At 43.6% G+C, this 144,179-nt stretch overlaps 1 protein-coding gene across 2 annotated transcripts; it reads left to right on the forward strand.

Moving 5' to 3' along the window:
- Positions 1-3,295: 3,295 nt before the first annotated feature.
- Positions 3,296-66,952, forward strand: CERK (ceramide kinase). 2 transcript variants are annotated; one of them, XM_054989353.1, is made up of 13 exons: positions 3,296-3,561; positions 19,151-19,264; positions 22,568-22,690; positions 25,883-26,008; positions 30,197-30,260; positions 34,290-34,435; positions 46,556-46,630; positions 47,608-47,760; positions 51,736-51,841; positions 55,191-55,258; positions 59,746-59,957; positions 63,152-63,357; positions 64,985-66,952. In XM_054989353.1, exons 1-13 carry the CDS (start codon positions 3,441-3,443, stop codon positions 65,091-65,093), a joined length of 1,623 nt encoding a protein of 540 aa, XP_054845328.1. In that variant the 5' UTR covers positions 3,296-3,440; the 3' UTR covers positions 65,094-66,952. The 2 variants fall into 2 exon arrangements, with proteins under 2 accessions (XP_054845328.1, XP_054845329.1); XM_054989354.1 differs by lacking the exons at positions 30,197-30,260; positions 34,290-34,435.
- Positions 66,953-144,179: the final 77,227 nt, after the last annotated feature.

Consider the following 144,179-nt stretch of genomic DNA (forward strand, 5'->3'; position numbering starts at 1 on the left):
GGTTAGATCATAACCAACAGTAACACTAAAACTCCGTCCACTCCCTCCACTTCAGGGACTGAAAAGGTCCAAACGACCCAAAAGGGACTGAAAAAGTACAAACAACAGCTCACATAGGCACAATTCCCTTAGACAGACACAACAGTAACCTTGGGCCAGTGACATTCTCTTAGCCTCACCTACCTTATAGGGCTGTTGTGAGAATAACATGGGGACCAGAGAACCATGTATGCTGCTCTAAACTCCTTGTAGAAAGGGCAAAATAAAAATATATAAGAGAGAGAGAGAGAGATTATTTACCAGATTAATTTGCTCTGTGTTCCATTTTTTCAGTTTTTTCTATTATTTCTAGGCTTTTGCCTTATGTTTCTCAAGGAACATCTGCATAATGTGTCCTATCAAAATGACATCACAAACAGAAACTACAACAATTTTTCATTGTAACTAGAACTGTTTGCATGTCTAACAGGAAACGACCTGTACATTTAAGAGGAAATGAAAAAGCACGTTTAACTGGCAAACAGTATCTTAAGGCTGGGGAAATTTGGCTGTCGCAATGTATATGCTAAATAGCTGGCTTCTAAAGAAAAAACACAAACCACTATCACGATCTTGTGTTTTAGCAAGGCCAGGCACTTGGGCCGGCTATTTTTAGCATCCCTGGTATTTGTGGTCATTCTCAATTTTAAAAAAATACCGGCTGCCTGACTTTATTTTGTTTGGGTCCCACAGTCAAGTTCAGCTTAGAGAGCAAAAACAAAGAAAGGGACCTGTGGCACCTTAAAGACTACCACATTTATGGATTCAAGCAGGAATTTCCAACAGACTATTGAATAGCAGCATCTTTTTTTCAGATATTGGCAACAGCAGCTTGTTTTTCTCCTCTTACCCTCCCTGGCACTCTGTTGAATCGAGCGGCTGGTTTCATTCCCTGGAACAGAAAGGCAACATCTGAAGCGGGATAGTTTGTAACATGAAGGGTGGGAAAGCCCAATTTAGAAGACAAAGGAACCCTAGACCAAACAAGTAGACAAGAGATCTGAGTGCGAGTTGCCCTGTCCAGGTAAAAAATTGGACCCGTGTCAAAAGTATTCTAGCAGAAGCCTTTGTGGGTTGTACAGCCGGCCATGAAAGCTGATGCTAGAATAAACACTTGTTAGATTTTACAGTGCCACAACACTCCTGTGTACTTTTTGCTGCCACAGACTAACACCACCACTTTTCTGCAATTTTTACCACTGACAAGATAGTCCCTTTGCATATTTTCCCGGAAACGATGCCCATGGAATTCACTGGAACAGTGACTAAGTCCCGAAGGGCAGCTGGGTTCATCCACTGCAGCCCAAATAAAGAACCCGTTGGAGCATCTAAGGAAGTGAGCTCTGACTCAAGAAAAGCTTATGCTGCGATGAAGTGCCACGCAGGTCTCTTCGGTGGTTTTATTCCCAAGCTGGTGTGTGCATGGCTTGCTGCATTACACATGGTTTAGTAGGAGATCTGTGGGGGATCACTGAGGATCTGCTTTGGACGAAGCTCTCTGCAAGGTCTCCCGCAGTGGCTCAGCGCTTCGTTTCAGAACTGACTTCGGGAGCAATCCTCAACAGGTGTACTCAGAAATAAGCCCCATTGGATCCAGTAGGGCTTACTTCAGGGAAAGTGTTTTTGGTATTGCAAGCTTGGTGCTGTAGGCTCCTTAATGCTTTCTGTCCCTCTCAAGAAACCAAGAGAAATGCTTACATTGCAAAGGGAGCTATCCAGCAGGCTCGAGAAGGGCAGAGACCGAGCTTTCTCTCTTTCTCTCTTTCCGCCCCAGGGAAGGGTCGGGCTTTTAAGTCCTTTCCCAAAAAATCCCTGCTGCTTATCCTATGAAAGTGCTTATCTAGAAAAAGGAACAAAGAATGTCACTCTGTTTTTACTTCATTATATCTTTTGCTTGTTCTTCTGGGGAGGCTCGTGTCAAACTTTTCAAAAAAACCCAAGCCCTCTTGTTTCTTCTTTCTGTCCTGTGCAAATACTTGCATAAGGGGGAAGCAGGACTGGGGATCTAGGCTAGCATAGGGGTTAGAATGTCTAATCAGGCCTGGGTTCGAATCTCTACGCCTTGATGACTTGGATCCAGTTACAGACCTCCACCTCCCAGGCTGGTGATGTGGATAAAACAGAGGAGGGACATAAAACATGTACAAGCTCGCAGCTCCTTGGGGGCAGGGCAGGCGACAAACATGCTAAATAAATAATCTTCACTGGCTCTTCCCCCTCCCCGCTTCACCTTACAAGAAAAACCTCGCGCCTGCTCCAATGCTTACAGAGAAGAGGGCAATGGTCCAGCAGGACCTAGGATCGATTCCAACTCCCGGAATAGTATTATTAGCAAGGTCATTGCAAGCTGCTCTGCAGAGACAGTTGTGAGAATTTGCATGATATATATATATATATATATATATATATATATATATATATATATATATATATATATATATATATATATATATATATATTTCCAATTATTCCTCCTGCTGCATTCTATCCTGGGGTGATTGTATTTATTTATTTATTTTCCATATGATATTTTTTTATTTTGAAAAAACAAAATAATACTAACAGGGGATACAGAAAGGGGAAAAAAGGATTATATAACCTAGTTACATAAATCAGAGATTTATAACTCTAGATAGATACGATTTTCAGTGCAATCGTAAGAATTACTCCAGTCCAAGCCCATTGAAATCATAATATATTTTATTATATATTGAAATAGAATATACTTTATTTTATTCTGAAAAACAAAGTAACACTAATAGGGGGTACAGAAAGGGGAAACAAGGGATTATATAACATAGTTATATAAATCAGAGATTTATAACTGTAGATATATATATATCTATAGATGTAAATATAGATTTGTTATATATAAATATATAAATATATAACAAAGATTATATATAAATATATAACAAAAGATATACATGTAGATATGTATACATAAATGTAGATTTGTTATATATAACAAAAGATATAAATGTAGATATGTATATAGAAATATAGATATATAACAAAAATATATATGATTCTCAGCGCAATCCTAAACAGAGTTACGCCAGTCTAAGTCCATCAAGTATGTTTAGGATTGCACTGCCGCGCTCCTTCCCTCCTCACCCCCCCCCCCTTTTCCGTCCTTTCTTCCCCTCCAGGACAACAACGGAGCGAAGCAGCAGTGAGGGCAGCCCGAGAAGGGCGGCGGCGGCTTCATCCCGGGCGGCCGAGCGTGCGCCGGCCTGCGGGCGCGCATGCGCTCTGCGGAGCGGGGCGCAAATTCGGAGGGGGATAACCGCTCCTCGCCCTCGCGCGCCGGGACGCGCTCGCCGGGCTCGGCCACCTCCCGCGGCCGGCCGCCGGCCCTTCCATCCCCATGGCCCGCTAGGCGAGGGCGCGGGAGGGCGATGGGGGACCGGATCCGGCTCAGCTCCTCGCTGCTGCTGGAGCAGCGCGCCTGGCAGGTCATCCTAGACCGGGAGGGCTTGGAGTGGAGCCAGCCCCAGCCGCCCTCGGCCCGCGGAGAAGGTGAGTGGCCACCGGGGGCGGGGGGAGAGCGGGACTCTGAGCATGCCAAGAGCGCCTCTGCGCCCCTCGCCCCCCCCCCCAGACATCTGTAACGGGGGGTGGCTGGGAGCCAGGCAAGCCTCCGGCGCCCCTGTTTCTGCTGCATGCAAAGAAGGGGGAAAGGCAATTGGTGCAAGGGAAGCATCTTGAATGCTTCTATGATCTGGGCTTCTGTAGGTCGAGACGGGTAGCCGTGTTTGACTGTAGCAGGAGAAAACAGCAAGAGGCCAGTGAGGCTAGCAAAACTGGCATGCATCTGACGAAGAGAGCTGTGATTCTCGAAAGCTTAGGCTACAGTAAAGTTGGTTAGTCTTAAAGGTGCTACTGGACTCTTTTCAAAATTGGTGGCAGGGTAGGAGCTTTCGTGAGTCACAGTAGAAAAGAGCAAGAGTCCAGTGGCACCTCTAAGACGAACAAAATTGGTGGCAGGGTAGGAGCTTTCGTGAGCCACAGCTCGCTTTTTCAGATACAGCTGGACTCTTGCTCTTTTCTGCAACTTTATGCTGGTATATGTCGGAGTATACCAGAATAAAGTTGTAGAAAAAAGCCAGTGTCCAGCTGTATCTGAAGAAGTGAGCTGTGGCTCACAAAAGCTCCTACGCTACTACAACTACGCTACTACAACTTTGCTACTACAACTTTTGTTCATCTGTTGGGGTTATATAAACATTAAAGTCCCTCCCCTTGCACCACTTGCCTTTTTCCCACTTCGTTTTGCCTTGGTGCCCCCCACCCCCCTGCTTCTTTTCTACTATCTCCTGCATACAACAACTGCTTTGTAAGGATCTGCTCCATGCATCCTCCGTGCTCCACGAAGGCCAGTGTTGGGATGAATTTTGTCAGGCTTTCAAGGTGCCCCAAGGCTTTAGTTTGGTTGCGGGGAGACAGATTAAGACGGTCCCCCTCCTGGGTTTAAAGGCCCACAATTTGATTCCAGCAACAACTTTTGCAGACCGGAAGAAGTGGGCTGACTTTCGCAAAAATTTGTGCAGGGCGTAGCATCTTATTGGTCTTTAAGGTGCCACTAGAAAATCCTTGTTGCTTTTGCAGTCACGGGCGAACGCTGCTTCTCCTTTGGAGTTATAAAGCGGGATGGGGGTGGGAAGGAGATGTCACTCAGGCTGCTTTGGACCAAATGCCTTCAAAACAGCCCCGTTCTTAATATTTTCAGGTATTCTTTTCTGCCAGCATGCCTCAAGCTCTTCCGGGGAAAGGCAGGAGGTAAATAGGTCAAAATAGACAAATCTGTGTGTGCCCTTAATCCAGCACGCAGAACATTTCAAGCATCCTGGCCTATGGAAGCAGCCATTTGCTAAACCCCCTTGCTCGCTGGCTTCTGAGAAGTTGCTGACATACTCTGCAGAATTCGTAAAGCTGTCCTTTCCGAAAGGTCATTAGAGTTGCAGAACCTCCGTCTGAACGGCGCTCTAAAGGGAATCTCTCAAGATTTCACCTGGGCTGCAATTTTGTATTCACCTAGGATTTCCTTGTCTGGGGCCCTGTTAGAACAACACACACACCCCACTTTATAGAAACCTTTTTATTCTTGTCAATGTTCTTTCGTGATTGGAATTTAAAAAGGCTATTCTAAAGGGCTATAAAGCATGCCCTGGAAGATGAATGGGGAAAAACATTTATGGGCGTTGGAACAGATCAGTGGATGAAGGTACAGGTTTAAGTGGCTGGCAGCAGCCCCAAGAACCTATTAGGAAAGCCACCTACGTAGCGTTTGTATGTTGGTGATATCTGCTTATTCAATATTTGAAGAATGTTAATGACATGAACATGCAATTATGTATTGGGCTCAGATGTCCACTGTTATTTAAAATAAATATAACCCAGCTCAGAGAGCCCTTGAGCAGCCTGATTAGTTGGCACAACACCTGGTAAAAGTTCGATAGTGATCGTGCCAGGCTTTAGTTGTGAATCAATCCTATTGGGTGCATACACTCAGTCAACAAATAAAGACCTAACAGAAGGTCATTTGTATAAGGGGCACTTAAGAGTGATGAAGCCTACTGCTGAGGCCCTATCTGTTTATTGGATATGCACTCACATCATTGGGTTCCTACGAGTTAATTAATCTCTCTGCAGTTCCTGTGCTCACAGGGCCACAGAAGTTGCTTGTGGGCCATCCCACCATGGGCCAGGTGCATACATACTTGTAGATCAGATTCTCTCGATTGTGCACAAGAGAGCACTTTTGATACAACTGCCAAGGCACAAATATGTTCCCTGTTGACTTCAGAGTATGTTGTGGCCACCATTCACATGGTGCAGCTCAGACAGAGAATTGCTGCTCTGGCCAACCAGGAATCCTTACGTGGACGACTCATGTTTGATGCGGACTCCTCGTTAACCTCATCACAGAGATTGTATATGATAGCGGACTAATTATGACCAGAGAAGTATGTAAGTTGTATTAAGTCAGTCTTATAATCTAGCACCCAGAGTCACTTCTGGCAACAGTTGCCATAAAGGGACTGGATATGAACCATATCTGGTCACTCCACTGCTACAATAGTGGCGCATGCATGTGGCCATTAATATCAACTTCCTTCCACAATGTTGTACTGACATTTGTGGTCACAGAATGACCTGTAAGTCTTTTCTGTGACCACAAATGGCGCTCAGATCTTGCAGAAACTTGCTGACATTTAAAGCCCTCCTCCTTGTGCCACAATCTCTACTATACTTTCCACCTGTGGACTTCACCTGTATCTCATTTCCACTGAAGCAGCAGAGTTCAAAGCTTCCATAGTTGGTGGATCTCTCTCTGCTTCCATCTCAGGATGGTCCAGAAGTTACACACATGTTCCACCCGTGGACCTGCAGCAATTTTGTTTGCCATAGGGAACTACCCTCAGCAATTTTTCTTTCCTGTGACATGCCAACACCTGGGTCATTGCACCAATTCTACCCGACGCTTTCAGATTTCAGTGGCCTGTCCTAGAAAGTAGAGTTTTGATTGGCTAGAAAGTAACAGATTTCTCAGCAATATGAAGGATAGTTGCACACCACTATCAATGTTCTCTGCTATGCGGCTGCCCATAATTCTGCTAGCCCCATCTTTTGTTTCTAATACCAATGAGGGTGTAGGAACCCAGGCTGCTTCGTCAATGGGCGAGGAAGTCCTGCCCCAGGAGGCTTGTAGAATTTCAAGCATTCTTGAAGGTAGGATCAGCTCAGGATCTGGAATTAGCGCTCCACAGAGTGTCCCCTGCAGTGTCGATTCTTCCAAGACTTATTTGTACTGAGTTTGAGAAATGTTCAGTTCTTCAACCACTCTCTCTTTCTGTGCCACAAACACATCTACACGCAAGACCCTCCCAAAAAGAAGTCCTCAATCACAGCCTTTTCTATGCCTCGAGTTTAATACAAGTCTTATTCAGGATACTGTGTCAAAGTTTAAAAGACTGTGCAATTACTTCTTTACTGAAGTTATAAACTTCCTTACCACAGGGACCGCACCCATCCAAACATCTCTTGGAAGAGCTCCTGCTTATTTTGATTATGGGGTCTGAATAACAAGGAAGGTTTACTTGGTTTTGTCTACATTTTTTTTTAACTTCCATACCCTTCTGTGCTAACAGTGGAAGTCCTGTCCGCTTCTTTTTCACGCTGTTTGATGCAAAGGCTTCTTGGTCCAGTTTACATTTTGTACGTGAATAAACGGCTAGTTTTCAAATGAATATAGCCTATAACAACTCGGGTTGTGACTCTTGGCTAGAGATGGGCATGAACAGCAATACGAACTAAAAAAACCCACGAACAGCCCAATCAGCTGTTCGCGAACACGCTGTTCGTGGGGCCCCATTCTAAATGAACAGGTGGTCGTTGCAAGCCTCGTTCGTTGCTGTTTGTTAAGCCAGACAGTCTGGCACCTGCAATCAATCCCCTTGGCAACATAGGCAGGGACTGCCTGAACTCTGTCTGAACTTCTGCTGTTGTCCTGGAAACCCCAATCTAAGCCCAATTTAGCTTGGTAGGTAGGTCTTCCTTCCAAGTGTGGAGCTCCAAATTTGTTACAAGGAAGCAAAGAGCAGGGGGGTGGGGGGCTCCCAGCTTTGGTTTTGCAGATAGTGAGGGAGAGACAGTCGCTGTTGGCATTTTGAGAGAGAGACAGGGAGAGTGCATTGGAGCTTGAATTTTCTTTGTGTGTGGTGGGATAGGGATCTTCCTCTTCAAGTTTCAGGGCTGCTGCCAGGCTCTGGGCCAAGCTGTTATTTATTACTGGTACCTTTCCTGCTACGTGCTCAGGTAAGGTTTTTGGGAGTGGTGCAGTAGGGATCTACCCTTTCAGGTTCCAGGGCTGCTGCCAGGCTCTGAGGCCAAGCTATTATTTATTATTGGTACCTTTCCTGGTGCCTGCTCAGGTAGGGTTTCTGGGAGTGGTGTGGTATGGATCTTGATGGCTGGAGGAGAGCCTGCTGGCCCCCACAAACAGCAAACGAACATGTTTGTGAACAGGTCGTGTTCGTCAGTGTTCGTTGTTCGTGGATGGCAACGAACAACAAACACCATGTTCGTTTTTTTTTCTGTTCGTGACTTGTCTACTCTTGCCTATTGCTTAGGTTGCTGCACCAGACATTTTGTTTTAAAGGATTAATAATACTCCTGTTTCCTAATCTGAATCTGCCATTATAATGAACAGGAGGTTCTGTTATGTAATTAGGAGACATCAAGGTGAAACCAAAAACCCATGAATAATGAAAGGTGAGGCTGTAAAGTGGAAAGCCTCAAGATCAGATAGTAAAGCACCACAATCACACTGAAAATTTTACTTTGGGAAAGAAGTCAGCAGCAGACAACAGAGCAGGGGATGGGGCAGGCCTCTCTTACTGGAAGTAACAAGTAGGGACCCATAGGGACTTGTGGGGGGCATCACATGGTCCCCTCCTGCATCGTCCCTTTCCCTGCCCCCGTAGCCTCTCCCCCTTTCCTGCTTCTTTTCCTCCTTCCACCTGCCTTTGTCCCCCCGTTTTCACCTTTCCCCCTTTCACCCCAGGCAGCCTCTCCCCCATGGCCCAACTGCGTGGTGCCAGCTGAGCCAGTCCCAGTTGCATGGTGGGGAATCTACAAGGCCTTGCGTGGGGTACTTCCCTTTTCCCTGTATCCCCTTCCCCACACGATTTCTTCTTTCCCGCTTCCTGGCAGCCTCCATATGCTCACCTTTTCCTATGTCCTCCTCTCCTTCAAACCCACTTAACAACTTACCTTTTATCTGCCCCTCATCTTCATCTATTTTTACTAATTTAGTCCATTTATACACTGCCTTTCTCCACAGTGGGGACCCAAAGCAGCTTAAATCGTGCTTCTTGTCTCCATGTTATTCTCACAACCCTGAGCGGCAAGGTCAGCTAAGAGCAGGGCTTTTTTTCGGCTGGAACGTGGTGGAAAGGAGTTCCGGAACCTCTTGAAAATGGTCACATGGCTGGTGGCCCCGCCCCCTGATCTCCAGACAGAGGGGAGTTGAGATTGCCTCTCAACTCCCCTCTGTCTGGAGATCAGGGGGCGGGGCCACCAGCCATGTGACCATTTTCTCCGAGGGCAACCCACTGAGTTCCACCACCTCTTTTCCCAGAAAAAACCCCTGGCTAAGAATGTGTGACTCTCTCAGTGAACTTCCACAGCAGAGTGGTGGTTTGAACTTGAGTCTCCCACATACTTCTCTGAAACTCTAACCACTATCCTACACTTTCTTAAGGGGGGGGGGTTTGCTGGTGAGCAGTAGCAAGCAACCAGGCCTGGGTGAGTCATGCAAGCTTTGTGGTATCACGTTGCCAGTGGTTGCATCTGGGCCTGGTCTCAGTGTGCCCTTCCTCAAAGGCCAAAATAGCCCTGGAAAGGGTTCTGCCCCCTCCCTCTGCCTTTTACTGACCACAGTGTATTTTTTTTAGATTTCAGATTTTTCTGCAAACCTGAGGCATTTTTTAGGTGTGTAGGAAGATCTGTCTTGTCTGTTCATGGTACCTACCACCAGATTTAAGTATCCACAGATCAGGACCACTTCACTATTAGTATATAAGATATGAAAACATAAATTGTTATAACCCTTTGAATACTTTAAGTACCCTGCTCTTAAATCTCATCAAAAAATAATAACTGAAGTTACATATCACTCTTCTAGACAGATTATTGCTCCACTGAGAGCAGTGAAAAAAGCCAGTGTTATTTTTATTCCCACAATACAGCTGGGGAGCTGGGGCTGAGAGGAGTGGCTTACCCAAGGCCACCTGCTGAACTCAGGGCAGTCAAGCCAGCAGAGTGCTGACCGCAACCCAATCACTTAAAATGAATACTTAAAACTTCCAGCAAGGCCGTGAGTGAGCTACAAACTTGTTTACTTCGTATGTAATTAAAGAACATTGACTACAACCCTTTGGTCCCTTTCCAACCCTATCCATTTTTTCCCAATTAAGATCCCAGCTCAGCGCATTCATGGTTCTCTAGCAATTAAAAATTCAACCACTGAAATTTTTCTATCATTGGGAAATCTCTCCCAGGGGAATTTCTCCCAGCAACAGAGTTGCTAAAGACTGTTGCACTCAGTCAGAAAAACAAAAAGAACTGCCTGTTCCTTTAACATCAACCCCGGTAGAACTGCCCTGCAAATATTCACAGAAAGTGATAAATGCATTTTCCTGAAAAGCAAGGCTTACTGGTTTCAGCAGCTCTGACTTCTGAGCGAGTAGGCTTCAATTCCCATTCCTCTTTGGTGGTAATGTGAACACCGGTCTTGTTAGTTGTATACAGGGGCTGGTTAAAGCACTGAGGCTTCCCCAAATGGTCATTTAGTCATTTTCAATATTTAGGTTGCATGTTATCTGAGGCCCTAAAGTGCAGCTTACCTAGCTTGTGTATTTATCCAGCACTGGCTGTATATGATGGGTTCTAGTCGAAAGCCCTGTACCATAAAACACTTAGCTGTTTTTACTGCAGCGGACTAAAACAACAGCTCTCCACCCCAATTTGAAACGAAGAGTCTCTCTACATGAGACACCTCAGTGCGTGTTCGTCAAGTGTACAGAGAAGCAGTGTTAGCCGGGAAGCATAGTTTAAAAAAACAGAGCGAGTGGAGATCGCTCCTCAGAGGGTTTGTTAATTTCATCATAGCTTCCCCGAAGGCTCTGTCAGTTTCACCTCTCCAGTTTAAATCTGTGTGGAGTTGCAACCAGAGGACAGCGAGGAATTGCAATGGGCTGGAGCTGCCTTCCAGGCTTGGACCTGGAGAAGTTACAATGGGCTAAAGTTTCCCTTCTGGGATTTCACAGCCGCTTCACAAAACAGTGTATTGCAAAGCCTTTGCCCTGCCGCCAGCTCTGTCTTTTTAAACTACACTTCCTGACTACCATTGTATCTCCCGACATATGTTCTTCACATGTCAGTTGTCTTGTGTAGAGAGACTCTAAGATCAATACAAGCAGACACTTCAAGGTTCTTCACTAGAGATCATGGGTTGGAGCCAACCAGATATTCTGATTCATTTCAACTGACTCCTGTCCACACTGTAGCCCAGGGCTTAACAAAGGCCAGGCATCAGGTCTTTCATTGTGGCTCTAAGTGTGTTGTTGTTGGTGGTGTTGGTAGCAATAATTAGAAAATATGGCCATACTTAACCCTGTAGGCTGAAATATGAATCTGGCTCCTAAAACTGGGCTGGCTTCTGAAGCCAAATAAAATATATTCAGGCCTAACGTGGCCCCCGTCTCACATAGGTTTTGTCCATGCAAGGCCCACAGTCCAGAGCATAATTTGAATGGGCAAAAGGGATCTCTCTCTTCAGTTGGAGGAAAAGCTAGTAGACTCTATCCCAATGACATTAGCATAAGCATACACATGTAAGTTTGTGTACTTCTTTTTAGGCTACATGGCTTTTAAAAAAATGCCTCTTGTAGACAATGAAATGTTTTCTGGATGGGAAGAAAAAGAATGTAGCTAGTAGAACTATGGAAGCAGCAGGTATGGAGAGAGAAAAGGACAGAATACGGTAGGGAAAAGACAGATCACCTTACCACTCGGTGATCGTAGTTGTCCATTGCCTGGCCAACTGTTCCCCGACCTTTGCCCTCCGGGGCACCATCAATGGCCAGTCATCTTGCAGAAGGAGAAGGTCAGAGACGAAGGCCCCATTCACTAGCTACAGCCAGAACGAGAGTTGTATACTGCCTTTATTATCTTGTAACATCACAATAGTGTGGGTTTATTCCTTACTGTTGTAAGCTTCCTCGTGAGTTTTCAAAACCAAGACTGCGGGGTCAGGGGTCCCCAAAGTTGGGGATATTGAAATCAGGTACTGGGTCCCAACCCAGAAGAGGGGGGAGTGCTGGAGCCAGTCAGAAAGTGTTGGGAAGTTCCAACCCAAGTGTCCTGTGATGGAGGCAGGTGTTGCCAAATAGCCCCCCCCCCCAGATACTTATGCGATGCCTTCTGGGCTTTTCCAAAGCACCTGCTCCAGTTAAATGAAAGAAAGCCAAGACTGGCTCTTACGATTTGGAGAAGAAGTAATCGTATGCCAGGAAACACCAGAGTGCCCTTCAGGGTTGGCAACAGGCCAGAGAAAATAACCCTCTCCTTTTTAACAGAGCCTGAATAGGAAGTCACTTAACAGGTGATATTATTTACCTCCGTGCTGTAAAAAGCTTCAACTTCTCATTTCTATGCATTAAGGCTCTGTTAAAGGGGCAGAACATTTTTCTGCAGGCCAGTTGGCAATGCCAATGCCCATTGGGAATTATTGGTGAAGGTTGTTTCTTTAGTTAGTGGTAGGGTTGGCAAATCAGCGTTGGAAATTCCTGAAGATTTGGGGCTTGGGGCATGGGGGAAACACGGTTTGGGGCGGAAAGGGACCTCAGCAGGCTATAAAACCCTCCCTCTAAAGCAGCCATTTTCTCCAAGGGATATGACCTCTGTAGACCGAAGATTCGTTCTAATCCTGGGAATTCTCCAGGCCCCATTGGGAGGCTGGCAACCCTCCGTAGTGGATTTGTATTCTGCCTCTTCAGAAAACTGGTTGAGGCCGTTGGTGTAAAGATAGGATTGCGAACAGGCCTGGCGAAATATATCCTGTCTATTCAATAGATGCTTGTTCTTTACCAGGTGCTTTTGTTTAGCTCCATGCCAAAGAAAGCTTACTGTCCGCTCCCCAAACATTAAGCTTCTATTAAAGGCTTTTTGGCAACTCTACATAAAAACAACGACCACACAATTAAAATTAAAGTTAAAACAACACACCCTAACATTAAGCCTCCATTAAAGGCCTTTTGGCAACGCTACGTAAAAACAACGCTATATAAAAACAATGATCACACAGGTTAAACTAGTAAAGAGTCCAGTAGCACCTTTAAGACTAACCAACTTTATTGTAGCATAAGCTTTCGAGAACCACAGCTCTCTTCGTCAGATGCAACTAAAGTTAAAACAACACACTCAAAGCTAAAACAATTAGCTCTAAGACTATTCAGTCTACTTCTCAAAGAACCACCAACACAGCTGCACAGAAACAACTTAAGGGCAACCCACAGCTATCATAAAAGAAGACAATGCTATCCATAAAAATAATAAAGATCAACTAAAAGGTTGGGTAATCGCAAAGAAAAGCCAGGGCAAACAAAGAATATTTTGACAACATAGGTGCTAGGCAGCCCTCCAAAGGGAAGACATTCCAGGGACGGTGCCAACATCAAGAAAGCCCTCTTTCTAGTTCTTACCTGCCTCACCTTCACGGGTAGGGTTACCGTGAAGCAGGGCTTGAGATGAGGCTTAGTCAGTAAACAGGACATCTTTGTTTCTTTATGAAAACATCATAAAATAAACAGATATAGTGCTGATACGCAAAATGGCAGAGGAGAGCGATTTGTGGGAGAGAATTGCCCGGGGGGGTCAGCCTGCTGGTTCTCCACTGTAACCTTGACCTCAGCCATTTCCCACCAGCCTGGATTCAAAGATGTATGGGTGGATCAAGCAAGGAGGAAGCAACTGGAGGGGAAAGTTGCCGACGGAAAACAGTACGTGAGAGGGAGGCAAAACACCTGCCGCTTCTGTCCTACGAATGCCTTTCCGCTTCCCAGCGTAGCAGACCCATGCTTGGGAATTCTGCAGTTGCCTCCCAACATGTTATTCTGCCCACGGATGACCCACTTGCTGAAGTGCTTTTGTGGCTACTGTAGCAGTGACTATTTGAATTCCTCCATAGCGTGGCAAGGGGAAAGTGCTTCTTTGAACCTTCTGCCCTCTTGCTTCTGTAGACTTGGCATCTTTCAATGATAGCGTATTTCCAACTATTTTTCAGAATGTAATTTTGGTTGAGTTACCAACGTCCAGGTGGGCCTGGAGTTCTTCCAAAATCCACAGCTGACCTTGAGACTACAGAGACATGTTGCCTTGGCAAAAATGGCAACTTCAGAAGGTGGAATCTATGGCACCACATCCCCGCTGAGCTACTTCATATCCTCAAACCTCTCCCTCCTCAGGCATGGCCCTAAAATCTCCTGGAATTTCCCAAACCAGAGTTGGCAACTCTACATGCATCACAAGGAGGCTTCCCTTTGGGGGACTTCGTTGAGGGGCTGACAGGCCTAAGTACTGGAACCCCCCCCACACACACACACAGCCAAGTTTCTTCTAAACGAGTTCCTTGCTTAACTCTTTACCATCAGTTTTGTGTCCTCGTTTCCTCTCTTTATTTTACACCCTGCTTGCCCTTTGGAGAACTTTAAGAGCTCCTCCCTCCTTCACTCATCTATACATTATGAATCACTAGCTCCTTTTGTCATAGGTTAACTAAGCTTGACATACTTTTAACTCTGTTCATGCACCTTCTTCTTGCTCTTCCAGTTTTTTACATTTTGTTTCTTAAGTTCTGAATAATTGATCTCTTTGTGGGTTTGGGGGAGAGAGGGAAGCCACTCTACAAGGTACCTTGCAGTCTTTTGGATCACTTAAGCTTAAGCTGTCACTCCACAACGTGGATCAGGGTACACGTCTTCAAATAGTTGGGTTCTAGATCAAATCAAGCCTGAATTTTCCCTAGAAACTAAAATAACAAAACTGAGGCTGTTATATTTCGGTCACATCATGAGAAGATGAGATTCTCTGAAGAAGCTGATAATGCTAGGAAAAGTGGAAGACTGTAGGAAAAGAGGAAGACCTAAAACGAGATGGCTTGGCTCAGTAAAAGAAGCCACATCTTCCAGTTTACAGGATCTGAGCAAGTCTGTTAATGATAGGACATTTTGGAGGTCTTTCATTCATAGGGTCGTCATAGGTCGGAGGCACATAATATACATAACAGCTGTGGCATTTGAAGTTCCAAAGATTAGTGTATACTAGAATGCTATTAATGGATGAAAACTCAAAGGTTACAGCATGCAGTGTGAAGTTTTTTGCAGCCGCCTATAAAATTCGCCAGTTAAGGAAGATATAAAAATAACTGATGAAATACCGACATGGTATTTTTTAGTCTCTTGTATTATAATAATTTTTACTTTTGAGCTCCTGAATTTTATGACTGCTGTTAGGTTTTATGCTGGTCTAGGACCGTTTTAATAAAGATTGATTGAAGCTCCAAAGGAGAATGGCGGTTAAGAAAACCTAGCACCGGGAATAGAACTATCAGATTGTTGAGTCATTTATGTGCCCACTTTGACACTGGTGCTGGCTCATACATGGTTAGTACTGTGGGTGTCAGTACAGTCAACATAAACCAGTGTGCTAACCATAAGCCTTCTTGGTCCGCACTGCATTTATCCTAGCCAATGAATCCTTGAAAGCAATTGTTTCTGCCAACAGACCCTTCATGCATTTGTACTGTGCCAAGAATCCACCCAGTGATTGTGTTTATGTAAATAATGAGCCAACACAGTACGATTCCCTTGATGTCACTGTTTTATGAGAACTACTTTAATGCTAATTGATACGTTGGCTATCCTAGATCAGTCTCAGGAACATTATACTGATTAATTCAGGTTCAGCACATGATAGTTCTATTCTCTGAATTCCTGAGCTAGCCTATAAATTGTTGCTAAAACTAAAGAGAGTAAATGAGTTCCTACAGGAATGTGGCACCTCTTCTTCATTGCACACTCCATCCTTTTGCTTGTTGGCAGGGACATTTGATCAGCCTATTCAGTACTGTTTGGCTGTCTCATAAGCTGGTTTGCTAAATCCTGCTATTTTTAATTCCTTACTTCCGTCATGGAAAGTTCAATGGGTCTGCTTGGCTTCCAAGAGGAACACTGAAAAACTTGGTGTCGCAATTGTGGCAGCAGTAGCGTGTACTGAACTGCTGATGTCACAGACCACCTAATTGCTCCTGGTTCAGGTTTGCAAGTGGTGGGGTTGATGAGAGCTTATTATTTATTGGATTTATTATCCACTGTCCCTGTAAATGAATTACAACATGAATGAATAAATAAATTACAATAAAAACAGCATTAAAACCATGAAATACCATAACAGTACATTTGGGCGGCAACCCAAGCTGCTCAATCCCCAACAAAAACATTCCATGAGGGAGAGACGGGCAGAATATATTAATATCTCAGTGGAAGCCGGGATGAGGGTTTTTTTCCCCAGATCCCCCTCCCAACAGGAAACCAGCACAGAAGCCTGCCTATACCTCGGCATCAGCCATATGCCTGGCAGAACATCTTCATCTCGCAGGCCCGGCAGAAAGACCATAAATCTTGCTGGGCTCTTGTTTCAGCGGACAGAGAGTTCCACCACATTGGCGCCAGGACCGAAAAGGCTTAGCAAAACCATCTGGATTTCCCCGAACCTAAACGCTGGGTTCAGTTATCCAGCTCTTCCTACTTGTCAGAGCAGCTGTGTGCATTCCAGAGTCAGTCCAGAAAATGTAGCATGAAGAAAATAATGAAATATATCTCACAACGGAACGCAGCAAACATGGTTGGGTCAGAGAAATGCATTTAGTCAGTGATATGCTATATCCTTGAAAAACCAGGGCTTTTTTTCAGCTGGAACGCAGTGGAATGGAGTTCCGGAATCTCTTGAAAATGGTCACATGGCTGGTGGCCCCGCCCCCAGATCTCCAGACAGAGGGGAGTTGAGATTGCCCTCCGCGCTGCAGCCACCAGCCATGTGACCATTTTTTCCAAGGGCAACCCACTGAGTTCCACCACCTCTTTTCCCAGAAAAAAAGCCCTGTGAAAAACCATGTCGCATGAAGAGGGAAGCCAGCCATACCCCCTGTCTTCAGTGCATACATTATTTTTGAAACCAGTTGTTCACAAGTAAAGTTTAAAGAAAAATGTTTCTTTAGGCCACATATATTTACTTATTTACTTCATTTATACCCCACCTTTCTTCCCAATGAGGACCCAAAGCAGCCAACATCGTTCTCCTCCATTTTCTCCTCAGGACAACTCCGTGAGGTAGATTAGCCTGAGGGGGGAGAATGGCCCAAGGTCACCCAGCAAGCTTCCATGGCAGGGTGGGGATCTAGTCTTATACGAGGCTCATAAGAAGATGTTTATTTGGAAAGTATCTATTGCATGTTTACAGTGAAATTCTAAGCACAGTTATGCTCTGCTAAATTAATTACAGTCAGCGACCTTAGAATGGCATAGATCTGCTTAGGACTGCACGGGGGGGGGGGTTACCTTTAATTTACATTGGCCAGAGTTGGGGTTCTCTGTACTGCGGGGGGGGGGGATTCCCAGGAATGCAGAAAAAATATTAGTTTGTAAATTTCCAAAAAGATACCCCAAGTAGCCTGCATAAGGCTGAGCATTCTTATTATCCTTGGAATGGCGAGAGCTGCTGAGATTCAGTTAAAGGGAAATAAAAGAAAACACAAGAGATGAGGCCCGTTCAGACCCTAACTGAGGCTTATAATAACTCGGAGGTGAGGACTCGGATCAGGGGAGATGGCTGGGAGAGTTTCCCATTCATTCGTTCTCCCATGATACACGCAAGTGTCCCCTGCTGGAGTACTTTGGATTGACACCAGCAAAAAATGAACAAGAAGCCAGTGGTTTGTGTTCAGTTCACTCTGGGGACCGTTGCAACATAATCTGCTGAGCCAGAGTTCGGCCGTTTTCACACGGCTGTTAATGCCGCGATTTTCCGTTTAGTGGTGCAATGACATCAGAAATCGCACCATTAAACGGAAAATCGCACTATGAAGATGCCGTCGTGCCGCGAGTTTTGCACGATTTCCCAGAAGTATTAGCCACGTGAAAACGGCCTTCATCAGAACAGCACTTCTCGTTTCTGAACTTCACTGATATATTTATTATATCTGCACGTGATATACAGATCTCGGGCATATGTCCAGAGAGAACCTTGTGCCTGAATGGTCATCAGACAGCTTAACGTTAGGCTTTAACTCCTACACAATGTGTGCCTCCTTTGGGGGGGGGGAATCTAAGATTTGGGAATTTATTTTAGGACATGGAATAGGGTTGTCTTCCAGGTTTGAATCTGTACTTTTCTATGGAAGCTCACTGGGTGATCTTGAGCCAGTCACACACTCTCAGTCTAACCTACTTCACAGGGTTGCTGTGAGGATAAAATGCAGGAAAAGAGAATGATGGAAACTACTTTGGACCCCATTGGGGAAAAAGGAAGGGTATAAATGAAGTAAATAAATGAAAGTGGGTTTTTTTGCCTTCATTGATTGCCATGTCCCATATGTTAGTACTGCATCCCACTGATAAGAGAAAGCAAATTCATGTTCCGGGATTTACTTGCCAAGGCAGAAAAAGCAGACCTTCAACAAATATGCCACTGTTTACAATTTATTGTGAGAAGCCGAGTTTTGATTTTTAAATATGTAGACACAGCACTGTTGCGTGTGATTGTTTCCAGTTGCACCTCAATGTTTGCTTCTTATTGGCCCAATTCTAATTCATTAGGCTTGCCCACTGACCCTCCTGCTGTGAGTAAATATTTTCTGTCATGTCTATCAACTTCAGGTTCTCACACTCTAAAGGAGCTGGCCCCTCAATAAGGGACCAGGCTGCACTTCTGTAGTAATAATAATTGTATTTAAAAGTTGTTGTTTCGTCGTCGTTACCATAATTGTTTACAGCTTTACCATATAGTTTCTGGTGATGCCTAGAGAGCTGTGACATCACTTCCAGTTTTTTCCTGGAAGTGATGTCACGCCGTCAGGTCAACAGCCATTCTTTCCCCCCATCAATGGCAGGAAACAGGAGCTGAGGGTGACGATCTCCTGCTCCAAGTGGGGGCTGGAAAGGCTGCTGTCAGGTGATACAGTACGGGATTAAACGAACCATTGTTTTGACACATTATCATACATTAATCTGTGATTAAACTCACGATCATGACTGTTAAAGCGGCAAGTATTTTTTGCATCTTTCCCATAGTGAAACAATCCTGAATATTTTTATTTGTCTAAAAATATGTAAGGCAAGGCAGGGAATCTATGCCGCAGGGAAATCGCATGCCATTCAATTATATTTTGGCAAATCTGTCTTTAGATCTGCTTCTTTACCAGCCATTGTCTAACTGATTTGCTTATTATCAACTATACCTTTCTGACCCAGGTAATATCTTTTTGCAGAGAGCTTTTCAGTGCCCACCTCTGAGATTATTGCCGTGGAGGAAACAGAAATTGATGAGAAACAATCTAACCGTCGAAAATGGAGAAAAATGTCAAAACGGCATGCTTTCACAGGTAATGTACCTTGTAGGATTTTTGAAAGGATCTCTGAGATGGTTCCTGTGTTTTGAACAATGACTCTATATAAATGCTCTGTTTTTTTTTAAAAAAAAGATGTAAGGTAATCCTGTATGTTCTTGAAGTCAGGCTGGATGAGAAGTAATAAACTAAAGCTCAATCCAGACAAGATGAAAGTTTTGTTGCTTAGTGGTTTACTGGACCATAACATTGTTTAAGTAGTTCTGGATGGGGCTGTCCTTCCCTTTAAGGATCTGGTTCACACCTTGAAGGGTGCTTTTAGCTGCAGCTTTGCCAATGTACATTTCATGTAAATAAAGTGCAAAGTATGTGGCTGTAGGGTACAAATGCCACACTATTAACAACAATTCAATAATCCATATAAATAACTTGTTGTGAAATAGCAAACAATGATATACATGTATTTCAAACCATCATTGTTTTGTTATTCCACAATAAGTTATTTATATGGATTATTGAATTGTTGTTGATAGTGTGGTATTTGTAACACATAGCCATAGACTTTGTACTTTATGCACAGGTCTATTTGTGGCTGGGCTACGTTGCATAACATCCATAACTTGTACTGTACTGTCCATCAGTACTTTGTACTATGCATAAAGTATTTTGTGCTGTGCATAAAGTACTTTGTACTTTGTACTTTATGCACAGGTCTGTTTGTGGCTGGGGTACTGTCCTTCAGTGTCCATCAGTGTATATTTCATAACATCCATAACTTGTAGCACTTACTTCCCGCTTCAGTTAACATGCCAGCTGTGCCGTTACCAGAAAGAAATGATCTACCCACTCCTATCTAGGCTTTTGTAATATCTGCCCTGGATTACTGCAGTGATGTCTTCAGAGAGTTATCAGGCTCTTCAGCTGGTATACTAGAGTTGCTCGCAAGTCAGCAGATAATGGCTGATTCTGCACACGTTGGATAATGCACTTTCAATGCACTTTATCAATCGTTTGAAGTGGATTTTTTGTTCTGCACACACAAAAATCCATTCCAAATGATCTGTAAAGAGGATTGGAAGTGCATTATCCAACGTGTGTGGAATTGCTCAATGTTAAGCTAGTAGATGAATTGTATAAAGGCAGCAATATGCATACATCAAGCTGACTTTGAAACTCACCGTTTGTTTGGGAAGCCAGATCTGACTGAGGCGAGAGAGCAAATACTTTGAATTCTTTTCCGTACCTTGTGAGTGAGTGCAACTTTTCCCTTTTATAAGAGTGATATACACGAACTGTGTTCTGGATGGCTTGGGATAACTTTTGATATACACAAGCATGGGTTTTTTATTAGTTAATCACTATATGAAAAATGGATGGCCCAGGAAAGCCTGATCCCGCCAGACCTCAGAAGCTAAGCAGGGTTGGCCTTGGTTAGGAATTGGATGGGAGACCTCCAACGAAGACCAGGGTTGCAGAGGCAGGCAATGGCGAACCACTTCTGTTAGTCTCTTGCCTTGAAAACCCCACCAGGGATCGCCATAAGTCAGCTATGACTTGAAGGCAGGACTTCATTTTCCCAATCACTATATAATGATAGCTGACTTCTGAAGCTATCACCCTTCCACAGTCCTTCATATTGAAAATCATCTCTGGTTCAGAAAGTCTGACCTATTTCTTCCAGATTTAGGAAGACGCTCAAGCCAGCTTTATATAACAACAACAACATTCAGTTTATATACTGCCCTTTGGGACAACTTAATGCCCACTCAGAGCGGTTTACAAAGTATGTCATTATTATCCCCACAACAAAACACCCTGTGAGGTGAGTGGGGCTGAGAGAGCTCCAGAGAGCTGGGACTAGCCCAAGGTCACCCAGCTGGCTTCAAGTGGAGGAGTGGGGAATCAAACCCGTCTCTCCAGATTGGAGTCCTGCCACTCTTAACCACTACATCAAACTGGCTCAACAAAATGAAATTTTGTTGGGATCTCTACTGCACAGAGCCATTATAACTTCATGGATTCAGTTTTGGCAGGTTTAGACTGGAGTAACTCTACATTGCCCTAAGCTGGATGGCCCAGGCTAGCCTGATCACAGAAGCGAAGCATTATTGGGCCTGGTTAGTACTTGGAAGAGAGACCATTGAGAAAGTCCAGGGTTGCTATGAAGAGGCAGGCAATAGTAAAACTTCTCTGTTCATCTCTTGCTCTGAAAACCCTCTGGGTTTGCCAGAAGTTGGCTGCAACACAACTCAATACTGGATTGCACTAGGGTGGCCAGGTCTCTGACTGTGGCCACCCACTAGCAATCCAACTCTTCCTGCCACTGCTGTGTTGGCTGGCTGGAGAAAAATAAGCGTAAAAAGTGCTGTGCCACATGACGGTGTTATGTCACTTCCAGGGAAAACCCAGAAGTGATGTCATGCCTCTCCAGGAATCTCTAGAAACGCTATGGTTTTACCCCCTCGAAGTAACATAACACTGCTGTGCTGACAGTGTCCCTTCCCGTGTCCCCACCCCCTCCCAGACTGCTGGCAACTCTAGATTGCTCTGTCAGAGAATGAACTGTGAACCAGGAAGGGCTTAGTTCAAAACTTGTACTGCCTTGGTAGTTTTAGAAAAGTGACTCTCTCAGCCTCAATCCTCCATCTGCAAAATGGGGAGAATTATACTGACCTACCGTCTAGGATTCTTGTAATGATTATTAAAATATAGGGGCGGCTACCAGGCCTATAGAAAAATATCCTGTCTCTTTAACAGAGACTTAATGTTTGGAAATGGACAGCTGAAGCTTTATGGCATGGAGGTAGATAACATTGCCTGGCATGTAACATCCCATTAAGGCTCTGTTGAAGGGACAGGATATTTTTTCTGCAGGCTTGGTGACAACTCTGTTGAGTGCTGAAGAACATTGATGCTGTGTATCAAGGCTTTTTTTCTGGAAAAAGAGGTGGTGGGACTCAGTGGTGGAACTCAGGACCGCACAATGACGTCACTTTGGGTTAGCTGGAACAAGGGGGGAGTTTTTTTAAGTTTAAATCACCCTCGGTGAAAATGGTCACATGGCCAGTGGCCCCGCCCCCTGATCTCCAGACAGAGGGGACTTTAGATTGCCCTCCACGCCGCTCCAGGGCAATCTCAACTCCCCTCTGTCTGGAGATCAGGGGGCGGGGCCACCAGCCATGTGACCATTTTTAAGAAGTGCCAGAACTCCGTTCCACAGCGTTCCCGCTGAAAAAAAAGCCCTGCTGGGTATACATGCGAACTGCTTACGATTATTACATTTGAGCTTGTTCCCATTAAGTATCTTTGAAAATCTTCTCCCTCTCTCTTTCTTGGCAGTGTATTACATGAAAAGGAAACGGCCTCACTGCTGGCGGTGCAAGGAAGCAACGTTTTGGTGCGTTGATGAGCAGCTTTGTAATCAGTGGATACAGGCACTAAAAGAATTAATCGACTCGCAGAGTAAGTTTTGGATGACGGAAGTCAGCCACGCTCTTTTGGCAAGCGTTGCTGTTGCCACGTCCATAAAAGCAGTGGCTGCTGAGAGTCTGGGAGCTTCCACACTTCTTTTGCCTGCGTTCTGTGTAAGCTGCAAGAAACAGAGACAGTATAGGTAGGACCAGGGCTTTTTTTCAGCGGGAACGTGGTGGAACGGAGTTCCGGAACCTGGTCACATGGCTGGTGGCCCCACCCCCTGATCTCCAGACAGAGGGGAGTTGAGATTGCCCTCTGTGCCTCTGTCTGGAGATCAGGGGGTGGGGCCACCAGCCATGTGACCATTTTCTCCAAGGGCTACCCACTGTGTTCCACCACCTCCTTTTCCAGAAAAAAAGCCCTGGGTAGAACTAGTTGCTTCTTTCTTTCTGAGAGGAAGGCTCCAGCCCAGGGAGCCTTCCTCTTACTTAACTGGCTCTTCCTCTGGCAGAAGAGCTAATTAAGTTGGAGGAAGGCTTCCTGGTATGGGTACCAGTGCTGAGTTGGGAAATTCCTGGAGATGTTAGGGGTAGAACCTGGGGGTGTTGGAGTTTGAGGGCACTCAGCAGTGATGGGGTGCATAGAGCCCACCCTCTTAAGCTCCCGTTTGCTCTGGGGAAGTGATCTCTGTAGTCTGGAGATCAGTTGCAATTCTGGGGGAACTCCATTTCCCACCTGCAGATAGGCAAACCTGGGCTGGAGGAAGGCCGGAGCTCTGCTGAGCAAAGTGGTAGGATGCAGGCCATTGGCTTTACTGTAGTTCAGTGTATTCAGCAGAGACATATGGCAGTGCGTTCCCTTGCTTTCCCTTTGCTCCTTGTCCCAGTGGGAATATACAGTTCTGAACATTCGTATTTCTAGCCCGCTGACTGCCGGAGAAGTCTCAGAGATGTAGAATACTTGACACCAGTTAATCTCAGCTGCTTTTCTCTTCTTGGTGGAAAAGTCCCAGAGACTCTGTATGTGCAATTTGTGCAATACATCATTGGGAAATCAGCTGGCGAGAGCAGTGATTTTGACATTTCTCCCGTTCCTTGGCTTTCAAATGCAGCTGCAGAAGCTGTTTTTCGCCAAAAGAAAAACCGTCAGAAGACCAAGTCATGCATCTCCCATGTGATATTCCATTCTGGATCTTGGGTGGAAAGGGGAAGAGAAAGAGGAAGGTTGCAGAAAAGAGCAGGAGCACAGCCACTGTGTGCCTTGCAGTACAGGTGGATTACTGCCGAAGTCCCCGCACTCTCCACCCCTTCAGGTGTATTGTGTCCCTTCCAATGGGTCCCATCCCACAGATTAATAATTTAGGCAACAGAGACTACAGAAGCATTCTGGGAGTCTCTCATGAAATCACCCTATGTGGTGCTAGCTCGGAAGGAAGTCTTATAGAGCCAGTTTGGCGTAGTGGTTAAGAGCAGCAGGACTCTAATCTGGAGAGCCAGGTTTGATTCCCCACTCCTCTACTTGAAGCCAGCTGGGTGACCTTGTGTCAGTCACAGCTTTCTAGAGCTCTCTCAGCCCCACCCACAGCCTCACAGGGTGACTGTTGTGGGGATAATAATAACACACTTTCTAAACCGCTCGGAGTGGACATTAAGTTGTCCTGAAGGGCAATATATAAATCAGATGTTACTGTGATTGTGATTGTGATTATAATTATGATTATATTTGTGCACCAGCATGGGATAGTCAAGTGAACCAAAATGTTACACTTGGATTGGGGAAGAGCCTTGAAGCTCAAGTGTAATGATGAGCCGGTCGTTCTCCCTCAGTCTAGCCTACCTCACAAGGTCCTTGCAAGGATAAAATGGGTGGTGAGACGGAGAAGACCAGGAGGAAGGCATAAGGTGAAAATGAACTATATAAATATGAACATGCAGTAGCATTAGGTAAGCCCCTTCTCTCAGCTCCAGCTCCCCAGCTGTATTGTAGGGATAATAATAACATTGACTTCGTTCACCACTCTGAGTGAGGCACTAATTTGTCTAGAAGATTGGTATATAAGCACACTTGTTATTACTACATTTGATAAAAAACATTCACCTTTACCATTTGGAGGTTTCTTCTCTGTGTATGGTCTACAAATAGGGGTGTGTAGTAAAAGAATGGTATTATTTGGATTCAGATATTTGGATTACCATATATATTTGGTATTCCTGATATTCAGATCCAAAAAATACTGATACAGTATTTGGATTTGGGTTTTATTTGGAACTCCAAATGTATTTGGCTCCATTATTCCCTATGAGAATCTTTCTGGGGGCCTGGAGAGGTCATTATCCAAGTAAACTACACCAAAATTGCAGCAGACCTAGTCTTGCCTGTCCACTAAAGACTTTGCAAGTTTTAACTGAAGGGTCCAATTCCCTGAGCAAGCTGCCCCTGCAGCTCTCCATTAAGGAGGGAGGGGGGAATCCAAGGCTTCTCCAGGACACAGGAAGCCTTAGCCAAACACACAACAGTAACCAATGGCCAAAAGCCTCCCGAAGAAAACAGAGCCAACAAAGTCCAACAGAACCACTGTCAAATGAGAGAATCCCAGCAAAACCAAACTGAAGCAAGGGACACTGTTACAAGCCCAACATCAAACCTGGCACCGAACCTTGCAAGCCAGCAATACCAAGGCAGCAGCCAGACTGGCAATGGCATATGGTAAGCAAGTGACATGGACACAGACACACACATACAGTAATGCTGCCTCCCTCCCCCCAGTCTCCTCCTGTGGCCTGCGACTCCTGCAAGGGGAGGCAGGGGTGGGGGGCACAAGCTGCTTCAACCTTTGAAATGTGATTTCCAAACATTCTCAAATATATCCAGATAATTTGGTAATGTAAATTCCAGTTTATCTAAATATATCCTAACATGCTGGACATATCCGTATACACCCGAATAATTCTAAATATGTATTGTTTGGGGTATATATTCAGTATTCCCGAGCCAAATGGCACACTCATACCTACAGTTTGAAAAAAATGTTGACATTGACCCTAAGTTGAAAGCTAAGCTATTGCTAAAACTGACTGCAAAGAAGTGGGAAATTTTTCTCCTCTGTTCTAATAATGTCAGCATCTGCTCCATTTGCATGCATTATCTTTACAGTGTTCAGTTCTGACATATGTTAGAGGAACTGATGATCAGTCCTGTAACCTTAACCCCATCCGTGTCGTTTTCCCATCTTTTTGGCAGCCTCTAGACCGAAGCGCTTGCTTGTATATATTAATCCATTTAGTGGGAAAAAACAAGGGCAGAGGATATACGAACAAAAAGTTGCTCCACTGTTTAGTCTGGCTTCCATCTCCACGGAAGTTGTCGGTGAGTCATGTAATGTGATGTATTTCTAATGTTTTCCAAAATTAAAGGCAGTGAATTCTTTCAAAGCAGCTTTACATTATGCTCCTTGTATAGATTTCGCGAAGGGTAATATAACAGCAAGTGATTTCCAGATGTTGTAACTCTCTATGTTGAATTTTTTAAAAAAATGTTTTCATGAAGGAGTGTTTAGCTTGTGGCCTTGGGCCCTGTAAGACACGATCCAAGGCTGTGACTGTGTTTGAAATTTAAAGATTGACAGGGATAGCTGTCAGTCTGTTCTCTTGAGTGACAGCCGTTTTTGACCAGTTTCCTGCTGTCTAGTAGAAAATTTGCTCCTAGTCCCACTGCTGTTCAAAACACCTAATAAAGAAATGCTGTTCACTGGGGCGACTGAGGGCCAAGCTACACATGACGAATGACACTTGAACAGCAAGTGTATTTCTCCCTGTTCACTTGCCCTCCACTCAATCCACTTGCCGTTCAAGTGTCATTCGTCATGTGTAGCTTGGCCCTGAGTTTTCCCATCCAGTTTCCTCTCAGCAGTGCTCAAAATTCTGCTTCCTGCTTCCAAGCACGCCTGTTTTGAAGTAGTTCTGGAGAGAAACAAGCGAATGAAAGGAGGTCCTCCTTCCACCCACTTTTATTCGTTTTATAGGTATCTAATTATAGAGAGGAATATTATCAGGGCTATGTTAGTAGTTGGATGGGAGACCTCCAATGAAGACCAGGGTTGCAGAGGCAGGCAATGGCAAACCACCTCTTGCCATGAAAACCCTGCCAGGGGTCACCATAAGTCAGCTATGACTCAAGGGCACTCTCCACCAGTATTACCAAGGCCACGTGGGTACTCTTAAGAGTCTGATGTCAGAAATACATTTCAGACCTCCTCAGTTCTGAATGCTGTGCCTTGATCCTTATACCACTGGAAATGCTATTAGAACACTTGGGTCGCAAGACAGAATCTGAAGATACTCGGGTCCAACCATCTTGCTGAAACTAAGCAAGTTGGGGGGTCCGGTCATTGTCTGGTAGGAGATGCCCTAAGAATCCCAGTTGTGCCATCATAAGTCGCATGATGGGAAATATAATAAATAAATAACTGTACCATGTACAGCATGGATTGTGCATCTCTCCAGTGTGCATCCAGTTCATAGAACAGACCCTTCAGCACACAACAAAGGAGTGCATTCATTGTGTCATGTCTGTGTATAGCCATGCCACGATCGTTTGTTTGTTATAATGCTTGGGCCACAATATGCTGAAGTCTCAGCTAACTGTTTTGTTACTGAATTGCTGTGTAACTCTCTCTGATCCTCTGTAACCATATTGCAGACATTACTTCCTTAGGTCCCAGAAAGGGCCTCTCTTCTTATCTTAGAGAAATATGCGAGTCTCGGCTAGCCGTGACCTTGATGTGTCTAGATCCCAGTTTTCTCTCCTGTTCCCAGAGGCTGGGAAGTAGGCATTGTGTACCTAATACAAAGTCATAACTGAATAGGTTCTCATAGAACTCTTTTAAGCTTGCGCGCCAAAACTTAACTCTCATTTGCAGCGCAGGAAAATCAACTGTAACATAGACTGCTTGTTTTGAATTGTCACTTCTGTCAAGCTCCGTGATGGAGAACAGACCTGAACCGCATAGATCCTAATAACGCTGATTCTGCTGGAACCAATGTGTGTTCACTGTGGAGGGGCTTGAGGGGTTTACCTGCCAGGGACTGACACGTTTTGCAGATCACCCTTTGATGAGAATTTTATTTAATCCTTCTTTTTCATGTTTTTTTGCAAGTCTGGAGATGATCCCAAATCAGCACAAACCTACACCTTATACCTGGGAACAGATTTTTTAGCTGAATGGGGGACCAGACACAGAGGGCTATTCAATACATTGTGTAGTCCCCACATTGTGATGCATGATGTTGTCATAGAATGCAATTGCTCGTTCATAAAAACAGGCATGGTTGGTTGCTGTGGAACACAGACACACTTCCAGAGACAAATTACTCCCACCATGCATTGCTGCCACATGTACATCATACTTTTGTGACACTACCATAAGAGCAGCAACAGGGAAAGGAAGGAAGGAACGAACAAACAAACAAACAAACAAGCCAGTGCAACGGTCACTGAATAGAAGGTAGCAACTCTTCTGGGGCAAGTGAAATAAGTTATTTTATGCGGCCCCAAATGAGGAGCATATTGCTTGGAGGGCATTTAGGGTTTATGTATTGGAATAAAGTATCAGTCTCCGGCATGGGCTAGATCTTTCTCTTTGCTTGGCAGTAGTTTTCATCAAATTCCTTCTAAGCTTCCTCCCACTGCTGTTCCTAGAGACTAAACAGATTTTTTTTTCAAGCTTTAACTGCCAGCTGCTTTTTCCAAGGAGCAACCACATAGTTTTCTAGGACAAAATTGAAAATTAAGACCCCAAAGTAGGAAAGTTAATATTAAATAGTTGTGTAAGTCAAGATGGTAAAAATGACCAGCAGCTATTAAACAGAAGCTAACATACTTAAAAGGTTGGAGAGGGGAAGACTCGAAAAGACACTTTTGATTTTGCAAGTCTTTTCGGATTCAAATGCCACACACCCAGAAAAAGCCCTTCACAGCTGTCTTCTAAAAATAAACTATTAAATAAGCTATAATCAATATAAAAATACCTTGTTGGAAGCCATTTCGCAATTTAGGCAGATGTCTAATATTTAGCATTTCTCAGTACCGTGATGACAACCGGAACGTAGCACAGGCTGCGTGCGTGTGCTTGGGTGTGTGCATGCACGCAATGGGGAGAGGGACTGAAGTATTAGTGAGCTGTGTTCAGCTTGAAGTGGCCATTTAGTTCCCTTTCATGTTGACAGCTGATAAAAGCACAAGCTGCTTTCAGAGCAAGCAGGTGTGACGCTCCGTGGTACATTTCATTGGATGTAGGCAGCCTTGTTCTGCAGAAGGGCACACTTTGTGCAACAAATGCCATTTAACAAAGTTTTATAATGCTGAGATTTTTCAAGATTTTCTTCTGAAATCTTGGCTGCCATTTTGGTTGCCTAGGCAACCTAAAATGACTTTGCCAAGGCTCAGAGCAAGAAGGGGGAACTGGATTTTCCCTCACCCACTTGTCATCCTAGACGTGCCCTTTTCCTCTGGTCTGTTATCGATTGATCCCATCTTCCTCCAAGGAGCACAGGACAGCCTATATTTCCTCTCCATGGTCTGATATAATTAATTTTTGATTGTATTATTGTTCTCCATGAGGGTTGCTAATTGCCCATCTATGGCAGGCAATCTCTCACCCCTGCCAAACTCACTGTCCCACAACTAATCAATTTGACAACTGGAGAAACAAATTGAGGTGGTCATTTCCAGGAAAAAAACTTGCAAGAGATGTTGCACACACACACACACCCCTCAACACAATGCTCTAAAAATTCCACAGATCTCTAAGGTTTTCCATAGAGATTTGTGGAATCCCTAGAGCATCATGGTAGGCTGTGATGTCACTTCCAGGTTTTCTCGTAGAAATGATGTAATCGATGATGCCATTTCTCCAGCCCTTTGCCCCAAAATACCTCCTAGGGTTGGTTCCAGTGACCTGGCAGCTCTGCTCCATTCTCTCAGACTTCTTGCAAGGGTTTTGTATTGCCTTGGGCAGATAACACAGGCATGGAGTCGGATCCTTTCCAGCGTAGCACTAACCTCCAATGAAAAGCATGCTGCTTTGGATGGTGCTGCAAACATGGAAGGAAAGTGCAGGATCCAAGCTTAACACTTTAACTCTTGGGGAAATGCAATAAGATGCAAAACTTTGGTGAACATAAGAAAAGCCCTGCTGGATCAGACCAGTGTTCTATCTTGTCCAACTCCCTGTTTCTCAGAGCAGCCAAACAGTTGCCCTGGAGGCCCAATGAACAGGATAAAATTCAATGCCTTCCTCTTCTGTTGCTTCCTGCGAAGATATTCACAAGTGTGCTGAGTCCTATTGTGGGGATTTTAGTCAACATGACGAGTAGCCATGGATGAATCTCTCCTCCACAACTCTGTCTAATCCTCTTTTAAGGCCACCTACGTTCAGGGCCATCATTACATCCACAGACAGAGCTAAGAGTTCTATCTCTTGGGCAACCATTGAGCTTTAAAAATCTCTTGCGGAGCATTATGATTGAAACAACTTATTCGTTTCCCCCCGTATAGTTACTGAACATGCAAATCATGCTAAGGATAATTTGTCTGAAGTTAATCTAGCGAACTATGATGGGTAAGTTATTTCTCCTCTTCATTTCTCTTTGTATGTTTGCAGTCCCCACCTGCGTTCCCTCAGTAGGTCTAGTTGTTTCAGGCTACTCTTCGAGAATTCAGAAAACAGATAAAAAATAGACGTGCCTGCAGATAATCCAGACAAATTGATTTCCATTTTGTCTTCCATACCTGCACATGTTGGGATGCTTCCAAGCTTCTTTAGCACACACAAAGGGGTTCCTTGCCACCTTCTCCTTCCCTTCCCAGGCTCCTGTGTCCCCTGAAAAGAGCCGTTCTCACATGTCTTACCGGCCGCGCAAAATTGTGCAAAATGCCTAGAACAACGGCGTCTTCCTGGTGCAATTTCCCGTCATGACGCCGTCATTCCGGGAGTTTTGTGTGATTTTGCACGGCTCGTAAGATGTGTGAAAACGGCCAAGCTATCCAAGAAGATCAGGTGTCCCTTGGGAATAGCACGGAATGTGTCATAGTGGTATGCAAGTCTGAAGGGGAATTGGTGCAAAACATGTATTCCACACACACACTCTTGGGTGAACTTTACTATGAAGAGAGGAAAAGACCCTATCACATGTCCACCACCACTACACCCTGCACTGTTTCCAAGGCTCCAGATTGTTGGAACCCAAACAATTAGTTGGAAATATCCTGCTCGTTTGGCATGTGCACCGTACCAAATTACACCTTGTGCGTACATCACTTAATTAAACTGTCAAATGCACTGCTAATCTAGGAGCTCCCTACAAAATTACAATACTTTTGGCATCAGTCTCTCCTTAATTACTACAAAAGTGAGTCAAATACTATTGAAATTCCAATTACACCGGGCACGGAGATGGTTGTAAGAGGAGACAGGTATCTTGAATCATTTGGGACACACCAAATCTATGGAAGTAGTTGTTGTTATAGACAGATCAGTTGGCGGTTGCAGGCCAATACATTACCAGCCCTTTATACCAATCCTGTATCATTGCTAGTTGTGGTCCTAGTCCTTTGGGTTTCTCAGATTTAAGAGACAGCCTCCGATAAGAGCTCACGGAGAAGTCCCATCTGTTCAGCATGCATTTGAGATGAAAGATGAGCAATCCTCTCCCAGGACTGTAAAGCAATTGCAGAGGGGAAAGATCTCAGTTTACCATTTCCAAAATGACATATTTTGCAATGAATAACGAGGCAGTGCATATGTAGCAAAATGCGTAGACCTCTCCCTGAATCTCACTACAACCTATCATGGCCGCTTGCTGAACTGCTGAGATATTCTGCCATCTGCAGTGAAAGAAAGACAGTCTCTGTTTTATTTCTCTCTCTCTCTCTCTCTCTCTCTCTCTCTCTCTCTCTCTCTCTCTCTCTCTCTCTCTCTCTCTCTCTCTCACACACACACACACACACACACACACACACACACACACACACAGAGAGAGAGAGAGAGAGAGAGAGAGAGCGTTTCCAGCAAGCATTTAAAGCAGTTTACAGGGGGAATGCCCTGACCTGGATAGCCCAGGAGAGCCTGATCTCATCAGATCTCAGAAGCTAAGCAGGGTCAACCTTGGTTAATAATTGGATGGGAGACCTCCAAAAAGGGCCAGGGCTGCAGAGGAAGGCAATGGCAAACCACCTCTGTTAGTCTCTTGCCATGAAAACCCCAACGGGGGTCACCATGAGTCAGCTATGACTTGGGGACACTCTCCACCACCACAGGGGGAAGTGATTTAAAGAATCATGGAAGTAATATAAATCAAGATAAAAAAGAAAATAATCATGACATCAAATAGGAGAGTAGCTGGCCCCTCGATCCATGAAAACAGCAAAAACAGCCCCCGCCCCACCCTAACAAGGTCATAGGCTACATATTCAAGGACTCATATGCAGAAAAATAGCACTTTGTCCGTTAACTAAAAGAAAAAGGAGAAAAGTGGCATGAATGCTGGGTGTGCTCCAAGAGGCAAGGAATATCGAGAGCAAGTGAGAGACAGTTAAATTAAAAGAGGGGAATGTATCCCGGCTAAGACCCCGAGAGATTCTAGCATCCCCGTGGGAGAGATTATGGTCAGTGCTCTACTTGCAGACCAAAACTGGAGATCCAGCTAAACCCACTGTGGTTTAAAAGGAAAATGATCCTCACTTGCAAGTTTGGATGTCACCAGTTAGAGTTAGTATTAATTTGCACGCGGAAAAAGAAGCCACATGTGAGCAAGAGTGAGTGACTGTGAAAGCGGCACACCTCTTGCTTCCAGTGCTTCACAGCCATAGTTTGGGGGAACGTTCAAACCAAGCCCAAGTATCTAAAGTTTGCAAAGAGATCTTCTTGTGCAAAAAGCAAACACACACTGAAACGGTATCAAAATTAACTGTTTCTGTGTAATCATAGTGAAATTAAGAGGATGGCCCAACTTACTCTGTTGCTATCCATTTCAGTGGGGCTCATAGAAAAAAACATTCCAGTGGACTGTGCCCCAGCTGTCTTTGCTGTGGCTCCAAACTTTGTTCACATTGCTGAAAACCCCAGGGGAAGAAAATGTTATATAAATGTGTGATCCCGGATCCACTTCCCATTGAACTAAATGGCAAAACATCCATCAGTTTCTATGGAAATGGATTGTTCCCCCATCCATATCAAAGTAAAATGGTCGAGAGACCACGTTTTTGCCAGAAACAAATTGCTTCCTGCTGTTGACTTTATTTAAAATTACTGTATGTGCCACTTTATGTGTTACTGAAGACGCATGGGTGCACCTGAAAAAAACAGAGCATAAGTTCAGTATAGCAGCCATTAGTCCTGGCTCACTCTACCATGTGAAGAATCTTTATTGCGCATCCCTAGTAGCACTGGTGTTGGTGCTTTCACATAACGGGGCCAATCCATGTAGGGTGAGTTTTCAGAAACTTCAGCCCTCTTGTGTTGCTCGCTGCGTGCATGCATTTCTCAGTGGCCTCAAATCACCTGACTTAATGCATGAAGCAGCTGTGTGTACATCTGAGTTCACACATGCCATGAGTAATCTGGTACTTGTTATTTTGACTGCATCATCTGAACCTGTGAAATCACCACTACCTGGGGACCCCTAAATATTTACTTAGAGACACATTGGAGCTTTTCCCCCCGTTAACATCTCTTCCATGGGTGGGAGAACATTTAAGTGAGCTGACCATGTGAACAAGGGCCAAAGATACATGTCTTAACTACAACTCGGCAATCAGCTGGGAAAGTGTTACAGCTGTCTGCACGTGCCTGTGCGATCAGCCACTACCCATGTAGATGGGTCATTCACGAGTTCTCCCTGCCACATGGGAGTCAGTCACAGATATGTAATTCCCACATGGCTTGAAGAACATCAGAGAAGTTCCTCTGTCCATCACAGATGGCTGTTCGCTGTTCTCTTCGCAAATTCTCCACATTGACAGCTGCTGTAGCAAAGTGGTTAAGTGGCTGGGCTCCGAATCGGCACTCTGCTAGTTCGACTCCCACTACTGCCATAAACTCTGCGGGTGGCCTTGGATAAGCCATTCCTGTCAGCCCCAGCTCCCCAGCTGTATTGTGGCGATGATAAGAACACTGACTTTGTTCGCTGTCCTGAGTGTGGCATATATGCACACTGTTGTTGGTGGTGTTATATGCTAGAAAGTGATTGTTTGTGATGGTTTTGAATGGACGCCCCCCAAATTGGGAGAAAGCTCCGATTAAAAGAGGGACTTCTTTTGAGTGTGGGATCCTTGTGTCAATGTCTGTCTCATGTGCCTGATTTTGTTTCAGCTTTTATTTGTACCACTACTCACATAAGAACAGGAGCTGCTAGGGTTTTTAAAAATCAAATTGAAAAGAAATCAACAATGCCAGTATCAGAAATTACATTTTGTATTGACCACTTCTGGTTACCAGTATAGGGATTCAGCCAGCATGCAGAGCTTGATGGGGGCGTATGAAGCAAAAGGCTTGGCAAGAAAAAATGGAATTGCCTCTCATGTTGGGGCACTCGACACATTCATGTATTGACTTGTCTGCATGCATTTTCATTTGTATGTTTTTTGGCAGTATTGTTTGTGTTGGTGGGGACGGAATGTTCAGTGACGTGATGCATGGTCTGATTGGAAGAACGCAGAAGGATTCTGGCGTAGATCAAAATGATCCCACAGCGCCATTAGTCCCATGCAAAACAAGGATTGGCATAATCCCTGCCGGTAAGGATTGCAACGAGGTTAAACGTTCACCGTGCCTTCTCATTAAATGATGTATTGACATCCTCTTGTGCCCAAATGCACATGTGAAGGAATGGGACATGTCTTTCAAATACCTTCACACCACCATCCTAAGCAGTTATACCCTTCTAAGTCTGTTGTCTTCCATTGACTTAGAAGGGCGCAACTATATTGCTTAGGATGACTCTATGAGGGCCAATGCTTAACCGCAACATCATGTCTGCACAGAGGTCAGTCCCTCTGTATTCTGTGAGGCTTACTACCCAGGTGAGCCTGTATAGCGCAGCATCTCTCTTGGAATCACAAACCTGGGATACATCAGCTAATGTTCCTGTTGTGGCTTTACTACAGGCACTCCCAGGATGATGCCTGTGGCGCCTTCATGTCTGCCAACAGCTTTCCCGGTGCCCGCCAAGTGTTTTCAGAAAGTGGGGGTGGGGCTTTTGCCCAGCAAGGCTTCTGATTGGCCATCGGAGAGTCGATTGCTGTGGCAGCCGTTTTGTGGTTGGCTCTGCCTCTTGAAGCAGCCATTTTGTGGCTGCACCCATCACACTGTGTCAGAATTTCAGAGGTGCCTGCAGGCTCAAAAAAGTTGGGAGCCCCTGTTACACAAAGATAGAAAAGAAAGAAAGAAATCCTTCACATAGTTTCAGAGAACCTGACCCAACGCTCTTCCTTCATTTCCCAGGTAGCTCTGTCAAGTTGCAGAAGGAGCTTATTTGGGTGGGGAGAACACCGTGTTCAGCACAGAGCCCATACACATATTATGTGGGCTGAAATCAGTGCACATAGAGGGAGAGGAGCCAAGAGCACACTGGTCCCATCTATGTGAAATCACCAACTTGTGAGCGCATAGGTTTCTGCCTCATGATCAGGAATATTAAAAAATACTGGAGTTTCTGATCATGCACTGGGGGTGGGGGGTGGAGTTACCTGGATACACTTCCTGTACACATAAACTCCATGCTTTTGAGCTGATGATCACATGTTGGGTGGCAATCAGTGCCCTTGTGCCTGCTGCTCCTCTACCTGTAGTGATTTCAACACATGTAATGTCTGACCTGGATAGCCCAGAAGAGCCTGATGTCTTCAGATCTCAGAACCTAAGCAGGGTGGGCCTTGGTTAGTAATTGGATGGGAGACCTCCAACGAAGCCCAGGGTTGCAGAGGCAGGCAATGGCAAACCACCTCTGTTAGTCTCTTGCTATGAAAATACCTCCAGGGGCTGCCATAAATCAGCTATGACTTGAGGGCAGGATTTCATTTCAGTGTCTTGTATAGAGGGCTGCAGTCACACAGCCAAGAACAGCAACACAGTTGTGCATCACAGTTCCTTTAGAGACCAGGATGTTTACAGCTAACAGGTTAATGTAGGAGCGTGAATCCCTGTTATCCTCTACAATACACAGAATGTTGTTTTAGCTGAGCATAGGACCAGGCAGAGTTAACATTGTCATTTTGTCCATGGTTTGTGCGCACCTTGGATACGCATTTTCCAGCCTTCCTTATGATCAGACCAACTTGATAGTAAACAAAACATTCCAATTTATACATCAAAAAACAAGGCACATTTCCGAGCAATACAGGCACGGAGTGAGCATGTTTCTTGTTCCATTTGAAGACCCACAGACTGCTTTGGGAGGCTGGTTCAGAAAGGAAGGATTAATATCTTGCTGGTTATTGCCAGTGTAGGATAGTGATTAGAATATTGGATTAAGACTACGGACATCAGGGTTTAAATCCTCACACTGTCACAAAACTCACTTGGTTCTCTCAGGCCAATCCCACACTCTTACTCTGCCCTTCTTCAGCTGTGACAGACAGACAGATAGCAGCAACTTTTGTCTTTTCCTCCCAATAACATCTATAGTGCAACCCTAGGCAGAGTTAAATCCGGCGGACCCGCAAGACTGAGGTGTTCTGCCAGGCATATGGTTGAGTCCGGATCAGCAGTCATCCAGAAAGCCTCCTGACCGGCATCCTGGCGGAGGGGGGGGGAATGTGATTATCTGCCTCTCCATGTGAATTAAAGATTGATCATCCCCCCATATGAGTTACAGCTTGATTGAAAAGGACTGTTCCCCCTCTTTTACCCACCCCTTGGTGTTTTACTGGCAAGGGTGGGTTGCAGGCCTGCTGTCTGGGATCAGAGTTACGGGGATTTCATTGTTTAATTGATGTTTTAAATGTAAATTATGTTTTATTGTTGTAACCCACCCTGAGCCGCTTATGGGGAGGGTGGGATAGAAGTCCAATTAATAAATAAATAGTTCTAAGCTCAATGACTTCAGTGGACTTCAGTGTAACTCTACTTAGGAATGCATTGCTAGTCTTCTATATGGAGGGATTTGGCAAGAAGGCAGAGAAAATTCATCCACGTGTTCCCCGACTGCAGTCTGACGTAGTACAGCCCTGACCTAGATCTACCCATTAGGGAGCATGCCTTCCCTTAGGCCATTTATATAGTGACCCTACCTTAAATGCCACTCCATACATGCCTCCTTAATGTAGTTAGGCAAAAGGAAATGCCCAATATAGATATTCTGGAATAATCAGGCTATGGCTGCATCCCGATGGTAAAGGTTCTCCATTTTTCATTCATTGCCAGTACAAGTGAAGACGCTTTCACCCAGGAGTTTTCCGCCAACTTTCCTCCATCACCTGCTATTTTCCCTGTGTTTTTCCCTACCACATCATTGAATGGCTTTTTAAAAAAACTAGTAATTGTGCTATAATACTAATTACCCTTCAAAATCCTTTGGTGAGACAGTGGAGATGGAGACAGTGGTGGCCGCAAAGGGCTGATGGAAAGAAAATAGCACCCATTTGGGTATTTACCTGAAAAGAAGTGCCCATTCCCATAGCATGATAACATGCCTGGCCTGTGCTGTTCCCAGAAAAGACTGGAGATAAACAGATTTGAGGAAGAGTTTGCCGAGGATGCAGAAAGGATGATTGGAGCACAGTTAAACCACAATGTGATATGGATGCTCCTAAAAAAGCTCCCCAGTCTAGGAGCCACAGTAGAGAAAAGCCTTCAAGTTGAAGTAGCCCGTGTCTGTACGACAAAGATGTCATCAATGAACTGTTTAAAAAATGTATTTCTTTATAGTAAAGATTGGATTCTTCATTGAATATATAATTTTGTTCAAGGTTGGACATGTATAGGTTCGCTATGCTGGGGGCGGCTTAGCAGCCCATCATCAGCCCCTTAATTTGATAGTAGTATTGGGTCTTTAAATTTAAAATAATTCCTTCCTAAGACTATATCTAGGAGATTAAGTAGAAACGGGGTGGAAGGAAGCTGGTTCTCTTGGGCATAGAGTATAGAGTCTACCACCCTTCTAGCTCCCTCGTGGGGAATTGGAGGGATTTGACATCTAGTGTCATTAGGAATGCCGTTAATGGGACCTCCAGGCTCTCAACCATCCCAATGAAACTCGTAGTATCTTTGATGTAAGCAGGGGTTTTCTGTACATATGGTCGGAGAAAGCTGTCCGGAAACAAGCTAGGGGTTCTAACACCGAATTTGGCTCCGGCACAATTGATCTGCCTTGGGGGGGGAGAACCCCCCCCCCTTTATGGATCTTAGGGATGATGTTAATTAAGGCTTTGAGTTCTCTAATCTATTTCATTTGCAAACATCACCTCATCTAACACTATTTTAATGATTCTCTGAATCTGTTCAATGGGATTAGAGGTTGTAGTAGCCCATGTTTCTTTATTTTTTTTTTTTTTTGAAAAATTTTTATTGGGTTAGAATCCATTATTTCCACATTTACATTCAATTTTCCCCAATTTTTTCATCTCTAACCCCCTCCCTTTCCCCCCCCTTTTTGTTGACTTCCAGCAGCTTTCCAACCCTTTGTCCCCTTTCCCTTACTTTTATTAGCTTCCTCTATCTAAAACAAATATATATTCTCCATTATTCTAAGCAGTACATCCTTAACTATTTTTAACATTATATGCCCAAACTGTAAGCCTTTGTTTCCATCTTAGATAAACAATTTATCCCAATTTTTCAATTTCAGGTATTTCTATATATCATAAACCATATAGATCATACATTCGTTTATATCAAACAATTTGACTTATTCTCTATATATATTACTCATTCTATCTTTTTATAATAGTTCTATATATCTCTCCTCACGTAGTCAATCAATTTGACCCATCTATATCTTCAGACATTCAGTTTGGTACAAAACTTGTCAGAAAAAAAAGAAAATATTGTTAGTTAATCGCTCCTTATATTTAGTCCTTATAATTAATTATTTTCTCTATGTTCTGTTTGTTAACCTATATATATCTATATATATGTCAATCTATTAATCTGACTGCTTATTAATTCACATTTATCTCTTCTCCCCCCGGTAAAGTCTCCCCCCTCTACTTCAATACTTCAGTAGTTCTCAAACTGCCACAGTTTTCCTCCCACCTCCCATTTCTTCTCCAGGTATTGTTTCAGCTTCTCCCAGTCTGTGTTGAACTGCCCTGAGTCCAGATCTCTCAATTTTCTTGTCATCTTGTCCATTTCAGCCATATACAGCAATTTGTAAGTCCAATCTTCAATAGTTGGCACTTCTTGTACTTTCCATTTTTGCGCATACAAAAGTCTAGCTGCTGCTGTCATATAAAATATCAACGTCCTGTGTTGGGCTGGAATTCCCTCCATTCCCAAGTTCAGTAGCAGGAGTTCTGGGTTCTTATTAATTTGAAATTGTAAAATTTCACTCATTTCTCTTATTATTTCCCCCCAGTACTGCCTGGCTACCTCACACGACCACCACATATGATAGAGGGAGCCCTCATGCTTCTTACATTTCCAGCATTTATTAGAAGTATTCAAATTCCCTAGCGCAATCTTCTTTGGTGTCATGTACCAACGATAGATCATTTTATAAATGTTCTCTTTGATATTAATACATGTCGTTGTCTTCATTGTAGTTTTCCACAAGTATTCCCATGCCTCCATTGTTATTTCTTTATTAAAGTTTATAGCCCATTTCACCATTTGTGTTTTAACTATCTCATCCTCGGTATACCACTTCAACAGTACTTGGTATACCTTGGATATTCTTTTCTTATCTTCTTTAAGAAGGGTCTGCTCTAGTTCCGAATTCTCTATTCGTATACCTCCCTTTACAGAGTCCGAATTATATAAGTCTCTGATCTGTCTATACTGGAACCAATCGTAGTTAGGTGATAGTTCCTCTTGTGTCTTTATTCTAAGTTTGGATGCTTCAGTTTTAGTTATTTCTTTATACATTAAACATTGTTGTTCATTATCAACAGCTCTCGGGTCTATCACCTCATATGGAACCACCCACAAAGGGGTTCCTTCTTGTAGATAAATTCTGTACTTCTTCCAGATTATGTATAGACTTCTCCGAACAAAGTGATGCAGGAACATCGAGTTGACCTTTACTTTGTCATGCCATAAATATGCGTGCCATCCAAATATTTTTTTATATCCCTCTAGGGCTAATAGTTTCTTGTTCTTTAATGTCATCCATTCTTTCAACCAAACTAGGCAGATTGCATCATGATAAAGTCTCAGATTGGGCAGTTGCATTCCGCCTCTTTCCTTTGCATCTTGTAAAACTTTCACTTTCACTCGAGGCTTCTTGCCTGCCCAAACAAAATCTGATATTTTCCTCTGCCATTTTTCAAATTGTTTGGAGTCTCTGATGATTGGTATTGTCTGTAGCAAAAACATTACTCTTGGTAACACATTCATCTTAACTGCTGCAATCCTGCCCAACCATGACAAATTCAATCTATTCCATTTAATCAAGTCTCTCTCTATCTGAGTCCATAGTTTTTCATAATTGTTTTTGAATAGATCTATGTTCTTTGCAGTTAATTCGACTCCCAAATATTTCACTTTACTTGTTACTTCACAATCCGTTGTTTCCATTAACAATTGTTGTTTCTGCTTAGTCATATTTTTGCATAATATCTTTGACTTCTTTTTGTTAATGAAGAAACCTGCCAAGTCTCCAAACTCCTTGATCTTATCTATCACTCTTGGCATGTTCTCCAATGGGTCCTCTACAATTAACATTATGTCATCCGCAAATGCTCTGACCTTGTATGAATAGTCCTTTATTTTTATTCCACGAATTTCATCATCTTGACGTATTTGTATCATCAGAATCTCCAATACTAAAATGAACAACAATGGAGATAACGGGCAACCTTGTCTTGTTCCTTTACTTATCGTCAATTTCTTGGTCAATTCATCATTCACCACAATTGCTGCAGTCTGGTCTCTATAAATTTCCTTAATTGCTCTGATGAATCTTTCTCCCAATTGTAGCTTTTCCATAGTGGCAAACATAAAGTCCCAGTTTAAATTGTCAAACGCTTTTTCAGCGTCAACAAAGAAGAAACCAACCTCTTTGTCACAACGCTTGTCATAATATTCAATAGCATTGATCACTGTCCTTAAGTTGTCTCTTATTTGTCTGTCTGGCAAAAAGCCTGCTTGTTCCTCCTCTATGACTTCCGAGAGCCACCCCTTCAATCTCTCCGCCAATATCTTCGCAAAAATTTTATAGTCATTGTTGAGTAGCGATATAGGTCTATAATTTTTCACATTAGTCAGGTCTTGGCCCTCTTTTGGGATCAATGATATATTCGCTTCACTCCAAGTTTCTGGAATCCTTTGATCCCTTAAAACCCCATTCATCACCTCTTTTAGGAATGGTGCCAGTTCATTAGCCATTGTCTTATAGAATTTAGCCGTAAGTCCATCTGGCCCTGGCGCCTTTCCTAGATTTGCAGATTGTATTGCCTTACTTATTTCCTCGTCAGTTACTTCACTATTCAACTTATTTCTCCAAGCTTCCGAGATTTCTGGAAGTTTGGTTTTCTCCAAATATGACGCTATTGATTCTTTGTTTACTTCTTTTTTATTATACAGCTTAGCGTAAAATTTATAAAAGGCTCTACTAATGGTAGCCTGCTCCAAATACGTTTTGTTATCTTCGCAAATTTTATTTATTATCTTCTTTTCCCTTTTCTTCTTCAATTGCCATGCCAGGTACTTCCCAGGTTTATTAGCACCCTCAAACGCTTTTTGATTCAGTCTTTTGAGATTCCACTCCAATTCTTTATTGCTCATTGCTGTTAGCTGTTCTTGAAGTATTTTAATTTCCTGGTATACCTTCTTTTTCCCTGGTCTCTTTTTTAGCTGTATTTCTTTGGCTTTTATTTTCTCCTCAATCTCTTGTCTTTTCTCCTCTTTCTTCTTTCTTGCTCTACCATTTAAGTCCATTAGTATGCCCCTTACAACCGCCTTGTAAGCATCCCAAACTTTATTGGTTGGTACTTCTTTATTCACGTTGTATTGTATAAAAAACTTTGTCTCTCTTCTCAGTATTTCCATATTCTCTCTTTCCTGTAACAAGTCCTCATTTATTCTCCATGCTTTCCTTTTTCTCTTTTTTCCAAATTTCCACATAATTGGGTTGTGATCTGAGCCTACCATAGGCATTATTTCTACCTCCTTAGTCCATAATGCTAAGTCTTTTGAGGCCCAGATCATATCAATTCTTGATAATGTAGAATGCCTTGCAGAATAAAAAGTAAACTGTCTGCTTTTAGGATATTCTCTCCTCCATACATCTTCAAGAGTCTCTTGTTGAATCAACTCAAAAAAAAGCTTTGGTAATAGTCCTCTTTTCTTTTGTGCCGTTGTAGTCTTTTTGTCTAGTTCCAAGTCTGTCACTCCATTGAAGTCTCCAGCAAGAATTATCTGGTCGTATGCAAGATCGTCTAAATGCTTCCTTAAATCCTCAAAGAAGCTTTCTTTTGCACCGTTAGGTGCATAAAGTCCGACTACCAACACTCTCTTTAAATTCCAAATACATTCCACTGCTACAAATCTAGCTTCCACATCTCTCATAACAAATTTTGGCTGTAGCTCCTCTTTTATGTACAACACCACTCCTCTTTTTTTCTTGTTGGAGGCCGCTACATATTCTTTGCCCAATTTTCCAGATTTTAAATATTTTACATCCTGCTTTCTGATATGGGTCTCTTGCAAACAAACAATGTCACATTTTTGTTTTAGTAGCCAGTGAAAAGTATTTTTCCTCTTATTCGGTGAGTTTAGTCCATTTACATTCCAAGATAATACTTTACACTCCATACTCATGATCTTGTTGGTAAGTCTTTTTCATTGTCCTTAATAAATCGCTCCATCTCTCGCTCAGATCTGATGCGTTTTTTGGCCCCTCCAAACTCAAAGGACACTCCTTCCGGTAACTCCCATCTGTACCTGATTTTCATGTCCTTCAAAATCTGAATTAGCACTTTATATTTTTTCCGGTCCAGTAACACTGATCTGGGCAGTTCCTTCATTATAATAATCGTCTTGCCATCAATCTCCAATGGATCTTGAAACTGTTTTGTCACAATCCTCTCTTTCATATTTCGTGTTGTAAACTGCACAATCACATCTCTTGGTAGTTTCCTCTGGGTTGCTATTCTCGAATTCACACGGTATGCCACATCTAGGATAGCCACAACTTCCTCCTCCTCCTTCCCCAGGTACTCAGCCAACACCTCAGTCATCTGTTCTTGCGCTGACTTTCCTTCCACTTCTGGCAAGCCACGAAAACGTAGCTGCTTCTCCATATGTTTAGTTTCTGCAACTGACATTCTCCCCTTCACCAATCTCATCTCTGTTTGTTGCGTGTCTGCTAAATTCTCCATCGCGTCTTCTACTGTTTTAACTCTCTGCTGCGTTCCTTGTAATTCACTTCGTATTGTTTCCATACCTTTTTTCACTTCTGACAGCTCCGATTTTACTGTCTGTGTAACCTCTTTAACCTCTTTTATCAGCTCCAATTTCGTGTCCTTAAGTTCTTTAATCATATCTAAAAGTTTTTTGTCCAGGTTTTTATCCAGGTTTTCTATTGCCGATTGCCACTCTTTTTTTGACATTGTGGGGCTTGCTTTAGCTCGCTCCCACGAATCCGCTCTCTTCCTTAACTCCGTGGCGTAAAATTTAACGTTTTTCTATTTTAAATGTCCCGGTCTTCTTATAGAAATTAAATTTTAAAGAGTCCAAAATGTCGGGCGTCTTTTCTCTATGGTTTCTCTATGATTTTGTAATCCAAGATGGCCTACTTCCTCTTCCGCTGAAGCCGCGACCCTTCCCCTTTCAAAAATGGCGATTCCCTACTTCCTGCCCTCCAGCAAGGGCCGCTTCTCTCCAGCCACTCTATTGTTATTACGCACTTCCTGTCTCCCGTCTTCCCACAGCAGATCTCGCGATGGTGTCTTTTTCTCACAGCTCCAAAGCCACAGGTATTCAAAACAATAGTCCCATTTCTTTAATAACTTCTTTAAACTTAGTCTCTTTTTAAATTCGATTCCTGCCGAGTCTTCCCCTCCTTTTCACTAGTCTGTTGCAGTTTAAAAATCTACTTTTTTTCCTCTCTGTTTTTATCAATCTGTCCCGTCTCAGAAGATAATGATCTTTACCTTCTCTTCACTTTTCTCGGGTTGTAATCGCTGTTTCGATTTTAAGTTCTCCTCTCAGCTTCTTCCCCCAATCGATGCTTGGGTATGTAGGTCTTATGCCAGCCGAATTGGCCCCAAAACTGCCGCAGAGATTATAGCCGACCCGTCGCAAGGTGGGACCTCAAGGATCGGGGGGAGACTCGTTGTGTAGAGCCCCCCCTCGTCCGAGATCTAGCTCACCCTAGGGTCTTGAGCGTTCTTTGCCTGCTCCCCGCCTGAGAGCAGTCGGCCGCGGGCTATTTTCACCCCGCCGGCCGGTTAAAACGGCAGTCCGGTCAGCTCCGCAAGTGGAGCTGCGTTAGACCTCCATGGATCCCAAACAGGAAGTCATGTTTCTTTAAACTAAAAAGGTAATTATTAAGTATTTAGCTTCCTTGAACCTAGCTACATGACATCTCTCCGTATCTCTTCTTCCCTCTCTCCCTCTAAGCTACTATATCAATTAGTTTAACCTAAATAATCAAAGAAATCCTTCCATTTTTTCCAGAAGTCAGTTATCAACCTATTTTGTAAGTAGGTAGTCAGTTTGGCCATTGAAGCATATTCGTGAACCTTCTCTCTCCACTCTGGGAGACCAAGACAAGCATCGCTTTCCCATTTTCCTGCAAATAATGCTCTTGCTGCTGTCACCATATAGCGGAAGAGATCTCCTTGTTCTTTCCCCCCCATGTCTGTCTCCGGACTTACGAGCTAAGGAGAGCACGAGAGGCTGGCACGCTTGCACAGTCCCGAGATAGAGCACGAGCTGACCTGGTTTGGGAGCCTTTGTGTTTATTTAACCCTTGCCTTTAAAAAAAGAAGAAGGAACTCTGTGTGTCTATAATTGGTCTCACAAGTACACAACTGATCTGAGCAGGCCCACTGGAAGGGCCTCACTATCCCTTCCCCTCACAGTTAAAAGGGTGGCTACCGGTTAAAAGACACTGGCCTGGTTGGAGAAGGTCTGAAGAGCAGCTGCCCTAGAAGGCTGATGGGACCTGTCCCTTTCCTGACAGATCCAGGGTGAATGGGCCACAATGGGCTGTGGAGAAAAGGGTAGCTGGTCCCAGTAGGCTGCTGAAATCAGGCTCGCTTGTCACTTCTGCTCCTTCTGACTGGCAGGTCTTGTCCCTGTGTGGCGCAGCTGGAATTCTCCCTCTCTGAGGAACGAGCTTCTAATAGCATCGGGTACCCGCAATAGCCCTCCTTTACAGGCCTCACCTGTAGGCCTTGGTAGCTTCACCTGCCATTCACTGTTCATGCGTTTTATCAAAAGTACACTGTGGTGAACACGCACGGCAGAAAATTCACAAGCCCTTGCGAAAGATATTCCTTGTTAGCTTCATCGGGCACCTCTCTTCTTCCCTTGTGAAAATGACCTCAGATATCTTTTCCTAAAATGGTTGAGCAGAGTGTCTCTGTGCATATGTAAGACTGTTTTTGCCTCAGACATGAGTAATCCTTATCTAGTCCTCATAAACTGAGAGTAAGGGGTCAAAACCATGTAGCTGAAAATCCTCTGGGTTAGATTTACAGTCCTGGTCTCATTTCACACATATCAGGAGTTCCTTTCAGTTTGGTTTCCAAAGGTTTTATGTATATATCTACAAAAGACTCTTTCCCCCCAAGACTCTTTCCCTCCCCCTTTTAATTTGCTCCCCTAAAATTCACTTCTTTTGGAATGTCACATTATGGATTGTAGCTTTTATGAGATGGTGATAAAAAGTCCAAGCCATCAATTTTCTCTTCGGCTATATCATGCTGCCACTTTGGCATGTCCCATTTGAACCAGAAACATCCCCTTTACTTCTATGTTAATTAACTTGCAGTGGGTTCGTGGGCACACAGCGAAGCTTGCTATGTCCAAAGAGGCCCCAACTTCTACAGCTCTGCTTTTCATTCAGCTGCCTTCATCCCCACCAGCCTGCTTGACAAATCAACCCCTTTGCTTAAATACACACGAAGCTTAATTCTTTTATCCCACGTTGGCAAACAGTCCCCAGCTTCACAAAAGAATTTTCACTGCCAGCTTTGTAACAATAGATCCATCTCCCTCTACACCGTTCTGGAAAATTGCATTGACCCTGATGCAAACTAAGGGAAAGCAAACACCAACATTTGCCCTGTCACAGTGCATAAATGGGAGGCGGAGGGGTGCTTGCTTTAGGGACTAAAGCGAAAAGGAAGTTTTCAGTTTGGGCTCTGCCTTGCCAAGGACCATGTCCTGAACACCATATGCCCTGTTCAGAATTAATGAAGGGAACCGCACCATTGCTGGCTCCTGGTAACTCCCTGATTCGTCCGTCCCAGGCAAATGTGGACGTGGCCAGCCTGCAGACGCCGGCTACCACTGCATTTGCAGATCTCATAGCTCCATATGTCTTGAGAATGTGAGCCGAGCCACCCATACCAAAGCAGAGTTAATAGACAGTATCATGAGTGCCAATGCAGCCTAAAGTCTTCGTTCGCCTAGATACCAGTTGTTAAGGAGAGAAGAGAGCACCAAAGTGGAAAGAAATTACTCTTCTCTCCATATCATTATGATGCTGTCCAAGTATGCTAGTAAAATGTTTCTTCCTTTCCTAGGTTCAACAGACTGCATATGCTATGCAACAGTTGGCATCAATGATCCGGTAACATCAGCATTACATATCATTTTGGGTAAGTATCTAATACTGCAGCTGGGAGACTGGCAGGAACAGGACTTACCTTAACAGTGGTCTTTCGTTGCCATACTCCCCAGAATTTTTCGTATTGGATTTTTGGCCCAACTCTGTGCTAGATAGGAACACCAGATCTCTTGTTTCGATATTAGTTGCTAAAAAAATGGTATCAGAAAATCTGGGAGTGATATTTGGTGGGTAGGATTATGCACAACCCGTTTTTTGGGAACTTGCATATGGCAGTCCCTTTCTTTGAATACGATGAAATATGGAAACCAATTTTAGATGTTTCAAATGCCAAAGAAGTAATTCCCCCAATGCAACAAAGTTTAAATGCTTATTTATTGTAATTCTTGGGTTTTTAACAATTTGCCAAGAGTGGTTTTGATAATGTCTTTTATGGTTTAGTTTTAATCCCTTTCTTGTTTGTATTGTACAGTTTTATCATTTCTTGTATTAAATTTGGATTAATAAACAAAAAACAAAAAAAAACAGTGATCTTCTGATGCCATAGCATCACTTCGAGCGTCATAATCAGAAGTGACATCACTACATCGCTGGACACTCTAAAATTCACCCGAAACTCAATGTTGTCAAAACCTGCAACATGGTGATGTCACTTCCTGGTATTTAGCTGAAAATGACATGGCTCAGTGATACAATATATGTCTTGTATGCAGAAAATCCCATGTTCAGAACCCTGGTAACTCTAGTTAACCCAGGTCACTGGTATTGTGGAAAAGTTTTCTCTGCCCAAGAGCTGGAAAAATAGTACTGGAATAAACAGTATTGAGCTAAACAGACCAAGGGGACGTCACTTGATACAAAGCGGCTTTACAGTACTGATAGGCACCTGAAAAATTCCATCATGATTCCCCCTTTAAGTATTATAACGGTTAGTGCTGAATCTATTCTCACCATTCTTAAAGGTTAAGAGGCAGCTGCCCTATAATCTGAAATGGTTCTCATCAACAGGGGACAGTCAACCTCTGGATGTCTCTTCAGTACATCGCAATAAAACATTTCTGAAGTACTTTGTGTCACTACTGGGGTATGGATTTTATGGAGATGTATTGAAAGACAGCGAAGAGAAGCGCTGGATGGGGTCTGTCCGATACGACTTTGCAGGTAAAAGAATTAAAACACAGCACTGTTTGTGTACAGAAAACCAGTCTATCGATAAACACTTTTGTGGGGGGCAGGGAGTAAAATTATACTCCTTTCAGGATGTTTCAAGCGTAATTGACCATTACCTACTTCAGGAGCTTTATCAGTATTTAAACTATGTCGATAACCCTGAAGTTTGCTTCTGTCTTCCGAGCAGACACTTGAAAATGTGGAAACCTTTTTTCAGATGTTTACAGTGGTTGGTTGGTTTTTAAATAAGCAGATCGATTTGACTCTCACATTTCTTTTTGTAGAAAGCTACAACTCAATAGGGTCAGTGTTATAGGAACAGAGAGAGATTAAAGGAGGATTCAGTTTTCAAATGGTAGAACCTGTTCCGCTCTGCTTCTTCATGCCAGGCTTCTGATTTGTCATGGTGATTTCCAGGGTTTTTTTCCTGGGAAAAGAGGTGGCGGAACTCTCAAGAGGGAAATGAGGAAGAAACACATGAGATTCTTTGAAATCATATTATTTTCAAGCACTATTGCCGAGTATTTTCAAGAGGTGCTGGAACTCCATTCCCCCGTGTTCCCCCTAAAAAAAAGCCCTGGTGATTTCTCATCTCTTCACTTTTATATCTAAAGCCACAGGATGAGTCAAATCTATGTGTAAAAGAGAGAAGAACACAAATAGATTTTACTCATCCTCCAGATGTATCATACAGGGCCGGATCTATGGTTGCCGGTGCCCAGGGCAACCGAAGACAGGCCACTTGCACACGCGCACACCGTGCGCATGCTCATGGCGCTGCTTGATGACGTCACTTCCATGATGTCATTGCGCAGGGCAGTGCTTGCTGCCCTGCAGTAAGCCAGCTGTCCCGGCACGCCACGGAGCTGGTGGTGGCAGCTTGAGTGGCTGGGAGGCCGCCCGCGCCATTCGCCTGCCCTGCTGGACAGGAGGCGGCTGGCTTGCCGCGCGCCCCCTGTCCTGCGGGGCAGGCGAATAGCGCGGGCAGCCTCCCAGCCACCCGCGCTGCCTTTTACCTGCCCCGCAGGACAGGGGGCACGTAGCAAGCGTGCCCCCGTCCTGCCACCCACGTGCTCCCAGGGCTGGCAGCTGTGCCCAGCGCCCCCTCTTTAGCGGCGCTGGGGGTAGACTACCCCCCCTTCTCCCCTGTCGATCCGGCCCTGGTGCCATAGGGCACAGAGGTTGGTTGCCACCTTTTTGTTTTCCGGAGATGCCACTGTACCTTTAACAGCTGTGAAAGGTAGTATGCCAGGAAAACAAAATGGTGAGAAAATGCAGCAAGCAGAGTTTTCCTCCCATCACTGCATCTCCATTTCAGGAAAGGTTTTGCTCCTGAGCATCTGTTTTGATCTCCAAAATGCCACAACTCAAGAGCATAGATTCAGGAATGACAAATGAAATAATTTCTTCACATAACATACAATTAACTTGTGGAACTCACTACAGGACAGCCACTATCTTAGATGGCTTTAAGAAAGGATTAGCTAAATTAGATAAATTCATGGAGGATAAGTCCATCAACGGCTATTATTAACGGAATCTTCACATCTGGGTCAGCATAGAGCAGAATACTAGTTGCCAAGGGGTTGCTAAGTTAGGTTGCCAGTTCCTGCTTTGGAAACTCCTGGAAATTGGAGGTGGGACATGAGGAGAGTGGAGTGTGGAGAAGGGAGGAAGTTCAGCAGGGATATGATACCACAGAGTCTACCTTTTGAAGCTGCCTTTTCCTCTTGATCTCTAGTTTGGAGATCAGTTGTTATTCCAGGAGAACTTCAGGCCCCACCTGGAGGTACAGAGTTATCACAGGAAAATGCCAGGTGCAGAGAAAGATGTAGAAGCTCAAGTTTCTTCAGGTGAAATAGGAAGGAAACAAAGAAAGTGACGGGGAGGGAGGATCCACAACGCAACACAACTCAAGGGTCAAGCTATAAGCATTAAAATATATTCAAAAATATATATTTATTATATAGTGTACGTAGTAATAAAATTAAAAGCAAAGAGCCTGAATGTCAGGCTGCATAGGAAAGCTTTAGGTAAGTTGTAACGTTCTCCAAATACAGTTGATAGACATGTCAAATAACCAGCACAAGACCATATGCGTTTCGGCCCCAGGGCCTTCCCCAGCAGTCAATAATACAACACTTCAGCAATAAACAGACCCACACATCCAGAAATCAATATGTATTCTGCCCTGATGTTATTATCTGGAAATGAAAATAGAGAAAAGAGGACAAAATTTTTTTGTTATAATGAGAATAAACATCATTATACTATAAAAAATATTTTTGAAAAAAAACACCGCCAATTTTACCTCACGTATTAAGTGGTATGATGTAAATTACTACAGCAGGCCATGGATCCCTTCACATGGTAACTGCCCTCACACAAAGCTCTCCATTGGTATTATATTCTGTAGAGCAAACATTACATATGAACTGGATTTTACATAAATAAACATTTAAACCTAATTGGGGAGGAAGCTGGGGCACTATAGGACAAAAAGTGAAGAAAACTGTATGTTCCAATGAGGTAGATTTTTTCTTCCCATCAGGTAAGAAAAGTACCCATCAGGTACTGTTGTCAGTACCTCTTTAGTCTAAGGCACGTTGTGCAGCCATACAAGCTTGGGCTTTTTCAATGGCTGCCTCATGCTTGTGGAACAGCCTTCTGGAAGAGATCAGAGGAGCTTCTACTCCTGGCTTCCTGGTGAGGGTGCAAAAGAGCATAATTCCAGAGAACTTTTGTAGCAACCTGAGCCTGGGTAAAGGGGGGGCACTTTCATTTTCATTTCTTTTTTACAGTAATTTGACCCATCACGTAACACCATTACGCTAAAAAGAAACTCCAAAGCATAGAATAGAACAAATAAAACAATTGGAATTAAGATCTAATTTGTGTGTGTGTGTGTTATGTGCTGTCAAGTCGCCTCCAACCAATGGCGACCCTATGAATGAAAGACCTCCAAAACATTCTATCATGAACAAACTTGCTCAGATCCTGCAAACTGGAGGATGTGGCTTCTTTTATTGAGTCAAGCCATCTCATTTTAAGTCTTCCTCTTTTCTTATTGCCTTCTACTTTTCCTAGCATTATTGACTTTTCCAGAGAATCTCGTCTTCTCATGATGTGACCAAAGTACAATATCCTCAGTTTTGTCATTTTAGCTTCTAGGGAGAATTCAGGCTTGATTTGATCTGGAACCCACATTTGTCTTTTTGGCTGTCCATGGTATCCTCAGAACTCTCCTCCAGAACCATATTTCAAATGAATCCATTTTCTTCCTGTCAGCTTTCTCCACTGTCCAACTTTCATATCCATACATAGTAATGGGGAATATCATCGTTTGGAATATCTTGATCTTGTCCCCAGAGAGACGTCTTTATCTTTAAGTATCTTCTCTAGCTCCCTCACAGCTGCTCTTCCAGGTCTCAATCTTCTTCAGATTTCTTCATTGTAGTCTCCCTTTTGGTTGATGACTGAACCAAGGAATAGAAAATCTTGGACAATTTCAATTTCCTCATTCTCAACTTCAAAATTGTGTAATTCCTCAGTAGTCTAGTTACAGTAGTTAATTCCTCTAGTTACAATACAATAAAATTTCTGACACCTGAATATCACCAAACAGTATCTGGCTACTTGGTAGGTAATCTGGACATTCTTATTGGACAGAAGGTCTGGCTTTTTCAGTGAGACCAGAAATTTCACCTAAAGAGGGGATTTTCCTACCAGTGGAGCCTAAGGTGCTTTTAGATTGATGTTTTAATATATATTTGCTGCTTTAATGTTTCTTGTTTTAGCTAATAGTTTTTATATTGACATTACCTGCCTTAGATCCTGAAATGTTCAGGAGAAAATGGGGCATATGAATATTTAAAGGAGGGTCTGCAAGACATTGACTGAAAAATAATCTCTATTCTGCTTTAGAACAGATCTTTTTAAAAAAGGTCTTTTTCCCCTCTCTCCAAGGTTTCAAGACTTTCCTTTCCCACCATTACTATGAGGGCACGGTATCCTTTCTTCCGGCAACACATACGATGGGATGCCCAAGAGACGGAAGATCCTGCAAAACTAAGTAGGCTAAACATATTTATTTTTCTGTCCTACTGATGTTGGAAAATACTGTCCCCAGGTAACCGGACAGCCCAAAACAGAGTTCTTGATTCCTAGCTTAATATCCAGGTTCCTTCTTTGGGCAAATTAAACATTGCAATGGATGTTATACTGTAGATTTGGAAGGAGTAAAATTACCAAATGTTCCTGTTTCCTAGTTCAATAGTAGATGCTGTAAGCTTCCCTACGCTACACGGAGTGCTACATGTCACAGCAAGAGTAACACAGGCTAGATTTCCGCAAAATAAGCAAATCCAGATACGATAGACAGAGGAGCTGTGCCTTACACCAAAGGAGAAAAGCCAAGCATTCCTCTAACCCCTCTGGCTCCCCAGCAAATCTGACATAGGGAATCCCTGAACAAATGCCTGAAGAAGGTAATGAGATGGAGGAGGGTGAATAAACTGAATCTCAATCCAGACAAGACTGAGGTCAATGAAGAACCGGATCAAGGACTGAGGAATCAGTCTGTCCTGGAAGGGCTCTCTATGAAGGAGCAGGTTCATAACTTGGGGATGTTATTGGATCCTGGTCTACTTTCAGAGGTGGAGAACATCTTGAGATGTTTTTGTTCCTGCCTCAACAGGGAGAGCAGCGTCTCAGGCTTCTGCCTTGGACTACTATATACTTTTCCTTCTTTCTACCTTTCAACACTGTGATCCATGCTGCGAACACATCCAGGTTCAATTGCTGTAATATAATGCACTGTACGTGGGACTGCCTTTAAAAGCTGTCCAGATACTTCAGCTGGTCCAAAAGGCAACAGGCTACTGTTGGGTGAGATACAAGGATTATATCAACCCACTGCTGAAAGGTCTACACTGGCTGCCCATTTGTTTCCAGGCACAATTCTAAGTGACTTTAAGACCCAAAGAGCTTGGGGGACTAGAGGACTCAACAGACCACCTCCAGTCTTCCTGTATGGTCCAGCATGACAGTTAAGAGCCTCTCCCCAGGCCCAGCTGTCTTGTGCTCTTGCCTTCAAAGGTGAAGTAGTTGGTGACCAGAGACAGGGCTTTTTTAGTGGTAGCGCCTTGCCATTGGAATGCCCTCCCACTGAGGCTCAGTTCACATCTATTTTGCTGTTCTTTAGGCAACAGGTGAAAACTTATCTTTACTTAGACTTTCAAGGGAGGGGTTCTATATTTTCTAGTTGTTTTTTATAATAACAATAATAATGACTTCCGATTTATATACCACCCTTCAGGGCAACTTAATGCCAGGCTCAGAGAGGTTTACAAAGTTATTATCCCCACAACAATCACCCTGTGAAGTGGGTGGGGCTGAGAGAGCTCTGAGAGAGCTGTGACTGACCCAAGATCACCCAGGTGGCTTCAAGCGGAGGAGTGAGGAATCAAACCCAGTTCTCCAGATTAGAGTCCTGCTGCTTCTAACTACTACACCAAACTGGTATCCACTTCTAGTATTAGGGCTGTTTATGTGTATAACTGTAAGATCTGTTATGTTGTTTTTTGTGGTTTAGTATTGATGATAATATTATACTGATTGTTGTTACAATTTCTTATCTTTGTTTTTACTTCAAAATCCACCTCAAGCACGTCTCTTCAGAGGTGGCATACGCATTTTCTAAATAAAATAAATAATATAGGGGGAAAACTTGCTAATTCTAGATGTGGCAACAGTTCGCCTCCTGAACATAAGCAAAACCCATTCATCAAATCTTCCCAACAAAAATAGAGAGGGTAGGAAAGGTAATTGTGATGTCTCCGGCACGTACACATGAAGTCCACCTTTCCTTCTCTGGCCATAAAGCAAAAGAATCCAGAATTATTAAAAGGATCCTGCTCTTTGGCATCCAGCTCTCTTGAATCCATGGTTGTTTTTTTGCCTCCGCAATTGTTCTGTGAGATAAACTTTTTATACCTTTAACACTTGAAAGACTACCGATCAATTTTTGTTGAAGAAAAAGGAAACACAGTGCTGCTAAATACTGTTGGATGTGTCTGAAGCCCCAAAGTAGTGATTTCCAGTGAGGCACCCATGGATGCTATGGGGCCCATTGATATATTTCCTGTCACACACTTGTTTCTGTTCCAAATCGAAGAACCAACTTGGAACAGGAGGTGGTTCAGAACACCTCAGGAGGCTTCACCTTTGGGTCTGCAGGGAATACCCATTCAGAAATAGCAGCCCTCATGATAGCAGGATGTTTGGCCCTGAACCTCCAATCATGTTCTAATTACCACTTTGAATGGCAGCCATTCGTGACAACCATTTGTGGTGGCATTCACTTCCCTTTCTCAAAATCCCGTAAGTTCCCACAGGCTCAACAAAATTGGGGATCCTTACCCTAGAGAGAGATAGTACGTAATATGAAGCTTGATGGGATGCTGATTTGAGTCTATGGAGGGCTTATGTTCATACGGGTATCAATTATGGGTGTCAACCATGGCTTTTTTCAGCTGGAACGCAGTGGAACAGAGTTCCGGAACCTCTTGAAAATGGTCACATGGCCAGTGGCCCTGCCCCCTGATCTCCAGACAGAGGGGAGTTGAGATTGCCCTCTGCGCTGAGTGGTGCGGAGGACAATCTAAACTCCCCTCTGTCTGGAGATCAGGGGGCGGGGCCACCGGCCATGAGACCATTTTTGCTAAGGGCGATTTAAACTTTAAAAAAAAACCTTGTTCCAGCTGACCAAAAGTGACATCATTGTGCGGTCCTGAGTTCCACCATCTCTTTTCCCAGAAAAAAAGCTCTGGTGTCAACTGATACCCATATGAACATACAAAGATTATATGAATATACAAAGATTATATTGATGGTTGTACAGTTTATATGTTATACCCCACCTGTCAAGAGCCCAGGGTGGAAAGCAGCAAGCGTAAAACCTAAAATTAGAATATCATCCATTATAAAACTTAGGAACACACAAGAGCCAAAATAAAAACAGAATTCAGATTTGTGAAAGTGAGGAGAATTAAGCAGAGTCCACAACGGACTCTCAAAAGCTTATACCACAAAAACTTGTTGGTCTCTAAGGTGTTGCCGAAATCCTGCTGCTCCGTAGTGGAGTGACTGAGTTCAGAAAGCTCTAAAATGTGCCGATTTGGTTGGAAACATGCCCCAACTCTATCAATATTAGGAAACTTCAAAACTCCCTATCAGAATTAAAGTTCTTTGCTTCAATATAGCATTCGCTGATGGTGTTCTAGAGTGCTTAGCATAAGGTTTTCCGGTCAATGATATTAACTACGTTGCCCTCCGCAAGCTGGCATCCTGTTCTCACAATATATATGTATATAAATTTAACGTGATTTCTTCCTTGTAGTCAAAACCGAATTATCTTCCAGGTGCCGCGTTTGCAAGCAAAGCAAGCGACAGCTGGAGCAGCTTCAGAAGTTTGAAAAAGACCGACACGGTAAGTTAATACTGCACGGAATTCAGCCCTGGATAGTTAGGCGACTGGGCCTTTTCCCTCAAGCAAGTTTGTTATACGAATTATTATAAAAACGAAACCCTAAATGCAGAGGGATGGAGACTGAGCTTGCGAAGATTGCCAAAGGAGATTCAAAGAGGGTTCTGGCCAAATAGGCTTCTTTACAAGTTACATTTTTCTGGTGGTCAGTATTAATGTTCATTCATTGTAAATGGGCCGGATTTTAGTCCAGTGGCATCTTAGAAACCAACAAGATGTTCAGGGCATAAGCTTTCGAGAGTCAAAACTCTCTTCTTCAGATCATACATGGTGATTGTATATAACAACAGTTACAATTACAGGACACACTAAAATATATCTCGATTGCATTTGCTGGTGACTTCCTCAGTACCGCTTTACAAACCTGCAGTATAGTCAGTGTGTTCAACATATAACATCCACTGTTGGTCATAGGCATGCTGACAAGGCATTAAACTCCAGACTTCCCAGTCCTCGTTATCCGATAGCAGTGATCCCAACATGGCATCCACGGGTGAGCGTTGGCATCCAGTTGCATCTTGAGTCTTGGAAATGTCCAAGACCAGAGGGTCTTGGACAGAGAACTTTGGATCTCTCCCTACCAACTAACTAACTAGCAAGCCATGCAGCTTCTTCGAGGCAGGCCTTTCATAGCCATAGTCACAGAGTAGGTTTGCCAGGTCCCCTGGGCTTGAAATTGAGGGCTGGGGGGCATGCCAGAAGGCTGTTTTTTTTATCAAATTGGCCTTCACATGACCCATTGCTTCCACATCGCACCAGGAATGACGTCATAACCAGTGTGATCAGGGCTCATTTCGAGGGGGAATGCGCCGGAACGCAGTTCCAGTAGCTCGCCAAAGAGGTCACATGTCAGGTGGCCCTGCCCACCTGACTCTTGGCAATTTTGGGCCCATTTCAGCCTGGATTGGGGCCGAAATGGCCCGGATTGGGCCTCTGATGGGTCGTGGATCACTCTTCCATTCAGCAGCGGCCCAATCCTGACCATTTTGGGCCCCTTTTCGGCCATTTTCAGCCCCTTTTTGCCATTTTGGGCCCAGTTTTGGTCCTGAATGGCCAGGATTGAGTCCAAAACAGCCAGGATAGATGATGTCAGGGAGTGTGGCATATGCAAATCAGTTATGCTAATGACACACTTCCGGTGATGGTAAGGGGTGTGGCATATGCTATTGAGTTATGCTAATGAGTTCCTCCCGCTCTTTTTCTACGAAATGACCCCTGGTGATGAGGAAGTGCTCATTCCCCTCCCTTTTCCTATTGCCAGCTGGGTGAGAGGTGGCAGAAGACAGGCTGAGAGCAGGAGATCCCCTACGGCCACCCAGGAAATGGGATCCCTGTCATAGAGACAGACTTTCTTCTGTCTCTGGGCTTGGGAATTTCTCTCTGCAGCCACTTAGGGAGCAAATGCTCCCAAACTGCATCTACCAATGCAAAAAAAACAATCCTGCCCCCAATGGCAGCCATTTTGTGAGTTGCCCCACCTCCATGGCTGCCATGTTCAAAATGACAAAAAATGCTCACAGATTCAACAGAACACTGGAATGTCTTTGATCCATCCACTACTATATCCAGGCTCACCTCACTACTGGAATTCAAAGTACATACTGGAACGTTGCCGCATAGCTAGCGTTTTGTATGTACAGCTATTCTGAATGCCATGCTAAAATGTTCAATTTTGTTTAAATGACAACATTAATCCAGCTGAGAAAAGAAGTAGTCCAGACAGTAGCAGCAGCTGGGATCTAGCTGAAAACACCACTTTCACCGATGGATTGTGTGGCGTGAAACAGCTGTTGAAGAACAGGCAGTGGAACAAAATTCCCTTTTGTTGGGAATCCCATAATTCACTTTGCTGGCTCTGTTTCATAAATGTGAATTTTTTTTCATGTTATTTTTGCAGATATATATTGTCAGGATGCAATTTGTACCTTTTCTGAGTTCCAAAGGGCATCGTCTTGATTTAACTACTTTGATAATTGGTGGTGGAGTGCCCTCAAGTTATAGCCGACTTATAGCGACCCCTAGTGGGGTTTTCATGGCAAGAGACTAACAGAGGTGGATTGCCAGTGCCTGCTTCTGCAACCCTGATCTTCAGTGGAGGTCTCCCATCCAATTACTAACCAAGGCTGCCCCTGCTTAACTTCTGAGATCTGATGAGATCAGTCTCACCTGAGCTGTCCAGGTCAAAGCACTTCAATAATTACATCACAATAAAGAGCATCTATAATTTTTGTTTTCCTAAGTAGAGGAGAATATATACCAGCTGATATACTATTGGTTGCTGATATATTCAAGTGACAAAGACAACTCCTTTCTTTCATGCTGCACATCACACATGCACGCACCCTTTGTCTATGGGCACTTTTGGAATTTGAGAAAGTGTAGGCTCTAGCACCATAAAACAGTTGGCATGAGAACATGGCCAATCACAAAATGCTACCACTGGTGGCAGGCTCAGCTCTTTGCTTTCTGAAGGAAATACTGTTTAGTTCATTGTCCATCTTCTTTGCAGTCCTACATGGGACTGCGCGTGCGCAGGCCTGCCAATCAGTAGAATTTCAAGCTTTAAGTCCACTAGGGGGTGCTCGTCCCAGCTTTTTGCGCCTAACGGTACTAGGAGACAGCACCCCATCCCCTCAGTTCCTTCTTTGGGAAGGTTCAGCTCGTCCGTGTGCATCCTAGAAGGAAAAAGAGAAGGAGAGGGTAGCAGAGGTGGTGCTCAATGCTAGAAGATACAACATGAGAAAATCATATAAGTTTAAATGGGAATGTTTCAGTATATGGGCCCAAAGCAAGAGTTTGAATCACTTTAACAGTCAACTGTCAGATATCCTGGAATTTTGTTATTTCTCACGGATGAGGGTCTACTGAACTCATCTATTAAGGTATACTTGGCTGCTGTCTCCACGTTCCACCCCAAAATTGATGGCAGAACAGTTTTCTCACATAGTTTATCCAAATCTTTCTTTCACCTGCTAGGAAGATTGTTCCCCAATGGTCATTACAGCTGGTATTGGCGGAAATTACGAAACCGCCATTCGAACCACTGGCTAGTTGTGATTTAAAGTTTCTTTTTTGTAAGGTGGCATTTTTGGTGGGTATTACCTCCATTAGACAAGTGGGTGAACTAGAAGCCCTGAGATCTGACACACACACACCACCCCCATTCTTGTAGTTTCATCAGGGAAAGGTAGTTTTGAGACCTGGGCCATTTCCACACGGCTTACCTTGTTCCGGAAAACAGTGAAATCTCGCACGAAATCGCGTGAGATTTTGCAGTTTTCCGGAACACAGTAAGCCATGTGGAAATGGCCCTGGTCGTAAATTTAGGCCTAAGGTAGCGACCCAGTTTCATCTTTCACAGGACATAATACTTCCTGTATATTTTCCAGAGCCTTCTAATAGTTCAGAGAGGGACTTTACATTCATGAGATGTTCAAAGAGCTATACTTTTTGATCTACATCGTACGCTAGTGTTCAGAAAAGAAAAACAGTTATTTGTCTGTTATGCTGGCCCCCAGAAAGGGAAAAGGGCCATGGCTCAATCTATAGCCGGGTGAGTTAAATTAACAGTTTAACTGTTACACAACGGCTAACTTACCGTGTCCACTGGAAGTGGAAGCACAGTCCATCAGATCCCAGGCCTCCTCAGCTGCCTTCCTGAAAGGAGTCCCTCTGCGAGATATCTGCAGTGCAGCGACGTGGTCATCTTCAGAGACATTTGTTAAACATTCTGCCTTAGACATGATGGAGAGAAGAGAGTCAGCAGTGGGACAGGCTGTACTTCACCCCTTATTCCAATGAAGAACACACCCACCACCAAGGTAAGGAGCTTGTGAGTCTCCCATGTGGGTCTGCACAGAAGACAGACAATGAAAACAGGGTTGCACTTACCATAACTGCTGTTCATTGACGTCTTCTGTGCAGGCACACACACCCTCCCTCCTACCCTGCTGTGCTTCTTCAATACTTACTTGTAGAAGCCAGGAGGAACTGAGGGGAGGCAGAGCCGTCTCCCGCGAAAAGCCGCGCATGCATTCCAGAGAGAGACGAATGCCCCTAGTGGACTTAAGCTTGAAATTCTACTGATTGGTAGGCCTGCGCACGCGCAGTCCCATGTGTGCCCACACGGAAGACGTCAGTGAACAGCAACTCTGTTTCAATCACTGTAGCCAAGCTGAGGGCACATGACTGATGTGCCTGCCTGGGATGAATTCAGCACTTTGCTTGTCAGTCACTTGATAAGGAAATGCAGCCCACACCGGCCCTGCAAACATAAATCTTATTTAAAAATAAGTCTTTTCAGCACTGATGTCTTGCAGATAACCGCTATATAGTAATGCGCACTGTTATGCATTGTACAAATAATCGTCGGCAGCGCCTTAGCGGCCTTTTCTTTTCACCCTTCTGAGCATATCTGTTATTCCTTTAAGGGTATGACAGAAGAAATCAATGGCATGTTATTAGAGGAAAGTTCTTAGCCATCAATGCGGCCAATATGAGTTGTGCCTGCCCGCGGAGTCCGAAAGGCCTTTCCCCATCTGCTCATTTGGCAGATGGCTGCGCAGACCTCATTCTTGTCCACAAATGCTCCCGATTCAATTTTCTGAGGTACCTCATAAGACATACTAACGAGGATGATCAGGTATGTATTCACTCTGTAGGATTGTGATATTTTTTCAAGGGGCTGAGCAGAGACTATCCATGTTCTCATTTTTTTTTTAAAAAAAGACATTTTGGAGGGGTGACTTACAAAAAATTCAGATATGGCATAGCTTTCTGGAAGCATCCGACTATTTTATATGTTTCTACATAAGAGAACTTCTGAGTTGCCCAAATAGGTAGTTTCCTTGTGAGTTCGGGAAATCAGCGTACAAGGAGAAGCAGCGAGAAGGGGTAACTAAGGATGATTTCTCCACCAGTGCATACGATGATTGTTCCTCTAGAGAACTCTTAATAAAATAGGCAGATGTTCAGTAGGAATGGTTTTTATTAAAGGGGTAGCAAAAAGCAAACACACAGGAAATCACACAACACACACACAGAGCCAACTAGAAAACAGGGAGGAAAATGGAGAGGAGTGTCGGGTCGGGTGATATTTACCAGTCTAGAAGGTAGGGGACTTCCTTAGGATAGCAGCTTGAGCAACCAGCACTTTGCAGCAGGAAGAGAGAGGCTCAGACACGCGCCCGAGGGTGAGTGTAGGATCTAGGAACACACACACAGCTGTGGCTGAGGGCAGTGTAATTATATTGTATAATGTACCCGGAGGCAGGATTGGGTGTCTCCGCCCCAAAACAAATGTTTAATGCTTGTTCTGGAGGTGAAAACAATACCTTGGAAGAAGTTTGATTGGGAGAAACTAAAGGTGAGAAAAGTGATCGATAATCTGCAATGGCAGGACAGGAGGGGTTTATCAGGTCCCTGAATACTCCAATTCAGGAAGGGGGAAGAGGGAAGATCGGCAGGGTGATTAACTCAAGGACTCCTGTGTTAGAGGATTAGAGGAGATTAGCTCAGGGACTCCTAGAAGACCTTTTTTTTGTCTTAAGATCTTTCATGTCTCTGAGGTGTGGGGTTGATGGCCAGTCTTGCCTGTGACTCACATGCCAGTAATTTTCCAACTTCTGGCCAGGGGGTTGGCAGCTGTTTCCTTCCTTCCCAGACAGTGTTTAAAACGCACGAGGAGAGGAGCTTATTATATAGCCATATTCATAAGCTTCCCTATTAGCGAGATGGTCAGGGTCATCTGCGAACATCTGCTAATCATTCCAAGAAGGGAAAGGAAATGACTATCCCAGCATTGCAGAGTAGTCAAAACCTGATCACCGTCTTGGCGGAGCATCTCATTCTCAGCCATCATCATACTTTACTGGGGCACGGTCTTCCTTTTCCTTTCTGAAGGAAAGGATAGTGGGGAAAGGGGCAATTCTTTCCCCACCTGTCAACTTCTCTCTGTGACCCCTCCAGGGTCAGAAAGTGAGAGAATGCAGCTCCCAGGTGGATAGTGGAAATAGTGTTTCTTAGCTTTTCCCTTCGGCGTAGGGGAATGAAAAGTCTGGACAGGGTTGCGGAAAGGAGGCCTTAGCCTGCCTCTTGTCCAGCCATTTTGGTACTAATCAACTCAATGAAATGTACAAGAATGGGAAGTCATAGACATAGAAGGGGAGAGGCCATTGCTCCGTGGTAAAGCATCTGCTTTGCATGCAGAAGGTCCCAGGTTCAATTCCCAGTCTTTCCAGTTATAAGGATCGCATATTAAGTTATGTGTGACTCATTTGCCTGAGACCTTTCAGAACTGCTGCCAATCCAAGTAGACAATACTGAACTTGACGGACAAATAATCTGGCTCAGAAAAAGATGGCTTCATGTGTGCTTCTGTCTGTCGTTGATACGTCACTGCACAAAACAAAGGAAAAAGAAGATAAAAATTTCCACAAGTTTGCATAACATTAGTTTGGATCTGAGTCATCCATTTTGAAGATTGCGTCCAATGGAAGATTAAGATGCATAAACTAACAATGCCTTCCTGCATTTGAAACAGCAGCCCAGAGGATAAAAAGGACACCTGAAGGAAATAATAAGTCAAATTGCAAGCCTTAGAGAAATTATGCAAAAAGTCACTGATCTTGCATTCTGTTTAACCTGGGAGGGGATCATTTTCTGTGCCTAATAGGGGTGTGTGATTAGGGTTTCCAATTTGGGATAAATACCTGAATCGAACCCAATTTGTAAAGATTCGAGATTTCTGAATCGGGCTCAGCATGCTGGCCCCAATTCGGAAATGCCAAATCAAAGCTTCGGGAAGCTTCGGGGCGATGTCAAACCCCGCTGCTGGCTCCAGCTGTACAGCGGAGGAGGACTCTCGCCTGCCAGCTGAAGTTTAAAAAGCCCTTTCCATGCTGCTTGTAAGTAGTGCGGAAAGGGCCCTTCCCGCCCTTCAGCTGGCAGTCAGGGGGGGGTTCCCCCCGGGAGGCTAACTGAAGTGCAGGAAGGACTCCTCCATGCTGCTTCAGGCAGTGCAGAAAGGGCCCTTTAAACTTCAGCTCTGCCAGCGGTGGGATCCCCATCTGGCCAGCCAGTTGAAGTGCAGGAAGCCCCGCCACAGCTTATTTCACCCAATAGGAGGAGGGGGGAACCCCCTCCTCTCCCTCCCATCAGGTGAAATAAGCAGTGGGGCGGGAAGTTTTGGTGTGCTCCAAATCTTTACAGAGCATACCAAAGCAGGGCAATAAGCATTTATTTCTGACGCTTTTCCCCACTTCAGGAATACCGAATCTTTCTGTCCCTGCACACCCCCAGTGCTTTAGCCTTTCAAAATTAGCAGTTTTAAGTTTACTTAAGACAAAGAGGTGATATGATAGCCCTCTTCAAGTATTTGAAGGCTTGTCACATAGAGAATGGAGCAGAGTTCTTTTCTGTTCTCCCCAGAGGTTGGACCAGAACCAACAGGTAAAAATTAAATGAATTTTCAACTAAACATTAGGAAGAACCTCCTGACAATTAGCACAGGTTTCCTTGGGAGGAATTTTCCTCCTGGCCAGATTGGCTGGGTATCCTACAGCTTTTTTGCCTTCCTCTGGGCATACAGCAGTGGTCTCTAGGGGACTGAGCAGGGGAAGTGGCTGTGAGTTTCCTGTACTGTGCGTGAGGTTGGACTAGATGCTCCTTGGAGATCACATCCAACTGTTGGTTTCTGTGTTTCGAAGCGTGCTGAATTGTGACCTAAAAGTGCAAACCAAAATATGTAATGACAAGAGCTTGAGTAGGCAGGGATGCAGCTCAGCTGATTTTAAGGTGGTGGAAACTATTACGTCTCCTTGTGTCCTGTCTCTACAGTTTAACTTCACCTTTGTAGAGGTTTATCGGATCAGGAAGTTTCATTTTACATCACAGCAGTTGGAAGACAGCGATGACATCCACAACATGCAAAAGAAGCACTTTGGGCGGTTCTGCAGCGACCAGCCCACTTGCTGTTGCACCTTTTCTGGCAGCACCTGGAACTGTGATGGGGAGACACTGGAAAGTCCAGCGATCCAAGTCGAGTGAGCATCTTACTTTCTCAAAAGGATCTGTGCATAGAAAAAAGTGCCTGGAGGGGATGTGTGTTTCACTTGGTCAGTAGTTCTCATGTTGACAAGGGCATCAAACTTGTTACAGGATAACCAGAACAAACAGAAAACCGGAGTTTGGTTTGCCCTTGCAGATGAAAACAAAAGATGTGCAATAGCTTCTTAAGACCAACTAAAATGCACGAGCAAAATGCAAGCTTTCAGTTCTTACAGAACTCATCATCAAGATTAATTAAAAGAGTAGGGGGGAGGGGGGGAGATATACGAGGCCATGATCTTGAGGTTTTATGTCTGCTTCCTGCAAATTTAATATGCAATGGAAGGGGTTGATTTCAGGATTCACATTTTAGGAAGAAGTCAACATAACAGCAAGCTCCAGATGAAAATAAGAGAAACTAGTGGTTAATCAAATGCATCTCAAATCCAGGGCTCCCTATTTCTATTTAGCCAATGGGGACTTTTGGAACATTGAGCGTGGGGAGTTGACATTGTCACAATATGGCTACGATGGGGACCAATCTCAAAATAGCTGAGATGGAGTGCTGGAGCCAGTCACAAAATCTTAGGAGATTGCAAGATGGAGGCAGCTATTTCTGAATGGTTGCTCCCTGCAGACCCCGAGGTAAGGCTTCCTGTTTTCTTCGGAAGCACCTCCTACATCAAAGAGGTCCATGCAAACCAGATTGGCTCTTTGCTTGGAGAAGAAGTAAGTGGATACTAGGGAACACGTCAGCAGGCTCCATGATGTCCACGGACACCACACTGGAAATCATTAAGCAATAACAACAAAACAACAATAATACATTCGATTTATACACTCCCCTTCAGGACAACTTAACGCCCACTCACGACAATCACTCTGTGATTCCCATCAATTGAATAACCTCTCTCAAGTATACCTTGATACTGAAAAGACCCTTGCCTCACAGGTACAGCATCTCAAACCAAACAGCGTAGATCTTTCATTCCTTCTCATATCACCTCAGAGGCAATGCTTATCTATAGGATCAGTTCACACATTCCTTTGAGAACTGCCGAAAGCAGTGTTGTCTTTAGAAACAAAGGCATTTTATTATTTATTTATTTTATTTGACTTCTGTCCTGCCCTCCTCACGAATGGGCTCAGGGCGGCTCACAGCATTAATAAAATACAATAAATTAATAATCAACTTTAAAAACACACTTAAAACTTACACTAAAATACTCCATAAAACGATGATGTGCAAGAGTCCAGTAGCACCTATAAGACTAACAACATTTGTGGTCAAGGCATGAGTTTTCGTGAGTCACAGCTCACTTCTGTTCGGAGAAATGACTCTTGCTCTTTTCCACTGCTACAGACAGACTAACACAGCTGCCCATCTTGATCTATCTCCCTAAAATGATGAGCATTCGCAAATCTGAACTGAACCTGACCTTGCCTGGATTGTAACCAAAATGTTCTATTGCACTTGTCAAAATAAAAGCTAAATATATATCGAATGACCCTGATTTTCTGGTGCTACCCAAATATGGGGCTCCCACTGTTGGAGAGTTGCAGTTGATCATTATTAATGTGGTTATTATCTTGTCAAGACTCTTCAATGTCTTCCTCTTGCAGGGTTCACTGTCAATTAATCAAACTCTTTGCAAGAGGAATAGAGCCCCCCTCAAAATATGAAGAATCACCCTCTATGGTACAAGATCGATCTTACGTGGGACGTCTGTAATAACTCTCCATGAAAACTAAGCAACGGAAGGCAACCGCCTGGAGAAACAAGCATTTCGGGCAGGAAAATAAACATTTTCAAACTGGATACTTTTTTGTGGTTAAATTTTAATTTTGGTAAATGCTTGTTTTGAGTGGGTACCTTTAAAAGCATTTATTTTTGTGAATAAGGCCATTATTTTAGAATAATTTAACATGAGTTAAATTATGGTGGGAAGAAGAACTGGTTTACCTTTTTAGAACACCTGATTGTGCATTCTTGAAGAGTGAATTCCATGGATGGAGTGCAAAGACAAGGTGCAAAACAAGTGGCATGAAGTTCCATAGAAATTTAGCCACTACGTTTCAGCGTGCTGCATATTTATACCCTGGATGTCATTGTTGAAATTGCTTCCTTTGTACTATCATCTTGGGAACTGGTCAAAGCCAGATTTTTAAAGCTTCTATTATATTAGCCATTTGCGACTACAGTACTCAAAAGTAGCAATGTTCTTGTGTCTTCGTCGACTCCAGTGTCCCCTTAAATTATAGTGAAATCATTCAGTGTGATGGTATTTTGCAACTTATCAATGCAATTCAAACACACACATTCCTGGCTTTAAGTAATAACCTAGAGTTTATATTTATATATATTTTAGTAATTTCAAGAGGCACGACTTCATATGAAAACCATGTTATTGCTCTAGAAACTCCTCTGCTCTTTGTAATCCTTAAGAAACTGTAAAAGTTTACCTGAAACTGTATGTCTACAGGAAGCACAAATATGCTAAAGCCGCTCAGGATGCCTATTCTACGATATCTAAGAAGGGAGCAGAGACAGAAATTCCAGTTCACCAGCACCTCCTTGAGATGTTTTCCGTTCACCTGAAATGTTTTTCAAAGCCACTTTATAAAATCAGCAGGATTGGCTAAAATTTTCCTGACCTCCATTTTAGGTTGCAGCTGACCAGACAAATATTTGAATGCTGCCTCTCCCCCCCCCCCCCACAACACTTTATAGAAATCTAGCACATCGGGAAGGTTAGGCTTCTCCCTGATGTGCTAGGTTTCTATGAGCAGGGAGTGTTTTCCAATGGGATCATTCAGTTATCCTGCCTTCAGCCTGAAGTGGGCCAGTCTTAAGAGTGGTGATAGCATTAACAAACTCCAAGAGAATGTGGCATCCTTCTAGGATATCCCTCATCGCCAGAATCTCTTCGTAAGGACAGATGGATAGAATGTGGAGACTGTCAGCAATGTGGCTGGCAGACATTGTTTTTGGTATTTAGCAGGGCTTTTTTTCTGGGAAATGAGGTGGCGGAACTCAGTGGGTTGCCCTCGGAGAAAATGGTCACATGGCTGGTGGCCCCGCCCCCTGATCTCCAGACAGAGGGGAGTTGAAATTGCCCTCCGGCCGCCCTCCACGACCATTTTCAAGACGTTCCGGAACTCCATTCCACCGCATTTCCGCTGAAAAAAAGCCCTGGTATTTAGTAACTACTGAAATCAAGTTGTAGATTGTATTTATTTTGATGTGTGGATGTTCTGGGTTGCAGTTGACATTGGATAACTCACAGGTATGCTTTGCATGTTATTTGCTGATACAGCAAAAGAAAAAAAGTCGAATGATATCAGAAATGTGTGTGAGATTTTTTTTTGTGTAATTTATAAGGGGCGGGGGAGATTTTTTGGAGTTTGGACCAAGTTCTGTCATTTTAACTTGCTTTGGAAAGAAATCAACTTGGTACAATTTGTCCATTCCATCCCCCCTTTATGCTTTTATTAAGAATATCATATTTTCCAAATATAGCAATCCCATGTCCTATTGTCCTATTGAACTCAACAGGATGTAAAATTTGGGAATAAATGCCTAAGACTGCACTGCTATTGTCCTCGGTTTCTTGGATTTCGTCACATTCCTGTTATTTCCAGTTTGTACATGTTGAAAACCTTGAGAACAGTTCTCCCTCTGGTGACCTTTGGTGACGACCAACTTACTTTCAGAAAAGACTTACTTTCTGATTCGGCAGCATCTTTCCTGTACAGATCTTTGCAGTTTTTTAGGTAAAAGCAACGAAACAGTATAGCACCTGTTCATTTCAGCACAGTGTTTTCTAATGGACGGCACCCATCGGTTGCTTCTCTCCAGGCCACTTCCTGGAAATTTGTTCTGCAGAGATTAGCAGGACAACCCTTGAATGGTGGGTTATTGGCATCTGGGAATTCATACAATTAATACAAGTGGGCAGTAAGGCGTAACCAGATTCTTTTTCCCTACAGATGCAATACTTCGTTTCAAAAAATGGAGGTCAGGCTTTCCAAACTCCACGTTGGGGAAAGGCAATCATGTTGGATGCAAAGGAGTGAAGGAAAGATGTTCTGTACAAGGCGCTTGGGTATCACGTTGCATGTTCTCTCTCATCCATTCTTGAGAAGGCAGCCCGATAATGCTCTGCCTCTCTCTTCCTTGCCTTCCTCTTCTGTTCCATTCTGTCCTTCCTGCTATCACCAACCTTCTCAAAGTCTTTCTCCTACAATCTATCTATCTGTCTGTCTGTCTGTCTTAATACAGAATCAGCTCTAGAAAGTAAAAGAAGAATAGAATAAAAAAACAATAACAAGAATTGATTGCTTTCTCCTTCAATATTTTGCCCTCTGCCTCTCTTTCAGCCCGCTCCCCCTCTTTTGACCATAACTCCTTTCTTCCCTGATTGTCCATCTTTTCCAGCTTCTCGTGGTCAAGCTCTGCCCCCAGTCCTGGCCTATGGCAACTGACAATTGATCCCCACCAGCCAGGCATTCCTTGCCCCTGCTCCCAATGGGGCCAAGGAAGGGGCGGGACTCTGGAGTGTCCAGTGAAGGAAATATGCTATGTATTGTCGAAGGCTTTCACGGCCGGAGAACGATGGTTGTTGGGGGTTTTCCGGGCTGTATTGCCGTGGTCTTGGCATTGTAGTTCCTGACGTTTCGCCAGCAGCTGTGGCTGGCATCTTCAGAGGTGTAGCACCAAAAGACAGAGATCTCTCAGTGAGAGATCTCTGTCTTTTGGTGCTACACCTCTGAAGATGCCAGCCACAGCTGCTGGCGAAACGTCAGGAACTACAATGCCAAGACCACGGCAATACAGCCCGGAAAACCCCCAACAACCATCGAAATATGCTATGTTTCCCCATCCGTTTCTTTATTGAAATAACAACCCTTACCAAGGCCCTGTGCTTCTCTGCTATGGGTACGTCCAACAAATAACAAAATAACTGAAAAGTAACCAAAAAGATTCACATCACAAGGACAACGAAAGCATCCATAATAGTGGAGTCTACAAAGAGAAATGATATCATTGAAGAGGGTCATGAACAACTTTTGAAAGCCAAATCCCTGGTCGGACCATAATTTCCACTGAGTATCTGGAGCTGGCAGTACAAGGTTACAAGTCAGCCTTTAGAGGCACATAGGTTTTTGACTCAATGAAATTATTCCCATTTAGAAACCGCAAGTTGAAGTAGTAGTATATGTATATAGGCAAATCCTCAACTTATTTTGTGAACTGACTAGTGCATGCTTATAAGCGGAAGTGCTGTGGCTCAGTTGTAGAAGCATTGGTTTGCATGCCAAAGGGACTTGGTTCAATCTCCAGCTAAAAGTCTCAGGTGGGAGGTGGTGGCAAAAACCTCTACTTCAGACCCATTCAGAGAACTGACCTTGATAGATGAAGTCAAAATAAGCTTCGTGTGTTCATATAAGGCTTCAATGAGAAATCCAGGACAATATACTAATGGACACTGGTTCCAAGCTGATTCTGCGTATTTCAGTTGACCACTTTTAAAAATATCACTTTACTCTGTGTCTACTTTGGGTTAAATAGGGTTTATTATTATCATTATTATTATTATTACCATTATCATCGTTATTATTACATTCAATTTATATACCGCCCTTCAGGACAACTTAATGCCCACTCAGAGTGGTTTACAAAGTATGTCATTATTATCCCCACAACAAAACACCCTGTGAGGTGGGTGGGGCTGAGAGAGCTCCGTAGAGCTGTGACTGACGGCCACCCAGCTGGCTTCAAGCAGAGAAGTGGGGAATCAAACCCGGCTCTCCAGATTAGAGTCCTGCGCTCTTAACCACTACAACAAACTGGCTCTCTAGGAAATTCCTGGACATTTTGGAGGTGGACTCTGGACAGGGTGGGGTTTGGGGAGGTATAATACCATACAGTCCACCCTTCAAAGCCGCTGTTATAAACGGGAACTGAACTCTGCAATCTGGAAATTAGTTGTAATTTCAGGAAATTGTCAGGCCACATCTAGAAGTTAATCAAATAAATAAAGGAGAGGTGCCCACTCAAAGTGTACAATAGAAAAAAAGGGAGGTGAAACCACAAGAGTTGGAAAATTAACAAGAGTCTCTTTAAATTTTAAGCTGGTATAATTGGGTAGTCGTTATATTCCTCTTGTATACTTGGGACTGTGCATGAGGACGCCGGATGTAATTAACTTGACTGTTTCCCTTTTGACTGTACTACATGGTGCTATAAACTGTTAACTGCTTGATTGTCGGTAAGTTGATTTTATGGTATTTATTATTTATTATACACTTACATGAAAATGACTTCTATTTTAAATATTTGTTTTAAATATTTATTAGAAATGCTGCATGAATTAACATCTTTTTTTAGCTTGGTGGAAGTTCTTGCCCCTGCCACGAAACACCAGACTCAAGCCGGCACTGCTGTCGGGCGACGCGGGTAGTACCTTTCTTGCCCCGCCTCCATCACCTCCACCTGTAAAAAAATATAGAGACATTCATGATTGTATTGAGACTTTTCTACACTTACCGTGTCTTCATACTGGAAGCTTACCTGTTGGATGTATGTACTTTGTTTGCCCCTTGTTTCTTGTTAACTCCGTATATTTAATTTGTGTAATGTGTGTAAAAAATTCTTTATTTGAGGAGAGCTTTGTGCTCCAATATAGATTGACTTGATTTTCCTTCTTTATTCATTCTTTTTTGCACTGACTCTTGTTAATTTTCCTACTCGTGTGGTTTCACACCTAGAAGTTGGCAACTGTAAGTAAAGGTTGCTCTGTGTTGTGAGGTAGAGTGTTACATCCAAGTTGTAACTGAGGAAGCAGAGGCACTTTAGTGCTGAAAGATTTACCTCATAGTGGATATGTTCCATGTTGTCCAGGGTCTGAGGCACAGCCCCCAGACTTGCCAGAAGGAAGCAACAGCAGGCAGCCAGGAGACAGCTGTCCAGCCACCCCAGCCAGCACCCAGGGCCAGAACCTGCCTCCACCAGGGGTAAGAGACGAAGCTCCCAAGCCTCAGAGGGCTAGAAGGGGCAGGGGGAGGCCAGCTAGCTCCACCCCCCCAGTGGGAAGATAGGAGGCTAAGCAGAGCAGAGGGAGAGGGCAAAGGCAAGAGGAATAGGGACCCAGCAGCTGGCCAAGCAGAGCCCTTACCAGACGAGGAGAAGAAGCAGCCACAGCAGCTCAGAGCCATGCCCCAGCCTATACACCAGCTAGAAGGCAATAACCTGGCTCAGGAGACACCAGGAACCAAGCAACTCCAGGTGGAGCTGCCACAGACGTTCTGTTGGAGAAACTGTGCAGCCAGCCAAGGGGCCACAGCTGGGCCTGCCTTCAGCAATCAGCTTAGCCAGAGAAGCTTGACAGCCAGCCAGCAAGACACCGCTGTTGCTGACCAACACAGCCAAATCAGCTCCCCCAGCTGCAGCTGCTTGAGGCAGCCCAGGACAATGCTGGAAGGGAAAGGAGGGGTGTGGCCTGGCAGGTGGAGCTGGGAAGGAGGGCAGGGCGGGGGGGGGGAGCTCTATAAAGGATGGCTCAGAAGAGCACTGGGGTGGTGGGTTGAGTAGGAGTGATGGGGGTAGAGTTGGAGCGAAGCAGAGGTGAGGAGGAGAGCTGGTGAAGGAGGAGAGGGTGGAGATCAAAGGGGGTGAGTGGTGCAGGTTGAGCAGGCCAGTGAGTGGATTGAGAGGGAGTCTGGGTGAGGTATACTGCCCCTCCTTCCACAAAGCAGGGTACTGCAGCAACCCTTGCACCCCCTTTGACATCAGGATCAGACATGCCGGTGCCCTGCCCAGCGGCGGCTGCTGCGAGTCCTGACACATGTCAGTCACTATGTTCATCAAATGGATCATCTTATTGCATAGAGTATCTCTACCAATGGGATGTGTCCTGGGTACACTATCCATCTTAGCCTATCCACTACTATCGTATTCAGATTGGTTCTTGTGCATGATGTCAACCTGGCCAACCCAAGTTACATCACCTTCTCAGCATGGGCTGCTCAATATGGAATTTCTCTTCCCAGAGAGAGGCCCAAGAAACCAAGCAGGGCTGCCAGGCCCTCTTACCTTAAAAGTGAGAGATGGGAAGTTCCATTGGTTTAGTGGTGCTGGTCTTTGGTATAAAAGTCTAAAAAAATAATAAAATAAAAAATAATACTTTTAAAATTTTGCCCCACTGCTATTGAACTTTAGCCAGCCACTGAGAAGGGATCACAGGTCAGAATTATGACACAAAATAGCTTTCAAGTTCTCCCGAACCCTGTTAGGTTGGATGTTAAATGTTTTCTATGTTAAAGTTCCCTTCAGGTTTTACTCTAGTTCTGAAGATTATGGGTTGGTGAGAACCTCTCTCCATGCTAAGTTTTTTGCTTGGGTGGAATTGTGTTTTATTTCACCACCCCATTCAGATGCATAAGTCGACCCATCCTAATAGACACAACTACCATGGACAAGTTGTGTTGTGTTTTTAAAATAAAACTTTTTGTTTTACTTTGGGCTCATAATGATGATGAAATCATCCCAATTTCTAAAGAAATGGGACACTTTTCTGGAATATGGGCTGGCTGCCATGGGGCAAGCCAGCCCATATTCCAGGAGCTGGAACGTGGCTTCCGAGTCACTGAGTGAGTATCACTGGCTTAGATATAAATTAACACAAGGGAAAATGTTATAAAATCTGCCAAAGTCTGGTTCTGTCCTGTAGCTCCATCTGCTGAAAATTCTGTTTAAGATAAATGCACTTTATCAAAATGCTTTTTTCTTCACCCCGCAAAATGGGTGAAATTTCCCAGAAAATAAAACAGTGCTTCTCTTTCCAACCCCACTCCTCCCCTGAGTTCTAACACAGTCATTTTATGTATTCATTTCTACTCCAAATAATCTTGCACATTAATTTTTCTCTCCAATTTGGCTCGCCTATCCTCTTCCTTCTGTTTCTCTGCTTGCTGGCTTGTTCCATGTAGTCCCTACTTACAAATCCATCCAGGCTCTCCTTTGGAACAGAAACATCATGAAGCCACGTGATTCCACTTAAACCAATGGTGATTAATCCTCTAAACTACCTGCACAAGCCACTGCCCAAGAGCTAGATATAGGGCTTTCCCCTATAGCTCTGTGGAAGGCAACCTATGGGCCTGCGTTGGAACATAACTAGGGTTTCCAGGTGCCCGCTGGTGGTGAGCAAACTCACAGAGGTTTGACTCCTGGCCAGTGATCGGTGGGAGGTGGCAAGCCACCCAGAGGTCGCCCAACATGGGCAGGCACCCCTGGAACGTGCAGTGTGGACGCTGGGGGCGGGGTAACATTACTTTGGGGAATGTCATCATCGCACCAGCCGCACAAATGCTCCTGCACATCATTTTGGGCTGAATTTGGCCCCAAACATCTTGAATCGGCCCCACATGGAGTTTGGGAGCATTCGTGTATCCAGCACAATGACGTCACTGCCCGGAAATGATGTCAACGTACATGCCGGGTCCCTCCCTCCCACCAGGAGGGTAGAGGGACCTGGCACCCCAAACATAACCCTTGTCAGCTTTTAAAGATATATAATATGTTAAAGATCCACAGAGCAGCTCTTAATCCAGATTGACTCTCCCGCTCACAGACACCTTTGTGCAAAGATGACAACATGCTTTTTCACTAAAATCAAACTGGCAGGAACACCTAAAATCACACGGAAAGGTGCATAAAGGCTTTTATTTCAGTTCTGAGAGATCAGTCTTCCAAAACATGGAGTTAGTCAGTTCTGTACCCCAGCTGTTTTTATTGCCATCTGTGATGGAGGTGCCAGCTCCTAGGAGCTGACAGAATGATTTCTAACCTAAATTTCCTGCACTCCCAGGTGGGCTACTTCTAGCCTCGTATATGGTGGGCAATCTCCAGATGATTTGCAGCCACTGGCTACTGATTGCTGGCAAGTGGCAGGAGGAGGCATGTTGCCCAGAGATTGCCTGCCACTGGCAGAAGCTGGGAGGCAGAATGTCCTAAAACACAGTGAAAACGCTATGCAGCACTGTTGCTTCAAGGCCATGCCGGAAGTGACGTCGTCAGTGGTTGGGGCAGAACATGCATGAGGTAAGGAAACTGGCACTCCCCGCCACCCTCCTGCCAGTTGCCAGAGTGGACCTGGCAGCCCTGGCCTCTCCTTCTGACCCAAGCAAGGGTCTAAATCCTTAAAACAGCAACAACAACATTCTATTTATATATCACCCTTCAGGACACCTCAGTGCCCACTCAGATCAGACCAACGTTCCTTGCAGGTTTTTTAAGGGAAAAATATCTGGATTTCTGAGCTTCTCTTTTTAAAAAATTTACTAGGAGTCATAGAGGAAGTAAGAAACATTCCATCTCCCTTTCTAACTACTTCTACTCTCTAAGTCTCTCTACACGAGACACCTCAGCAGGTGTTCGTCAAGTGTAGGGAGATGCAATGTTTGCCAAGAAGATCTGTCTTTTTGGACAGAGCCAGTACAGATCACTCCTCAGAGGGTTTGTTAATTTCATCTTTGTCTCCTTAAGACTCTGTCAATTTCACCTCTCCAATCTAAAACTGTGTGGGATCGCAACCAGAGGACAACAAGGAATGGAAATGGGCTGGGGCTGCCTTCCAGAGCCGGGCTTGGTCCTGGAGAGGTTACAATGGGCTGAAGTTTCCTTTCTGGTATTTCACAACCCTTCACTCAGCTCCAGTGTATAGCAAAGCCTTTTCCTTGCCACTGGCTCTGTCTTTTTAAACTACCCTTCCCGGCTAGCATTGCATCTTCCCGCATGTGTTCATCACATGTCAGATGTCTTGTGTAGAGAGACTCTTTATTCCAAGGTTTTGAAAATGCTTTGTTTACGTACATGAACAATAGAAACATCAGTGCCCTGACTCAGTGTTGTCATGAGACTATGATAAATGTGTGATGCCAGTTTTGCAGAAAATAGGATTGGATTATGATGGTGTAAAATGCCCTGAATTTTTATTGCCATGAGGTGATTTGATAACAATGGGACTCATAAGCTAGGCAGTATTTGCTTGAAGTGCTTCCTAATGTTTGCAAGTAAATTTCACTGTCCGCACTGAACTGTAAATAGGCAAATGGACGGTGCCTTGGCAGAAAGCCTTTCTGGGGAACATAGATATTAAACACACACACAACCTAATAGTTCTAAGATCTGGGGCGCTTGGAGTAGAAATGAGCCAGAACAGAAGATTGTCAAAAGGCGTAGCGAGGTATCTTTACTGCTGCCCTTCGGGAAAACACCATATAGAGATACTTAACAGGAAAAAGTTGTCCATCAAAACGAAAGCCTCTCAAAGCATACTCAGCTTTTCTTTGAAGGCAATGGCCGGTGGCGTGTTGATTATAAAATCCAAGCTGACTTGCCTTTGAAGCCTCAGATGTGTGACCGCTCCGTTACACGAATGCTTTGAAGTTCAAGGGAGTCTTAACAGAGCCTTTACAGTCAAGAAAAATGCCAACAACATCGAAAGCAACCTGGGTTTTTATTCCTCTTTCTGTAGCTATACAATGGATAAAACTCAGTTAACACAAAAGAGTAAGCTGTAGCAAATGCACAGCTTCTCTAATTCCTGTGGAGCTTCTCTAGCTGAATCAATATCTAGGCTTACCAGGGCTTTTTATCTGGGAAAAGAGGTGGTGGAACTCCGTGAGTTGCCCTCGGAGAAAATGGTCACATGGCTGGTGGCCCTGCCCCCTGATCTCCAGACAGAGGGGAGTTGAGATTGCCCTCCATGCTGCTGTCTGGAGATCAGGGGGCGGGGCCACCAGCCATGTGACCATTTTCAAGAGGTTCCAGAACTCCATTCCAACGCGTTCCTGCTGAAAAAATCTCCTGAGGCTTACCAACATCAAGGTGGGGCCTGGAATTCTCCTGGAACGACAGCTGAGCCAGTGTGGTGTAGTGGTTAAGAGCACGGGACTCTAATCTGGAGAGCCGGGTTTGATTCCCCACTCTTCTACTTGAAGCCAGCTGGGTGACCTTGGGCAAGTCACAGTTCTCTGGAGCTCTCTCAGCCCCACCCACCTCACAGGGTGTTTGTTGTGGGGATAATAATAACACTTTGTAAACCGCTCTGAGTGGGCATTAAGTTGTCCTGAAGGGCGGTATATAAATCAAATGTTGTTGTTGTTGTTGTTGTTATTAACTGAGTTCCAAACTATAGAGATTAGTTTCCCAGGAGGAACTGGCAGCTTTGGACGGTATTTCTAGATCTCATGGCTCATAGCCATTGACAGAGGACACTTCCCAAAATAGAAACTGGATAGATTATATTGAATGGCCCTGGAAACATGTCAGGCGCTATTGTTTTAATAAACACCATGAACATAACTGCAGTATTAATCTTTTCTGATATTTCTCAGGTGCTGCAGGGATAGCCTTTCTGAATATTTTTGTAATACTTTACAGCCATCTGTACAAGTGACGGTTGTTGGGGGTTTTCCGGGCTGTATTGCCGTGGTCTTGGCATTGTAGTTCCTGATGTTTCGCCAGCAGCTGTGGCTGGCATCTTCAGAGGTGTAGCACCAAAAGACAGAGATCTCTCAGTGTCACAGTGTGGAAAAGATGTAGGTCATTCGACAATACATTGTACAAGTGACCTTCATAATGTTCCTAGGCAATACATACTGCAAGTTAAATGCACGCTCTGTGCAGAAATATTTTGTATTTATTAATTAAAAAATTATAACAAATATAAATATTACAATCTGTTTCTCCTGAGCAGCCTGCCTTGGATTACCATAGGTTTGCCATTCTCCCGCACAGATGAGAAGAGTGAAGGATAACCACCGTGATAATCTCACTACTACTACAATTTAATCAAAGTTCTCTTCTGAAATTCAACTGTGTTTATATACTTTTTTGTGTAATTATACAAAGTTTCCTTATCATATACCTACTCAAAAGCTGCGAACATTAACACAACCAACTGAGATTTACAAAAATTGTATAAGTCCGAACAATTTCTTAAAGGCTTGCACAAGATGGGCAGTGTATAATGCACTTCAATGAATGCCTGTCTTCTGAATAAAACAACTCCCACATAAACAATCCAGATGGCTGTTACACAACAGGGGGCTGGCTAAATGTAAATCCTGCACAGGGCAGGGGACCCCCACCTGCCAGCCCCCAGCCCTGCTCACCTGGAGGCTGGGGGGGGGGAGGCATGGAGAGTAAGAAGTGTGGGAGTGTGCACTTGGTAAGCACACCGCTGCCCCCTCCATCTCAAACTACTAGTTCCATAATACATATAAGGGGTGAATAAAGTTCAATTCCAGCAGCACCTTAAAGACCAACAAAAGAGTTTCCAGGATATAAGCTTTTGAGGGTCAAGCTCCCTTTGTCAGGTACAAATAGGCATTTGAGACAACATGTTGATAAGGGGAAGTCAGAACAGATTTGTCCTGAACAGGTCCTGTCAGACCAGTTGTAATGATTTGAAGTTAAGTGTGTGTGTTTTTTTGATGTGTTACAGAAGAAGATGGGGGGTGAAAGAGAGGGTTGAGTGAGTGAGGGGAATGGTCGATGACTGAGAGTATGAGTGGAGTTGAGAAGTGTGTGTGTGAAGAGAGGCAGTTAGTTGTGTGAGTCCGGAGTTAGCAGTCAAGCTGTCAGGACTGAACAGAGTGTCTTCCAATCTGAATCCAAAACAGTGCTGGGAAAGGCATTGAGATTCTAGGGGGGAAATAAAATACTCATACAGGGCAATTTGAAGACTAGAGAGAGTTAGATATTGATATTCCTGGAGTGTCATGGGAGAGTGAGATGAATAAGATAACAGATATCTGAGTGAAAGGAGAGAGAAGTGATTGTGACACCTAAGTCAGAAGAATAACACCCAGTTTTATCTTCTGGAAAAAATTATCCAACAACCTGAAACCAATACGCTTCATGTCCTAATGGAGGTTTATTTTTTGTTCACTTCAGAGTCATATGTGATTTCTATCTACCAGTCTCATCCTCAGGGCCACATAGTCCCACGGAGGAGCCTTAACACTTCGGCACAATATACAGGGGAAAATTCGTTAACCAGATTGGAATTGAATTCCTGGCGGCAGCATTATCTATCCAGAGGGTGAAATAACAAGGAGGTTTAAGGCACCAAATCTAAATGCATGATAGAAAGGGAGTCGTGACACCAACATTATCTCCTTCTATGGCTAAGTGACCAGCTTAGTGGATAATGGGAATGTAGTTGATATAGCTGTAGGAACTGCTAGACAACCACACCCAGGGCTTTTTTTCAGCGGGAACGTGGTGGAACGGAGTTCCGGAACCTCTTGAAAATGGTCACATGGCTGGTGGCCCCACCCCCTGATCTCCAGACAGAGGGGAGCTGAGATTGCCCTCGGCGCCATGGCACGGAGGGCAATCTAAACTTCCCTCTGTCTGGAGATCAGGGGGTGGGGCCACCAGCCATGTGACCATTTTCTCCAAGGGCAACCCACTGAGTTCCACCACCTCTTTCTCCAGAAAAAAAGCCCTGACCACACCCAAAGAGTAGTTGTCAATGACATCACATCTGATGGGAGGGCGGTGCCCAGTGGAGTGCCACAAGGCTTGGTTCTGGGCACAGTGCTTTTCAATATTTTTATAAATAATCTAGATGAGGATGTAAAGGAATTCCTCATTAAACTGTAGCAAACAACTTGAAATAGGGATAGAATTCAACAAGATCATGCTGGAAAAGTGGGCAGATTTGAATAAGATGTGACTTAACACAGATAAGTGCCAGGTTCTCCACCAGGGTAACAAAAATACAAAGCATGGATGAGGGATACACTTCTGAGCAGTAGTGTGTGTGAACAAGATCTTGGGATATGGGAAGCTAAATATGAGCAGTCAGTGTGGTTCAGCAGCAAAAAAGGCGAACACAATCTTGGGGTGTATCAACAAAGGCATAACATCCAAATCACAGGATGTTATTGTCCTGCTATATACCACATTGGTCAGGCCTCACCTGGAGTACTGTGTGCAGTTCTGGAGGCCTCACTTCGAGAAAATATGTGGACAGGTTGGAATGGGTGCAGAGGAGAGCAACCAGGATGACCAGGGGCCTGGAGACCAAGCCCGACGAGGAAAGACTGAGGGACGTGGGAATGTTCAATTTGAAGAAGAGGCAGGTGAGAGGAGACGTGATTGCTCTCTTTAAGAATGTAAAAGTATTTAAAATCTCTCGAAATTATAATTTTTATCGCAGTGGTCTCTATCTATGTGAACTCTTTGGAGGAGAGCTTACCGAAGTTAATTGTTACATGCTTAAGAGGAATTGCTCGCTTAGAGCAACAAGCAAAGTAGGTGGGAAGAAAATGAAAAAGAAGTCTTAGGAATTGCAAAACATTCCCTTTTCTTCCCCCGTTGCCATGAAAAGAAAAGCCTGTCTCGAGCAGATGTTGCATGTGCAGATGTTCATGTGCAGAGAAGCCTACTTCTCACAGCAATGGCCAGGGCCAGGGCTGATTTATTTTACCCCACCTTTCCATCCACCTAAGGTTCCCCAAGGCAGCAAACAACCAAACGATTAAACGTTTTTTTAAAAATCTGTATTATAAAAACCAGGGCCTTTTCCAGTGGGAACATGGTGGAATGGAGTTCTGGCACCTCTTGAAAATGGTCACATGGCCGGTGGCCCCACACCCTGATCTCCAGACAGAGGGGAGTTTAGATTGCCCTCTGTGCTGCTGGATAGGGTTAGGGTTAGGGTTAGGGCGGCGTGGAGGGCCATCTAAACTCCCCTCTGTCTGGAGATCAGGGGGCGGGGCCATCGGCCATGTGACCATTTTTACCAAGGGCAATTTAAACTTTAAAAAACTCCCCCCTTGTTCCAGCTGACCCAAAGTGACGTCATTGTGCGGTCCTGAGTTCCACCACTGAGTTCCACCACCTCTTTTCCCAGAAAAAAAGCCCTGATAAAAACAATTGTAAACAACAATCCAGCTAAGCATAATCAGTTAAACACACAGGCAGTTAAGTAGGATGGGCTGCAGGGACAGACTGTGCATGGGGAAGAGTGCGTTTATCAGAATGTAAGAAGAATTCTGATGGACCAGCCTAAATGGACCATCTAATTCAGCACCCTATTTTCAGAATGATTGGTCAAGATTCCTCCTGATAACTCAGCAAAAATGAGTAAAGGTATATCAAACAAATGTTGGAAATGTGAGCAACATGAAGGAACATTTATCATTACAACAACAAAGCCTTTATCGGCATATCTCAAGTTATCAATACAGGCAACATTTTATCACCTTTGGTGGACTTATCTTAAAGCAAAAAAAAAATGGTAACAAAATTTTGAAGATCAATATACAATTTAAATCAGAAGCATTTTTGTTGGGACTAATGGACAAACAGTTGGAAAATAAACATGGTATCCTATTTCTAAGTACGACAACGGCGGCTAGCCTTTTATATGTGCGAAAATGGAAAAGTGCAGTATTGCCTTCAATGGATGACTCAATTGTGAAACCAATAGAGTTAGCAGAGACGGCCAAACTTACAGCTCTGATTAGAGATAAAACATTGTCTACCTTTATGGTTAATTGGAAACCCCTTCTTGACTTTCTGTCTGAGACGAGTTAAAAAACGATCTGATTTGTGGATTTGCTTTCTAAGAAGATAAATTTGGGAAAAATAAATAGAAGGGGGGCAATAATTAAAAGGTAAATTCTGGGGATATCGGAACTATCGATATTGTTTGTAAAGATATGATAGGTGTTGTAGAGAAAAATGGAAAATGAAATATGTATTATTTTTCTTTGGTTTTTTTCCCTTTAATTTTTGTTCTTCTCTTTTTGTCTTTTTCTCTCTCCTTTTTTTCCTTTTTCTTTTCTTTCTCTTTTCTGTGCCCTTTTTATTGGACTTTTAATCTTATCAACAAAATTAAAAGTATTCTTGAAAAAAAATACTCCCCCATAAAAGCCTATATGGAGGGCATGGAGACCCAACCCTCCCACCAGCAACTAGAGGTGTCCAGAGGAACACTGCCATTGACTATGGAGGCTCTATTTAGACAGCTTTTAGCCACAAGGAACCTATGAGAATTTATATTGGATCTTTTTTATCTGTATACGTCATGTTGATTTCTTTTAAAAAATTGAACATTAATTATTCTTTTTCGAAATCCCATGATGGCACGCTCTTGTTTTTCCTATTTGTTTAATAACTGTCACTTTAATAATGCTGGAACAGTAGCTGGGGGATCCGTTGTTTCTCGGATCGCCCTTCCCCAGATTGTTTTGCAAATAAAAATTAGTCTTACTTTGGCCATCTTCCAAAGTACCAGAAAGGTAGATGGATTTTAGGACTATGCTACATATTTTATTCAACAGCTCTTAGACAACTCTTGGATTAATGCCTTTTGGCCAGAGAGCCTTGTTACGTTTTAATTTGTAATTTAATTAACTAAAATCTCGTTCTTTTGTCTCTTATCTGGCAAAGTGTCTGAGGTGATTTATATTGCAGAAAGATCCTGCACTAATTTGGTTGGTTCCTGCTATATAGCTTACCTACGCTGTGGTTACATGCATCTGCACTCGTAATGCCTCGTGCTCTTAGCATATACTCTTTTTTTAGCAAAAAAATTTACATTATTATGGTAAGAAATCTTACAGGGCAATCCTCAACACAGTTACTTCCTTCTACAGCAGCTGAGTTCAATGGGCTTAGAAGCGTGTAATTCTGTAAAGGATTGCACCAGCAGTCTCTTCAAGGATGAAAGCATTCGTTTAATCTCCTGGCAGGGATTCGCAATGGCAAAGCCAGCTTTTTTCCAGTGGCTTCACACATGGATCTAAGCAACAGAAGGGGGAATCTGCCGCCGCACTGACGTGACACAAAGGAAACACATCCTTTTAAATAGGTTCTGTTTGCCAAGAAAAGTGTGTGCAGTCGCTTGTTTCATTAACTGTCTAGAACTGACAAACGCCCCATCTTTGATCCTGGTATCGCAATTAAGCCTGTGGTACTTAATGTAGCATGGATACAAAATCAAGCTGAAAGCTGGACTCATTCAATAAAGAGGCCTAAAAAAAAAAAATCAAGGGGCGGGTAAAGCACAGAAATGTGAATGAGGTTGAAAAGATCGGCCTGCTGCTGCTGTTCGGAATGCCCGCTTTTCATTTTCAACGTTGCCATGTTTTTAACACATGCACAAGTCCCTCTAGCAAAATTGGCACAGCCACCCCTAACAGTGGGGACCATAGAGAATGGTGGCGATATCCACTGCTGCTTGGCCACGGGTTTTCGTCACTCAGTAGGAGCAGATACTCCTGTCCTGTTTACATCTTCCAGTCTGTCCTCTAGCGCTTCATCACGCTTTCCTTTCCTTTCCATTACGCATAGTGGAGGAGAGGAGAAGGATGTAAGCCACCTTGAGGCCTCTCTGAGGAGAAAGGTGGGGTATAAACAAAGTAAAATAAAAAATAATACTGTATCACAGAATGGGCAGTCAGACTGGATGGTGCCTCTGCTTCCAAACATTGCCCCAATAGCCTGTGCCCTTGTTTACCATCATTGACCAGTAGTAGTACTCCTAACTAGAGGTGGACACGAACCACAAAAAAACAAAGCATGAGGTTTGTGGTTCGCGGGTTTTCACGAACCAGGAACCACGAACTGGCACAGAACTGGGCCCAATTATGAACCAGTTCGTGGTTCATGGGGTTTAAATGCCCCTTTCCGGCATATGACAGTTTAAAGGGTCCTTTCCTGCCTTGCAAGTGGCAGGGCCCTTTAAACTATCAGCTGGCAGGTGGCAGGAGGGCCCTTTAAACTGCCCAACCCCCCCCCCCCCAGCCCCACACTTATCTTGGCCTGCGGGCCTGCTTCCTCATCCCATGAGGGGCAGGACGGCCGTGTTTGGCCTCTTTTGCCACTGCGTGGGCCCACAGGGTGGTGGAAGAGGCCAAAAACGGCCTTGCCAGCCCTCAAATGGCCGCCGCAGAGGGCCATTTAAAGGGCCCTGCCGTTTGCCGTTTGTGGGCCATTTAAAGGGCCCTGCCACTTGCAAGCAGCAGGAAAAGTTTAAATGGCCATTTCCTCAGGGAAATACAACCCAAACAAACCAGTAGACCAGTTCGTGGAAACCAGCTTCCATGATCCACTGGTTTGCAACTCACGAATTGGGCTGGTTCGTGGGTTTTTTGGGGTCGTATTCAGGTTCATGCCCATCTCTACTCCTAACTGGCCCTCAAGCCATAGCTCACATTTGGTGACCTGGTGGGGTTTTCATGACAAGAAGCTAATGGAGGTGGTTTGCTATTGCCTGCCTCTGCAACCCTGGTATTCCTTGGAGGTCTCCCATCCAATTACTAACCAAGGCTGGCCCTGCTTAGCTTCAGAGATCTGACAGGATCAGGCTCACCTGGGCAATCTTAACTACACAGTGGTTATTGCTATTATATGTCATCATATAAGTATCTAGTGGCAAACCTGTCAATGACTCATAAAGGCATGTGTAATCCACTGTTCACACCATCAATGCAGCTGGTCATATGCAATCCAAAATAAATATTTGATGTGAAGTTTGGCAGTAAATGCTATTATTTATTGACTTTATATCTCACTTGACTCCCCATTGGGGCGCCAAAGCAGCTCATTGCATCCTTAAAACAATCCTGTGAGGTAGGTTAGAGTGAGAGAGAGTGACAAGCCCACGGTCACTCATGAACTTCTACAGCAATGCAGGGAAACAAATCTGTGTCTCCCAGATCCTAGCCCAATACTCTAACCACTATACCATACTGGCTTCTCTTGGGTCACATACACCCCCCAACCTGCTGTGCAACTCTGTCAGATGCTTTTCCTACACTTTAGCAGTATTCTCCCTTGGTCATCTCTTCTCTTAGAGAGAATTGCGCAGTTTGATCAGAAATGTGAGGTTATCTAGCAAAGTTATCTAACAAAATGCAGCCGCGTGTGTTATTATGAGAGTGCCAAATAAGGTGCATATAACACCGTTCTTACGCAAGCTGCATTGGTTGCCAGTGGAGTACCGGATCAGATTCAAGGTTCTAGTATTGACCTATAAGGCCCTGTGCGGACTGGGACCAGCATATCTACGGGACCGTCTCTCCCCATATATTCCCTGGAGGACACTCCGATCAGGAGACAAACAGCTGTTGGTGGTCCCTGGCCCCAAGGAGGCCCACCTAGCCTCAACTAGAGCCAGGGCCTTTTCGGTCCTGGCTCCCACCTGGTGGAACGCTCTGTCTGCTGAAAAAGGGCCCAGCAGGAACCACTATCTTTTCGCCGGGCCTGCAAGACAGAGTTGTTCTGCCAGGCATATGGCTGAGGCTGGGCCTCCACCGGCCTGAAAAAGAGAGGGGTATATAAATCTTAACCCTCCCTGTGAAGGCTGTCCACCATCCTGTTTTAAATGTTTTGTTTTTAATGTACATGAATTTTTAATTGTATTTTTAATATGTTGTTATCCACCCTGAGCCCGCTCGCGGGAAGGGCAGAATAGAAATCTGAAATAAATAAAAATAAAATAAATGAAAGTTCATCAAGAGAATCACAGCCCCCTTTTCTGGAACTGTCGGAATGCGAGCCTGTAAGCCCATCACATATCTCTACTGGTTTTCTTAAAATGCAGAACTCCTCCTTATGCCCAATCCGCCACATTGCGCGTCATTTTGGGGCACTAAATACCTGTCTCTGCAATGCTGTCTGCCGTCTGGGGAATGCCAAATGTCTGCCTCTGCCAGGTCTGCAAATCAGAACTTTCGATTGTCTCAGAAAATGGGATTCTTTTTCCTATCTGCCTGAAATTTGGCAGGGAAAGTATCCCTTGCTGAAAATATCATCCAAGCTTCATGAAAGCCAAAAGAGTAACAGCCTGTTTGTGTCTCCTGTTAAAACATGCTTCCCATTGAAACAAATGGAATACTGAAAAGAGTACAACAAATGAAAGAGAAGCACTTTTTTAGAAAAAAAATGGAGAGAAATTACACATATTCTGCAGGAGCTACATTTAAATGGATAGACTGAAATTAAAGTCGTGCTTTCTTAAAATACTCTGTGCAAAAATGGGCTCTTTACCTTCAGCGTGTGCCTTCGAAAAGAACAGATATTAATTTAAAAGATTTATACGTGCTTTTGAAGGGATCAGTCCTTCAACACAATGGACAACGCTGAAAATTTATGTTACTTTTGTTTAAAATTGCCAGAGATGTGGTTGGAGATGCTGGAATTATGCTAAAATAATGCAAGGCTGTATGCCGAGGACATCGTGATTCCATAGCTCTGTCGAAGGATGAGTGATACTTTGAGTCTGATTGCTGAACGACATTTCATTATCTTTTTGAAACATCACCCATCTACCCTGGGCCAGAATACAGAACTTGCATCACAAGTGAATGTTCTTCTCACGCAGTTGGATGATTGACTACAGCTTCACCAAGGACTTAGTGTTTTAACAGAACCTTTAACCGCACCCCAATACACCTAGGTTATTTGCCTAGGACACTTACCGGTTCTCTTTTCTCCACACTATCTTTCCAGCTACTCCAGGGGCAGTGTTGTGTTTATGCCACTGGGCCCACCAAAAGTTCTTAAGGGAAATGGAGCTGGCTTTCTGCTGTTTCTTATGCTGTTAGTGGTACCTAGGGTTGCCAGCCTCCAGGTAGTGGCTGAAGATCTCCTGGAATTACAACTGGTCTCCAGGCCACAGACAACAGTTCACCTGGAGAAAATGACTACTTTTGGGGGTGGACACTATTGAATTATGCCATGCCAAGGTCCTTTCCCTCCCCAAACCCCACTTTCTCCAGGTTTCACCTCCCAGATCTCCAGGAATTTCCCAACTTGAAGCTGGCAACCCTAGTGGTACCACTAGAAAATAGGCTTTTCTGGCAGTGGCCCCTGCTGCAGTTCACCAGATTGAGGACTTCCATTTATTTCTCTAGTCTTTTGGCAATTAGAATGTTTAGTGCTTTGTCAATGTCCTTTTAAGCTTTTGAAAAATGTCTTCTGTTGATGTTTATTTAAGTGTTTATTTTATTGTCTGGTCACTATTCTCAAACTTCTATAGCACAAAGAGTCTGTATTTGTGGATCTTACTCATTAGAGGATTTATCTCATTATATCCTCTTTTGCCCCTTAAATTCTGACCCTAGGTCTAAGTTTTTGGTGGGAATTTTATCTGGTCTAACCTCATATACAGACGCTGAGAAAATTATGTTTTTGCTTTCTGATACTGATGCGCACGTTACATATATACACTCTTCACTTTTGCTGTTATGAAGATGTAACACTGCAAAGAAAGAGGATGCTCCCTGAACCTGTAGTCAACATATTGAATTTTGTTTCTAATTAACTTTTGTTTTAATTGATCTCTTTTTGTGTATTGGTAAATCTGTACTGGATATATAATTGTATTTTATTTAGTGGGATTTTTGTAATTTTGTGATGGCCTATGGCTCAATACAATACATTGATTCTGATGTTTATTTATGTATTTATTTTGTTTACAAAATTTGGACCTGCCTTTCTGCCCCGTTAGGACTACCAAAGTAACTAACAGTTAAAACAAGCGTTATAAAAACACATCATAAAAACAATTGAAATCAAAATTTAAATACATATTTAAAAGCACAGACAAACAATACTTATACAACCTAAGGAAACGGATTCAGTGAGAGAACACCAGATGAAACAAAAAAGTCTTTACCTGCTGGTGGAAGACAGTGACAGAAAGAGGCTGTCAAATATCCCCATGTGTCAGCGTTTATTAGTTCTATAGTTTTATTGCATTCATACCTATGCACATTGCTTTGAGAGAACTGCCTGATAAAAAGTGAGTTTAAAAGGTCTTAAATGCATAAATATGAAGAAGCCTTTCTAAGCTGTGACATTTTCTGTGTAGTTCTTGCATACAAAAAAATTGTTAATTCTATGACTCCTCCCCTCAGCTCAGCCACCAGATGATTAAGGCTGCAGTCCTTAAGGACATTTTCCTGGGAATAAATCGCACTGAATAAAATGGGGCTTACCTCTGAGCAGGGCTTTTTTTCTGGGAAAAGAGGTGGTGGAACTCAGTGGGTTGCCCTCGGAGAAAATGGTCACATGGCTGGTGGCCCCGCCCCCTGATCTCCAGACAGAGGGGAGTTGAGATTGCCCTCCGTGCCGCCGAGTGGCACAGAGGGCACTCTAAACTCCCCTCTGTCTGGAGATCAGGGGGCGGGGCCACCAGCCATGTGACCATTTTCAAGAGGTTCCAGAACTCTGTTCCCCCGCGTTCCCCCTGAAAAAAAGCCCTGCCTCTGAGCAGACATGCTTAGGATTACTCCCCAAGAAACTGTCATATGTAGCTTGAGAAAATTAGTTCTGCTTGCGTTGTAAGTTACAGTATCAAATCTCAAAGACCCACGTTCAAATCCCCACACACTACCACAGAAGCTCGTTGAGTGCCCTTGGGCCAGTCACACGCACTCAGCCTAACCTACCTCACAGGGTTGTTGTGCAGATAAAATGGGAGAATGATGTGTGCCACTTGGAGTCCTCATTGGGGGGAAAGAGGGATATAACCAGGGCTATTTTTCTGGGAAAAGAGGTGGTGGAACTCAGTGGTAGAGCTCAGGACCGTACAACGACATCACTTTGGGTCAACTGGAACAAGGGGGGAATTTTGTAAAGTTTAAATCTCCCTCAGCGAAAATGGTCACATAGCTGGTGGTCCTGCCCCCTGATCTCCAGACTGAGGGGAGCTTAGATTGCCCTCCACGCCACCAGCTATGTGGCCATTTTGAAGAGGTGCCGGAACTCCGTTCCACCACATTCCAGCTGAAAAAAAGCCTTGATATAACTGAAGAAAATAAATAAATAAAAATTAAATAGCAGACCTCTTTGAACATTACGCATAGCAAATATCTTTTGAAATGGAAGGGAATTTCAACAGCAGTTCACTCAGGGATCTGCCAATCAAAAGGAAACAGCCTAGTTACCTCATTGAACTCATTGGATCCTGGCAGATCTTAACCAGTATGACTAGGAAAAATCAGAGCTCAGTCCTGATTATATGGAAGGCAGTGAACAGCGAGAAAACATACCCATGATTTTAACTTGTTTCCATTTATTACCAGCATGAATCAGACTCGTGTTGACTAGAGAACCCAGCGAGAAAAGGACTAAAAACACAGCTTATAAAAACAACAAAAAATGAATGTCTGGAGACTAATCTATAATTCATACTTAGCAGAGACGCTCTCAACAACCAAATTATGCCCTTGTTGAATAACAACCTCTCTTCCCACCTTTTGTGCTAAAAGAGCAAATAATGCAGAAGGCATCTATTGCCACAGCGCTGTAGAATTAGATATGTTACTCACAGCTAGCCCAAGTCAATATGTAATTGAGCATTCTACAATAAAAAAATAGCATCAAAGGAAAAAGAACCCGAATGCAAATATTTCCTGCTATATTATTATAATAAATGCTTAAACTTAAAGGTTGACAACGTGCACCTTGATCAAGCCAGAGAGAAGTCAAAATGCAGCTTCTCAGATGTGAATCCATACTGTGATCGAACTTGATGGGTGCATCTGTTGATGCATATGGTGATGTGTATCCCATCTAAACTCATGCACCAAGCATCGCTAGAGAAAATCTGTTGTTTCAGAGACTGTTGACTACAATCAGTGGAAAGAGTGTCAGCGTTCTCCAGTGAATGTTGACAGCCTCCAACAACATTCATCCACAGAATAATTCATAGGAAAACTTCATAGTTAGTCCCAAAGACTAGCAATGGCGCACTCTAAGCATTCTATTCCAAGATAGCTATATATACAAGCCAGGCTGGTGGCAGCTTCAGTAAAAAAAAGATACAGCAGGGCCCATCCCATTGAGTCGAGCATGGTGGAGCGAATACAGTGCCAAACTAGGAGACCCACATCTGAGTCCACACACTATCATGGAAGCTCATCGGGTGACCCTGGGCCCATCACTTTCTCTAAGCCTAGCCGGCTGTGAGGTGAAAAGAATGATAAATAGTAACATTCGATTTATATACCGTCCTTCAGGGCAACTTAACACCCACTCAGAGCAGTGTACATAGTGTGTTATTATTAGTCCCCATAGCAATCACCCTGTGAGGTGAGTGAGGCTGAGGGAGCTCTAAGAGAGCTGTGGCTGACCCAAGGTCACCCTTCAAGCGGAGTGGGGAATCAAACCTAGTTCTCCAGATTAGAGTCCTGCTGCTCTTAATCACTACACCAAACTGGCTCTGATGGTGTAAGCAGCTTTGAGTCCCTGATGGGGAAAAAGGTGAGGCATAAATATCTAAAAATAAACAAATAAAAAGGCCCGATCTACCCATTTCATTTTAGCCCTTTGTTGTAGGTGGATCTCATCATTTGGAAAGAAAATATCCTTAATTTAGGTTTCTTAAGAGGACCCTCACTTCACATAAGCATTAAGCCAACAAGCAAAATTAGTAGAGATACAAAACCATGTTCCTAATGGTTGTATTTGCCTGTACTGTATTTTTAACATGTGTTTTGTTTCACAGCTTTTAGATGTTCTTATGCTCATGATTCAGCACTCTGCTGGATTGACTCTCACTGCTGCCATGAGCTCAGCAGGGGGCCTTGGGTAAGCCACTCCTCTCAGTCCCAGCTCCCCAGCTGCATTGTGGAGATAATAATAACACTAGCTTGTTCACTGCTCTGAGTGGGACACTAATCTGTCCAGAAGAGCAAGTATATAAGCACACTGTTGTTGTTATTTCCTTCCTCAGTGATGCATAACGAAATGATAACTTTTCTCTTTTGCTATTCTATCGTTCTGTTCTCATTCATTCATTCATTCTAGGGTAGACCTTTAATTACCAAACAAATGGGACGGCCAGTAGCAGGGCTCATTTTGAGGGGAATGCAGTTCCAGTAGTTCCCCAAAGAGGTCACGTCAGATAGCCCTGCCCACCTGACTCCAGGGCTGGCGCGTCTATTAAGGCCAGGTAGGTGGTGGCCACAGGCGCAGGGTGCCGGAGGGAGCGCCGGAGGAGGCGCGGCAGGCGGGAGCACGCGCCACAAAGCACCAGCCTCCTATCCCTCTCACCCTGCGTCGCTGCCGCCGACAGCACAAGCCCCCGGCCAGGCGCAGCCACCACGGGCAGGCATCTGCGGCGGCGCAGGCAACCGAGCGGGAGAGCTCAGAGGCCGCCCGCTGCAGCAATCGGGCTGGCAGCAGCATGCGTGCTCCCGTGATGACGTCACGCATGATGTCATCATGCAGGCCGGTGCGCGCGTGTGTTCGTGCGCGTGGGGGCACCCGGCCAGCCAGCCGCGAGCGTGGCAGACCCTTGCGCCACCCCTGCCTGACTCTTGGCCATCTTGAGCCTGTTTCGGCCTGGATTGGGGCCGAAACAGCCCGGATCGGGCCACTGACGGGTTGTGGATCACTCTCCTGCTCATCAGCGGCCCGATCCTGACCATTTTGGGCCCCTTTTCAGTCATTTTCAGCCCCTTTTTGCCATTTTGGGCCCAATTTCAGCCCTGAATGGCCAGGATTGGGTACAAAACAGCCAGGATAGATGATGTCAGTGGGTGTGGCATATGCAAATCAGTCATGCTAATGACACACTTCCAGTGATGGCAAGGGGCGTGGCATATGCTAATGAGTTATGCTAATGAGTTCCTGCAGCTCTTTTTCTACGAAATGACCCCTGGCCAGTAGTGTTTAAAGTGTTTGAGATCTAGATTCAAATCCCCCAAATGTCATAACGCTCACTGGGAGGCCTAGGGCCAGCCCTAGACCAATCACACAGTCTCAGGCATCATATGTAAGGGAACAGTGAATGAACCGGGATGGGGAGACGGCAGCTACACATTCATGTTCAAGGCGTCCTATTGATTTATACAACTGAACAATGCCCAGTACAGGGCTATATATCCTTGAGTAACTCACTTTTGGTTCAACTGATAACACCTTCATAACTGCAGTTTTAAAATGTGTTGAAGCAATATTATATCTAGGCCTAGGGACTACTATACAAGTCCTACTGGGAAAAGTGTGTGCATCTGTAACTTCTCCTTGAATGGGTTCTATGGGGCTTAGGAAACAAACTTTCACACAAATTTAAGTTAAGAAGAAAAAAAATTAAAACTTTTTAACAATTAATACAATACAACTTTTTTCTTTAACTAAACTCAAGTGCAACCATACAGAAACTTTAAACCAACAATGTCTTTGAAAAGGGTAATCAGTTCAACTTGTCCGATTCCACCAAGTGATTGAGTCCTTTTTCACTATCCTTCCAATTCGAAGCAACTGTAGCCCAGGCTTCTGTCCTCTTCTTGGGGAATTTCAGCCCTGCAAAAATAATACAAGCCCAGTAACACCAACCAAACACAATGCACGAACACCACTTTTAGTCATATTGTTCACATACAACATTTGATTACTATATTCAAGGTGATAAGAGCATATTAATTATTATTCCACTCCCTAGCAACCAGCTTCTTCCTCAGCTGCCAGGCTCTAGCTACTGGTTCCACCCTACTGGGCTAAACCAATTACCTCATAGGGGTTACCTCTGCAAAAGGTGCAGAGAGGTAAGTGCCAGGTTTCCCCCTCCTCCTGCTGGAAGGGTAAGGGGATTTGGCAACCCTGTTATGGAGGGAGATTTCTAGGGATCCCATTCCCCTGGTGGGGGTGGGGGATTCCCTGCTTTCAGTCTCTGCCCCCACCTCCACTTACCTTGCTGACAGGGAACGAAGGCATGGGAACAGGATTCCTGGGGGTGCTCCCAGGATAACACGATGATGTCACTCCCAGGAATGGCATCATTGCACCGCCCCAAGAGTGCTCCTGTGCTTTGCTGTGGGCTGATTTTGGCCTCAAACTGGCCTGTTTTGGCCTGTTTGAAGCCAAAATCGGCCTGCAGTGAAGCGCATGCATGTCCTCGTGCTGAAGCAATGATGTCACTTCCCAGAGGAGGGTCATGGGTAGACATGGGCACGAACCACATTACGAACTTCAAAAACCCACGAAATTGGCAATCTGGCAGTTCGTGATTGTCCATGGCAAACAAACCAGCGTTCGGAAGAAGTCTGGTTTGGTGCGTTTGGCCATGGTTCGGGAAGCCAGAAAGTCTGGCGCCATCAATCAATTCCCCTGGAAACGGAGCCGGGGGAATGCCTGAACTCTGTCTGTGCTCCTTCTGTCTCCCTGGAAACCCAAATCGAAGCCCAGCCTACCTTGATTGGCAGGTCTTCTTTCCAACCATGGAGCTGCAAAGCGGTTGCAAGTTGGGAGAAGGCACCCGGGGGAGGGAGGGGGGAGGGGTCTTCTGTAGCCACGGGCACTCCAATCTCATCCCCGCAACCCCTGTTAGGCAGCTCTGACGGCCAAACACAGACCTCCTACGTTGCTCTATGGGATCTCAGCTTATAAAAAGCACTGCACTCCCAGTTCTGGTTTCATTTTCAGCGAGCAGTGGAGTGGAATGGAGCTCTTGCTTGCTACTTGCTAGTCTTTGGGGAGAGAGACAGAGAATATAATTGAGCTGGGATTTTGGGGATAGGTATCTATCTCCTCTGGTTCCAGGGCTGCTGCCTGGCTCTGGGGCCAAGCTCGGCTGAGGGCTCACACATTAGTGCCTGATCTGGTCGAGTGGGGGTTTCCTGGGGGCCTTGGATTGGAGAGGGTATAACTCCAAGATCCCTATTGCAATCTTGACCAAACTTGGCTGCTGGCTGGAGGAGTGTCTGCTACACACTCCCTGTGAATATGGGCTCTCTAAGTGCAACGGGGGCCATTCTGGCGCCCACGAACCGCGAACTGGGAACCATTTCGGCAACTGAAAATGTTCATTGCGGTTCGCGACTTTGGGATTGTCATCGGCACCAAACCACAAACTGCTGATTCATTAATTTTTTTTGGTTCATGGCCATGTCTAGTCATGGGGCTGGCAAAAGAGATAAGTGCCAGGTGCCCCTCCTCCCACCGAGAGGCTAAGGGGACCTGGTAATCCTAGAGATTTCTCACTAATGAAAGTGTTACTGACAATGTTTTTAAGGCATGATTATAGCACAGAAAGAAGGTAAAATTAATTGGCAGAATACTGAAGGATGAGCTTTCAATCAGGAGATGTCCAGTTTGGGCGAGAACCTTCTTGACTTAACCCGACAGATATCAATAACTCACATTTGGTATTTTTCTGTGATTGGACTTCCATTGTCAAAGTGGAGAGGACGTAGGCCGAATCCACACTTACCAGCATAGTGCTAAACAGTCGGAATGATAGCGTCTTCCTGGTGCATTTTATGACATCATCGCGCCACGATGCCACTCTCCTGGCACGATGATGTCAGAAAAAGCGCCAGGAAGACACTATCATTGCGACTGTTTAGTGCTATGCCGGTAAGTGTGGATTCACCCTGTATCTCAAAACTGTAAAAAAAGATGGATTTTTCTCCTTACTTGACACTTCCTGTATTTTCCTCTGCCACTTCTCCTTTGTTTCTCTCCATCTTTGCTGTGATGGTCAACAATTGACACTCCCCCGCCCCCAGCCTGATTATATTGAGCAGAAGGGATCTGGCTGACTTCTCCTGTTCGTTTTGGTCTTGGAAACTGGTAAGATTATGGAATGTAAGATTACATTATGTTTTTGTGTTATGCATGGAAAGCATTGTAGCAAAACATTAATTCTGTTAATGATATTTCAAGAATATTGTAATTATTTAACAGACAGGCTCTGCAAAAGAACCATTGATGCTACAAGTCTTCATTTATGCATAACACACGATTTCACGTTATTCTATATATATCAAGTTATAAAATAGTTAAGATTATCAAATTGATGCCTTTTTTTTTTTTTTTTTTAGAAAAAATTCACTCCTGCACTGCACTGTTCAAAAAATCCTAGGGGACGGGGGCTCATCCAAACTTGTGGGTTTGGCTCACATCCCTAGTTATTTGGTCAATAAATGTATCCTGAGATTACGATTCCTGAACCAGCCCAAATCTTTTATTTCAAGATGAGACTTACATAAAGGAAGCTCATCTTAAAAAGTACTTGTTTCCTCGGTGTTGTGAGGGAGTTCTGAGAGAGTGGAAGAGCTTCTCGTTTCCTTCCCACCTCGCTTTCTCCTGCAGAAGTGGGGGGCTTTTCACCCCTTTTATGTGGCTCCATGTGCCCTAGAAAGGACGCCTGGAGTCAGAGAAAGAGAGCAAAAGCCCCCACATGCTGCCCTTTCTGCTCGTGTGTGAGGGAAGTTGTGTGAGAGGGAAACCAGAAGCTCCTTCTCCCACCATGAGGGAATGACCACTGTTTAAGATGAGTTCCCTGGTATACGTCTGATGGCAAGTTCGGTTGCACACCCATGACTCAACAAATGTTGGTGGGTATATCATGTAACTTGGCCCTAAAAAGAAAAGGGGTGGATGAGTCAAGTCAAACAGCTAGGGTTAAGGTTGCCAGGTCCAGGCTGGGAAATTCCTGGAGATTTTTGGGGGGGCAGAGCCTGGAGAGGACAGGATTTGGAGAGAGGAGGGGCCTCAGAATGGTATAATGTCATAGAGTCCACCCTCCAAAGCAGCCATTTTCTCCAGGGGAACTGATCCCTGTCACCTGGAGATCAGTTGTAATTCCAGGATATCTCCAGCCACCTCCTGGAGGCTGGCAACCCTAGCTAGGGCACCTTGTTTGAGGATCCACTGGATTCATCCTGAAATCCTGGGCCTTTTCTGAAGCCTTGGCACGGATAACTAGGGATATCTATGTTTTATAGGCCTAGAATAATTTGGCAATAGCTTTAAATCAGAATGGGCAGGAGGATGTGTATGGACAGAGGCAAAACAGAACTGTAAACCCAATTCATGTAACCGTGTACTTTTATTCCCTTCCTATTCAAACTTCTTCTTATGCTTTCTTGTAGTCTTTTGCTTTTTTTCTGTCTTAATAAGCGACTTCATTTTAGCTAAAATTGTGAAGTCGGTGTTTTCCTTAATAGTTCAGCAATTGCCTACTGATGCTAATTTTCACCACGTATCTTTGAAAATATTTTTCTTTCCTATATCATAGACATCTCTTGTCTTCTCTTGTTTCCCTCTTTCCCTCACTTCATTTTTCTGCTCTTTAATATTCTCATAAAAGTAACTCTCTTATATCACTATTCTCCAGAAGATTCTCAGGTGCCATGGCAAATGTATATGTGCATATAATATGTCACAGATGTCTTTTGACTGTTTTATTTTACCCCAAATAAATTCTGACGGACATGAATATGTTATCTTTCCCCCCTGAATAACAGAACACCTGAAATTATTTTCCTCACAATGTAAGCAACAGCAAGACTGATTTCTCTGGAATACAGAAGTTGGAGGAATGCAAATATCCCTCAACAGGCCTAGTGATCAGTGATTTCCTTGGTCAATTGGGAATAGTTTGTGTCTCAAATTAGAAAATCTTGTTCATGTAGACATAAGCCATTGCAACACTCCCTTAAAGGGATGGCCCAGTCACCAAACACTGACGGCTTTTCCTCAGGAATATTTGCAAAATGTTGTGGGCTGTTTGGCTTCCGTTTTTTCAGCGCCTTTTCTGGGAATGCATTTTCTGCAGTCACAGAAAAGACGCCAAAAAAACAGAAGCCAAACGGCCCGCAAACGTTTTGCAAATGGAGACATCACCAGTGTTCCATGAGTGGGCCATCCCTTTAAGAGCGTGTGGAAATGGCCAGAGCTGGTTGTGACAACCCTGAGATAGCTATTCCTGAATCCTTGCTTCAAATAAACTTGTATTATAGTAGCACAATTATATTTTCACAGAAAATGTGAGTTGCACATTCAGTATTTATGAACATGTTCCATTAATGTGCTTCAAACGGATAGGAACGTCTCTAAGTTTAAACATCCAAGATGAAAATTTACATAATCAGGATGCAAAAGTCCTGTACCACAAAACCAGAAGCAGTCTTTTTGTCCTTTAGAGCTGGTTCTTGGCAGCAAGTCTTTCATCCTTTTCCCGCTATTTTTCACACAGCGACACAATACAGGCCCCAGACGATGCGAAACTAAAATGGCTGTACACTTTTAGCCCCGTTTGGAAAGTGGCAGCAACCTTTCTTTCCTCTGTTCCACTCAAGACAACCTCACTGCAGGCCAGACAGTTAATTAAAAATGCAGCAAGGCAGATACCTGCTGGGAAATTTCAGTTCTTAAAGTTCCATTCAGCACAGCAAAATGGCTAGATAAATTTAGCTGCCAATTAGCCGTAGTGCTAGTCTCTATGAATAAGCCTTTTGCACAGACAGAGTTCTCCTCAGGCAGTTTAATCTGTACATTCCATCTCGTCGCTGAATGCCCGGGCCCTTAGTGTGGTCAATCAAAAGCCTGCATTAGCTTGTTACTGTGTGCCCATGAAGGAGGAGGGAAAGGGGAAATAGAGGGGCCGAGAGACTGCCTTCTACAGGACTGTCAGTCTTCATTTTAATCCGCTTCATGCAACCAATTTTGCCATTTCCCCCCTCCTTCTTCTTGGAAAGCATTTCAATTACATTTCAGTAAGACTGGTGCTGAAAAAGGTTTGCAAGAGACTTCAAATTCACCCTTTATATTCATTTAGTAGGTTTTTATCCCTGGCTTCCTCATGGTAGGTGATGTATATTGTTCTCCATGTTATCCTCAGAACAAACTGAGGTAGGCTAGGCTGAGAGTGTATGCCTGGCCCAAGGTCACCCAGAAAGCTTCCATGGCAGAGTGGGAGATTCGAACCTGGGTGCTGAAGTCCTAATCAAACACTCTAACACAAAGAGCAAGAGTCCAGTAGCACCTATAAGACTCACAAAATTTGTGGCAATTTTCAAGAAATCACAGTTTCAGGGCCTGCCCTGTCCCAATCCCTCTCCCCACCGAACCTCGCTCCTGGGTGGGGAGGGTGGAAGACTTCATAGGTATTTCTTTAGGTCCCGTACCCATCTCGTCTGGCATTGTGCAGGTAGCGGATATCAAGGCCTTAGTTCCAAAGGAACAACAGGACTTCTGCCAAAATATCAGGGTCCGCCAGTTAGATCCCCAGTTACTCCACCGTAGACACTCCAAGAGTCCAGTTAAAGTTTCTTTATTGGAGATCCATCAGTAGTGCACTCAGACTACAGCATTGGCAGAAGGGACGTAAAGGGGAAAAGCAACGTTAGTTAGTTATAGCGCAAGGTTCCCGCCCTGGGATAAGGACCGTTAGAGTTTAGGTGCGCAGGACCTAGAAGGTTGGATGGGGTAGGGGAGGGGAAGACAAGGATGAGCTCATTTCATGTCTCAGGGAGATACAGCTCCGACCAGCACTTCAAGGACACTTTCCCATGCCAGTCGAGAAAGTGAAAGTAGCCACCTGCAAGATAAGCGATTCACAGCTACACAGTTAGAAACTACACAGATATTTCTTTACACATTCTCAGAGGCCTAGAATACAATACAGAGTATAATAGGCACACATGGCAGATAAGTGGGGAACATCTGACGCACAGCTTACTTCTTCACATCTGAAGAAGTATCTTGATCTATCTAACACAAAGGTCAGTGATTTATAATTTTATAATTTAATTTTATAGCTGAAGAGCCAAATGACATCAAAATTCAGAGCAAACGATCGACAAAGAGCCAGAATAAGAAAGGTTATTTTCATAACTGAACTGATACAATTGAAGAGTACTGATAACAAACACCTTGATTAATAATCTATAACATTTTTGCAACCTAGCATCTAGGTTCCATAATGCTGTTCTTTGGCCTTCCAAGTTACAATGCTTAGAATGCTTAATGCTTTTAAATCAAGAGCCAGTTTAGTATAGTGGTTACAGTGCCAGACTATGATCTGGGAGCCCCAGGTTCAAATTCCCGCTCTGCCATGGAAGCTTGCTGGGTAACTTCGGGCTTGTCAAATCCTCTCAGCCCAACCTACCTCTCAGAGTTGTGAGATTCAAATTAGGGAGAAATGAACAATGTAAGTTACTTTGGGTTCTCCATTAAGAAGAAAGGTGTATGTATGTATGTATGTATGTATGTATGTATGTATGTATGTATGTATGTATGTATGGACCATGAAAACCTACGGAGAGTGTTAAAAGAAATGGGGGTGCCACAACATTTGATGGTGTTGATGCACAACCTGAACTCTGGGCAAGAGACTCCTGTCTGGACAGTAATACGGGGAAACAAAATGGTGTCACACAAGAATGCATGTTATCTCCCTACCTGTTCAACCTCTATGCAGAGTATCATAAGGCAAGCTGAATTAGATCTGGAAGAAGGAGGAGTGAAAATTGGTAGAAGGAACATTAACAATGCAGATGACACCATGTAACTGGCAGAAAATAGTGAAGACTTGAAATGATGAAGGTTAAAGGAGAAAGCGCCAAAGCAGGATTACAACTGAACATCAAGAAGACAAAAGTAATGACCACTGAGGAATTACACAATTATAAAGTTGACAATCAGGAAATTGAAATTGTCCAAGATTTTCTATTCCTTGGCTCAATCATCAACCAACAGGCTGCAATGAGGAAATCAGAAGGAGATTGAGACTTGGAAGAGAAGCTGTGAGGGAGCTAGAGAAGATCCTTAAAGATAAAGATGTCTCTCTGGGAACCAAGATCAAGATAATCCAAACTATGATATTCCCCATTACCAAGTATGAATGTGAAAGCTGGACAGTGAAGAAAGCTGACAGGAAGAAAATGGATTCATTTGAAATGCAGTGCTGAAGGTGAGAAGACAAATAAGACCAAATCAAGCCTGAATTCCCCCTAGAAGCTAAAATGACAAAACTGAGGCTATCGTACTTTGGTCACATCATGAGAAGACAAGACTCTTTGTAAAGGTCAATAATGCTAGGAAAAGAGGAAGGCCTAAAACGAGATGGCTTGACTCAATAAAAGAAGCCATGTCCTCCAGTTTGCAGGATCTGAGCAAGTCTGTTAATGATAGGACATTTCTCTCATTCATAGGATCATCGTAGATCGGAAATGACATGACAGCACATACACACATGTATGTATGTACATATTCAAAAAATTAATAATTATTTCATCCCAATGCTCTTAGTATTACATTCTAGTCACAATAAAGTAGGAAAAATTGTCATGACTTTATATGGGAGAGATGCCTTTAACATTTTTCCACCCTCTCTGAAAGAAAAAGGCATCTTTCTGCCTCTGTCCTTACTACTATTTTGTAAACATTTTTTGAGGCATCACCATGTTGATGGGAAATGTTTTATTTCCCAGCTCTGAGGAGGCAAGAAATGTCAAACTGCTCATTAAGGCCTGGCTTGTCCAAAGGCTAATTAGGAGGGTGATATTGAGTGGCAATGTATGTAAAATTGTAATTAACCATAGTTTCCATCCTGCCTTCTAACAAGTGCTAGATGCTTTGTACCAAAGCCAAGCATTTCTGGTTTGGAGCCAAAATCCCCTTCACACATCTGTTGGCCACCTACAAAACACTAAAACCTTCTGTCTTTTTCGACTTTCTATGATTTTTTTTATTACATCTGACATTCCTGCCTCTTTTATTAATTTAATCATTTAATTTTCTCCCCCAGTTTGGTCATTCTCCCATCTTTGTTCTGTACATTTTATAATTTGAACATTCTCATCATACATTTTCCTCGACAGTTGTATATTCCTACCTTATTTATTATCACTACAGCATACAACTTTGGAGCAAATATAAATTTCAGCTCAGAACCTCAATTCTTCATGAGCTTTCACTCCGCTTTTCCAGCAAACACTGAACACTGAGCGCAAGAAATGAAAATGTAGCATGCTGCTTGAAAGGTCAAGTCCAAAGAGCCAAGCTAGAATATAATTGGATGAAACAAGTTCTTGCCGGAATATCATGCCGAACACCTTCATTTATGAATAAAATGCCACAAAAACTTTAAGCAGGTCAACTCTGCCATTTAAAGCCTTGTATTGTATAGCAATAGGATTCTCCTTACTTCTAAATGCCTTCAGATCATTGCCAGAAAATGTTAACCTAGCCAGGACTTTTAATATCTGTGTTTATCAAGCATGCTCCTTGTATAGATTCATATCAGGAGAAGGACAGACTCTCCCCTAAGGTTTTTTCAAAAATACTTATCAAATATCAACTTCTTGAATAGAGATGGGCACGAACAGCAATACGAACGAAAAAAACAACCACAAACAGCCCAGTCTGCTGTTCGCTAACAAGCTGTTCATGAGGCCCCATTCTAAACAAACAGGTGGTCATTGCAAGCCTCCTTCGTTGCTGTTCATCAAGCCAGACAGTCTGGCACCTGCAATCAATTCCCTTGGCAACTTAGGCAGGGACTGCCTGAACTCTGTCTGAACTCCTGTTGTTGCCCTGGAAACCCCAATCTAAGCCCAATTTAGCTTGATAGGCAGGTCTTCTTTTCAATGTGGAGCTCCAAATTTGTTACAAGGGAGCAAAGACCAGGGGGAAGGGGGGGCTCCCAGCTCTGGCTTAGTTTGCAGACAGTGGAGAGGGAGAGAGTTGCTGTTGGCATTTTGATAGAGAGAGTGCATTGGAGCTTGATTTTGTGTGTGTGTGTGGTGGGATAGGGATCTACCCCTTCAGGTTCCAGGACTGCTGCCAGGCTCTGGGGCCAAGCTATTATTTATTATTTGTACCTTTCCTGGTGCCTGCTCAGGTCAGGTTTCTAGGAGTGGTGCAGTAGGGATCTTGACTTGGATGATGCTGGAGGAGAGTCTGCTGGCCCCCACGAACAGCCAACCACAAACATGTTCATGAACAGGGCCATGTTCGTGGTTGTTCGTGAGTCCCTGTTTATGGATGGCAATGAACTACAAACATCATGTTTGTTTGTTTTTCTGTTCGTGCCCATCTCTATTCTTGAATATCAAATTGACAGCAAAATTTTGGCTGTTGTGTTGGAGGTAGAGAAGGACACACCTATGGATTCTAGATCAGGCTTACCTGGGATGGTAGAAGTAGGGCTTTTTTTCAGCTGGAACGCAGTGGAACAGAGTTCTGGAACCTCTTGAAAATGGTCACATGGCTGGTGGCCCCGCCCTCTGATCTCCAGACAGAGGGAAGTTTAGATTGCCTTCTGTGCCATGGCAGAACTCCCCTCTGTCTGGAGATCAGGGGGCAGAGCCACCAGCCATGTGACCATTTTCTCCAAGGGCAACCCACTGAGTTTTACCACCTCTTTTCCCAGAAAAAAAGCCCTGGGTAGAAGTGATTTAGCTAGAACTGATCTGTGACTTTTGAGGGGAAATTCTGAACACACACACATACACACATTCATGTACACTCACACACATGCACACACACCCACAGACCAGCCTTTAGGAACATATTCTGAAGTGTGTAGCATATTTCCCTTAAGCCTTTCATTTAGACAATCTCTTTGTAAACAAACAGGATACCAGCCATGTGGTCAAAAATATTAAAGCTCCACTTTGTGCTGGACCAAAAACATGTTATTAAATATTTACCAAGTAATATTACAAAAGAACACAGCAAACTTTTTAAATATATTGTGATGGCAGCAAGAATAGTATAAGCAATAATATGGTAGACTGAACTTTATCCAGATGTGACTGAAAGGATGAATAAATTGTATGTTTATCCGTTAATGTCTAAATTTACCTCTTATATACATAATAGACCAGAATTTCAAGAAAAATTGAAAGGTTTTTTTTTTTAGTATGTGGGTGAATGATAAGAAAAGTTCTTTTAAATGCTGAATCTAATATGTCAAGTATAATATATTTTAACATAAATAAGTAGGGGGATGGAGAGGAGAAATACTATGTAGTTTTAATTCTCTGTTATATATTCTGTTTATGATATGTTTACTGTCTAATGTTGCTTATATTATTATTATGCTTATATATTCTGCTTCTGATATTTTCTGTTTTAATAAAATAATAGATTTGTAAAAAGCTAACAACAATGTGGTCCATTTTTAGGTAAGTTAAATTCTCGTTGCCATAAGGTGGCTGTGATTTGATGGCACTTCTTAAACACACACATCTCCCTCTCCCATAGCTATTTATCTTTTATGGTATGTCTGTCCTCATTCCTATGCAATTATACTATTGAATGTAATATTTTATACTTACTACTCCAGCATTGGTGTCATCAAAGGCTCAGATCTAAGACCCCATTGGCGGGTGGATCCCGGTCTCCCGCTTCCTAACTCAGCCCACTGAGCCTCTTCGAAGTTCTGCTCCTGGGATTCAACAGAGGGAATCCATGACAACAGCCCACCCCTCTTCCACCAGCAGTAGAGTCGATCTGCTAACAGTGGCACCTCTGGAGCCCATCATAAATATCTAATAAATGGCCATTATTCTTGTATAAAATATTCTCATTTGCTCATTGTCCTTATTCTTATCTGCTGACATAGCTTACCTATTTACCAGGGCTTTTTTTCTGGGAAAAAAGGTGGTGGAACTCAGTGGGTTGCCAGCACAGGGGGCGACTCCTGGCAAGAGGTGGTGCCCCTGGTACCACATGTGCGTGTGCAAAGTGTGCACACACTTCCGGGACCATGCAATGACATCACTTTGGGTCATCTGGAACAAGGGGAGAAGTTCTTAAAAATTTAAATCACCCTCAGCGAGAATGGTCACATGGCTGGTGGTCCCACCCCCTGATCTCCAGACAAAGGGGACTTTAGATCTCCCTCCACGCCATGCACAGAGGGCAATCTAAACTCTCCTCTGTATGGAGATCAGAGGGCGTGGCCACCAGCCATGTGACCATTTTCAAGAGGTGCCAGAACTCCATTCCACTGCGTTCCGGCTGAAAAAAAGCCCTGCCCATTACCAAAATGTCCCAGACCTTGAGTTAGATCCAACCATCCTTTTGCTCAGGCCACACAACCTCCTGTACTGTAGCCCCCATCCCATATGGCTTTTGTCCATAAAGTTCCCATGATTGCCAGTATGGCTCTTCTGGTGGTCAAAGAGGACCCCTTGTTCCCTGTTTCACCAGCAGAAAACCTGGTTGGATCCAACCCTTTGTTTACCCATACTCTTCCAGCAAAGGACCAAACTAGTGTAGTTCCCATATATGCCTCACATTTAAAATAGAGGTGGAAGGGGGATATTGTAGAAAGTGAATATAGTCTAAGGCAAAACCAGAACTTTCCGGAAGCTTTATGTAATTAATATGATTGTTTTGTTTTTCCCTCTTATGTATCCACTAATTAATTCGCTAGGCTATAAATGATTAGACTAACTAATAACATATTTTGTGATGAGTTTGCATACAGGTTTACTGACCGGCTCTGACTCTTGCTGGATAAGATCTGAGAAGCCTATTTAACGAATGGCTGGCAGCAGTGACAACTGGCAACTCTAATTACACTTGACAGGATACAGAACGCAAGACCTTTTTCCAACGGCCTCCTTCGCCCGCTTCCTCTTCAGCAGATGCTTCCACGGCTTCAGGCACTTGTCTGCTAATTCCTGCCCTCGATAGAACTTATTAAGACATGCACCTGTCAGTGGGGACACAGCAGATACGTGGCAAGGCGTGTAAAGCATGACAACGCGCAGGAGAAATGCCACAACAAGAAATCTCTGCCTGTCACTGTAGTCTACCTTCCAAAGTGAAAAATTACGCAAGTTAGGTGTTTGTCACCAAGGCAACATGACGGGTTTCAACAGCTGTGGTTGCCAAGACAGGGTCGTGTTGGAAAGAGGTACTAGGGTGCATCACTGTCCAATTGTTTTAGGGCTGATGTGCTCCTTTAATCCTCACACAGCCCACTAACATTTCTCAGCTGCCCTGGGGGTTTCATAAACTCATGCTTGATTAAGTAGCTAAGGCAGACAAGGCGGGTTGGCGATTCCTCCGATCGGATACAGAGGCAGCGTACCTTGAAGAGGTTCCCATCTCAAATAAATCACAACATAAGCATCTGTCAAAATGCGAGGAATCATTTTTCATCTTTCTGGGGAGTGTTTTTTAATTGTTATTTCACATTAGCGTATCCTCGACTTACAGACAGCGCTGTTCTGATACCTTTCAGCCATGAGCAAGGCAAGTTTCTTAAACTCTTCCTCTTGGATTCATCACAGTGACAAGAACTTATGTTTCAGCGGCTGAACTCTTGTCGAAACAGATGGGTTCTTAAGCAGACTCCACAAGGGCTGCATATTGTAAGCTACATGCCATTTTGGTTCCATCATTGTTCCACCTCTGACTTGGGTTGTTAATGGAATTCACTTAATTCCTCTGTGCCGAATTTCTCCCTGAAATCCTGCAATCCATTTCTCTTCCTTTTTTTTTAGGAATTTGAGTCAGTTTTGAATCTAATTCTCTTTTGTAATGAGATTCAATTAGATCTCAAAAGAAGTAATGTATATGGATTAGATCCAGAGGAATTAGCCGTGTCAGTCTGTAGTAGTAAAATAGTAAAGAGTCCAGTAGCTAACCAACTTTACTGTAGCATAAGCTTTCGAGAACTACAGCTCTCTCCATCAGCTGCATCTAACAAAGAGAACTGTGGTTCTCAAAATCTTATGCTACAGTAAAGTTGGTTAGTCTTAAAGGTGCTACCGGACTCTCTACTGTATATAGATTGCCTTCAAAGCATTGAATAATGGTTAGCTTTTGGAGGCGGGGTGGTTCCAAAGTATGGCAGTGACAAAAGATATGATCCCCAATGTGGACTCAAGGAAGGTTACATCATTCGCCTCTCCTCCACTAAATCCTCACAACAACCCTGTGAGGTAGGTCTGGCTGAGAGTATGTAACTTGCCCATGCTCTCCCAACAAGCTTCCCATAGCAGAGTAGGGATTCCAACCTGGTTCCAACAGATCCTAATCTTGCATTCTAACCATTGCACCACAATGAGTCATTGAAACCATCACATCTGAATACATAAAACTTCCTCCATGTAAAAATCTCTGTTGTTCCCAAAGTTGTACATTAATTTCAAGTTTTCATGTATTAACTGATACAAGAGAAAGAACATAATTGAAATCTGAAATTTCTAGAAGGTGGGCTTTGCAAAAACTATGTTGCTAGCCTTCTGTGACTTACAGGATTGGCTCCAACCATCCAATGAGAATGGGCAGAATGCTGAGCCAGGAACAGTTGGAGTCCATTGGGGAGAGTGAGAGGCTGAGGTAGAATGCTTTTATAACTGCTGAGAGAAGGCAGCGGAGAGATAGTTGGCTATTAAACCTGTTCTATTACATTGAAACATCCCCTGTTTAACCCCAATATGTTTTTGAGTTTAAAACCATTCTCTCCTTTGTTCCATCTTGTAAATAAAGTTTAATTTTGTTTTGTTTTAACGTTGGCTGCCTTGGAGTCATTGGGTGAGGGAAAAGATTACACACACGGACATCAAAAGCTCTGGCCACATTAAATGGACTAAATGAAATATTTAGGAAAAATAAGCTCTAGGTTCCCTTTCCCAAATCGCCCTGAGCAGTAGCTGGTAAGGAGCGGTAAATACAGGGAACTGTTTGGTGGAGCTTCTGGAAGAGGAGAGAGGGGACCCTGTGAGGATTTGGGTCAGGGGTCTCTGCCTGCTACAGTGGAGGCTGGACAGGTGGCATGTGGTGATCTGCCCTTACCTGCCTGGGAAGCCCCAAATCTTTCACGAGCCCTGCCAGGGTCTGCCATACCTTTGTTGATGGCTATGGGGGAGAGATTCTGGGACAACTTCAGGGATCCTTTTCTTAAAGTCCCACACTCCAGATTCTTCTTGTCATGTTTTTAAAAAACCCAACTGCCCACAGTCAGATAAAAGGGGAACACAAGCTTAAAGTTAAGAGTTAGTAAGCTGTGTGCTCCCAAAAGTTCTCTTATTTGAGACCCTACTAGGATAAGATAGTGCTTACTTATGAAGTAAGTATAAATCCGCTCTTCATAGATATTTGATTGGACAGACAAGACACAGAAGGAGATAAACAATACATTTATATTTAGCAGAAAATGAGGTGTTTAACAGGATAAATGTTCTGTGAAGAATTTTTTGGTATATAAATTAAGACTGGCTCTCCACTACACCATAAGATTGGTATGTTGGGCCCTAAACAAGATGCTTATTTGTCTCACCAAAATAGCTTTCTTTTCTAATCCAACCCCAACTCCTATCATAAAAAATAAATACAAGCCTGACTAAACTGACACCTTTGTCCAGAGCTGTAAATTCCCCATCTGAGGAAAAATGTTTCTCTTCCCCCTTTTAACTGAGAATGATTCACGCCTTCCCACTCAGAGGTGCCCCATGGGCTCTGATTGAGTGATAATCACTTGGTTTTTTATAAGGCCAAAATCACAAGAGTTGGCTCAGTGCCCTGGAGGAGAGGTGGAAATTTGGGGGTGCTTGCGACATTTTCTTATTACACCCAGGACTTTTTTTCTGGAAAAAGAGGTGGTGGAACTCAGTGGGTTGCCAGCACAAGACCACACAATGATGTCACTTTGGGTCATCAGGAACAAGGGGGGAGTTTTTTAAAGTTTAAATTGGCCTTGGCGAAAATGGTCACATGGCTGGTGGCCCTGCCCCCTGATCTCCAGACAGAGGGGAGTTCAGATTGCCCTCCGCGCTGCTCCAGCAGCGCAGAGGGCAATCTGAACTCCCCTCTGTCTGGAGATCAGGGGGCAGGGCCACCAGCCATGTGACCATTTTCAAGAGGTGCCAGAACTCCATTCCATCGCGTTCCAGCGGAAAAAACGCCCTGATTATACCCAAATAACATTCTCACCAACAGAAGCTAGTCTGGGAAATAAGAACACTTTCCCGGGACCAAGCCCCACTGAGTAGACTTCAATAGGATTTTGAGTAGACCTGTTTATTATTGTTAGTATGATCCCAAGCACAGTTGCAGCTTTCAAACTCCAAGTCAACAGGCTTAGAAGGGAGCAACTCTACTTAGGATTGCACTATGCATCTCTCGTTTCTCAGTTCTTGCGATATGGTTGCTATTTTCATTCATTTTGGAAACACTAAGAGCCAAGCTACAAGTGATGCCTGACACAGGTTGGACACTTGTCAGCTTCCCTCAAGTTTTGATGGGAAATGTAGGCATCCTGGTTTTGCAGCTGTAATGAAGAGCCAAGCTGTAAAACCAGGACTCCTACATTTCCCATCAAAACTTGAGGTAAGCTGACAAGTGTCCAACCTGTGTAAGGCATCACTTGTAGCTTGGCTCTAAGAGAGCATCTTACCAGGAAGGCTTCAATCCAATGTTCCCATTAATTTCTAATAGTATAAGCCTTGTGCCACAAATATTTTACAACATTTTCATAGCCCCTTTGGTTTAGCAGTTAATGAATTAAGGTTGGGGGATCCAGGTTCAAATCTCTGCTCGCCATGAAATGCACAGGGAGGCCTTGGGCTTGTCATTCCTCGCTTGGCTTAATCCTACCACACAGGTTTGTTCTGAGGATAAAATGGAGAAGGAGAAAACGCTGAGGAAGGGCGGGATAAATATTTCTGGGAGGTTGTCGTGATCTTAATGATTGTTATAAAATTGTAACGTATATTAGAATTTTGATTGTGATTGTGATTGTTGTAATATAACTTTGATGTTGTTATTTTTGATGTTAATTGCTAATGCTGTGAGCTAACACAATAAAGATGACGATGACGATGACGATGACGATGATTTCTGGGAGGATATTTTTATAATTATCCAGAAGTAAAGTGTTGTCCCCTCACAAACTGAAAGCCAAGCTACAATGATAAATGACACTTGAACGGCAAGTGAACAGACTCACGTGTATTCCTCCCTGTTCACCTGCCCTCCACTTGTGCTCCACTTGATCACGTAGTGGACAGGGAGGAATACACGTGAGTCTGTTCACTTGCCGTTCAGGTGTTATTTGTAGCTTGATGCCTTACTGGGAGGCTTAACAGATGTGTACTGAGGGAGAGCCTGGAGTTTGATATTTGAAAGGAAAGGCCAGCTCTGAGGAAGGAAAGTGAAACCATCTGCTTCAGTTGGGGGAGGACATTTTGTTATCACTATGTGTAATTGAGGGCTTCAAGTTATCAAGCCGAGCATGGACCTGGAGAGATTATAATGGGTTGAAGTTTCCCTTCTGGCATTTGACAGCCCCTTCACACAACAGTGTATTGCAAAGCCTTTGCCCTGCCATTGGCTCTGTCTTTTAAAACTATCCTTCCTGGCTAACATTGCATCTCCCGACGCATGTTCTTCTTTGTCAAATGTCTTGTACAGAGAAACTTTCAGCAGCACTCATTGCTTGCTACATTGTGTTTAAAAATGCTTGGGGATAAGGAGGGAGGGAAGGAGCATCAGCTACTCTGGGTGGGGGCCACTGGGATGAGGTTGAAAGACCATGAGCAGAGGTAGGGGACTGCCCCGGGCAGCATCTTAGTTGAGCTGCCACAGATTAATAAAATTATTCCGAGTATTCTGGATCCATCCAGTAGGCTGGGATGACAGACTCAATGCAACATAAACACTATCAGGTTCAAGGTTTTGGTGTTAACCTATAAAGCCCTATGCGGACTGGGACCGGCATATCTGCGGGACCACATATCCCCATATGAACCCCAGAGGACTCTTCATTCTAATGGTAAACATCTGTTGAAGGTTCCTGGCCCCAGGGAGGCCCGCCTGGCATCGACCAGGGCCAGAGCTTTCTCGGTCCTGGCCCCAGCCTGGTGGAACGCTCTGTCTAACGAGACCAGGGCCCAGCAGGATTTATTATCTTTCCACCGGGCCTGTAAGATGGAGCTGTTCCACCAGGCCTATGGTTGATGCTAGGCGGAGCTCCCCCTGTCTGGTTAAGTACAGGTTGTGCCCTCCCCACTGGTGACATCCTCTATCTGTTGAATATTCCCTAATGCTCTGGTGCTGACTAAAGGGTATGTATATAGAGAGTTCTTTTATTGTGCCACTGTGTATATGTGTATACATACATATATGTGTGTGTGATTTAACCTTTGGATGTTTTATAATTTGTAGTTTTAAATTGTATGAATTATATGAATTTTATGAATTATCTGATGTAATTTTAAATTTGTGTGCAAATTGTGATCCGCCCTGAGCCTGCTGGTGTAGGGAGGGCAGAATATAAATCTAATAAATTGAATTAAATTATTATCATTTAAATATCACAAACTCTTGTTATTCATCTGTTTCAGGCCTTAAGCAAACAGGTAATCCTTCTCCCTAAAGAATCTGCAAGCAAAAAAATCTGTCATGTTGTAGTAACACCCTCCGAATTTGGCAGTGTTTGAGATGATGCCTCACACCAGCCCTTCCTCGTTTTTAGTCCAGTCTCCCTGTTACTTGTCTTGAAATGCACTCCTGACAGTTTTTGTCACCAGCAGAAAGCTCTTTAATGCCACGTTATTTAGTGCCGCATGAATAATTTTTCCTATATACGTTTCAGGCTTTCTCACTGAGATGTAGTGTGACTGTGGTGATAGACATGAAAACAAAGAACCACATGGCTGCAAAGACTACGCAGGACTTTCTAACCGTAACCCTTTTCACGCTCTTGCCTTGCTCCTGATTTATTTGGCCCATTTTTGTTTGGCGCATTATGCACCTCTGCCTCAGTGTTAGAGTTCTCTTAATTGTCCACACAGTCCTCCCCCCCATTGGAAAAAGAGTTCTGATTGGAAGAAATGCTCTGAAAAGACTTACCTCATTTCACACATCATTCCTTTCACACAATTGTTGAACTGCTAAAGCAACCAATCATCAACTAGGGGTATGCATAACAAAAAAACGAGCCGAAAATACACAGAGAACTTGCTGGTTCGGCTCATTAAAGCGGCTTCTGGAATACACTGAACCAATTCCAGGAAATGAGGCTGTAACAATTCCCCCCAGCTGAAAAGTTTGTGCATTTAATTTCGGTACTTGCAAGGCAGCACAGGCAGGCTTGACAGTGAGGTGGGCCGTCTGGCAGCATCTTGTTTTCCTTAATGACAAGTTGATCTGCTCATACTACCAGTTGACTCCAAAAGGGAGAGACTGAGCCCGTAGCATTAACTCCATTCATGGACAGGGGATGTGCAGTGCTCATGAGTGCACTTTCCCCAGTGCTTCCTGGGCAATGGCATTGGTTGCTTGTGGGGATAAAAAGTTTGCTCTGCACTGGGGAGGGGAGCAGCAGACAGCATGGTGCCATTGCACCAGCGTCACCCTCACCATCCCTTTTGGTGCGCACAATGCAAGGAAAGGCTGGCCTGGCAACATCCACGCAGGTGTGCACATGTGGATTTGAGAAGGGAGGGGGTCTCCTTCAGCCTCTGAGCCCCCAGTTGCTGCAAAGGCTCATGCTATGCAGATTAGGGTGAACATTTAGAAGAAAAAGCAATTATTAAAGGAGAGCCAGGAAATCTCAATGCACTTTCAGTGGCCTTCTGCTGCTGCTGTCCTTCGCTTAGGTGCCAGGGTGCCCCAGGGCCGCTCACTGTGACTTAAGAAGTCCTCCAAAGATAATAAGCACCAGGAGGAATTTCATCTTGCCCAGAAAGCCTTCTGTTTTGGGGGCTTTTCTGATTAAAACTGTTAACCCAAATGACGGGGAGGTAGCAAGCGTGTATTGCACACTCATATGTGCACCCCCAAGTCTTTCCAGGTCAGTTTTCCACATGGAAGGACGGCTCTGGCCAGATTTTTTATTTTCAGGTGTAACAATGGCATTTTCTTGTTCAGTTTCTTCTGTGACCCCATTTTCTCATTTCCCCCCTTTCCATTCAACTCTGGGTTAACAATTGTAGTAAGGAAGGGAGAAGTAGGAAAGGGAGACAGGCCAGCACCTGTCCAGTCTCCTGCTTTTACTAGTAAAAAACCTAGGGTGGGGGGAAGGACCATCCTTCCTCTATGTCTGTTTCCCTTCCCGTGAAGAGAAACCGTAGCCCTTCTTTTCCATGTGCTTTTAAACACATTGCAAGGACAGGCTGGCAGCTGGGAGTCCTGACCTGGGCTCCCACGGCAGACTAGGGAAGAGGATCCACCAGAATGGCCCCTCATCATGGAAATGAAACTAGAAGCCACATGGCATAACAGCAGGACTCTAAGATCAAGTTTATTGGCTTTGTCACTAAAGCAGGATTTTTTAAAAAAAATTGCTGTACTGTGCTGGACCAGTTGGCAACGGCGTGCTCTCCTGCCTGCACGCCATGCTGGTGCAGCTTGTTCCTTGCCATTGTGCACCCGGCCAGAGTCAATACTTGCTTTCTTTGGGGCCCATTAATTTTCATGTGCTTGAGGAGAAACTCATGGGATCAATGGATTTGGGGACTATGTGAAAAGAACAGTGTGTGGACATGCACAGCTGCCCAAAACTCGCCTTGGCACGTGTCTTCCTCAGGCAATCCTTGGGGTCCATAAACACAGAACCTCATTGTTGCAAACTCTCAAACTAGGTGGGTAGATAGTTTAGAGGGAGGACTGTGTTTTTTTGTGCAATTTTGGTGCGGTTGCATGCAAAAACAGCTGCCCTGGAGCCTTGCCCCTTTGAAAAGAAGAGCATGCGTTTGCATGGCCAACATGCATGCAACATGCAATACGTGAACGTGCATGGCCAACATGCATGCAAGGGGCTGAAACTCATGAAACAAAAGAAGCCAAACAAATCAGTTCCGAGCTGGCACTATCTCTGCCAGAACAAACCAGTGATGAGAGGTGATTGTTCAGTAACCCCTGGAACCGAAACAGAAACGGAAACTTTCCAGTTGCACACCCTTATTACCAGGATCCTGCCTGAGAATCTCTCCTCCTCTCGATCCCTCCACCACTAGCATTGCATCAATTTTGTTTATCGTGCATGCTACTGGTTCCATACACCCTGGTGCCCCACAGTCCTCTAGCTTGGTTTTGCCATCCAGCCCCACCATGTGCCAAAACACCCTGCTCTTCAATGCCAGGACAGCGTTTGGGAGCCCTGCCTGCTTCAAGTATCTCTTTGCATCCCTAATCGCATCACTTTATATATGTACAGAGGCTGAACTTCATGTGACTACAACTTCTACACACACTTCTGCTTTTTATACCTTCCCACAACTGTTGCACATTCAGTTTTGGCTAAAACCATTTTGTTCTGGGAGATTAGGCAGTATCTTCTTGCCCACTGAAGCTAGAATCTGTTGCGAGGTCTTGTGGGATCTCCTCACAGCATGGGCGGCGAGCCTTGACAATCCATTTTGCATCTTTTGCTCCAAGTGATCCTAATTGCTGTGATGCTAAGGAGAGTGATCTCTATTTACACTGTGCAGCAGAGATGACTTGGGTTTCAAGTTATCCAGAAAGCTTTAGATTACGGGTGTATAGACAGAAGGTAGATGCTGAGTGGAGCCAAAACAAGGCAAGAAGATTGCAGTGTAGGACAGAAAGACCGAGCAGCCCCCTGGAGCTGGAGCCATTTTTAAAAAGTACCCTGGAAGCTGAAAAAAGAGAGAGATAATGGGACAGGGAAGGGAAAGGAGAGGAGGAGGAAAGGGGGGGGAGAGGAGCCAAAGAGACCAATCATCATGTAAACATCTGCATGGGAGTCAGATTCAGCATATTCTCACACTGAGGAAAAAAATCATGGGAAACCAGCATCCACTAAACTCGGGCAAACCCCAGGATACTGTTAGTATCACCACTGAAGGTATCGAATGCTGTGCATAAATCAGAAAAATATCCAACCGAGAGCCAAGCTACAAGTGATGCCTGACACTTGTTGGACACTTGTCAGCTTTCCTCAAGATTTGATGGGAAATGTAGGAATCCTGGTATTGCAGCTGTAATGGAGAGCCAATCTGTAAAACCAGGATGCCTACATTTCCCATCAAAACTTGAGGGAAGCTGACAAGTGTCCAACCTGTGTAAGGCGTCACTTGTAGCTTGGCTCACAGTATAGGTCCAAACGGGGAGCAAATAGCCCGAGCATAAAGGAGCCAACTTCAAAATCACCGAATACCAAAAGGGTGGTTACTACAGGAGCTGCTTTTTTCTAAGCTGGAAGTGGAGCAGAGAGTTCTTGCTAGAAAACTTGCATTTGAGAAAATGCCAGTGCCCATTTGTTAGAACAGTCTATGCAATCCTTTCTGAAATGCACACTGCCCCTGTCACTTCAAATATCTATAAAGATGCCCTGGCATCACACATCCAACGTCTGAAGGGAATTACTTGTTAAGGTTGTGATACAAGAGTGTTCTCAATTTCTGCTGTGTGATGCGCAGGTTTGACAGGGACACAGTCAACTCCACCCAGCAATCCACCACACATTTCCTGCTCAAGTCAACTCAGTTATAAGATTTAGTACCTGAACTTCCTCTTTTCTGTCCCCTTTTCCCTTCATGTTGTGGATATCTGTTTGGAGTCAGTGCACCTAGCCCTAGCCTTACCACCTCCCTCTGCACAAGATTTTGTGCAATACTTAGCATTTTCCTCCCTATATATTACAATGCCTCCAAATTAGATCATGCCCAAGCAGAAAGAATGGGGATGCAATAAGTTTGCCTTGGTGCAAGTTGCCACCGTACTCCTTTGCTGGTGTCCACTTCTGCAGGAACTCTAGCACGAGCAGGAATTTTGCACTGGATCAATCCAGCCAGGTTTAACCCTACAGATTATATTATATCTTCAAGTGTCTGTGCTGAAGGGTGTGCAGAACTCAGGGCCAAGCTACACATGACGAATGACACTTGAACGGCAAGTGGATAGAGTGGACGGCAAGTGAACAGGGAGAAATACACTTGCCGTTCAAGTGTCATTCGTCATGTGTAGCTTGGCCCTAAGTGGTCTGCTAGAAGTGCTCTAAAACTAGGGAATATGCCATTAGCTGCCTCTGAGGTCATCAGCAAGCCTGCCGTGGAGAAGGACCACTTTTAAACAATATATAAGCGATATGATTGGTTGATGACTGAGAGTGTGGGTGGAGTGAAGGCAGTTGAGACTGAGAGGAGAAAGAAAGTTCAGTTAGAGAAAGAGAGGCTAGCTGTATGCTGCCTGAGGAGTTTTAAGCATTTCTGTGAGAGAAATATTGAGTCAGAAGAAAGCAGGCAAGCTGTGTGCAGCCTGAGTAAATTTAAGCAGTTCTGAGAGACAGTTTGAGTCAGAAGAAAGCAGGCAAGCTGTGTGCTGCCTGAGGAGTTTTAAGCATTTCTGTGAGAGAAATATTGAGTCAGAAGAAAGCAGGCAAGCTGTGTGCAGCCTGAGTAAATTTAAGCAGTTCTGAGAGACATTTTGAGTCAGAAGAAAGCAGGCAAGCTGTGTGCTGCCTGAGCAGTTTAAGCATTTCTGTGAAAAACATTTAGTGAGGAAAAGAGAGGCTAGCTGTGTGCTGCCTGAGTAACTTTAAGCACGTCTGTGAGAAATATTGAGTCAGAGAAAGAAGCTGTGTGCGACGCCTTAGAAGAGATCTGTGTGAATGAGTTTAAATGAAGTAACTTAAGAACTGAGAACTACTTTTATGAAACTGATACGCTTCTTGAAAAAATAAATGTTTATTTTGGTTTTGTTAAAAAACCAACAACAATATATTATTTTATTAGTGCAAAACGGGAAAAAAATGAAAAGAAAATGAAAAAAAGAAAACAGTGCTGGCTACAAAAACACTACTAGCAAATCTATGCATAGGTATCTATAAAAGATTCCCGAATATCTAAAAATAAGTCCATATGCAATTGCCTTCTACATATGATACTTTTAAATGTTGATAAATCCAGTTATTTACAAGTGGGGTTTTGTTTTTCCAGTGTTGAAATATTAATGTTTTAGCAATTGTAAGGTCATGGAGGGTGCATTTCCGTTGACCATCAATTAGATTCCAAGAGACAGGCAAGTAGTTTAATAGTACATTAACATCCTCAAAAATAAACGCGTTTTCTAACACAAAATTAATATGAGTAATAACTTCCTCCAAAAGGGCCGAATGACTAAGTATGTCCAAAACATATGTTTAAGAGATGCATCGTGTGAATCACTATCAATTAGACACTGTGCTTAAACCTTTAGTAAAAAGGTTCTGTGGTGTCCAATATACCCTAAAAATAATTTTACAATCCATAGTTCCATAGTAGCAACAGGTAAGTGGCTTAAGGCCTTACCCCATTGCTTTAGCAGAAGTGGACACTCCAAATTATTATTCCATTATTATTCTGTGTATCATATTTATTGACTGACACTGAATATTTATATACAAATATTATATTTATATACAAATATTTATATACAAATATTGTAGGTTTTGCTTCCTGTATTTATTCAATAAAAATCTCTACAAGTGGGGGAGATTCTGAAGCACTCAAAGCTTCTGGAGCATATTTGGACACCAACAAATGCTGCCATTGTAAATATTGCCATTCAGCAGAAGTTGGCAAATCATATTTAGACCACAGTTCGAAAAATGACAAGAACTCATCAGCATTACCTATCAATTGATCTAAAGTACAATTGAAAATCTGTCCAAGCCAAGGAAGATTTCTTCTCAATTTTTAAATCTGAATTGGATCATAATCTTAGTTTAGCATGTGTGAAAGGGTAAAATTGATATTGTCATGATATTTTACTTCTCTTGCCGCAAAGATCGTTGGAGGAACAAAATCCATTTTAACATAAGTAGACCCTAATGCATTCCACTTAAAAAGTGGTTCCAAAAATGAGAGCCCAAGATGGATACTCCAGTTCAGAGGAGCAATCCCAATAATTTGTACACGCTAACAAATATGCCTGATGAGAAATACTAAGGTCCAGAAAACCAAATCCTCCTTTATTAATTAAAAGTTGCACCCTCTTTAAAGAAGTCCTGGGTGCTGTTCGATCTCACATGAATCTCCAAAACCAAGTATTAATTTTATGAATATATATACGAAGTATATAAAAAGGGATTGCACACATGACATATATAATTTGAGGTATAATATTCATTTTAAGTGTATTTACTTTACTCCATAATTACAACTTTACAGTTGCCCATTTATCCAAACCCAAGGATATATCCAAGATCAGTTTATTAAAATACAATGAAATCATATACTTAATATTCCTTACAATCAATATTCCAAGATAAGTAATAGCATCTGGGCACCATCAAAAATATCCCTCAGTAATTATACTCCGTGATATATTGTCTCCCAATAGCATCCGTTCTGATTTTGTCCAATTAATTGAATAACCAGACAGATCATCAAAATTATTATTCAAACTTATTAATTCAGGAATGGATGACTGAGGTTCTGAAATAAATAATAAAAGATCATCTGCATGCAAAATAATTTTAAATTCTAAAGAATTATGTATAAAGCCATGTATATTATTACTTTTTCTAATAACACAAGTCAGAGATTCCAAACATAAATCAAAAAATTGAGGAGAAAGAGGATAGCCTTGCCTAGTACCTCTTTCAAGAGGGAATGGTGCAAAAAAAATACCTTTGGCCTGTACCCTAGATCTAGGGGATGAATACAAAATTCTAACTCATTTCAAAAATTCATAAGGAAAGCCAAATTTAGTCAATGTAGAAAAAATAAATTTCCAATTTATTTTGTCAAACGCTTTTTCAGCATCAAGTGAAAGAATAGCAACTTGATCAGATCACTTTCGATTTAATGCAATCAGATCAGCGACCAATCTAAGATTATCAGAACCTTGCCTACTTTGTATAAATCCTACCTGGTCTACATGCACCAAAGTTCTAATAACCTTCTGAAATCTGTTCGTAAGAATAGCAGTCAGTACTTTAGCGTCCACATTCATCAAAGAAATAGGTCAAAAATTTGCACATAGAGTATGGTCTTTGCCATGCTATAGAATCACAGTAATATAAGCATCCTGCAGTGATACCAGCAATACACCAAATTCAAAAATCTCATCATACAATTAATATAACTTTGGGATTAAAAAGTCTGAAAAAGTTTTATACCTGGAGGACTCCTCCTTCTATTCCTTTTATTCCTGGAGGACTCCTCGGTCCTGGATCCATTTCAGTCCATCTTCTGCCCTGGCCATGCGACACAGATGGTGTTGGTCGCCCTCACAACTGACCTTCATTGGCATCTGGATCGGGGTGGGTCGACACTGCTGGTCTTATTGGAAGTTACAGCAGCATTCGACATGGGTGATTACGATCTTTGGACCCACTGCCTCACCAATGTGGGGATACGCGGGGCTGCCTTACAGTGGCTAGTCTCTTCTTGGGGACAGAGTGTAGTGCTGGGGGAGCAGATGTCACCCCGCTACCCATTGGTATGCGGAGTCCCTCAAAGGGTGATTCTGTCCCCTACATTATAACAAGGGGCCTCTGCAGTACTGGATGCTTAAGCAGCATCTTTGAACAGATTCTGCAGCATGGCTAGAACTTCAGGACGCATTGGGTTCAGCTTGCGCTTTTCTCCCAGCGGCTCTCTACTGCAGCAACCCACCAGGAACTTCTCGGGTCAGTTCAAAGGTCCAGTCTCACCCAATGGATGGGGCCCACCCTAAGTTCCACTCTTACAGAAATAGAAGGCTGCATTCACCTTCCTTTCCTTCCAAGCACTGTTTCTCAACTGGACCAGCAATCTCTTTTCTGGACTCCGAGATGGATGGATGCTGGCAGACAACAATATGCACCACTGCGGCACAATAAAGGAGAAGATTGTAATGAACAACCAATTTAATGAAAAGGCAGTAAAACAGGACCAATAGCTTCAAGTGTTGGACTGATGCTAAATTTTCAGTGTGGTCAATAGCAATGGAAAATGAGTAAGCTCGTATTTCATTAAAAAAAAAACTCTTTCTAGTCTTTATTAGCCCATACTTCACTACTGCCAATGCAGTAAAAAAGAATCCACATAATTATAAGATCTTCTGTAATTTGCTTTTTGACAGGTCTGCATTGGCTATACATACCAGTGAGAATTCTTGGAGTGAATAATGATGCCTTACATCTTAGACATGGATTTTCAGTGCTATAGCAAATTTATCAAAGAGTGTCCTGTTATGATATTGATCACTTACGATAGCCTAAGAATCTCCCTGTGTTTTCATCGTGCAGAAGATATCAATTTGTATCAGAAAACCAAAGTCTGAAAAACCTCCTTTTGTGTTATTTTTTCCCCATCTTTCCCCAATGACATTTATCTTCAGCTGTAGTTTTGCAACATAAAATAATGACATTGTCTACTTTCTGGAATTGCTGCCATTGATTTATTCACTCTTTCCTCCTTAAATGAAGACATTACCCTTACCTCTGAATTTGATTCCAAACAGTTGACGATAGATAGTGCCGCTCCTAGGTTTGTTTAAGGCTCCCCCCGCCCCCCGCTCCCAACTCCAGTTAGTGGCAAATTGCTGAAGCCATGCCTGCATTTTGAAACATTTTAATTATCACTTGGGAATGTCTACCTATAGTGTTCACAAATTATGTCAGCTTTTAATGGTACCTACTACTGATTATGGCACCTCCCCCAAAGCAAAGAGCCAACTTGGGCTTTCTACCACCTCACTGGAACAGAAGACTTGAGGCTTCAGAAGACCTGAGTTCTTTTGGGGTCTGCAGGGGGCATGAGTTCAGAAATAGCCATCTCCACCAAGCAGGATCTTTGGCCTGGAAGCTCCAATCATTTTGTGATTGACTCTCATGACAGCCATATTATGGTGCTGCCCATTGTACTTTCTGAGGGCCAAACTACAGTGATGGATGACACAGGTTGGACACTTGTCAGCTTCCCTCAAGTTTTGATGGGAAATGTAGGCAGCTTGGCAGAATGTTGGACAAGTGACAGTTGAAAAGTCCATTGGACAGCAGTCAGAGAACCAAGCTGCAAGACCAGGATGCCTACATTTCCCATCAAAACTTGAGGGAAGCTGACAAGTGTCCAACCTGTGTCATTCGTCACTTGTAGCTTGGCCCTGAGAATTCCAAAAGTCCTTGCAGCTCAACAAGGTAGCTTATGTTGTCCTATAGCCAAGATTAAATCCACAGTTATCCTTCTAGCTTCTGCCCCCTGTCCTTCATGGACTCCTTATGCTGTCCCATAAAACTGACAAGATTAAGGGAGAAGACCATCAATTTCAGCTTTCCTATAGAGTTAAGGGCCCTGACCTGCATAGTCCAGGTGAGCCTGATCTCGTCAGATCTCAGATGCTCAGCAAGGTCGGCCTTGGTTAGTAATTGGATGGGAGACCTCCAACAAAGACCAGGGTCGCAGAGGCAGGCAATGGCAAACCACCTCTGTTAGTTTCTTGTCATGAAAACCCCACCAGGGGTCGCCATATTTCAGCTATGCCTTTAGGGCACTCATCAACACAGAGGGTTAAGGGAATGGACAATGATTCCAGTATGGAGGATAAGTTAAAATGTTTTTAAAGGTACTTTTCAAATGTGCACAACTTTTATGATTGGAGGACTAAACAGGCATTTTGAATGCAAGTCATCTGTTAACATGTGACCCTCACCCCGAAAAAAAACAGCCTAGAAAGTTGAAATGCTATTGCAGACGTTCTTTCCTGCATCACCTTAAAACCTGATGAAGGTACAGTTCAAAACTGCTTTTTTGTCTGTCTCACATGCATACAAAGAGCAAGCGAAAGGCCTTTTAAAGTGCTTTGGACCGTGTGTGATGTTCAAGGATGTACTTTTGATCGCTCCATGCTGTTGTTATTATCTTATGTACATAGATTTCAACACTTGCCTGGAGTATGCAGCAGCAGCCAGCAGTCGCCCGAAATCTGTCTCCCACTACAATTTATCAACTCTAATGTGACACTTTTAATAAGTAACAAAGTGATTCATCCTGAGTTACAAAGAAAAAAAGGGGGGATTTCGGTATATATCTGGACTTCGGGGCTTTCCTTGTCCATTGCATCATAAAACTCTAAAGCACAGAGCCAGAGCCACCAATTAACGCATGCATGCTTGTTACTTGTTTGTTACTTGCATGCACAAATGAGCCATCACAGATTAATCATTACAAAATAGAGTGTGACTACAAGTTATTTTCTTCACATGGAGAACACTAGATTTTTCTCGCAAGGTTACCTGGGAAGTGAAGTCCGAGTGGTCTTTCCCCTCTCTGTTAGAATTGCTGCCTGAAGAGCCATAAGAGGGCTTCGTTTGGGGGCAGGCAGCTGCTACTTTCTCCCAGGGTGTCCTGCAGGCTGCCTGCTCCCAGGGAGCTGTTCTGGAGAAAGCGGCCGCGTCAATGAAGCTTCAGCCGCAGCGACAGTAGAAGGATCTGCTGCAGATTCTTCCGCTGTCACTGTGGCTGAAGCTTCACTGATGTGGCCGCTTTCTCCAGAACAGCTCCCCCAGAGCAGGCAGCCTGCAGGGCGCCCTTGGAGAAAGTAGCAGCTGCCTGCCCCCAAACGAAGCCCTCTTGTGGCTCTTCAGGCAGCGATTCTAACAGAGAGGGGAAGGACCACTCGGACTTCACTTCCCAGGTAACCTTGTGAGAAAAATCTGGTGTTCTCCACGTGAAGAAAGTCACTCGTAGCTTTGCTCTTAGACCTTTGTACCACCTTCTGTCATGTCAGAATGAATGCACTTCAGTATGGTCCATTTTAATATTCAACCACCACACCAGTTATCAAGTGAGGGGCAGGCTTGTGCAAGTTTCCTGGCAGAATGGCAGTCAAGTGGCTTAAAGTAAGCAAGCAATGGATTCTACCCGGGGAGAGTCGACTGTCTCTTTTCGTATCTTCCATCAGCAGTTGTTTTTGTTTCATCTGGAGTTCCCTCAACGATCCTTCCTTCTGGCCCTGTTTTAATTGGAGTTTTTAATGTTTCAGTTCTTTTACTTTGGTTTTAATGATACGTTTTTAAGACATGTTTTATTATGTATGCTTTCATATGTTAGCTGCCCTGCATGAAGGCAGAAAGGAGAGGTATAAATTTTGTAAATGAATAAAATAAATTCTCAGCCTCAGTCAATTGCTGCCCCAAATCAAGCAAGATCTGGAAGACAGTACAATAATGACTCTAAACTATCACTGTGGACTTCTATAGAGTTTCTTTGTTGCCCCTGTGGGAGCAAATAGCAACTCTGTGGGATTGTTTCAAGCTGGAAAAATGGTGCAGGGGAAAGGGCTTAAATCTCCTCAATTGATCCACCATCTGGTCTGCATCAACTCCTCACACAGTTGCTTTGGGTGAAAAAAAAACAAAACAAAAACACCTCAGGATCTTTGAATATCAAAAGCCCAACATCCATTTCTTAGGAGGAGCCAGGAGGAGGATATTTTCAGGAGGCCGGATGCCCTCAGTGCTTGCTCGAACTGAAGCTCTTTCAAATATTATGTCAAAGATGACCCGTACCCAGAAAGCGCTGTCAATAATCGCCACAAGGATTGCTCCTCCGCCACAATTATCAGTGGCAGTGAGGAAAGACTGTACATCCTGCCTGTAAACTCTGCATGACAATTTTAGCAACTTTTTTTGTTAAAGCTACATAAATCTGAAATGAAAAAGAAACATCTGGACAATTTCTTCTACTCCCTTAACATTATATTCCGATGCACTCTGTCCAGCCTATGTTTAAACCATTCAGAAGATGGTATTTCCACCATCTAATGTCTAATAGACATTTCAGTCTATTAGATTTCACTGTTAGAAACTTTGTATGGAGAGTCAACCTTAATCTTTCTTTACTCAATTTTACCGCATTATTCCCAACTATACCTCTCTGAACCATTTTAAACAGTTCCCTGCTTTTCTTGGTGTTTACAACTTTCATATACTCCATTATAATTCCTTGGCCATCTAGGAAACTTATTTTTTCCTCTTTAAAGAAAGAAAACTTTGCTTTGACAGACATTCCCTTTGACCATTTGCAGTGTTTTCATTTCTCTATAATAAGGAAATATCTTCCTTATTATTCTCATCCTGCCAGTGGCATGTAGATACTCGGAACGATATGTGATCTTTTAATATGTATGGTCTGAATTCACAATTAGTATGTCGAAGTCATATATTTTTTGTCGAAGGCTTTCACGGCCGGAGAACGATGGTTGTTGTGGGTTTTCCGGGCTGTATTGCCGTGGTCTTGGCATTGTAGTTCCTGACGTTTCGCCAGCAGCTGTGGCTGGCATCTTCAGAGGTGTAGCACCAAAGGACAGAGATCTCTCAGTGTCACAGTATGGAAAAGATGTTTAGATATGTATCCTATTTAGATACATATTACCTGCCAACATCTTTTCCATACTGTGACACTGAGAGATCTCTGTCTTTTGGTGCTACACCTCTGAAGATGCCAGCCACAGCTGCTGGCGAAACGTCAGGAACTACAATGCCAAGACCACGGCAATACAGCCCAGAAAACCCACAACAACCTTCATATATTTTTGCCTGACTTTTATATTCAGCTAGGGCAACACATTGCAGCATGATAGTGCAAGCTTCTTCTTTCCACCACAGAGGTTTGGATCCAGTCTAACATAGGGTGTACAGTTTGGGTTTCCAATTTGGGTTTTTAACCCAAATCAGGCCTGATCGAGAATGATTCGGTATTTCTGAATGGGCCCCAGCATTGCTGAGTCGATTCAGAAATACCGAAGCAAAGCTTTCCAAAACACTTCAGAATGCTTTGGAAAGCTTTGAGTAGAGTGGCAGCAGCTGCAGCACTACCCAAGCTTTCCGAAGCGGTTTAAATACTCAAATCCCGAAGCGACTTGTCGCTTTGGGATTCAGGTTTTTCTGAATCTTTTTCCCGCTTCAAGAACAAGTGTAAGATCTTCACTTGAAAGTCCCTGTGTAACAGTTTCTCTACATGAGACATTTTATACAAGGACCCTCAAGTGTAGGGAGACCAATGTTAGCTGGGAAGCGTAGTCTCTGCCAATTTCACCTCTCTACACAGAGCCAGCAGAGATCACTCCTCAGAGGATTTGTTAACTTTATCCTCACTTCCCCAAAGTGGAGGTGAAATTGACAGAGCCTTCGGGGAGGTGAAGATGAAATTAACAGATCCTCTGAGGAGCGATTTCCCCTGGCTCTGTGTAGAAAGGCGAAATTGACAGAGCCTTTGGCTATGTCTTTTTAAACTATGCTTCCTGGCTAACACTGTGTCTCCCTACACTTGAGCATCCTCATGTAAGATGTCTCATGTAGAGAGACTCTCAGCCATATGCAAAATCCGTGGCTTATGCAGAGGAATGATGAAAACTGTAGGAATGGACACTAAATTTGAATCTGGTAGCACCTTTAAGATGAACAAAATTTTCCAGGGTATAAAGCTTTTGTGAGACAAATCTCCCTTATCTGATACCATACCAATTAAGTGAGCTCTGGCTCACGAAAGCTTATGCCCTGGAAAATTTTGTTCATCTTTAAGCTGTTACGGGACTTGAATTTGGTCTTACTACTAGGGACTGACACAACTACCCATTTGAAACTGGAGGGGGCTGTATTCTCCTCTTTTCTCCTATGCCAAATCAGTTCTCTGCCCAATCCACAGTTCAAAGATAAGGGTTCCAAAGCACCATTGGGGCATGGCTTATTCCGGAGTGCTGATGGAACAGTAGGGTTGACAACTCCAGATTTGAAAATTCCTAGAGATTTAGGGGTGGAGTCTGTGGATGGTGGGGCTTGAGGAGGGGAAGACCTACAACAAGGTATAATGTTAGCCTCCCCTTCCAAAAAAGCCATTTTCTCCAGGGTAGCTGCTCTCTGTCATTTGGAGATCAGTTGTAATTCCAGGAGATCTCCAGGCCCCGCTTGAAGGTTGGCACCCCTATGTAGCAGGCAGTAGTCCATGCCCATCACTACTTTTTGGACCCAAACAGCTATTAACTTAGTCCAAGTGAATGCCAGCGATGCTTGGCTTGCCCTGCAGGAGAGAGAAACAGGAGAATACTCATTCGGGAAGATGTGAATTGGCCCTATCACCATGATACAGGCACATCACCGGGGCTTAATGAATGAATCAGACTGAAATTTTTAAAGTCTCTTTACTGGTTTTTCTTCTCAGCAGCTGAAACATTTCTCTCCCCCACCCCCCATCCCACACACAAATGGAACTTTTTTGCTTCTAATTAGTCTGGTTTCTTAAGGAAATATGAAACGAGATCTCAGATCCTCACAGAATATGGCAGGCCTGTTACTTTCTAAGGAACAAAAAAACCCACCCCAAAATTGTCAGCCCTCTTCCTAAAATAAAACTGCATGCACAATTTTATAGTGCCAGCCACAGATTGCTTGTGACAACATGTCAGTCAGATGTCACACGCAGACTCCTAGTTGCTAATGTTCATGGCATTAGGTGTCACTGGTGCAGAGTAGAAAGGTTTCCTGTGTGACAGGAGGTGAGAGAAAATCAGAGATGCTGCTGGAGAGCCATTTTCTGTAGCCCTTTCTCCCTGGCAAGCAATAAAATGATGCCACAAAACCTAGAAACACAAATTTCAGAGAGGTATCCACGTTACCGGTTGCAGCAAATGCAGAAAAAGGAGCTGTGGCTTCTTAAACTCTAACAGATTTACTGCCGTGTTTATAGATTAGAATCCACTTCATCAGAGGCCTGCCATTATCCACAAATAATCCACAAAAATACAACACATTCTTACAATCTCTTCCTTTAACTTCTTTGCAAAGCTACGATCCTTAGCTCTGATCTTAATAAGCTTACTTTCACAGATATTTGTGCAGCTTTTTTAAAAATAGGACTCCCATAGAAATATATCAGGGTTTCAAATGCTAGCAGCAGGGCTTTATTTCAGAGGGAATGTGGTGGAACAAGTTCTGGAACCTCTTGAAAATGGTCACATGGCTGGTGGCCCCTCCCCCTGATATCCAGACAGAGGGGAGTTTAGATTGCTCTTGGCACGGATGGCAATCTCAACTCCCCTCTGTCTGGAGATCAGGGGGCAGGGCCACCAGCCATGTGACCATTTTCTCCGAGGGCAACCCTCTGAGTTCCACCACCTCTTTTCCCAGGAAAAAAGCCCTGGCTAGCAGTATAATTCTAAGCAGTTACATGCTTCTAACGCCACCGAAGTCAATGAGCTTCTTGTGAATGGAATTGCACTGTTTAACACAGTTCATTTCAGAGTTTATTGCGTATAACCATAGGCTGTCAAACAATTACAAATACCCCATTAAATAAGATAAAAATTAGCTAAAATACAATTATATATACAAAACAGATTTACCAGAACATGGGGGAAATTCCACTAAAACAGACGTCAATTAACACCAGCAATCAATAGGTTGATTGCAGGTTCAGGTAATGTCCTCAGGTTCGGCTAAGATCAAGTGTCATATCACTGTTTAACGCAAAACCCGCACTCGGTGCCAGTTTACAATTCTTCCATCAGTGTTTCCTTTTAACGAGCAGCATGTTTCAACCTGTTCTCTGACCATGTTCTTTTGTCACCCTTCAGTCATTCTAAAGATCAAGTAGATGGATGTTTAAGTGACCTTCTCATCCTGCAGAAACCTTTTAGGAACAACATGGCAGAATTAAACATATCTTGGATTTCCTTTCCAATAGAATTTGAGAATATTTGCTCCTCTGACCTTCCCAGCAGATATTTCTTTGCGACCTTTCAATGTTCATTTTCAGGCACGCGAGTTCTTCTGGATCTGCTACTGCTAGCAACTGACATCTGAAAACGTAAAACTCCTTTTTGAACACTCCAGGCCTTCTTAAAATCACCGGCTCGGTCTTCATTTAGTTCACCTTCACCTCTTTCACCCAAAGGACACTTTCATCCCAATACGGCAAGTCAAAAGGAACGCCAGTTAGTCACAATGAGTGACGTTTTCTTCACCCCGCTCTGTAAATTAACTGTGTGTTACACAATGGGAGCAGGCTACCAGCCTGCGTTGTGATTTATCACCTGGCTAGCTAAAGGGCTAAGGTAAAAGCCGTTCTTGTAAGAAGATGAATAAAGACTGCAATTCCTGGAGACAATCTGATTAAAGCTCGGATGAGTTTTTCATCTTCATTCCAAAGGTTTCCCTTGGCCCATCTGACTGCTGTGAAACAGGCACCAGAGAATCCCCTAAGAACAGCAGGTTACAAATATTCCTTTCCTCCTCCCCTCTTGCCCTCCCGGATAGACTACTCAGATAAGGGCCGTTTCCACACAGCTTACCTTGTTCTGGAAAACAGTGAAATCTTGCACGAAATTGTACGAGAAAACGCTGTTATCGCGCGAAATCGCACAAGAAGACGCTGTAATCGCACGAGAAGACATGATAACAGCGTCTTCTCGTGAGATTTTCCACAAGATTTCACTGTTTTCCGGAACAAGGTAAGCCGTGTGGAAACGGCCAGGGTAAAGACAAGATTCTAAGGAGACCTGATATACAACCATCAGTTTTCACCTTCTTTGCAATATGTAGCAAACAAACACATGATGCTGCCTAATACAGAATCGGATCTTCGGTCTATTAAGGTAAGTCTGGTCTCCTTTGACTGTCAGGGGCTCTTCAAGGTTTCAGGCAGTGGTCATTCACGTCATCTCCTAACCAGAGACGTCAGGGATTGAATCTGGGACCTTCTCTGTGTGAAGCAGAAGCTCTAGCCCTGAGCCATAGACTATCGCTGTTCCTTTGCTTTGTTGCACATATTTTCAGACGGTGGTGATAAAGAGTGCTCTTTCTCATGATGCTAACAGGGGGGTTGACTGATGTGATGCAGTTCTGGCTGGATTGCACCATTTAAGTCTACATAAGACTCACTCAGCATGGAGATAGCTAGGTTGGAATCTTTCCCTGCAATATGTTGTTATTATCTTACCTTCAAAAGGTATTGCGTGTGCATCAGGGAGCCTTCCTGCTAGTGGAGGTGCTTTCCTCAGTGGAAGGAGTCTTGCTCTGTTGTTTATTTTTTAGTTTTATTATTCGATTTCTATTCCGCCCTCTCTGCCTAATGCAAGACTCTTGTTGATTCCGCACACATTGGATAATGCACTTCCAATCCTCTTTAGAGATCATTTGGAACTGAATTTTTCGTGTGTGAAACAAAAAATCCACTTCAAAACGATTGCTAAAGTGCATTGACAGTGCATTATCCAATGTGTGTGGAATCAGCCTCTGTCTCACATTAGGAGAAGGAAAATGCCTCTACTAGAAGAATGGATCTGAGAGATCCAATCCAAGATCTTTGTGTTTCTGTCTCCAAGAGCTCAGGAGCCATCACTGCATGCCATGTAAAACAAGGAGATGCTGCCAGAAAGGTAAAACCTCCCTTTCTTAAAAAAAAAAAAAGTTAGCTTCCCCAGTTCTTCACTATATTAGATGGACACACACTTCCAGAAATACAGAGAAGATTACAAAAACAATAATTTTGTAAGCCAAATCTCGGCTTCCTTTATCTGTGGCATTGGCTTAGTGGCTGTTGCACCCATATATTCTCTCTGCATGCTAAACTTTGATCCCACTGCTACTGCAGGTGTATTTTAGAGGTTTATCCTCCATGACTTCTGACATATGTTGCCTAGGAGGATAATTATTGTTTCTTACACTGCTCTCATTCCTACATTGCCTGTGATACAGTGCAAACTAAAACAGAAACCTGTATTATTGTCATAAATGGAGGTCATTGGAAAGGTCCAGATAATAGTATATCATATACTTTTGAGCCCTGAATGATCCAGGCACTGCAAAAATAATCTGAAAACTAAAATGAGTTACACAGTCAGTAAACCACAGAAACTCAGATTAACGGATGACAGAAGCACGGTTCTATGACTTGGCACCAACTCTGCCATGATTCATCATCAGCTCACAACTGGTTTTTGACCAAATTCAGAAGATGCAAAACTTAAGCAATTATTTGTGCCTGGCAGTATATTGAAATTGAGGTAGAGAACTAGGGATGTTTTAACACCCACTGGTTTGGCCCACATTCTGTTCTCAGGCATGGAGACAATTTTTCAATGAGCTATTTGCGCTACTTTGTGAGGTTCCTTTTGTGTATTGAAACAGTACAGTACAGTATTTCACACAGCCTGCGGCAAGACAATTCTCTCCTTCATAGGCCTGTCTTCCTTGCTGTTTGTGACTCAGCAGCCAATCATATAAATACCAAGCAAATTGATCAGTTAACCAAAGCCTATAAATCTAAAACTATTTCTTCTTTTAAAAGCCTTACTGATTGATGTTGAAGTCCATGCTAATATCAAGTTTACTTTGCGCATGCACATTTTCACACACAGCCTTATGGGAGTCGTCGCACTCTGCCCGCATCATTTAAGTACCTGACCCAACTGTTCATGATCCTGGGGAAGAATCTGTTTTGTCTGCTGCACAGACAAAGCTTGCAAAGGAGGAGGAAATGAGACAAAAATGCTGCAGCTGCGAAGCTGTTTGAACCAGTTGGCAGGAAGGCAAAAGCATTCAAGGTCCAGCACACATATAACTGAAACTATAAGTCTCTCTGAATAAGACATCTTACAAGAGGATGCTCAAGTGAAAGATCTTGCACTTGTTCTCCCATTGTGGATACACATGCACTGACTGCTAGGGAGTTGAATATAAGACCACACAGAAAGTAAGTCACTTGAGCGTCCCCCTGTAAGATGTCTTGGGTAGAGACCCAAGCTACAAGTGACGCCTTACCCAGGTTGGACACTTGTCAGCTTCCCTCAAGTTTTGATGGGAAATGTAGGCATCCTGGTTTTACAGCTTGGCTCTCCATTACAGCTGCAAGACCAGGATGCCTACATTTCCCTTCAAAACTTGAGGGAAGCTGACAAGTGTCCAACCTGTGTCAGGCGTCACTTGTGGCTTGGCTCTCAATGTCCATTCGATAAACCTGTTTTGCCACAGCATTTGCAGCATCCGTACACAGAAAAGAACTTTGCCACTTTCTTTGGGTTCCTGAAAAGCTCTTTCATCATCTCTAGTCCTCAGGGATATGAAATAAGTACAAAGGGAGCAGCCACAGGAATGGGGAATCGGAATAAATCCCTTGATGGCAGGTTGGGACTGTCAGTTTTTATACGGAGTATAATGGGCTGCCTTGCAATTTGTGGTTTATGGTTTGTTGTTTGTAAACTGCCTTGAGTTTATTGCTGTCAAAGAAGGGCAGTATGTAACTATTTAAAATAAACAAAATACAAAAAAAAAACCCACAACTTTTGCCTTGCTCTAATTATGACTTGTGAGCCTTGCTTGGCAGAATAAACTCTCCATAGATGGTTAAGTATCCAGTCATCCTTCAATGTTCTACTCCACGGTCCACAGCAGAGAGCAGTGTCTACATCTGGTAATGGCAGAATCAAGACAGGGCCAGGTGCCCCCCCAGTCTCAGCACATCTGACTCTGTGCATGGGATAAGAGACATCTTCAGACCCAAGTATGCAGATGTTGCTCCTAATGAGGTGATGGGCTGGCTGGCAAATCATAAGCCCCACTACTACCAGACAAACGCACACTGTCAACGCAGGGTTTTTCATTACAACTACCCTAAAAAGTGGCTTGATCATTTATTCAATGATTAAGTCAACATCCTTAACCCCGAGTCCCTGCACATGCTCCGTCACAGAAGTGCCAAAAGAGCTGACATCGCTATCCCCATGCTAGACAGAAACGGTACCCAGAGCCAATTAAAATGAAAGAGAGGCAAAGTGAAATAATTAGGGAAATGTTCGAAATGCCGTATAAAGACGAGTCTGCATTAGATAAAACAGGCAGAACTAACCACAAGACCCCGGGATAGCAGACTCTTTTTTTTTCCTTGAAGGGAGCAGGGAATGTGACAGAGCAGCTTCATATAACTGCAAACGAAATAAAAGATTCAAACTCTCCCTTGTTATGGAATGAAATGCTAAAATGCTTTGACAAATTGCCAAAGTGCTTCTTGCTCCCAGATCTCCAAAGGTTGGCTTCAAACAGACACAGATACAGGACATTTACAGTCCATCGCAAGTAGAATGGCTTTAAATATTTGTTGTCGCCACTTCGCTCATTTGAAATTCCGTATTTCCCTCCTCTGTCTCATAGCATTTACACACCACTCCTGCTTCTTTGATGTTGCCATTCCAAAAGTATTCTCGTGGCAGCAAGAGTGGAGAATTCGGTGCCACAGCAGGAGAATCGGCCGCAATTTCCAGATCTGTCAACTTCTATGGTTATAAAAAGATAAAGAAAACAATAAACACTTGTCAGATTCTGCCAACGGGGCATCAGAGGGGAGGGCGCTTTCTGGGCTGGGCTTGCAGTGCCAGCGGACTTTGGGCCGGACTCCAGACTGGGGGAAGAGGGAGGTATACAGCATCCTTGCACGCTCTCTCCCTTGCTACACCACACCACTCCCTCGCTCGTCCATACACTCGCTCGTTCATCCTCCTTCACTCTCCATTCTCAGCCACTCTCCTCTCTATCATCCCACTCTGTCCTGCTCATGGGAGCCTGCCTTTATGGAGACCGTCCAGTGGGAGCCCCATCCTCTCACCTCCTTGGACCGTTGCTCACCCCCTCTGGCCTGACTGAGAGATGCTGGCCCAATCCTGGGCTTCCCACCTCTGCAGCCTCCTCTTGTGGCTGCTCCTTCAACCAATCTGCACATATCCGCAGGGTGGGGCTGGCCAGGCCCTTCCAGGTGTTGCCGTGGCCCAGACACTCAACCAGGTCCACCACTACCAGCCCTGTGTCTGCCATCAATGGCGGTGGTGCCTCTGGATGAGCCCCAAGGCTTGGGCTGTGCCAGCTGTGAGTGAGAGAGGACAGCACTGGATGGTTGACGTTCCTGGCAGCTGCTACCTTGGTGCTGCTGCTGGGGCCTTGCTCTCTGGTTGGCAGGCCTCTCTCCTGGCATCATGGTGGCTGCAGGGTTCCTCCCACCCCGCTTGAGTGGTGAGTGCTCCCTTGCCAACCCTCCTGCTGGTCTCTGTTTGGCACCCTTTATTGCAGTGGGTGCTGGGGATGCTGGTGAGGGTAAGTTTGGAGAATGGAGGGACGAGTCTAGAAGGGACGAGCCTGCCCCCCCAGACAATAGTGATGTTTAAATCCCATAGCTTCTTCAAAAATGTAACTATTAATAACACAGCAGGACAGCATATTGGGGTGAATAAGGACAATTGCTGACAACTTCTACTGCCAAGAAATCAGAAAGATTTCTCTCCCTTTAATTAGGCCTCTTATTCTCAAGGTGTCCTATGTATATGTGGTCAGAGCAGTGGCTACGGATGACACAGTGACTGAGCCAAGTTTCCAAAAGTGTTCAATGATTTAGGGGCGGCTCACTCACTTCATGTGCCATCAGGGACATCATAATGAGGTCTGCTTTTTTCCAGAACGTGGCAAAACAGCCAAGGAGTTATAGAGAGCAAGAGCTCTGCCAATCCCCCTGCCTCCTGATCTGGCCACTTGTTAATCCTCCTTTATTAATGTACACAACAACTTGTAAGTAGGAAGAACAGCTTCAACTGGTGATAATATACTATCCAAGGAACTGGCGAGCATAAGCGTAACATCAATAGTGAGTGGCAGTGTCCTTGCACTGCCAAGGTATACTGAACATGGCTGGCTCCATCCACATATGTTACTTTTTTGTCACTGGGAAGAAGGCTGGCTCAACCCAGCTGGCCAATCAATTGATTCCCAAATCAAGCAGAAAGCCGGTACCCTAATATTTTTACCACCATGCCAATCTCCACACAGTTGTGCTTCTCACATCTCTAGCAGCCCATCTCACCCAACTTAGGGTTGCTAGCTGGGCTTTTCACTCCAGTGGGAGCAAAATGGGAAGGGGAGCAACATTATGACACTCTAGGAATTCCCCAATGTCAATAACCATAGAGATTTGCAGAAATCCTAGAGTATGTGACCGCCCTTCCTACTCCATCTCCATTTTTTTGCTCCTGCTGGGCTAAAGAGCAACAGCGAGAGAGCGAGAGGACAATCTGGTACGATGATCCCCATTGCTATGGAACCACGTCTTAGAAAGATTGGTTCCTTTAGGGCCTCCTGGTGAAGTTGTAAGGAGGCTTGCTGACTGGCTGGTGGGCTACATTGCAGCTGGGAGGTGAGGCTGGGACTAAGAGCAGGCTGCTTGCCAGTGAAAGAAGAGGGAGGTTACTGGTGGGGGTGGTGCAGAGGAGGAGTACAGGAGGAGTTCAGCTTCATGCCAGTTGCCCCATGTGGTCCTCGTCGCCATTCCTGGATGGCAGGGGAGGAAGACAGACATTTCTCTCCCTCGGTACCAGTTGCTGCTGGGGATGCTTGTCACAACTTGGTCAGGGTGATTTAGGGTGTAGGGTTAGATCCTCTGGGGTGAGTCATGCTGGCTGGGTAGCTCTCCCCTATTTTCTGGGTGTTCCTTTACGGGATCTTGGAGAAGCTGAAGGGTGCACACCTGTGTTAGCCATTGCACGCTTCACCCCGGGTGGCAGGAACCATCAAGGTCATGCCCGGATGGTGCTACACCTCCTACCATCCTGCGGTGCCCAACAAGAGGAGAAAACTCCCCCGGAGACTAAATAATACAACTCAATAGTTTCTTACAATTTTTTCCTGTTTTTTTTTATTTCCTGTTGAGGCTTCAGACCGTTAGCCTTCAACCTCTTATGGTGTATGAATCATTTCATGAACAACATTGATGATAAATTGGTGCAATAAACAGCCTGTGAAGAAGAACCCCTGAAACAGGCAGAGTAAATAGCTAGCATAGTAGGTTGGATGACATTTTACATACTATGTGGAATGCTCCATCGTCATCTCTTCATATCTGAAAGAAAATTAGACTAACTGAATGTTTAATTGGACTATGAAGCTTACCTTGAAACTTACCTTGAAACTGATTGGTCTGACAGCAATTGAAGAATGTACCCTGTAAAAGAATCATGAATGAGTAGTGTTCATTGAGCATTGATTGTATTGAACTCTGTGAACATGTGTCCATAGAAAGGATATAACGGTTAATGTATATACTTTGTAATTTGCAATTAACTTGATAAATGCACTTATAGCATTTTGCACTTTAAAATCTAAAATGTAAAAAAAAACCTGTAAGAAACTATTGAGTTGTATTTTTTAGTCTCCCGGGGAGGTTTCTCCCCTTGTTGTACAGTTTTGCTTGAAGACAGCCCTTTTGTGGCTTGTGTATTTATCCTGCATTGCCCAGCAGATAAGCTGGGGCATGCATGCCATTGAGCAGCAGGGGGCTGTCCGATGTACTGGATCTATTACCTTTACGCAGAGCCAATGTTCATATGGCTGTAATTAGAGATAGGCACGAACCTAAATATGAACCAAAAAAACCCATGAACCAGCCCGGTTTGGGGTTCGCAAACCAGGGTTCATGGAAGCTAGTTTCCACAAACTTCCATGAACTGGACTACTGGTTCGTTTGGTTCGTATTAAAGGGCCAGTTTAAATGGCCATTTCTCTGGGGGAAATGGCCATTTAAACATTTCCTGCTACTTCCAAGTGGCAGGTCCCTTTAAACTATCAGTCGGCAGGCGGCAGGGGAGATCTCCCCCTCGCCAACTTCCAGATGATAGTTTAAAGGGACCTGCTGCTTGCAAGCAGCAGGGCCCTTTACGTGGCCTAACCCCCAGCCCCCAGCCCCCCAGCCCCAGCCCCTCACTTACCTTCCATCTGATGCTGGGGTGGTGGACGCCTCCTTCGCTGCCCTGTAGGCCCACGCAGCAGCAGAGGAGGTGCTGGGGTTTGGGGAGTTTAAAGGGCCCTGCTTCTTGCAAGTGGCAAGTCCCTTTAAACTATCAGCTAGCAGGCAGAAGGGGGGGATTCCCCCACCTGCCAGCTTATAGCTTAAAGTGTCCTGCCCCTTGCAAGCGGCAGGAAAGGGCCCTTTAAATGATTAAATGCCCCTTTTCCAGCCAGAAAAGATTAACTGTGTCTGGAGAAAGGCAGAGTGTTTGTGTGCTCTTAATAAAGGTAGTACACACAATTGCTTTCAAAATAATCATCTCTTGATGCATTTTTAAAGTTTAAAAAGCAGCAGTGGGAGAACCTGACTTGGCTCCAGAATGCAGTGCTGTGGAAAGGAAGAGCCAGCCGTTCTTCCCCCTACACAATTGCCCAATGTTTGTAGCTTAGGCCACAAAATACAGGAGAGGGAGACAGATGCAATATGGGTGCCTGTCACTTATGTCCTCTACCAGGACTAAGGGTGGTTCATGGCTAATATTAATAATACAGGAGGTAGGCAGTTATTAGCTGCTCACCCCAGTGCCACGATCTGCTCCCTTGCTGGCAGGTCATTTTATCTACATAGGAAGGTGGGGTAATTTATATCTACTCAGGAACCCCACCTTCCTATGTAGATATAAATGACCTGCCAACATCTTTTCCACACTGTGACACTGAGAGATCTCTGTCTTTTGGTGCTACACCTCTGAAGATGCCAGTCACAGCTGCTGGCGAAACGTCAGGAACTACAATGCCCAGACCACGGCTATACAGCCCGGAAAATCCACAACCACCACCATTCTCCGGCCGTGAAAGCCTTCGACAATACATCGAACAACCTATTTTGATCATCTGTACATTTTGATCATCGATATATCATTAAATGAGGAAGAAAAACAAAACAGAAAGGTCAAAATTAACAGCACGCTCAGAAAAGAAATAACCTTTATCCAATTGCATATTAACTGGTTAGAATCTCTTCAAGCTGATTTCTGAAAATGTATTAGTTAATATGTTGTACAGTTCTTTCTCTAATCATCTCCATTGTATTTCTCGTTTTCTTCTAGATAGGTGGTGGCCAACATAACAGCTTTAGAGCAAAAGAAATGGGAAAAACAAAAAGGGCAGCTGTAGCAGCTTCTTTCAATAATTTGTTTTCCCGGCCCCCGTGTGGTGTCCCCCCCCAGCTCCCCAGTATAATCTCCTTGCAAACCTGAAGGGAATGCAGCTTTTAAAGCTGACAAATAAAGCCAGTAACGAAACACAAGCTCCATTCAGATGTGGAAAATGAGGCTGGTTTGTTTGCAAATGAGAAATTATGCAAACCCTCCTCTACCTGTATGCTCAAATTGCCCAGGGGCTAGTCTAAAAATCACATCAAGAGTAAACAGTGTCTATCAGCTCCCTCTGCTTAAACAGCCTTGCAAGGGAAGCTTACGCAAATGTTTGTTTCATTAAAATGCTCTTCATGTTTTGATGTGGCTCTTCCATGGAGTAACAACCGGCAGGGCAGGCGAGCAGAATCAAACAGTTCTGACTGCTTTGTTGATATTTATTCGTTTGTGCCAGCTTGCTGGGATGGATGGGACAGACACTCGCAAAAATGAAAAGCATATTATAAAAGCTGATTATGAACATGCATATACTTCAAGAAAATTCCACTCGTATCATTAAGCGATACTGAGCAAAGCTGTAATTAGGCACTCGGGTACCCAGTACCAGAAGAGCCCCGTGGTGCAGAGTGGTAAGCTGCAGTACTGCAGCCCAAGCTCTGCTCATGACCTGAGTTTGATCCCGGCAGAAGCCGGGTTCAGGTAGCCGGCTCAAGGTTGACTCAGCCTTCCATCCTTCCGAGGTCGGTAAAATGAGTACCCAGTTTCCTGGGGGTAAAGTGTAGATGACTGGGGAAGGCAATGGCAAACCACCCCATAACAAAGTCTACCAATTAAACATCAGGATGCGACGTCCCCCCATGAGTCAGTATGACTCGGTGCTTGCACCTTTACCTTTTTATACCCAGTACCCAGTTGACAATCTGTTCCTGCTAGACTACAGTCCATCTTTTTCATTTATTTATTTAACTTACAAGTCAAGTGCTACAGGTCAAACAGATCAATATAAAACAGAAGAAGACTTTTTAAAAAGAGAAAAAATGTTACAAACGTTCTGCAAAGTTTTGAATTATAAATGATTAATAAAAGACATTTCAGCCTAATTTATATATTTCCCTCCTTGCAAATTAGTAATTTTTACCATCAGACTTGTTTCTTTTACTATCCAATTCTGGATATTAGGATATAACTCAGATTTCCAGTTGTGGACAAAATTGATTCTGGCTACTGAAGCAGCATGTAACTTGAAATTATTGAGCTACCATGCATCTGGGGAGGCTGGTATATTCATGCCTAAGCTTTGCTTTGAGAGATCAATGATTATTAACCAAGGCTGTTTTCACACTGCTTACCAGCCATGGAACATCATGCCAAGCTCCTGGAATGACAGGCTCTTCCTGGTGCGATTTCGCGTGAGAACGAAATCGTGCCAGGAAAAGGCTGTCATTCCGGGAGCTTGGTGCGATGTTCCGTGGCCGGTAAGCAGTGTGAAAATGGCCCGATATTCTGCAGCACAAGAACATTCCACCACGTATGTATGAAATGTTTACTGTATCAACATCTGCTTGAACGTGTCTTACAAATTTAGGTAATCTTTTCAGAGTGAGATACCACTGGTGAATCATTTTCAACACATTTTCTTTATATTGGAGAGAAATTGAAAAGGAAAGGCCATATGAGAATATATATAGGCCCAGGCCTAATGGGAAAGTCTTTTCTGGTCAAGATGAAGTGCCTCATTGTGCTCCTGGCCCCATTATCTTAGGTTGACTTCTGCCAGTTGACTAGCCAGTTGGCTAGTTGCAGTGGCACCTAAGTGAAGGACAGCAGCAGAAAAGCACGGAATGGGTAATCCAATCCAAACATGCTTGGGTCCTCCTCAGTACACATCTCCCTTAATAACTGTTTATTATTTCCCATTTTCACCATAATTTGCATAACATGAAGATTTGTGGCAGCCGGGCACACGGAGACTGGAGGAGACCTTCCCTCCTCAAACCCTCGTGTGGGCCTGCATGGACATTGGTTGCCTGCCAGCATTGAAAAGGCATACAGAAAGGGAAGGATGGCTCATGGGAAAGGACGTGGAGGATCACCCTCTCTACCTTTTACTAGTAGAAGTGAGAGACTGGACAGGTAACCCAGTCTCCCTTTCTGACTCAAACCATTAACTCAGAATAGAATGAAGAAGGAGAAGGAGCTGAATTAAAGGCAAACTGAAGATTGATGGATGGCAAAAAAATCTAACTAGATTGGTCTTCCCATGTGCAGTTCTGATCTGGAAAGATAGCTGAGCCCCCAACCTGCTAAGGCCCTTTTCTCCTGTTCTTCAACACAGGTAGTGTTTATCAGAAGAGCCCAGAAAAGACAGAAGTCTTTCCAGGCAGAATAAAGTTCCTCCTGGTGCTCCTTGTCCTGTTATCTTCAGAGGTGGTACCTAAGCAAAGGACAGCAGCAGGAGGAGGGAATTATTGGGTAACCTGGTCCGCACGCCTGAGTCCTCTTTGGTGTGGCTCTCCTTTAATAATCGGTTATTCCAATTTTCACCCTAATCTGCATAACAGGAACTTTTGCAGTAGCTGTGATTTGATGGCTGGAGGAGATCCCGTCCTCCTCGAACCTGCATTTGCATGTCTGCATTTGCATGCACAATGATGTCACTTTGGGTCAGCTGGAACAAGGGGGGAGTTTTTTAAAGTTTAAATTGCCGTCGACAAAAATGATCACATGGTTGGTGGCCTCACCCCCTGATCTCCAGACAGAGGGGAGTTTCGATTGCCCTCCACGCCATGGCGCGGAGGGCAATCTCAACTCCCCTCTGTCTGGAGAGCAGGGGGCAGGGCCACCAGCCATGTGACCATTTTCAAGAGGTGCCAGAACTCCATTCCACCACGTTCCTGCTGGAAAAAAGCCCTGCACTTAAGGCTGATCAAGGCACAGCTAGAAAGGACAGTTAAAAAGTTGTCACTCCCCACATTTTGGAAGCTTATGGGTATTTTCAGAAGGTTGAAATCAGCATGACAATGTATTATACAAAAGAAACCTTTGCTCCTTGGAGAAGGTTTGCCCAATCAGTCAGCATGGTAGAGTGGTTAGCGTGTTAGAAAGGAATGGGTTGACTAAGGTTTGATTCTCATTCTATAATGGAATCCTCCCAGGTGACCTTGGGCCAGTCTCTCTCAGCCTAATCTACCTCACAAGGTTGTTGTGAGGATAAAATGGAGGATGGGAGAACCATGTATGTAGCCCTGAATTTCTTGGAGGGAGGATAGCATAAAAAGGAGATAAATATATTGTTTTCTTGTTTAATTCAAAAATAGGTTCCAGAAACCTTCCGTCTTAGAACAAACTGATGCTATGAAGACCAGAAAAAACAGGGGGGGGAGAGAGAACCCCTTTCTCTTTTAGAATAAGGAAGAATTTTACCAGTTGCAACTTCTCAGCATTGGGCAACAATTAAAATAAAATCTCCCTTTGCTGAAGTTCTCTTTTACATGACTTATAAGAAAAGATGTTAGTCCTGTGTCCTTTATTGGATAGCGTTATCTTGCCTGATCTCATAATCATGTTACACACAGAGAGACACACAATGGGGTTACTGTTTTGATTGGCCCCAAAGAAACTGTTATGGGACATGCATCTGATGACTTTTTAAAGCAAGCTGAAATACTGATCAAATGCCAGGACCTCACATCCTGAATTAAATAATATTTGGCATCGACTTCCCAATTCATGGGGCTGGACCCTAAGACCCAGGGCTTTTTTTCTGCTGGAACACGGTGGAATGGCGTTCCGGCACCTCTTGAAAATGGTCACATGGCCGGTGGCCCCACCACCTGATCTCCAGAGGGGCGTGGTGCGGAGGGCAATCTAAATTCTCCTCTGTCTGGAGATCAGGGGGCGGGGCCACTGGCCATGTGACCATTTTCAATGAGGGCGATTTAAACTTTTAAATCCACTTGTGCAGCTGCTCCTCGAATTGGACAGCTGCGAGGCAGTCCAAGGCTCAGTCCCTGTATGATCGCTGCACCTCTGAGAGTCTCTCTACACAAGACATCTTACAGGGGGACACTCAAGGGACTTGCTTCCTGTGTGGTCTTATATTCTGTCTCCCTAGCAGTGCATGTGTATCCACAATGGGAGAACAAGGGCAAGACGTTTCCCTTGAGCATCCCCCTGTAAGATGTCTTGTGTAGAGAGAGACTCACGGGAAGAAGGGAAAATCTGCCTTTTTTCAAGAGCTAGGCCTCGACTGCATGCTGCGCTTTTGCACCAACTGCTAAGCCGGTGCCCAAAGTGACTTAAGGGAACAATGAGAAAAGTGACACAATACTTTAAATCAAACTTTTGAAAAATTGGAAGGAAGGAAGAAAAGAGGCAGCTGCTTTTTTATATCACATTGCAGCTGCATTTAAGTCACCGGGTCACCCAAGCCTAGGGCACACTCTCCAATCTTTCATATCTGAAAAGCAGCTAGCATGAAAAGTTTTCATCTGAGTAGCTTTGATGTTCTGCACCATTAACCTTCAATGAACATAATAAAATATTGTTTCTGCAAACAGCTTTTTTTAAAAAATCCACATAAATTTGACAAGACAAGTTTTGAAACGGAGATGTATCTTTTCAGCATATACATTCATCAGCCACATTTTGGTTAATGCTTCCCGATCCCCAAAATCTGCAAACTGCCTTCGTCTGCAAAGTTACAAACGTTCCGACAGTTGCAGCAAAAAAAAGTGCATTTTGCAAAGTTATGCAAAGATTATTTTTACAAATAGCAAAGAGTGTCAAAACAAGCACCAGTTCATCCATGTGGCACTGATTTGAAGTCTCACTTTAGGTGAGAATTCACAGGCCTCGCTCATTACCAGCTTGAGATGCACAACCACAGGGGCTGATACACATTCAGCAATCAAGACAAAAACACAATGCAGGCAGCATCACTGTAATTAAATCATACTCCAAGGCAGAGATAATAGCAAATTATAAAATGGCTTCAGAAAGTGACGATCATTAGTCTTCAGGGGTCCTTTTGTTCTAGAGCCTACGCACTTTTAAGACTTCACAGAAAATTCTCAATTTGAAGTAACTGAGAAAGATCAAGGCAAACAAAGGATCAGAGTAATTAAGCATTGCTAGTCTTATCAGCCACACATCTCTTTGGCAGACTTTCTACTATGGCACTTCTCTGTTTTCAACAGAAATAATTAGTTTCAAACCCATAAATCATGAAATCATCATTGACGCCTCCAAATGCGAGAAGTTCTGTATTTAAATGTGTTCCATTTGCATTGAATTTGGGTTTGGTTACCTACATAAACCTGCCCTGACCTGGATAGTCCAGGAGAGACTGATTTTGTCAAATCTCAGAGGCTAAGCAGGGTCAGCCTTGGTTATAATTGGATGGGAAATCTCCAACAAAGACCAGAGTTGCAGAGGGAGGCAATGGCAAACCAACTGCGTTAGTCTTTTGCTATGAAAACCCCACCAGGGGTTGCCATGAGGCAGCTATGACTTGACAGCACTCTCTACCACCACCTACATAGACCTACATACACCTTGTACCCCTAATGTTATAGAGAAAGCTAACCAAATGAACCTTTCCCCCTCCCATCCAGGAGTTCCAATGCATGGGGAAGGCCCAAACATAATTTCTCACAACCTGATATATATTTATAAGATTTCCTCCCACACACACACCACAGTCCCTGTTCTTACTCAGAATCTCCTGGGTCATGAAATAAAATTTTCTGTTTTCTTTCTGAATCAAAACAAATGGAGTCTGTCATAATAACGGGTTTGCAAACCTCCTGGCAATACTCAACGGAGCAGTGGGGCCTGGGAGGGGGGACATAAAGCATCTATCAAGACCTGCACATCAACTTCTGTTTCAAAAACAGGAAATGATGTCATGCTTTACAAATTTCAAAAATCTTCATTGTGAGGACTTCTGGTTTGGATTAATGGTGATCTGACGTGGTCCAGGGAGCTGGGCTATCAAGGGTATCTGTTTGGGCTAGCCGGATGCTTGGATCGCTGGCTGCCACCCCTCTGCAGGGAGTAGAGGGGCAAGAACGCTACAAGACCCTGAGAGTGCGTGATCTCGGTGGTGGTGGGGGGATCTGAATAAAGTGTTTCCCCCACCACCTTGAGGTCCCCTCGGAGAAGGGCAAGCTAAAATCTCTACAGTGCTCTTTTGTGCCATATGATTGGCATAAGATCGCCAGAAACCAAGCCTCGATACCAGATTTGAACAATTTGAAATGAAGGAAACAGCACAAAGATCCCAAAAGGAACAAACAAGGTAAGAATTGATATCTTACTTTCCGGAGTTAAAAGCAGAAGAGAGACCCATTTAAAACTTAAAGTAGCAGTCTGAATGGATAAAAGAGTAAAAAAGGAAACTATTTCGGGACTAAAAAGGGAACTTGATAAACCTTAAAGCCTTAAAAGTGAGAAAATAACTTTTGTTTACACATACCTGCAGTCGCGGCGCAGATAACAGCCCTAAGAAAAGGGAGGGAGCTGAAGAACGAGTGCAGTAAATATCGCGAGAGGGCAGAGTGAATTGGGGAGCAGTGACTGACTTGCCTAGAGGGGCCCAATTCGAAGAGCAAGAACAGGAAAAAGGAAGTGAACCCGTAGAGAAGACAGCAGAAACAAAACAAAGGAAAAATCACGAGAAGGAGGAACGAGAGTTAAAGTGGAACTGATTGCCAGCCATTTCGGGAACCAGGAAGAAAGCAGGAAGTTACCATAGAGACATTGTGCCCGACATTTTGGAAGCTTAAATTTGATTGGACTTTTAAAAATAGACTTTGAATTATTTAAATTAAGTAAATAAAAGGAATAAAAACGGAGCTTAGAAGGAGAGCGGATACCTGGGGCGGTACAAAATCAAGCCTGGACGCAATGAAGAAAGCGGAGAAGGAATGGCAGGTAGCCATAGAAACAGCCATTGAAATGCTGGGGAAAAAAGTCTTGGCGGGAAACAAAGAATTGAGTCAATCTATGCAGAATATGGAAGAAAGATTGATAAGGAATTTAAAGGAATTTGTGAAATCAGAAATAACAGCTGTCTAAAAATATAGAAGAGGTCAAGAAAGAACTGCAGACAACAAATCAGACAGTTCAAGAGCTGGAACAAAAAAACACCGATTTGACATCTAATTTAAAAGCAGAAAATCAAGTACTGCAGGAACGTGAGGCTGTAATGGAGTGCAAAATTACGGAAAATCAGTTGAGATTTAGGGCTGTCCCTGAGACTACAATGCAGAGTGTGCAAGAGCAAATAACAGAAATTTTGGCAGAATTTTTGAATATGCAACCAGGAGAAATAACAGCAAACTTGGATTTAGCCTACAGAGTCAATTCCAGCTATGCACAACAAAAGAACTTACCAAGAGATATTATTGTTCAATTGAGAACCAGAAGAGAGAGATGAAATCCTGAAAAAGCATTTTGAAAACCCTCTGTCACTGGACAGAAATAGAGTGAGAATTATGAAAGAGCTTCCCAGAAGGATCTTACAGGAAAGGAAGAAGTATAGAGAATTGACACAAAAATTGAGAGACAAGAGTATAAGGTATAGATGGGAACTTCCAGAAGGATTGAGTTTCCAGTTCCAAGCTACAAGAATCATTATCAAATCAAGGCAGGATATGGACTTGTTTTTGCTAGAAAATGATAAGGACTTTCCCAGATCAGATAGAAAATAGTATGATGGAGTACAAATTAATATCGTGGAATGTTAATGGATTGAATTCACCACAAAAGCGAAAAGTTATATTCCATTGGCTAAAGAAACAAAATTGTAATATAATATGCCTGCAAGAAACGCATATAAAGGAACAACATTCAAAAAAATTTAAAAATGGACAATTAGGGAAAGAATTCTTGGCGGCTGCCAAACAAAAGAAAAGGGGAGTAGTGATATATATAAAAGAAGAATTGGATCCTAAATTAATTTTTAAAGACAAGAACGGAAGATATGTTGCGGTAGAAATAATGATGAATTCCAAAAAGACTTTGATAGTGGGAATATATACACCAAATGGAACCAAACATGGATTTTTTGAAGAGATAATACAAAATTTGGACCAGTATGCGTATGAGCAAATAATATTAGCGGGAGATTTCAACGGTGTGGTTGACCTGCAATTAGATAGGAAATTAAAGTTGGCAAAGCAAAAATCAGGGAAGCTATCAAAATCGTTCTTTGATTTGATAGAACAAGAAAAGTTGGAGGATATATGGAGAAGCTGGAACCCTAAAGTTGAGGACTTTACATTTTATTCAGCAAGACATCAATCATTTTTGAGAATTGATATGATATGGACAACTAAGGAGTTGAGTGGTTTGACAAAGAGAATAGAGCTCATGCCAAGAGTGAGTTCAGACCACAATCCTATAATGTGGAAGCTCTCGAGTGGTTACAGGAAAACAAGATGGAGAATAAATGAAGGCCTTCTATTGAACCAAGAGAATGCGGAATTTATTCGAAAGGAAACAAAATACTTCTTCCAATACAATGTGGATCAAGGAGAACCAATACTTGTGGTATGGGATGCATATAAAACAGTGGTGAGAGGGATATTGATTACATTGAACAACAGAGAAAGGGGGGAAAGTGAGGAGAAACTTAAAGAAATTCAGGAGAAAATTTCCAAGAAGGAACAAGAACTAAAGAAAAGACTGGGTAAGAAAGTAATAACTCAAGAAATTAAACTATTACAAGAGCAGTTAAAGACCTTTGCTAATAAACAACTGGAGTGGAAGTTGAGGATGTTACAGCAGAAATCTTTTGAAAGGGCGAATAAGCCAGGGAAATACTTAGCTTGGCAACTGAAAAAGAAAAAAATAGTTAGCAAAATAATAGAAGACAGGAGAGAATTAGTGGAACATCAAGCTATAAAGAGAGCCTTTTATAAATATTATGCCAAGTTATTTCAAAAAAGGACAATGGAACTAGGAAAAATACATGAATATTTGGAGAAAGTTAAGTTACCAAAGATTTCAAAGGAAATGAAAGAGATTTTAAATACTCAAGTTACACAACAAGAAATTATGGATGCCATAGAATCAACCAAACTGGGGAAGGCGCCAGGTCTGGATGGAATATCAGCAAAGTTTTATAAAATAATGAAAATGGACCTGGTGCACTCCCTACAAAAGGTGATGAATGGGATTTTGAAAAGAAAAGGATTTCCAGATACTTGGAATGAAGCAATTATTCCATTGATTCCAAAGGAGTTACAAGATCTAACAGATGTGAAAAAGTATAGGCCAATATCCTTATTAAATAACAACTATAAAATTTTTGCAAAGATATTAGCAGAAAGGCTCAAAAAACTACTAATGGACTGGGTGGGAGAGGAGCAAGCTGGGTTTCTACTTAATAGGCAAATCAGAGACAATTTGAGAGTGGTTTTAGATGCTGTAGAATATTATGACAAACACCCCGATAAGGAGATAGGGTTTTTTTTTTGCAGATGCGGAAAAAGCCTTTGATAACTTAAACTGGGACTTTTTGTTTGTAACAATGGAAAAGATGGACTTGGGGGAATACTATATAGAGGCAGTGAAGGCAATCTTAAAGGATCAAAGAGCGGCATTATGTTTAAATAACGATGTAACAGCAAAATTTGAGGTAAGAAAAGGTACTAGACAAGGATGTCCACTTTCACCTTTGCTATTTGTTCTGGTATTAGAAGTTTTATTGAGACAAATAAGAGAAGATGAAGAAATCAAAGGAATAAAGAACAAAGGATTCTCATACAAGTTCAGAGCATTTGCAGATGACGTGATGTTTTTAGTGGAAGAGCCAATCCAGAGACTACCGATACTATTGGACAAAATTAAAGAATTTGGAGATTTAGCAGGTTTTTTTATAAACAAAACTAAATCAAAACTACTCTGTAAAAACATGAGAAAAGAGAAAAAACAGGAGTTGATGAGATTAACAAAGTGTGAAGTGGTTCAGAAAACAAAATATTTAGAAATTCATTTGACAGTTAAGAATATTGATCTATTTAAGAACAACTATGAAAAATTATGGGTTCAGATAGAAAAAGATATGGTTAAATGGAACAAATTAAATCTATCTTTGTTAGGTCGTATCTCTGTAGTCAAAATGAATGTATTACCCAGAATGATGTTCTTGCTACAAATGATTCCAGT

This window comes from Eublepharis macularius, chromosome 9 (assembly GCF_028583425.1).
Source record: "Eublepharis macularius isolate TG4126 chromosome 9, MPM_Emac_v1.0, whole genome shotgun sequence".
Classification (NCBI taxonomy): Eukaryota; Metazoa; Chordata; class Lepidosauria; order Squamata; family Eublepharidae; genus Eublepharis; species Eublepharis macularius.

What these genes read in the sequence shown, in the direction of transcription:
- CERK (XM_054989353.1), top strand. Translation starts at nt 3,441, where the DNA reads ATGGGGGACCGGATCCGGCTCAGCTCCTCGCTGCTGCTGGAGCAGCGC. An exon ending in GCCCTCGGCCCGCGGAGAAG is followed by an intron (nt 3,562 to 19,150) that starts GTGAGTGGCCAC and finishes ATCTTTTTGCAG; the next exon opens with AGAGCTTTTCAGTGCCCACC. An exon ending in AGCATTACATATCATTTTGG is followed by an intron (nt 46,631 to 47,607) that starts GTAAGTATCTAA and finishes TCTCATCAACAG; the next exon opens with GGGACAGTCAACCTCTGGAT.